The sequence below is a fragment of the Labrus mixtus genome, chromosome 14 (genome assembly GCF_963584025.1).
Source record: "Labrus mixtus chromosome 14, fLabMix1.1, whole genome shotgun sequence".
Lineage (NCBI taxonomy): Eukaryota > Metazoa > Chordata > Actinopteri > Labriformes > Labridae > Labrus > Labrus mixtus.
In genome coordinates this window covers 17988296-18109652 of record NC_083625.1, presented here as the reverse complement: position 1 = coordinate 18109652, position 121357 = coordinate 17988296, and the positions used below count along the sequence as shown (strand labels likewise).

Sequence of the window (121357 nt, the reverse complement as noted above, 5' to 3'; positions counted from 1 at the left end):
AGATACATACGTTTTCAAGAAAGCATTTTCCACTTTTACAGTGTTTTTAATATATTTGGGTAACCTGAGTGTCTACCGACCCACAAAATGTGAAAAAAAATCCATCCAGTCCTTTGTTTTTAGTCTGCATAAGTCTTACAACACAGAGAAAAGTGTTCCGTTTCAATTTGCTCTCCTTGTCACAATGGGATTCTGGTAAAAAAAAATACCTTCCCCTCTCCTGATATCTCCACTTATGGACTCCAGCCTCAGCCTAGAACAAAACTTTTGCGCAGGTCCACCATTTTTATTCTCGCTAGCGAAGGAGTGATGTCTATCGGTAAAACTCAGAGGAGGCTCAATGAATTTAAAGAGACACACACACCAAAACGGAGCGTTCAGAGAGAGCTGGTTTATACAGGGTCACAAACCTCCTCTGGTGCTTGATTCATGTTATATTTTGACCAAAGCACAGCACAAATGTTTCATTTAGACCACAGGGGACTGTTTTAAAAGGTGGAAAAGGGGAATAATATGTCCTCTTTAAAGTCTCACATAGGTGCTACAAATCTAAATGACTATTTTTTTTTTTTGTACTTTATTGATTTTGACTATTATTATGATTTTGATCTCTGAGACAGTTTATGACTAAAGTCTGGTTAATAGATCTTCACATTGTGCTTACAGCTCCAAGCAACTTACTTTAATGTGGCAACGTTTGATCTTATAGAGATTGACTTCCAGCCAATACTTCTTTTTCCATGCGGTGTTTATACGTCTGCAACATTGGAAACAATAAGTGAGTTTAATCTACTCCTTTTTTCTGACTTTTGCCTTAGTTTGTTGTAGTAATCTTTCAGCTGTAGGTTTTTGTTTGGATGTTGGTATCCTAAACCATCTTGATCATATCTCTGGTCAAAAACAAAAAAATAATATAATGACACTAATCATACTTTAAACTGGTTTCATATTCAACTTATTTAGTTAGGAGTAAGGAGAGACAGTCATAGCAGTTATCTCGAGACAACCTGACAGCTTCCCCAAGCAAAGATGTGCCCAGCATTTTAGGAGAGAACAGCCTCAGGCCATGCACGGTGTAATGGTGCTATGCACAGTATAGGACACCCTGTGGACAGATAGACAGGGATTAGGATTGTGTGCAGATATTGGGCATACAGTGGGGACTGTGTGCATCCTACCATTTAAGCTTTAAATCCAAACAATTGGCTCTGCAGAAGTGCTGTGGGGGCAGAAGAATTGGTATTGTACTTATCAATTCTTTACCCACTTGGACACAATTTGTCTGCCCTATTACTGGGACCAGCCCCCACTGCCCCTCCACTTTCCACCACCCAGTCTCGTCCTAATTTACCCAGCTTGTAGTACATGTGAATTTAATGGAAGAACAGAAACACACAGCAGCGCCCACAGAGGCCAATTACAGGGCTCCACCTGCGTTCACACAGCTACAGTAATGTTTTTTTATATATAAAGACGCAGGCTTAATTTACTGGTTCTGTAATGGTGTGGTCACTTTATGGGTTGTGGATGACAAAGCAGTTTCCTGTAACTGTTACTTAGAGATATTTTTTTCAACACTCCGGGGATCTATTCAGCCTCAAACTGCAGCACTTCCATGGACATTGCCAGTAAAAATGGTGAAAAAATATTTATAATGGGGATCCTTTATCTGCGGAGAGCACTCCTGGTAATAAGGACAGTAAAGCACAGAGGACCATGGCCTCTAAATCACTAATAAAATGTGCTTACTATTTAGAAGTAAAAAAAAACCTCACCTGGTATTAAACGAGACTTAATTGTAATTTTTGAAAAATGGTCCAGCCAATGAGAGATAACTTTAGTGTGAACCAATTACTATACTCAATTTTGCTCATGATTCTTGGTAATTAATGGACTAAGATTCTGTGTGTTGGACCAGGCATATGAAAGGGCATGAGAGTCTTGTTTTCAGTATTTTCTTTTATTACCTTTTCAGTCATAATGAAAAATGCATGCTGCTCCTATAGCACTGCCCTGTGGCTGACCCTCCCCCTTACAACACAGTTTAATCTTCAGGGCTATGCTGAGAATTTAACATTCATACATGTTGCAGTCTTTTTAGATATAGAAAAGCAGTACAAGTATTTTCAGCAGATTTGACAAACAACTGATTGACATGATCACATAATTACTTCAAAGGAAACTGCGAGGGCCCACTTCCACTTCAGTGTCTTCTGTCATCGTCGCTGGTAAATGACACTCCAGATGACAATCTTACAATTAAAATAATCAAATGAAATCAGTTAGCGTCCCCTGGAAGAGCAACCTTTTGATTGTGAATGCATTAAAAAAAGAAAAGAAAACTGCTGTACAGGCGGCATACGTATTTATTCAAGAAATAACATTATTTACATATTCACATACACGATATATTGACACTGGTGCGCTGAGGAACCAATTTTATGCATAACAAATGTCAGAGTCGTACATTTTCAAAGGAAATGTAGACAGTGTGATTACAGAGCTCGACTGTATATTTTTGAAACATGAGCAACATGATGAATTGCAAAGTAGGTTGTTATATTTCTCAGTATGATGCTAAAGCTGGAGACTTTACTACGTTATTTATACTGTATTTTAGTTAGCATTTCAATACTGTAATAACAGCTGGACTCCTCCACCTCACACCAGGCTGTAGAACTTCTGTGATATTTAAAATAATGTATTATAGCTGCTTTAAAGGGATAAGAAATAGCTAAATTCACTCTCTTTTTTTCTGTTTTTAAGTCTCAAGCCTGCATGAACTGCATCCTTTCCTGAAACTTTCCCCACACGAGGTGAAGGAGGACAACCTTTTCAGTATGATTATGTGTAACTTTTCATGGAAAGGCTGATTTGTGACTCATGACATTTGGCTAATTGCAACATTTGAACAGTATGCTGGTGAACATGAACCCCACCTGAGACCTGAGTCCCGCTCTGTGGATCAGCTACCCTGAGGGTAAGCTAAAGGCCAGTGGTCTCCAGCCTTCAGCTCCCTCAGTGACCAATTTATTTTTATCTTGTTCATCCTCATGCTTCATCTGCTGCTTTTATGCTGCTGCTTCATATTGTGCTACTGACAAGAAGCACTGAGGCCTCTGCTGGAGCTCTTCAATAGAGGGCATTTTGGTAAATACACAAAGGACATTTGCATGCTGATGTTTATATGAATCCATTCTTATACCTGGTTGCACTCAAAATATAAATCTAGATGAGACCTCAGCAGAAAGTAGCTCTACTGTAAATCCCTAGAGAATGGAGAGACATCGCTTGACGTTCAGCCTTTCCAGTCTGGACAGATTGTCTCTGCACTATTGCCCCAAAAGTTACTCAGAAGTCTTGACTTCCAATTTGTCTGCTGATATTGTCAAGGGGATCTCATTGACAGGATCCCTCGAGACATAAAAAAAAAAATAGAACTAAAGTAAGAGCCAGTGAATTTACAATCCAACAGTGAAGTGACAAAGATGTCTCTGATTTAATCCAGAATCTAATTAATGTGATACAAAACACCTGTTGGCTACATTTCACTTAGAGCCCCCCTGCTGTGTTCTGTTTTTGTTAATGGATTATTCCTTTGGATGATTCATCTTCACTGTGTGAAGAGTCCAGTTTCTACTGGACACTGAAACATGTGTTTTGTGCTGTAAACTTAGTTTGTGTGCCTGTATTGTTATGACACACACACACACACACACACACACACAGATGTTGTTGAAATGACAATCCTAACCAAATGAAAATGAGCATATTAGTTTGAAAAAGGCTGATTTACTGTTTTATGTTAGCTTTGAACCAACAAAACTAAAGCTGACATCAAGTAAACCAGATTAATAAAGATTAAATCTGTCATAACAAAAATATTGCCCTCTTATTAATGTTACTGAGCAAATTGTATTAAACATGTTTACACCCCTCTTGTCAGCCCCTTGTTAGTGAAGTACTTCACACTCTATTGGAGTAGCTGGATAGATAGATAGATAGATAGATAGATAGATACGGATGGACAGACAGACAGACAGACAGATAGTGAGCTGAAAAATGAAAACAAATGCTTTAGTGAGGTGTTATATGGCCAGGGGGATGAAATAGTTCTTCAGTCTGTCAATGGATTCTGGAGGGTTTTTTTTTACAAGGAAACTAAACTTTTTGATATACATCTTAGTAGAAATAAAACAGATTATTTGATACCTTTAAACAAGCCTTTTTAAATGCAGTAGAAACCCCCATGACAATCACAAACACACAACAACAGCATTTTGCAGCTAGTAAAATAAGTGTCTGGATTTCTTACTCAGATTGTTCTGCCATAATAAAGTTCTCATACCTTTTATCTTAATTCTTCTATCTCTCATTATGTATAAAACTTCACTTTGAAATATTATAACTCAAGCACATGTGCACTCAAAGTTACCCCCTTTCTCTTAATGCCAGATATGGCCACATCATCCTGCTGACAACTTAGCTTTCTGTTCTCATCTCCCCACAGTAAGTCCTCTCTTGGCACTGTCAGGCACATCCTCCCCTAGTTGGCAGTCAACTTTTATAGTGGCAGGCAGTGAAATATCTCCATAAACTAATATGAATTTATCACTGCTGGATCGAGCTCCACCTCAGCACCACATTCATTATCCCTGACACCTCCTAATTCCTCACCAACTGCCTGCTTTAAGAGAAAGTAATCTTCCCTCAAACACAACTGCAGTAAATTTAAAAAATCATAAATTTGCACTCATTACTCCTGCTTCCCTTCCTATCATAATGTCTCACTCAACATTGGGTGTCACCTCTTTTCCTCAGACTTCAACCTTGGCATCCTCCTTGGCTGCAAGGATGTCAATGATGCAGGTAAACATTGCCTCTCAGAACTGAGGAATGCTGCCTATCTCTGACACCACCTGTTTAATTCACTGCTGCAGCGCTAATCAATGTCTTCATCACCTCCAGACTTCAGTGCCTTCTTCACCTCCTCAATAAACCTCATTATGTTGAAAACCTGTTGCCTCATTGACAACAGTGATTGGAAGGGGAGTGGTTTGCATGGTTTGTCCTCCCAACCTTACCCCCATGGAAAAGGCTGACTCCCACTTAATACAGCAGCCAGTATGTCCTCTCTCTAAGTTTTGATTCCGGTGCAAAATGGTCTGTTTTTTTTTTTTTTTTTTACCAGAAAAGTATATGGTAATAGCTGATTTGGATGCCCCTCGATTTGCCAGGCAAACGGCAAACCAACATATGCTGTAACGATGGAAGTGGGCAAGTGCGCTGGTTCAGACATAACTGCTTCTCCAACCTAATAATCCTCTGCATTTTTCTAATAAGCTCGACAACCATAAACGTGGTAAAACTTGGACAAATATTAAAGAGGCTTTTTGAAAAATAGAGAGCGAGGTTAGAACGCAGAAAGATTTCAAGACCCATGCACAGCAGGTTTAATAATGAAGCTTCAGTGCATGCTACATGGCAACCTGCGTGGGCATCAACTCTAGCTAGGAGGGGTAGGGGCCGACAGTTCTCTTCAATGTTTTGAATTTAGACTGCAGTACCCATTTTAACCACTGGGTGTCAGAGTTACATATTGCTCCTTTAAAACAAGGCATCTCTACAGCCCAAACATAGTTCAAGACACCTAAGAAAGTCAAATCTCCCAAACTTCCAAAGACTTCCACCATAAAAGCACAGTCATATTTTGGATTACTTTGTAATTCAACATTTGGTGTGAGAAAATTAAACACCTACATGACATATGGTTTAGTTCATCTGCGAGGTCAGAGGGGACATTTTTTTTTCACAGTACAGCACTCCACAGCCATACAGTCTCTGTAGATGTTGCCTCTCACAAAAAAAAAAAACTGCTCCGAGTTGACAGCCATCAGTTTCACTTCTTCTGTCAGCCTCTCAAGCAATCCCGCAGCATTTGCCCTAGCTGTCATGGCCGCCTCTTTGTCAACAGATTGCACAGAATCTGCTGGATAAACACAGCAAAATTGAAAATGAAACTTGGCAGCACACACACACACCCACACAAACACACATACACACATTCACACACGGTATCTTAGAAACCAAGGCAAACACTTGTGAATAACCTACTGTAGACAGTTGTCCTTGAAAAAGTGAAAGAAATAGAAGGGGATGAAGGCAGCAATTTCCAGTGTTGAGAATGTAGTTTCCCAGAGAGGAAAACAGCATAAGTAATTCTGCGGAATCTTACACAGTATTTATTATGTTGCAATCAAGTTCCCTCGAATAATTCATGAAGGGGCTGATTGCATGAAGGACTCAGTAAACACATTGCATATTCAAGTATTTGATTCAGTTATGCCCATGCACATTCCAGCTTTTGAACATTTTGAATGTAACAATCACCTCTGAGGACTTGTGCGGAGGGTGATGCTCTTTTTATGAGAAAAAAAACAACATTATTTTAATCATTTTCTGGTAATTAAGGGTCAGTTATGTTTATAAAAGTTAACCCTCCTCATAATTGAGAAACAATTATTTCTCCAAGTAATCATTCTTGTTACATTCAAAATGACTGGATGTGATCAAGGAAACACACTGTCATGGTTGCCTACAACAGCTTCGACAGCTACAAAAGAGGTCAGAGTTTTTTTTTTGTCCACAAGTTAAAACCCACTCACAAGGTGCAAATATAACTCAAGCCATTTTATGTGATAGACTATGGGCACTCACATGTCGGAATGATTATTTTCTTATCTTATAAGATAAGATGTTATGTCTATATTATTATGTTGTTTCTCCAGAGTTTTGAATGCTTCCATGGCTCACTGGTCAATCAATATTTAAAATTGATAACTTATTTTTCTGTGGCTTATGACGTTCTCTAAAGCTACTTGACTCAATATGTTTGTGTAAAGCGAGTCTCTTACCTTCAGTAAAGCAAGAGGGAGAGAACAGATAATAGACTGCAGGGACAAGTTACACTCTGCCGTGTAAGGTGACTTGAATGATGTTGGTTCCTGTGGATCTATGAGTGTACAGAAGGGCTTGAAGAGAACAAACTCAGGTACAGAAAATCTAAAACTGTGGTTCAAATATATATTGCATGGCCCTCTCCTGTTACCCGAAACGAATAAAGAATGTATTGTGTTTAATAGAAGATGGTATAAGGACTAAACTGGCACCCTGTAAAGAGTTAAAATTCTAATATAAAAAGAGGGCGTTCATGTACTCCTCATACTTAGTTCTCGATGTCTGATCTGATCGACAAAAGAGTCCTCTTCACACCTTTTCATTGAGACATAAATCTTAAGATTTTTTTCAAACACTGACAAACTGACACTTTTAACCTGCAATATAACAATATAACAATATAATGCCGATAAGACATCAAAATGACTTTCAAAGAGAACAAAGTTGACATGACTATATGCTAACAGTTGCTTTTTAGATAATTTCAGGAGCGCATTTTGAAATAAATTGGAAGACCCTTGTCTGTATCTTAAAAATGCACATAGGTGCAATTCTCTCTCTCTCTCTCTCTCTCTCTTTCTTTCTCAATGTTTCAGTCTCCTCCAACTCCTGAGGGAAATATCTTTCCTTAGCTGTTAAATGCTTCACTATGTTTGACTGCTAACTTTGTCTATTGGCACTTTAGTGATTGGCAGGTAGATATAGAGAGTGTTTTAGGAGCTTTTGATGATTAAAAACAGAAAGGTTGTTGCAGGTCTGACATCCAAAAAGATATTAGATTCCGGTAAAGAACAAAAGAAAAGGCTTTGTAGAGCTTTGGGGACCCGCAGAGTCGGGGGAGGAATTCTCTATGGGTTTCGTAACAACACTTGGGCCTTATGTGACACATTTGTTCTGAGAACATTGACGTCTTTATATATTGCAGTCAAACCAGCAACTACTGTGCCATTATTTATCTAATAATGACACTTTAAAATATGACATAGAGAACATTTCTGCAAATATCCAAGTCTAATTATGAAACAGTTTTTCAGGAGTCTGAGTCATTTATGAATTAGGCCTTCTCAGGCCTCGACATCTACTTTATAGAAGTCACACTGAGTTAAAACAATTGAAAACTTAACGATCACAAAGGTCATACACCTTCTCCCGTTGCAAATCAACTCTGCGTGTCGAGTTGTCTCATGATGAACCTTGGTAATAAATCACAATGAGTTCTTTATGATTATAAAATCAGTTTGAGTATTTGCAGATGATGCACCGCTTACTGTGTGTGATAACCTGGGAGTCACACACACACACACAAACATCGAAAGACATCTGTGAGACACCTTCCTCCTTTCAACGTCTCACAGCTGCTGTGTGTTGATGGAGGTTGGTAAGTGAGGTTAATTAAACAGCATGTCTCATCACATCCTGCAGTTTCTTTTTACTCTTCCTCCTCTACCTCAGAAGAACTACTGCAGAGTGGGACGTGTTTACCTGCGGGACAGGCTGAAGGATGTTCAGAAAGAATTTAGATGATTTAGATGATGGAAATCAGAAACTCAACCCAAAATACATAAATGAACAAATATTTTTCAAGATTTTTTGAATTATAAATAATGAAGGTACAAATCCTAACTTTCTCAACACTGACCTACCTTTAGGAATACTTCACATACATTTCTCATTCCCTTTTTGACATACCAAAAGTCCATGCTGTTATGCACCAAGGGTTATTTAAAATAATATTTTAAGTTAGTTCTACATAAAGAGTGAAGTTTTTCACATCTCAATCGTAGGCCAGAGCACCTTCACACTTCATCAACCAGATACGCTAAAAGTTTCTTGTAGTAGGAAATCAGTGAACCAAATGTTAGTCATGTGTGATTCAAGATAAAAGATGTATTACAAAGCTACTTTTAAAATGTCTGAAATCCTCGCTATACGTGTTACAGGAATACAAATTACAGTTTTATTTCAAATGAGTGAGAGTTACTGTAATTATATCAGATATCGAGTAAAGGCAGTACAAAGGACATTAAATGTTTCATTCCAACTGTAAAGAAAACAACTCTTGTGCATATGAGTGACTTAAGGGAAATAATTAAATGGTTTTTTTTTTTTGCATTTTTAACAGCAAAAAGGAGCTAGATCAAGCAGCAACCTCTGCTGTTGAAAAAGAATGCCGACGTGCAAAATCCTGCAGTTTCAGTGTCTGCTTGAGGCTGGCTCCAAGAGACCCGCAAGTCACAAACAAACCCCAAATAAGCCACTCTTTACAGTAGAAATTAACCTGTTTACATACAAAATAGGTCTGAATAGCTCATGCCTCAATTTGCACAGAGTGCACATCAGTTTTGATTTCATGAACTTTATGTGTTATCCATAGTTAGGTGTGTAGCTGATGTGATTGACAGGTGGGCGTGATGTAACGGTTTGTCAAGAGGCTTAAACCCCGTCTCAGCTCCAGCTCCTGTCGTTAGGTTGAATGAAAGTTAGGTTGAGACAGCATTTCCAGCATGGCGACCGCCAATGATGGGCTTCCAAAGCCCCCTAGCAGTAACATATGGGTGACATCACTCAGGCTGTGTCCATTAATATTTACAGTCTTGATGACATGTCATAAGTTTTCCTGGTTGAAAATCAAAGGTTAGGAAATGCAATGCAGAAATAGTTTAAAGCAATAAATTAAAAGTAGATTTGTTGTTGTTGCTTTAGGAACAGCAATTTTTATTGAAACATAGAAGTTAAAGTGACATATTTGTTCCATTTTTAATTTACAGAATAAGGCTGGACAATATGACACAAATCCATAATTTAAATGTACAATTATAAATAAAGCATATATATTTACTCATTGCAAGGGTTTCATTTTCACTTTTTTGTGCCTTCTTTACATGTCAATTTTAAGCTTTTGCACCCCTGGACAGGTGGTTGAACACTTGGTTAAAGGTTTTTTTTTTGTAGTTTTTCTTTCTTTATTCTAAGGGATTAAGACACAATTCTGTTTATTGAAATATAATATATAAGTCTTTCCTAGATTTAGCAGTCACTAAATCAATAAACAAAGCATATTGTCCAGCCCTACACTAGAAATTATGGCCAATGTGAAGGCAACACATCAGGACTAAATGAAATGGACTCAGTGTAGAAAACAATGAATGGAACCAGTCCATGAGCAGAGTGTTCATCATCCTTATACAGGAGGACAAAGCAGTCAAGATGAAGAGTAAAAACCTCCAACAGGGAAAAATCTGCATGCAATTCTCTCAGTACACACAACAGATAGTTTAAATCTGAATGAAAGCAGCTCAAATGTATACGCAACAGAATGCACAATCACATTCAACAATCATCTTCTCCGCCCGTCCGGAAGTGATGACATGATTAACGAGACTCCGACCACTGATTTCCTCCAGACTGAAAATCCATATGATAAAGACTTAGAATAAAATTAAGTGATTGTGCTTTTATAACCAAAGTCAAACAAAATCATACAAAGACAAGATGTACATCACTTAGAAAACATTAACACTGTTATATAAAATTTGAATTTGAAGCACTTCTGTGGCAGTAAACAATTTCAAAAATTTACAAGATGGCTGGTAATGACTGAAGAACAGCTACAATAAAATAACCAGACAAGCGAAAGATCATGTATGGACCGCGTCGAGCGGTCACAACAGACACTCACAACCTCCTGCTCCTGGAAGCCGCTCGCCCACAAAGCAAACAATAAAACAGTGCATCCAGTCCACACACTTTAAACATGAGAGCACTTTTTTTTTTCCAACACCTAATGGGAAATTTGAAGTACAAAAATGTATTGTGCAGTCTTTTTCTGTTTCTTAAAGGTTCATAGTCCTTTGTTTGAAGCAACCGGTGGGAAATTCGGTTTGTGCTTTTGTTGCTCCTTTTCTTCTAGCTCTTCAGGACTGTGAAATAAAAAAACAATGTCACATTTATTCATTGCATTGTCAGTAAACATGAGTCACAGATAATTAATAGAAGAATCATATATTTAGTCAAAAGACATACCTACCATTAAATTCAAATTTTGAGTTTGAATGCCTGATTTGGATTTACCTCTTCCACCTGTCCTATAGGTGGCGCCTGTCCTCTCTGTTTGGTCCTTGAGTCTCCACTTGACATAAAGCTGGTTGAGTTAGCATCAACAGGATCCCTCTGAACCTGACCTAATGGAAAAGAGGGGCGACTGTACAGTAAGACGTCCCCTAGTTCTGAAGAGGAGACAACACAGAAAGTATTTTCGTTTAAAAGCCACTTAAAAACATAGTAGCTGCCCCATAATTGTGCTATATAACCCATCCAGAACCTGAGTGCTGTCGGCTTTTGCTGCTTCCTTTTCCTCCGCCTGGAGACTTGTGCTTGTCCTGGCCCTCTCTCTGCTCATTGGGAGCCACCTCTTTGACCCTGTGAGTCCCAGTGCTGCCTCGTCGACCCCGCGCATCCCCAGAGCCCATCCGAGGCAGCGTGGCCCCCCTCACTTTATAGTCAACATGGGACATCTGGCTGGAGAAACTCAGAGGCATGCAGGAGTCTGGGGACAGAGCAGAGCAGGGAGTCAAATGTGAGAGCTATTAAGAGATGAGCAGAAAATCTCTAATGCCATTTATGACGCAGTCCTCCTTACCATCATTGAATACGTCTTTGGGTTGGTAGTCCTGCTCACCCGCTTGGTTCTGTTTATGCCTCCTGGGCCTCTTCTGTGTTATTGCAGGACTCATGTTGCTGTCTGTGGACATGGGGCTGCTGGGTCGCTGGTGCCGCCGGCCTGAAACAATACAGATTAAGAACAAAGATGAAATGCTTCGTTCATTACGTAACAGCTCACTTAAAGTTGTTATGTTATAAAATAGTGAGACATTTATTTCAAGCATCTGAGTCATAGTTTTCAAACAGAAATCAATTAATTCATGACAAATTGAACAAAGCAGTTAGCGTCACAAATGTTATATTGTTGCTGAAGGTCTTGTTTGCTTTTGAAGGTCATACAATGTCACAAGTGACTTCAGCCTGTTTCATCGATCTAATGAGGGGAACACCCTCTGTCGATATACAGCCAACTAAAAAATCTCCTCACAGGAGATTTAACTCAGTCAAAGTACGCCTAATGACTGAACTGCTTGAAGAAATCAGAAATTTGCATGGCAACTGTTTTCTATAAATATATTGAAGTTTAATCATCCAATTCTTGCCAAGAAATCTATCATTTTGAGAAACGTGTCGCTAGAGGCTGCGTCACAATCCATGGAGGAGTAATAAAACCTTTCTTCCCCACATGCTTTCTCACCTGACTCCTCTGGGTATCTGCACATGCGGAGGCCGACAATATCCCGCGAAGACGCGACAGCCTGGTTGAAGTCGCCGTCTGTGAAGAAGGATCCCTCCGAGGTGCTGACAACACTGGACCTGCCTGATGAGATGTTGTCCTCGGATGCTGAGCCCCAGCTGTTCACCATGGACCCTGTGACCGATTGGTCCAGGTCCCCGGTGCTGGAGGCCGGGGTCTGCTCCAGCCCGTGGAGAAGCAGCCTGTGTGCAGACGGATGGTGCAGCTGATTTTTGTACTTCTGCTGGCTATGGGGTTGTTGGCTGTAGCGACTTTCAGGGAGCTCAGCGTCGGTCTCCTCCTCTGCTTCCTCCTCTTCCTCCTCCTCCTCCTCGTCTTCCTGTCCATCAGCATCCATACAGAGGGGTATGGAGCTGTAGGTGTGTGGAGGGGAAAGAGCGCGAGGGTGGCTGGAAAAGTGTATCAGTGCAGCATTTGTAGCATCACTTAAAAGAGATTTAATGTAGTGTCACAAAGGGTAAATCTGGTTACCTGAGGTGCGCAGTTCCATTACTCAGGTCCCCATGTGCTCCTGTGCTGGACGGATGACTATAGGACCCTTCAGTGGGGGATGAGGCTGCACCTCTAACTGGCGGAGTCGGGCAGCCTTCTATCCTCTCCTCTGGATCAAAACTGATGAGAAAAAGGACAACTGACATGAGGTAATGGCTAAAGGAATGAGGGGTGCTGGCAGTCCTTACGCATTAGTCACAGCCCATTAGACTTAAATGCAAATCCCTCGGCCCTCCGTTGAAAAACACAAATTTCCATCATAGAAAAACACACAAAGAGGAACAATAAGCTTTCTGCACCATCTGGTTTTTATTGCTGAAATGTGGCACGTGTCTTGAATGCACGCCTGTTTACTGTTCTGTACATTTCATGAGGTAATTTCAATTATAAAAAAAAAACCCTCTCCCCTAATAAACCGACTGTCGGACAATGAAGAAAACCGAAACTGTACCGTGTAATTAGTTCTTTGAAAGCCTTTTACTGTGACAATAAGGCCATGTTGTTTGTGAAGGGTTTGCAGGTGTTTACAGCAGCAATTATGCTCATGTGAGTCTGAAAACCTATTCATATTCTTTTCAAGCTCTAAACCAGGCAAAAGAATAGCTGTTTAATATACAACTATAATATTAGTATTGCTACTAATTTGCTTTTTTTGCACAATACATTCAAGAATAAAACTAACAGTGGACATTTTGTGCAGACTGGTGCATATTTAATGCAATTCATGTGAAAAACTGTCACTAGACCCCATGTCAACACACTTTTCATATCTGTGTTTTACATCACATTTCGTAAAAATTTTTCCACCATCACCTCCTTTCCATTGGTAGGCTATAATCATCGCAGTCCCAGGCATTGGCATGAGGAGGGGGCGGGGCTTCTCCCCAGCTTACTGCATTCGGTTTTGGCAGCTTTGGGGCCCGCGTTCCCTTCTTTTGATTTTGACTCCCTGGGAAACATGAATGAACACATCAAGGTTAACACAGACTTCTGGTTTGGCTCAGTGAAATCCCGAGCTGCTGTCGGCCTCACCTGAGGTGCTGTTGCTGCCTCTGTCGGAGCTGTGGTGTGAGCCTCCTGTGCTGTGATCTCTGCTCATCTGGTTGTAGGGCAGAGTTTTAGGATGGATCATTCCTTCACTTCCTTGAAGATGATCTGACGACAAAGAAGCAAGAATGTGCAAACTCTTTATTTTTTTGAACATGTAAAACAAAAACAAAAAAAAGAGAAAAGAAATGTAACCCTATTTTACCTTTATTTAGCATATTTTTCTCTATTATATTGTACTGCATCTGTGCTGCCATCTCCTTGGGTATTGGAGGAGGATTGGGGGGTTTGTTCCAGCAGGGCATGTCCAGAGGCTCTGCAGCAGCCCCCCCTGTGGCTGCTTTATTCTTAATGCTGGCCTGGATGAGCTGTGTGGTGGCGTATGGGATGGGCTCGTAATCTCCTCCAGGACTCACATAGCCCAAGTTGGAGTTGGTGAATGTTTTAATCTCGTTGAGCTTGTTGGAAAGGTTCACATCACTATAAATGGCCGTCTCAGAACCAAGCTGTCCGCCCTGTTTGTTCTCTGGATGGTTCCCATAGTTTGCTATGCAGTCAGCTGAGGAGGACATAAAGCACAAAAACAGCTCATCGATGTGCAGATAGAGAAAAAAGCCTTAGTACTGTAGGAATATGAATGATTTTAAATTAGACTCTAAATCTGAATCTGAAAGGATTTTATACTAGCAACTAGAACTCAGTCTGACACTGACCTGGTCGGCTGTATGTTGTCATGTTGCTGTCACTGGTGCCGTTGCCATTATTGCAGCAGTTGATGCTACAGTCCTTGTGATTGGCACATGCATTCGGCCAATTGTCTGGCAGCCACAGCTGGTTGAGAGGTTCACCCATGCTGAGAAGACCAGGTCTGCAACAAGGAGGATCACAGAGCTGTCAATCAAAACCTGCTGTTTTCAAATAAGGCTGATGGATGAGCATGGGGTGGGGATGCGCCAGGTTCATACTTTACAGAAGGGATACACCTCCCCCTAGTGTTCCAACAATGTAAGTGCCCTGCTCTAATTCGTTTTTATATAACACAAAGGAACAAATATACCACTCACCTGCCAGCACTGCACACAGATTCTCCTCTTTGATATGCCACTGTAAAGAGAAATAGAAAAACAAGAAACCTTGAAGAGATGTCAGAAAGAGGAAGTGCCAAATGTAGAAAAAACCCACAAAAGGCAGAGAAAGATTCTAAGCAAAACTCTTAAGTCAACGTCTACACTCACTTCTGTGTATGCCTCCATTAATAGGGTCTGACTCTGTGGTTTAATTTACATAGAGACAGGCCAAAATAATAGCCCGTGACTCTACCGGTCTCAGCATTATGTCTGGACTGAATCAGAAACACTGTTTATGTCAGTTTCTTCTGCACCAGTAAAACATCAAACTTAGACATTTCCCGTAGAATCCTATTAATATATACCTTATTAAATCAAATGAACCTAACATAGCAAGCAGGTGCTTGAAGAAGACTGTTAGCATATCTTTACACAAAAGCACATGCTGATGCTTTCTTAAAGTTAGTGTAATTGATTCCCCAAACACACATTGACATGTTATGTCATGTTAGTATACTGTAGATGTTGATAGTTTCCACTTAAGAAGAACATTCTTGAACTAAATTAAGCATATTCATGATGATCTTTTATTTCATTGATTCCATTTTTTTCCTATATTGTCTTGTATGTCAATCAATCAGTCAATTAGTCTTTATACAGTACTAAATATTAACACCAGCGTCAGCCTTCTCAGGACATTTAACAAAAGGATCAGTTCTAGTTCATACTCTTTATAATGTTATTTGAAGAGACACAACATTAATCCAACTGCACTTCTCCTTTATATGAGATGTTCCCAACATCACTTCATACTTTTTTAAGCACTGTGCAATCTTTCACCTGTTCTATACTTTCTATGTCTATATGCCTACATGATAAATAGAGTTGTCCCAAACACAATAGCAGTGACAGAAATGACTCATGTAATGCCTAAATGCAAGATAGGCTTGGTGACTATAAATGTTAAGGCTTGAAAAAATCTATTTGATTTGCCATCAATCAATTCTTGTTCACCACAGCAAACCATACAATATGCAAAACAAAAAAGTATGTCATTTGGGCCATTTCTACATTGGAATGTGATGATTAAAATGTTGATATGAAGAGTGCAAGGCTTCAGTTTTAAGAGATGTTTAAAGATGCATTACAGGCTTAGTAGAAGAGGCATGAAGCTGTTTGATAATAAATGGTAAATGGACAAATGGCTTTTCTAGTCGTCTGACTACTAAAAGCACTTTTACACCCCATGTCAGACCCACCCATTCACACACTGATGGCAGATGTTTCTATGTAAAGTGTCAATCAGTATTAACTAATCCCATTCATACACGTTCATACGGCACCGACAAAGCTGCAGGAGTAACTTGGGGTTAAGTGTCTTGCCCAGGGACACATCGGACATGTGGCTGCAGGAGCTGGGAATCGAACCCCAAACCTTCCGGTTCAGAGACGAGCAACTCTACCACTGAGCCACAGCTGATAATATAGAATAATATTATTCTAATTCCTTAATCACACTGGCATTGGATCAGTACCCAGTATTCTGGTATGGGAATCAGTATTAGGAAGTAAAAACTTTTAAATGACACATCTGGGATGAAAAACTGAATTGCACCCATCAGTTAACTACAATCCAAGTTAACTCTACTTAATATCTGTTAGATTCCAAAGCAATCGATCAATTGTGCAGCAGTACATACCTGTAGGAGTAAAGGTGAATGAAGGGACTGTAGAAACAGACAAAGACAGAAAGGAGGAATTAGATAAGCAAACTTAAATACATTTAATGCACTTTACTATTATTATAGCTACATGATTAGCTTTCCTCATGTGTTTGTGTTGTCCTTTCTCTGCATGTACTCTGCTGTGTGATCTCTTCATGTAAAAAAACGGATGCATTGAAATATTTAAATAACCGCGTGCCATCTGTCTCTCTGCTGCCTCCGCCTTTAATGCGAGAGTCCAGGTGAAGGTTAATGGGGGTGACAGTCAGCCGTAGAGAAAGAGTGGGAATAACAGCAGTATTGTAGCAGACATGTTGACAGGCCAGTGCCTCTAAGAACCGTCTGTGTTGAGGAAATGACACTCTCACAAATGAGCGACTAAAGGTCAGCTTCTGACTGTCTGCATGGTCCCAAATGCAAATTTTGATTCAGAAGTCTTTGTGTCAAAAGGCAGATTAGACCTTTTTTTTTTTTTCCTGCCCTTTGATGTGATCTGCATATCAGCGTCTGTGGATAATCCTTAATATCACTGAGTTGAGGTCTGCTGTTTAGTGTGGAGGGAAGTATGTCATGGCTTGATTCTTTCTTTAATCAAAATGACCTTCAGATGTGCCCCAAAAAATAACATTACCTCCTCTTTTGCAGGCACACACTAACATACATGGTCAGATTCTTACACATAAATGTCTTACAGTTAAAGGTATACACACGACAGGAGGAACACACACCCTTACGAATGCCAGTGTAGGTGCTGCTGAGGCCACTTCTCTTCTTGCGGTGGCGGTAGAGCCACACGCTGAAAATCATGAGCACCAACCAGCAGGTGGCACCAATGCCGGCAATAAAAGCTGGTTGCCTCACAACGTCTGAGAGCTGAGACAGAGTGTCTCTTTCTTCACTGATATCCATCATCTGGCCTGCAGAGTCTAAACCCATAAATGAAGAAAAGATAGGAATCAGAAATTACACGTGTATCAAATTAGCAGCAATCATTTGCAGAACTTGTGTTAAGGTATAAAAGCATTGACAAACTTTCTTAAAAAGTTGGTCAAATAGGGTTGGCATAATACGATACTTCATTTATTTCTCATCATAACTGTAACTTGAAAAGGCGGCGTAAAACATTCCAAAGATCCCCCGCTTAGATCCTATCTTGACCCCTAAACTAAACAAAGTCAACATTTCTGGGAGTGTCTCCTACCTAACTGAAAGAAAGTGACATCACTTTTGACCCCGGGTCCTGCACCATTGCTGGCTGCGACCTCGACACTGTAGCGAATTCCTGGTGCCAGACTGGGGATGAGCACAGAGAAGGTGGAGCCGTCTACAGACTGGTTTACATGATACCTACTCTCGTTACCCAGGCACCAGATCTACAGAGAAGATAAGAAAATGTGTGTTGGAAAACACAAGAAGCATCACCAGGCCAATAAAGTTGCTAGTTTCATTCAAACTGAAGGATTTAGAGCATGAGTTCAGTTCAGGCGAGGGCAGGGCAGGGGCCTTCTTTTCTCACCTTATACTCCTGAATGAATCCAGCCTCCTCCCGTTCTGAAGGCGGTTTCCAAGCAACAAGGATTGTAGTCCCATTGGCATCACTCTTTGTCACTGTAACGCCCTGGGGTGCTTTACTAGGGGCTAAGACAAGGACAAATACAATTAGCCATGCAGACATAAACGCAATCTCATCTCGTGCTGTTTACATCAAATACTGTACATATTTGCATCTCAAAGAAACCGTGATATAGGAAGAAAAAAAAAACAGTTGCAGCAAGTTGTTTCAATTCCTATGATGTATTTATGGAAACATTTAATACTGTCAAACCAAACTTCTCAGAAAAGTCACCTTCTTCCATAGTCCTGACCACTTTCACCTCACTGTCAGCTCCCTGGAACTCATCAAAGAACGGGCGCACTTTGAACTCATAGATGGCTCCTCTCTTCAGCTGACCGATCACCACCCCGTCCTCCCGCGAGGCTCGTACTTCCAGGAAACTCCACTGCCCCTCTGGCTGCCCGTGGTGAGCAGACGGCCTGTAGAGCACCTTGTAACCCTGGATGTACGGCGACTGCTGCTCAACCTAGTGGATAAAAGAAAAAATAAATACGCTGCAGATAAGTATTTCATGAGTTTGGGACTTTTTTTTTGGATCATGAGGAACAAAAGGTTTAGATGAGAATAAGTTGTTTTGATTAACTGTTTCTTTTTGCTGTAATGCAAGTGAAGTTTCAGCTCACAATAATACCTCCATGTGAGCTAAAACAACAGCCTCGTCTTGTTTTTTTTGATAGTGAATATCCTGCAGGAAGGATCTGTTAAAACTCAGTTAATTACCCTTCCCTTTAGGGGGGCTACAGATGAACATTTCCTCATATCTGTGTAATCTTGTTGCAAACCACAATGTGAGGTCATTAATAGTTTCCCTCTCGGCACGGTTCAAGTTAAACTCAATCCAGCAGTGGGATAAACACTTTCCATTTAAACCACATGATTGTCACAAAGATGCCATTACAGATTGCTGTGGCGACACACATCTGAACACACACATCCTCCCAGACGAAGAAAAAAAAAAAATGCTGCAAATAAATTCTTAAGTGTTTGGAACAAAACATAATTTATCTCACCAAATTTACAGATAATGATCTTCTCTTATGCAGTTGGATTTATTGTGTGGGGATACATATTGAAACAGAAAACCAGACCATTTCAGCAGATGAATGTTTTTAACATTCTGCTTCATTTTCACACAAGCTACAATTTAGCTTAGTTTCTCCTATTGCTCTTCATATACGATTCAGAAATGATGACAGGGTATATGCCCATTCATGTTGGTACGGAGATACTATTGGTGCAAAACTGCAAATGCAAAAATATATCAAAAATTGTGCACAAAGGTGTGTAAATAGATTTATAATTGCATTTAAAGACGCATTCAAAGATACACACTGTGTACACAGATCTGCAAATCGTGACTATAGATCCACAAATGCTAACTGCAGATCTGCAGATGCGAAAGAAATATTTGCAAAAGGTGTATACTGATCTTCAGATACGTAGATAAAAAACAACAACACACAAGTCATCAGTCACAGCTGCAGCAGGCCTCTCAATAGGCCGTTTGTTTACATGCAATCTTGGAAGCCATCAGCAAACATCATCTATCATCATCTGATAGACAATCTATGTCTATGAGAACGGATGTAAATTTCTCTGTAATTTAGGTGAATCCACCGTTTAGCGTAAAAGACTTCAAGTCAACACTGACTCTCCACAACACTTTACATCTGCAACGTAAACGCCTTCCTTTCTTTTGTCCACGAGATCCCAGAAAAGCGTCCACTCATCTGTTGAGTCTAAATTCAATGGATTATTTTAAATTACATAGCGGCTTCACTCAGCCCAAAAAAGAAACTGAATTTCTTCACTTGTAATTAATGCATATAACAACATCATGATGCAGATTTGTAAAAGAAAACGACCAAGCTTTGTCAGGTTTGTCCTCAGGAAGAGAAGAAAAAAGTATTTGAAATGCTTGTTTGTTGAATGGAGGTCTTATCGATCACTTCTGATGCATTCAGTCAGGGAATTCTAAAGACTGATTGGCTTTTGTGACGCAAGTTCAGGCAGATTTGTGGTTCAAGTGAAAATGTTTGATCCGTAATTGATTGTTAGCTGCGTTTTAATGCAGATATCTATATTTGTTGTCCACACGGACAGTTTTTCCTGCACACACCAAAGCCTACTGACACTTAATTGAATAATACAACTAAATCTAAAAATAGAGATTCACTTAGACTCTTCATCCATAAAGAGTTATGTGCGCATTTACAAATTTTACAAATCTCTGTATGTATTTATTGATCCAATTTTTATCATTGACAAACAGTTCTACAACAATACTATCTCCATACTATACCTTTATGCTTAAGAGAAAGAAAAATGAGAGGGTGCTTAGGCAGAGTAAAAAAATGTAGCGTAATTGCAAACTGTGTGCAGGGCAGTTATCATGCTTTGGTCCCCTTACCATCCACTGCACCCTGACGGCAGAGGATGAAATGACAGTTGGCGTGTGAAGGTGGATAACCACATCTCCCAGCTCCCTCTGGATGTGGCGGTGGTCCACTCCCTGCATGGTTGAGCTGCTCTCTGTTAGTACAAAAAGGAAAAGCAGAAAGGAAAATGGCAACATTAATGCATTGATTATTTGACTTTAAAAAAAAAAAAAAAAAAAACATGTACTTCATCTGAACAACAATATAAAGTAAAGCTTGAAAAAAATGGAATGAAAAGAGCTCACACTGACCCTGTGTCCTGACAGAATCAGAGATGGTGCTGGGGTCACTGAGGCCATACTCATTCACCGCTCTGACCATAAAGAGGTAGACAGTAGCAGGCTTCAGGTTCTTCAGTACAAAAGTCTGTGTCTTTATGTGCTCAGCGAGGGTCACCCATCTGCTGCCCAACGTATAACTGCAGACACAGAAATACAAGGAAAGTGTCATGACGCTTTATGGATTTTAAACAGAATGCAAGATAAAATGTGCTAGGTGCTGCATATATCTAACCTGAAAGCTTCTATTAGGTAAGATGTAGGCGGTGCACCGACACCGGGGTTCGATTTCCACGACAGAGTGACGGAGGTCCTACTGATGTCAGTCACCTCGGGTTTGGATGGAGCACTGGGCATCAGGTTAGGGTCCATAGGCTGATTTGACTGAACAATAACTCCAAACTCTATGAAAGAATGACCAACAAATAGTTACATTACAGTATAAAGCACGAGTGAACAACCTTTATGACTCGGTCTGAATTGGTGTCACCTACCCTCCACTTGTAAGTATGCAGTCCATGACGCCTCCCCGTTGGAAGTAGAAGCTACACACGTGTAGAAGCCTGTATCTCCCAGCTGAAGAAGGGGAAGTACAGTGGCACATATTAGTGGCTTGGCTCAGTGTGGCTGCTGTAATTGCTAAATGCTAACTGCTGTATTATTTCCTCCTTTACTTTAGTGTAGCGGATCTCCAGGGAACCTGTGTCGGTTATTGACATGCGGGAGTCCACAGGAGAAACCACCACACCATCCCTCTTCCATTGGACTGTAGGAGGCGGAGAACCAGCTGTTTGGCAGCCCAGGACCACTGTGCTGTCCACAGGCACAGTCTGATTGAGTGGGCCCTGTCTGATGACAGGAGGAGGGTGCTCTGACCCAGCTAACAAAGAAAGAGAAGCAGGAAAGGGAAAGACAGATATTGTTAATTATACTATGTTGCATAGTATGTAACACATGGTTGTATATTTTCTAGTAGCGCCAGTTACACTGAAAAATGGAAGGATGTATGTTGTAATTGCTTGATCTTTGAGGATGCCATACAAAAAAACAGATATCAACTAGCAAGAGTGGGTAGCTGTGGCTCAGTTGGTAGAGTCTGCTGTCTATCAACCAAAAAGGGTTGGGGGTTCGATCCCCAGTTCCTGCAGCCATATGTCCAATGTGTCCTTGGCAAGACACTTAACCTCAGGTTGCTCCCACTATTTCTTCTTCTGCGGTGTGTGAATAGGTATGAATGGGATTAGTTAACAGTGATAGACACTTAACATATCAGCATCTGCCATCACGGTGCGAACTGGTGTGAATGGGTAAAATGGACTTTTTTAGTCCTCTGACACATCCATTCAGACATTGATGGCAGAGATCGCTAAGTAAAGTGACCATCAGACGTCATTCATACACACTCATACGCTGCCAACAAAGCAGTGGGAGCAATTCAGGGTTAAGTGTCTTGCCCAAAGGCACATCAGACATGTGGCTGCAGGAGCTGGGGATCAAACCCTTCGACCTTCCGGCTGAGAGACATAGGTGAAAAACTGCTTTGAGTTGTCAGAAGACTAGTGCTATACGAGCTCAAATCCATTTAGTAAGGCCCTGTAGTTCAACTGTCATAATATGCAATCATACAACTTTGTTTGGAAAACCTACTTTGCATCAAGTAAACATTTAGAATGAAACTTTAGACTTGAGCTTCTTTTTCAAACGAGCTCTCGTTTTTTTTTAGGATACTCTGAAAACAGATCTAACCTATACATACATTTTGTTTCCTGAGTTACAGAACAATCTACACTTAGCCCAATTTGTATCTCTCGTGCTTTTTTGGACTTATATAGAGGAAACTTTTTTTACTGACTGTCACATGATTGTGTTATCATTTTCTGTTTGTGCAATGGTAACCATACTGATAAGACATTTTAGCTCACTGGCTTAAATGCAAAATACATATATACCTTAAATGTTCCCTATAAGAATGTGGTTAGTGCATTTTCCTGTATATCTACTATCACAGCCAAATAAAGGCAAAATGCCATGAATCAGTACATGGTCAACAGAATGTTATAGAACAGCAAATTGGGAGTTCATTTTCACAATAGATGTACAGTAAGTTCTGTGCAGACGGAGAGATATCAAAGTAAGAAAGGTGAAAATAGAGAAAATCAAAACCAAAAGCTGCCAAAAAATGAAAGACAGATAAGATGTGAGAGATATTGCGAGGGAAATTGGTAAAAAGGAGAGAACAATAGGTTTAGGTGGCTGTGCAGGCAGCTGAGGAAAAAAGAAATCAACTTTTCCCCTCCAGCGGAGAGAAACTAATCGTTCACTCGGCAGTAGGTTCTGCTGGAGCCGACTCCAATCACCACGGCAAAGCCCGACTAATAACAATCCCACTTAGATAACAGAGCCTTCCTTTCTCTCCCTCTCTCTCTCTTACATTTGAAAAACCCCATGGATGGGGGAAGGGGCTTCTAGATAAATAAATAAATAAATAAATAAAAGTAGCACAAAAAAAAGGTGATGGAAACACGCCTTGAAAACTGCCGGAGGTAATGCGGGCCAGTTATTTCCATACAAATGCACCACTCCAAAAGGGGATGAGAGGAGAGTGGTGGGATAGGGAGAATTTAGGGGGAGGGGGAGAGGAGGGAGAAAAAGGTAGCGAAAGAGAGAGAGTATGGTGCTATCGACTGCTGCAAAAAATTACATAAAACATGACCCTCTTTCATTTATTTCCATTAGCTGTTTCAGTTTTTTCACTAAGTGGATGCCTCTCGTTTCCCTTTTTAAGGTGGCTGCAGAACACATTACCAACATTGGCCTCAGATTATCCTTATGACTAATATGTGTATATGCAGGAAGTGTCTCTTCAAGCCTGGAGCAGTTATCTTAATTAATTTAATATATGTACATGGCACAAAGTTACCCATGATCACACAGGTCATTTAATTGGGAGCTTGTAGATTTTGCTGGTGGTGTGTAATTACTGGTACGGGCCTGCAAGCACATTTAAATTGCTTTTTAAACAATTAACACACTTTTTTTTCATCACTTAGGAATTGGTTGGCTAATCCTCAGAACAGTTTTGAAAAGGACCTTTTAAACTATAACAAGTATTAATTCAGCAGTCTAAATTCCAATATATCAACACAAATATTTGACAGACTGTTGTGCGTAAATAGAAACTAAAGTTAGAATTAGACAGTTCCCTTTGGGCGTCTTGATTTATATTGTGTCGTTGCAAGTGAAGCAATTATATGTCAGTTGCAAGATACACTCTTTACACACAATCACCATGGAAACAGAGCCCAAAACATCATGAAATATCTCCTAAATTCCTTCAATGAATGTTAGTCGGTAAAGCCTACCAACAACAACTCTTTTGTAATATACTTACAGGTTGTGTTTCTCATTTGTGCAAGGTGACATATATAAATAATTTAAAATAAACCAAGCCTGCAACCAAGGCTAGTTTGTAGCTTAAAAAATAAGTTATCAAACTTTCGTTGACATCGAGGAAACCAAAAGACACAATCTAGACCCCTTTATGTGATATTTTCATCCCCTGTATGATAAGATTTTTTTTTTTTTTAAGATTTATTTTTGGGCTTTTTGTGCCTTTAATGGAGAGATAGGACAGTGGATAGAGTCGGAAACCAGGGAGAGAGAGTGGGGAACGACATGCGGGAAGGAGGCCACATGCAGGATGCGAGCCCAGGCCACCCGCTTGAGACGACAGCCTCAATACATGGGGCGTGCACCCTAACCATTGCGCCACCAGCGCCCCGATAAGATTATGCTTTTATCAGTATTATTACAGAAAGCATATGAATCTCATATATACAATATCGATGTCCAAAGTTCGGTCATTATGCTATTGAATGAGATTATAGTGAAAAGAATGCTGAAGGACCACTGGCCTTTAACTCAGACAAAACTACAGCAGCATCTGCTTATCAAAAAAAAAAAATTGAAGTTAGAGATGTGTTGAAAAAAAAAAAGTCCCCCTCATCTGCCCTCCATCACTCCTTCCCTGTACTCACAGTCTGTGACCTCCAGCAGTGCTTTGGTAATAACACTGCCGGCGATGTTGAGAGCCTGGCAGCTGTAGAAGCCTCCATCAGAGCGCTGAACATCGGTAATGGTCAGACTGCCCATCTGGGAGACAGACATACGGCTGAAGGGCTGCGGAGGCTGGTAAGAGAAGAGGAGACTCTGGAGAGGGAGACAGATATCACAGTTAAAAAAAACACATTATACTGCAGTAGAGTAGTGATTCAGTGAGATGACTGAGTCTGGATAAATCTCACCTCGCTGCCCTCCCTCTGCCAGAAGATAGCTGGCTGTGGGTTGCCAGTGGCCTCACACTGGAAGGTGACGGTCCTGCCCGCTGCCACCACCTGGTTTCTGGGGCGCATGGCAAACGCTGGGGGCACTGCAGAGGAAGTGAGGCACTAATTACCTGGCAGCCTGTCACATTTGAACCATTCCAAGTTTGAAAGAAAAATGCATACAAAGCCAAAAAGGAGTGCAAGTGTAGCAAAAACAGTCATTGTTTACCTTTTTTAATGCAAAAAAACCCACATTTTGTATTATTTTTACCTACATTTAAAATGGATTACATACTGTTTTGGTGGATGGAATAACAGTGCAGATAGGACAAAAACAGGGGCTCATGTTTTCCTGTTGTTGTCTGATAGTGGATGAGGCATGGGTGACAACTTACCACTGTTGACTACAAGGGAAAAGACACAAAAACAGAGCAGTGTAATGAGTAAAGAAGGCAAACACATGGACATGATGCACTCAACAGAAATGACACAGGCCTGAATGAATGAGCTTCTGTTTTTACTTTTAGTCAATACTTTATTTCCATTTAATTTCAGTCGGACATTCTCAATTTTTATGTTTTCTGCGATAAAGTTAATTTAATTTTCACATTATTAACCTTTAACACATTAATACGAGGACACAGGGTAGGAGAAAGAAAAGAAAGCAAGAGTACATTGTATTTTACCTCCACAGAGCAATATAGTCTAAAACATTTCCGTTCAAGTTTTCATGTGGGATCATAGAATTTAAATAGTGAGTCAGACAATAAATAATGTCAGACAGTTTTTTTTTTCCTTCCCCCCACACGCACACACGCACCATAAAAAAAACAGGTGTCAAAGGACAAGGCCTGCTGTTTAGCCCCAATTAAACCCAGCAGACTATAGCTGGCTCTGAGCTGTGAAAAGCATATATAATTGCTAGTTTAAGTTACAGAGCTAGCCAGCCTTGAGGGATATTTGACAAAGATACTATCCCCTAATGAAGCCGTGGACCTGTGAGGGGTGAGGGGTGGGGGGCATTGTGTCTGGATAAGAAGGTAACTGGGGAGGAAGCTGCTGGTGCTTTTCAGTCATCTGCTCTGCTAACTGTTCTGCACAAACACAGACATATTTTGGGATGGGAACTGATGTACATGTTGACATCCGCTAAACTAGATTTATAGTGAAATGAATGGTTAGCTAAACCAGCTGCTTTTCAAACAAATGCGAGAGGATGACTGTGGTTACTGCTCAACATTTTTGTGTTCAATGGACGTCTGCAGAAAAGGGAAAGCACATGGTTTTACAGGAAGACTGAGTTAATGCAATGAAGTCTGAAAATATTTCTATGATTATCTAATCGTCTAGTTGTCTTAAACTCAAAAGGATTATTTTAATGGTTGCACTGTTGAAGAGGGATTTGATCTCATAGTTTAGTCATGTGCAAACCTTACAATTAGGAGAGCCTCTTGGCCTGCTGCATCTGTTTCGAATGGCAACTGTTTAATATCAACCAAATGCTCAGGAAGTCAGTCAGAAAGACTGTGTGGTTTAGACTATAGCTATGATTGAGCCTGACAGTGGTTGGAACTGAGATATTATATTTATATATTTATATTATATTTTCCTTATTTAATTATAAAACACACATTTAACATAGACAGCTCTCTGTTATTCTCCATAATACAAGATCGGCCTGTCTCCCACCTATTTTTCTCCCAGCCCCTTTTCACTCCCTGCTCAAACTAGCTGTGCTCCCCCCCTCGACACTCGTTTTCTCAGGTTTTTTGGAGGAAGAGGAAGACGATGTAATGGGAACCATGTCATTTCCCAGCATGCATCCAGCCCTGGCTTATCTTGAATTGAGTCCTACTGTCCTCACAGTCCCTGTCGCCCACTGTTCCACTATACCACGTGTGTGTTTGTGTTTATGTGCGTGACTTTGAGAGGTGTCTCTCTGCTCATTTCCCTCCGCTGATTTAAGAACTAAAGGGTGTCATTGTGGCAGGACCACTGCGACCAAATGAAGCCATTTTCTGCGGTCACGTAAACATTTACTCTGCATGCTCCTCTCGGTTTATACAGGACATTACTGTAAACAAACTGCTGTGATGTCTTATATTGCTTTAATGCTCTTTTTTTCTTTTTTTAGAAATTGAGGCTGCGGGAAACATTTTTTTGACCTCCAGCCAGGAAGTGAAAGGAAAAAATAACACCACAGACGAAAACCCAGGAGATCAATCTGCCTGTCTATAATGTCTGTAGAGTGACATCAGCCTCAGGCACAATAATGAAAACTAGGTCTGCATGAAAGGTAAAAGTCACTGCCTGCTGATTTGTGACACTACATGACAGAATTAGTTCTCCAGTTAGGATAAAAGCAGCTGACTAGCATCCAAGAAAAACAAATCTGAGGCTCAGAAAAAGAGAGTGCAAACTATGTATAGAAGAGAAGGTTACACGAGAGTGTGAAGTTGTACTGACCGTGCACAGTGAGCGTGGCGGATGCTTCAGACTTTCCGACCATGTTCTCCACCACACATGTATAGGAGCCCTCATCTGAAGAGGTCACTTGGCGAACAATCAAAGTATGGTCCTCTAGGATTTCAAATCTGCGGGCAGCACCGACACACACAAATCAGGAGATGAAAGGAAAAGTTGAAACGGTGTGATTTCATGGTAAATTAATGTGCACAGAGAGGGCCTTTGTGCCTTACCTGCCCTTAGGCAGGTCAAAATCATCTTTCCTCCAGCGGACAGTGGGAACAGGGTCTCCTTGAACGACGCAGTGGAACTCAACGCTCTCGTCTGCCAACACCACCACACTGCTGGGCCTCTTTATAAAGGTCGGACGCTCTGGAGGGCAACAGCAACAATGGATATTATTATCATCTACTGACATATTTTCACGTCATCAGTGTGTAGCTTTCATCATTTACTCTTTTAGTGGTACAAAAAAGGTGCAAAAATAATTGTACATTTTTTTGTCTTAAATTTAGTGAACTAAGTATGATTTATAGATTGGACATTGTCCTTTGGTTAATGCTTCTTGGCACAGATTTACAACAATAGGGTCATGTGCAAGGAGATAAAGCAACAACCAACAGTTCTGCTCCTATTACCTCAAACAGGTGGTTAAGAATTATGAAAATGTTAGTACAAATTGCAATTAAAATGGAGTGCAGAAAATATAATAATCCAGGCATAATCATCTTCTTTCACAACCTGTAGAACAACATACTTTGACCTTTTTTGCATTCAGCAGGATTATTCTTCTAGCCTTGAAACGCTCTAGGAGGCACTTCACTGTACACTCCCAACCTCAACCAAGGTCACCTAACCATGTGATGCTGATAAGAGCTCTATTCTGATGGGAAATGGGAGAAAAAACGAGGAGGGGGAGATGGAGCATGGAGACTGGGAAATGGGAGTTTTGGAGGTAGCACAGGGAGCTCTTGTTCTGGCAGGTTTGAGAGGTTGTAGCGTCTGATGACGACGGTCCAGAGCAGGCAGACTGGATGGTAGTGCTGCATAATCAATGTAATTAATAATGGGTGATTATACGCCTGTGAAAAAAAACAACTCCCATAGCGCTCTGGTAAAAGTCTGCTGTAAACTGAGAGGGTCCTCAGACTAAGTGAAGCTTTGCAACATTGTGAAATGCAATCAGGAAGCTGAAAAGTGTTTTACCTAGCACGGTGAGTTCAGCGATCTCACTCTCCCTCTCTCCCACCATGTTTGTTCCAACGCAGATGTATTTCCCTGCATCGCTCTTTCTGGTGTTGGTGATCATCAGCTTGCCACTGCGGATCTGAAGGAAAGCACAGTAATATATTTTAACAGCTTTTTAAAGTACATGACAAGCTAGTACCTTGTGTATTATGATCATAATGTGCATATGTCATGATAAGAAGGCCAAACCTCTAACTTTCTCAGTAGATGTGTTTATTTTAATGCAGTTTTTACAAACTAGGATAGTGATTTACAAAGCAACTTTTAGAAAACCAATTAAAACCAATTAAAAACCAATTTAAAATTAAATTAAGTAATTTTGTTATTAGGACTAGTCATCAAAACTGTGTTTTCAAGCTTTGATTGCCATCTGCCAGTCTCATGAACTGGGCATAGGATAATCACACAGTTTTTCCGCTGCAACTTTTTAACCTCTTGATGCAGTTTCCACTCTGCAATAAGGTTCATTTCTGGTGATGCTTACATCGCCCATCACTGCATACTGTACAAAAAGGTTGGATGGTACTCTCTCTGTCTCTCTCTCTCTCTCTGTGAGACAAGACTTGCATACTGAACTATACAGTACTTACCTGTTCATTAAAAAGGAACTTATTACAGTCCTACATTTCCTCTAAGTCTGCTCCTCTGGAGAACATTACACCCGGTCTAATGACTGGCTTACACTCCAGGTTCCTAGAGCTCATTCTGAACTCAGAAGAGCTGCTTTTGGCTTCTTTGCACCATCCGCTTAGAATTCACTACAAGGAACGCTAAAGCTCAATGCACTGGTTTCTTACGGCCATTTTAAATCCTTAAATCGTTCACTTCTAAACCTCTGATTGCACCTGTTTTAATTGATTCTAATTTTAAAAATACTCTGTTTTAACTGAACATTTACATTATATTTGTATTATTACTCTGCATGTTATTATATTTATCTGCTCAACATCACTGAGGGCTTTGCTCTCAATGTTTTTCAAGTCTGAATAAAAAAATAATAAATGATGTGCCTCATCCTCTCAAGCAAACCTATTTCATTAACATTTCGAGAGTAGTATTATTTAGTTTCCGGTGAATTTTATGTTTAGGCTTTATATTTTTGTGTTTGTGTGTGTGTGAGGATTTAAAGTTTGCATGTCTGAAGTGGTACACCACTTCATGACACCAAACAAATGTATTCTTAACACGTCTTCCACATTGAAATATTATTTTTTTGTTCTGGATGGCACAACAGTTGGCTGAAGTGTTTTGTATGTATACTTGTGTGTATCTGCATTTAGTTATCCAAGGAATAGAATTCATGCTGCCTTTCAAGCTACAGAGAAGGTCACCCATTATGAAATTACATAATTCATATCTGGTGCTACATTAGCACAGAAGCACGGGAACAAAGACACTTCCTCTTTGTCGAAACTTTCCTTAGATCTTCAGTCAGCCGACTTTGTCTTTCCCAAACTTTTAACCTAACTCACACGCACACACACACACACACACACACACACACACACACACACACACACACACACACACACACACACACACACACACACACACACACACACACACACACACACACACACACACACACACACACACACACACAGAGAGAAAAGAGAGAGCGGTGGTAGACACTCTGCGCTGTTATTCAGCCTTCTCATGTCCTCTCTGACACGCCTGCACACACTAAGCTAGCTTTCTTTATGATGCTTTGAATGCAGGCTACTATACTGATACTCTGCAGCCTATCAGTGTTAAAGGTGACAGCAGGAAGCAGTGAGCAAATGTGATACTAAAGCAGGGACTCTGATTTCGAAGACCTCAAAAACAAACACGAGAGCATTCCTTGCACCCAGACATCCTGGACCTTTCGCTGTGAGCAACCACTTCAATTACACTTTTAGCCTCTTCATAATGATTTAAGAAAGGTTTGGGGATGGATTCATTCTTGTTGTATATGCCTGCTAGAGACACACACAGCCTTTAACAGCATTTCGTGGTTATTTCTGAGCAGAGGTCAGAGGTCAAGGCTGCCTACAGTGCTGTGCACATGAAGCAGGAGAGGGATCTGGCGTCATACTAGATACCACCTGGCTGGGTGAGCACTCTCCTCGTACCAGCTTTCAGATGGAATACATCATTAAATTGCTGCTGCAGAGACAAGACCAAAGGCTTTTCACGTATTAGTAAGCCTCCTCCGGGCTAACCTTTCGCCACAAACAGCTCCGACTGCAACAAGAAATAAATAACAAGGAAGAGCGGCACTAACTACGGCTGACAGTCCAAATCTTTTTGCAAATGATGTGGTTTCAAGAGGAAGATTGAACAAACTGTGGTTGTGTGTACTTTTTCTATACACAATGCTAACCACTGGAAATCACGTGGAGCATGTGGGGGAATTTGGGAGCTGGTATTGCAGATTCAGCTATTCCTGTCAGTGTTCATTGGATTAGGTTTGGATTTTTGGAAAGTCAATAAAAATGTTTTATATGACTTGAAGCATGACTGCATGATTTAATACAATAACAGACATTTTTATACTGCCATGAATGAGCTGTGAATGACATCATTCTTTGACTTTTAATGACAAAGAAAGGCTGCTTAATGACGGACAGTAACAGTCTTTGAAAGCACTTTATAGTACTGAAACACATATTTGTTTGAATACCAATACATTAATAATGTAATATTGGCTCTGGCTTTTTGGCAGGGAAGATAAGACTGTGACATGATATTTAAAGTTTAACAAATGAAGACAATGAAATACGGGAACCTATAAAAAAATGTAATTATACAACCAAGAAATCTTCTCCAATTACTTGAATGTCAGTGGATACATTTAATATTAGCTTATAGGCCTTCCATAATGTAGTTTTCAATTTCTTAGAACAAGCCCTTATACTTTCATTAAATCCACATTATAATCAGGTGATGAGGTCGCCCTGTTGAACCCTGAATAAACAGACGTATGTCGTTGGTTTTTTTTGCATATCCACTGGCATTTGGACTGCTGATTCTATTAAATACTTGTTTCTTGATGCAACAATATCAAATTACGTGGTTATCTTTATTGCCAGTTAAATGCTCTTTAAGGACTGAAAAGATGATCTAGCTCTCACCAGTACCACTGACTGATGCCATACTTCTGTCCTGCAACGTTTCGCTGTTTGCTGTAAATATGGCAGCACTCGATTAAAGAGCAGACCAAGTGCCTTTTTTTATTCCTCGCACTGACCGCTTCTCGTTTTTAGCAGCAGTTCCTGTGCACGCTTAGACATCCAAAATGTGGTTTGTCTGTACTCCATCTCGGACACTGTGACCTCAAGCTTTCGTTTCTGCTCTCTTTCAATGTGTTTTTTTTCCTTTTCATCTTCCTCACATAGCTTCAGATGCCCTGAAGGCATCACATGCACATATTCTGAAGCTGCTTATAGTGTGATTTACAGCTTCTACTCCTGTTTCAACGCATTTTCAAATCACATTTTATAACACACATGTTTCCTATGTGTGAGGATTTCCTAAAAAAAACATTATTAAGAATTCACTCACACCTTTATCTACATATCTGTATAAATAAATGATGGTCCACACAGGGAAAGCACTCCAAAGGATGGGAAGTAGCCACGAATCACCTGTGGTGGACTGCTTTGGTCTTTGTTCAGTAAGCGTTGTCTTTGAGTGAACTCTCATGGCAAAGACACATTTCCATACAGAAAAGATGATTAGGAAGGACAAAGACAGGCACGCAGAAAGTACAAAGCAAAAAAGCAGCCTTTGTATTTCCCTCAGAGGAGCCTCCCTCCCTCTGACTCTGATCCACTCTCCTTAAATCAGAGATAGCTGCTCCGTCCATCACAGCCCCCCAGAGAGACTCTACCTGTCAGTCCACACTAACGTGAGCTTTGAATCTGCTCTCGTCTGTCCCTCAGAGCATGCAAAGACATTCAAATAAACAAATCAAATATACACACACGAGCAAGCGAAGGCACACCATATCAGATGTGGAAATGAAACCCGATTGTACTCTTAAGTCAGAGGGATGGGGGCCTTATAATGAAGTGTGTATGTTAGGGGTGGGTCACGATTTTCTATAGGCAAAAAATCAGAGAACTCATATGACTAATTTCTCATCGTAAGAATATTATTTTCCTTTATATATATATATATATATATATATATATATATATATATATATATACAGTATATTGCTAGATGGAAACTGTAGCGCATCTGAAAGTTGTTTGCTAAACGTCATTCGATAAGATTAGTTCAAGCTGCTTGAAAATGGAGAGTTTTACAGCTTTCAAAGAGTTCTGTGTGGAACTCCTTGGGGAAAAAATGAGGTCAAAGTGCAAAAATTGCCAGGTAAAATGACCGTATTTTAAGTCCTCAACAACTGCACGGCCATTTGAGTGCCAGGCATCCAGCTACAGGTTGAATTGTATTGTATTTCTTCTCACATGTTAACAGTGATTTTTTTTTTCCTGATAAGTTCTCTCCTGACATTTTCAGATTGGTTAAAGATCTCAGAGAGTACATGCGTACATATAATGGTACTTTGTAGAGTTCTCATAACTACAAGGAAATCATTCTGTGTTTGATATAACAAGCTTGGTTTTCCATTCTTTCAAATCACAGAGGTTAGAAGTAATTGGTTCTTTAGCGCTTTGGAAAGGGCATCTAAATACCAACGATTTACTCCCACACTGTGCATTATGAAGCCATTTCTTTGAAAGTGTCCCATATTAGTTATAACAAAAGCATAAAAAGTATCTATCTATCCATCCATCCATCCATCCGTCCATCCAGTAATATTCTTTTTGTCAGACAGTTAAAAACTTAAAAGATGGTGAAGTCGATTGAACATTTCCCTTAATGGTCACGCTAGCTTGTAATATTTGAGGTTAAATTGGTATCTCTTACCGTGATGCGTTCATCTCTGTCGTCTAAGTTGGAGCCGTCTTTCCTCCAGGAGATAGTGGGCTCTGGGTGACCTCTGGGCGGCTGACACTCCAGCACTGCAGGCTCACCCACCGCCACCATGACGTCCACCGGGTTCTGTCTGAAGTCATCACGCAAAACTGGTAAACACACAAAGAAGAAGACAGTAAATAGCGTGTAATTTGAGGATTTTTGAAGATGATTTGAAAACAATGATTGATGTTATTTGCTCATATTTAAGGTTCATTTAAGCAGGGCCGCATTTAATGTTTCGATGAGGAGAAGCCTAAGTGTCAAGTGGAATTTAAAAGCTTTGAGTTCAGAAGTGACGGACTGAAAGCTAATGTGTCTTTTTATGTCAGAGCTGGAGGAAGTAACCTCTAATTTAATATTTAGATTTTTGCCCTTTCTTGTTCAAGCTTTGCAAAGAAACGCACTAAACACATAATCATTGCCAGTCACTAAGAGGCTATTGCGATCCCAGTCCACCAAATGGACAAACCCTTGAGCACCAACATGAAACCAAAACAAACTTATCTTTGGAGACACCTCCGCACACACTGAGTCCTCCGCTCTCCTACAGCGACACACCTCCAACCCCTCTCCCCTCCAATTGCACAAAGGAGTTATCAAATTGGAACGCACCATAATTAAGCACTAAGCGCAAGCGGCGGACAAAATTGTCCTTGTCTCGAGCTGCATTCTTGTGTTAGCAGGATAATGGCGCTCTTTAGTTTCCTCGTAGCTTCACACTGCATGTAAATTTACATAGAATGACCGTGATCTAAAACGCTTATGTGACATTCAAATAAGCAGTGAGTAGAGTATTTTCTTCTTTTCTTTAGTCCCTAAGCTTAAACAGCTTTTATACGTAAGGGCATGAGCCAGCCGGCCGGCCATCCCATCCATGTAAACACGATATAAATACGTCTCAGACACATCACAGACAGCAGGACTTGTTGTAGACAGTCATGACAGCAGATATTTACAGAGGATATACTTGATTTCTGCTGTAATTACGTGTAAAATGCTACACATTCTTTCTTTAAGAGCAGCACTAAATAACTATTGATGTGCTCTAATTAAAAACAATAATTGCCATTATTCTTACATTTGGTTTAGAATAGGTTGTTGTAAAAATGTATATAACATTCCTTTAAATCAGCACTGTCGTATATCTGACAATATTTCCCAGCATCCCTCATTACCTCCTCACTCAAACAGTGTGTAAGGTCTACTGCGTCAAGCTGCTGAGAAAGCTGTTTGTCCCAATAGCTGACAGTGAGACAAGAAGATACACTGCTACACAGAGCAATGCTGAAAGGTGAGATCCAGACGTCTCTGCTGGCAGACAGCGGAAAGCCACCACAGCAATTTATCATCTTTCCACAATGAGTAGCCTTGTACGCAGAAAGAGAGCCAGAGAGAGGCTGAACTGGAAACAAAGCAAACTGTGAGAAGTCCAACAGAAGAGTGTGATTTCCTGGTGGCCAAAGGCAGCTCCTTCCTGTCTCCACCATAGATTGTATGTAATGGTACAACGGTTTCCAATGTACGACCTCAAGCTCTAAACAGCAAGAGAAGGAGGAGCAGAAAGTTATGTTAAAGAGTTAAATGTATTGCATCAAAGCAACCAAAAAAACTAAAATATGTTTTTTTTTTTATTTGTAAGAAATCATTGGGATGTTTGAAGAGAAATCGTTGCACCATGAATGAAAAATACCTTTTGTTCTACACAGAGCTGCTCTTGATGAGGCGAAAAACATGTGCTAATGTAGACGCCTTTGCATGAGTGACTGCTGCAAAGCATTCCCAGTCTTAAATTACAGAGGGGGGGGGGGGGGGGGGGGGGCTTATAGAACCTGAACAAGCCAAGGGAGCTGAGCCAACACAGAGAGAGCAGAACTGCAGAACTCAGTGGAGCCGGGCTGGGGTGAAAAGACAGGAAACAATGAGAAAAACGCCATAATCACTCCCAGATGGCAGCAACCCGTTCACCTCTGGCTGCAGATCTGTACGTAACGGCGGACTAGCGGGGCGCGAGACGCCCGATGAGCAGCGGGGATATGGGAGAACAAATTGGGATGACCTTCTAATTGGTGGTGTTTTGGCCCCTACACTACTTTGAGCTCCACTCTGCTGCTCTTACCCCTGTGATCCTCTGAGCGGGGTTGCGACTGGCTGACTGCAGTTGAATAAGTGCTGATGGGAAACAGCTGTCCAACAACACCCCCCCACCCCCTCCCCAAACCCTGCCGCCAACACCCCCGTGTCACATGATAAAAGGCATTCCTCATGGGACACAAAAACACGACTGAGGTTACTACAGACAGGAAGAAAGTGAGACCATCACAACTGAGTGCACAGTCTGTGTATGTGTGTGTGTTTTGATTGATCGACTGATGCTATCTAATAATTCCAAAAAGCAATGAGGCTACACATCTGTTTTTACTATCGTGTGAGGTCCAAATGTCTCCATAGGATTTTTAAAAAAGCCCTGACGACTTCCTCTACCCCGCATTGTTAAAGACTTATCTTGTGATTTAGTGTGAGGAATAACCCAAGGAGAAATAAAGAGTTAAAGAGCAGAGGAAGCGTATGAAGGTTAGTGAAGACTGCTCTGTTAAGTGTTCATGTTTTTGTGAGTGTGTGAACATGGAAAAAGTTGGCTCATTCTTGCATGTTTAACCATTGTGCACTCCAATAAACTGGAACATGTGTATGCAAAGCTGACGGTTTATATTCTGAGAAAGGGTGAAATGTTTGTGCTCATAAGGGTATAATAAGAAATTATGCATGCCCAAGTAAAAGCTGTGCAAGCATACACAAATGTAAATTATCTGAGTCTTGAAACATAAATTATACCAATTAAGACAGTTCTCAGCAGACTGTGAAACTCTTTTCTTTCATCTTCTAGCTCCTAACAGTTCGTAAAAGCTTGTCTATAAACAAGCTATACTCTCTAGGAGTGATGTTTCGGACACTGCTGTCAAACCCTAAATCACTTAAGTCAGTGATGTTTACAACATCAGGTCTGTACAAGGCAAGGAAAGGGGGGGGGGGGATCTCAGAACCCAATGGATATCATTTTTGAACAATAAAGCCTCTCAGACCAACCACCAATATGGTATAATGGTATATTTGGAGGCATCTGGTGTAGTCAACTGTTAGTCAAATGAGAAATACTGGCTATCTAAGCCTTTTTGTGCACTTGTCAATGTTAAATCCCAACTAAAAGCAACTTGAGATATGAAAAATAGAAAACAGGATTTGTTTCTGCTGCTCTTGGAAACCGGTGAAACCCTTTTTAGAAACTCACTTGAGTACCCATTTTCCATATGAGCAATATAAGGTAGATTGTTGATAAGCAATCTTAAAGCCAATCAGCCTTTGTGAGTGATTGGCACCTTTTTGGGGGATTTTTGTGTAACCAAAAGTTAGTGATAATGAACGTAATTTTCTATGCCCTGTTCATTATTTACAGAACCACCTGTAACTTGAAATGTGTAAATTAAGTTGAATTAAAAGACGGATGTCTATGACCTGACTGTTAGCTACACTTCAGTGTTGGAATCCATCAGCTTGCATCTGATGACTATTCAATGGCCAACATTTCCGGGTAATCAGTGGCCTTTGATTCAACATTTCAACATGCAGTGAGAAAACAGAGTTGGAGTTGAAGAAAAAGTCTAAGAGCAGATTGTAAGCTGCTCTTGCCTTCATTAAAAAAATGTGTTCCTTTTCTTCTGCTTTTACAGATCCAACCAAAGCTTTCTGACATGTGTTTCCACTGTACTACTTGAAATACAAATGTAAACAAGAACACTTTCCTCCACCCCAAACATGTTGTGCATTGACAACAGATTCTGCCATCATTTGCAAATTCTAATTATTGAGATTAATAAAACGTGGATTATCCATGTTGATTTCAGGAACATATTAAGAATAATACATTAACTAATTAGACTTTGTGTTTTACCAGAGTACCAAAACAAATTTCCTCAGAATCCAGTGATTTCTGCTGTAATTTCCCTTTAACTTCTAGAAATACAAATGGACTTTTCTGTCTTCTCTTTCCCCATTGCATCTGAACTTGTACGGTATGCTATTCACGTCGGTTTTGTTATTCACAAATCATATTTGTTTATTTCACAGGTTACACTCGTGTGAATTTCACAGGTTGTCAAAGCTAGTCATAGTATGTGGGCTCTGGCTTCACACAGTGAAACCCACCTCTGCAAGCCCAGCTTGCCTGTTTAGCTGGAGCTTTGCACCTCTCGGTGTCTTCTTTTCTCCCTCCATCTGATCCCTCCAGATGAGAATCTCATAGCCAACTTCAAAGCATCAGCCCTTGGCCTCACTAGCCTGGATCTGACAGTGTCTGACTTGTTGTTAGTCCTCTGGAGCCTGAGCCAGAGCTTGAAAGGCCTACTGCAGCCCGGCTCCAATAATCCTCTCTGCAGAGTCCAAATGCACCAAAAAGGAACACAATCTAACCCCACACATGGCGGCGGGATGGGGCACACACGGTAACCTTATCACGCTACATCACGGCAGGAGACAGCCAGAGGCCCCTTTTGTCACCACAGTCAAAACTAACCCTCTCTGGCTATTCCATTTAGTATTCAAAGAGCTTTTACACGCTGCAGTTCCTGCTGCATAACTATGATGTTACCGCATATATTTACATGTCCCAAAGTCAACATTACTGCGAGGCACTGATGGTTTTAATATCACTCATAGCAGGGATTAGCCAAAAGCAGGACAACAGCTGTGCATGCTTCTGCTGTCAAATCATATTTAGAAGAGGACTACAATTAGCAATCAGCTTATCCAAATGCTTGGTTCGAGACATCAGACAGATTTGTGTTTTTTCAAAGAGGAAGAAAGTAGAACACTTTTGCAAGTAATTACATTTGATATATTATGTGTTGTATCTTTTATCTGAACCTTGAGCGGGGATGAACGCACAGAAGCTGGAAGGAAAGTCAATGCTGACTCGAGGAATTACATGTTTCAAATTAAAAATTGGACTCCAGTTTTAGAGGGATGTCTACGCCTGATAAGTATATTAAGATGCCAACTTCTTATTAAATACAGTTTTCTTACTGATAAATTATATTCGGATGCTTTACACTGATCCAAAAGTAGTAGCCTATACTCTGATTTAACATTCTTCTGGTGCCAAAATGTATACATGTCAAAAATGTGTTTGCAGATTAGTTAAAATGTATTTTCTTTACGAGAGTAAGTTGGGAAAAGGGATAAAACCTTTATTTCTCAAACCTCAATGTTTTAGGTTTAAGATATTAGCCACTTAGCTTAGCCATGAGACTGGAGTTAGGAGTAAACAGCTCAACTGCTCTTTCTAAAGGGGGGAAATGCCCTTAAAATAACTCCTGAAGCTCACCCATTAACACGTTACATCATTCATCTAATGTGTTCAACAACTGTTTTGTAAAATGGACAAGCTGGTTTTATGTGTGTGACTTCTTATTGGCCTTGAGAAGGGGCTTTCTGGAGTCTCCTCTTGTTGCCTGGCAACCTTGTGATGACTATGAGACTTTAGGGAATCTCAAAGTGTAAAATGTTTAGTTTGAGCCAAAATAGAAACTAACCAGGAAGAAAAAACAGCTTTGGAATCAAATACAGTACCAAGCCCTATATGTGATACTGAGGGCTATTAAATTCAAATATGCTATGATATTTAAAATAAATACAAGCATCAGCAATGTCTCTTTAACTGACTGCTTGTACTTTTGTTATGCTTCACATAGTGTAGACAGAGTATAAATATTTCATCATTCATCAATACCGATACTGTGTCAGGGATGTTTAAACGCTGAAATAGAAAAAGCAAAGAAGCAGAAGCTGGAATCACGGCCTCTTCTGTGCTCTATGGCACTGTGCACTGAGACCGCACTGAAACACATTATGCCAAGCGTATGTAATAAGTTAAAATAAGTACTGTCATCTATTACACAGCCCTGAAGTCTTTATGTATCCCAGTGCTTCAAAACATTCAACTCAGCTCAAATACAAACCAGCCGTCGTTAACTAATGTAGACCAGAGTACTGGCTGGAAAATATAGAAATATAATAAATACCCAGAGCTAACCTTAAAAATACAGCAATAATCCAATCCCAGCAGATATGAAATCCTTGACTTTTCTCACAATCTATCTCCTGACCTCTCCCAAGCCCCTACCTCTCTGCTTCTATCCACTCCCCCCCCCCCCCCCCCCCCCCCATTTCTCCTCCTCCTCGTCTCCTCCCTTCTCTCACAGATCTGCAGTCTGGAGAGACAGAAAGCTGCAGGAGAAACAGCTGCTCCACAGAAAAACCAATATGCTTCAGCCCATGCACTCTATAGCTTGTCAGATATATTGAAGAAAAAAAAAAAAAAAAAAACGGCACCCGACTCACATACACTCACACAGGAGGTCCAGTGGACCCTGTGCCCCTTTACAAGCACATACCAAAGCCAATAACATAATACGAACTGCAACCAAGCAAATCCAATGAAAAACGAAGGTCCTGCATGTATAAATTAGGATACGTGCATAAGCTCAGTCTCATAACTACGCCACACGAGATTTGTAGAACACACAAAAGCAGCCTGAAGACACTGCACACTGCTTATAAAAGGAAACAAAAATTCCCTGGTTGGCCTCCCCAAGCTACCCTATTTGAATTTAATTTTCTGCAAAGAAATGAGTACTCAAAAAGTCCCAGGGCAAACACTTTTTTTTTTGCATACAGGGCCATAAATCTATCTAGTGTTTGGAGAGCCAATTAACTTAACAAAGAGGCCTCACTTACTGCGATGAAGCCCCTGGCTATAATGTATGTTGGAAGTTAACTTTGTATTAAATCTTGGTTGCTATCTGTCTTAGACTTCTCCCATACATCACTCTGCCAGGCCATATCATAAGCTCTTAATCCTTCAAAAACTAAACTTCTTACGTGTTATGTGGACTTCAATCCAACACCTAGGGTGCACTCACACTGCAGCCATAAGTGACCTGAAAGTAATTACATTTTGCTCCTTTGTGACTCAGATCTGATCTTTTTAGGACAGTGTGAACAGCACAAGTCACACTGAACCTGATCTTTTCAAATCAGATTTGGGCCACAGTCATTTGTGAATCTGACCCATGCCATATTTCTAAACAAACAAATGAAAAAAATCAGAGATGAGCAAAAAAAATCTGAATTGAGCATTAAAGGAACTTTCTACTGAATTCATACAATGACCTTACTTTATCATCAGACATTAAGGAAACATGCTGTGTTGAAGTGCTAGCTTCGCTGACAACAATGCAGCAGCTAGTATGTCCTCCTCGTAAGCTTCGATTCTGGTGTGGGATGGTCTGTATTTGTTTTAACCAGAGGCAGACAGTTTTAAGGCGCCCCCACACAGCTGTTTTGGACACCCCTCGGTTAGCCAGGCGAACAGCAAACCAACAGGTGTTATAGCAATGGAAGCAGGCATGCCAACTGGTTCAGATATGACTGATTCTACCCGACCTAAAAAGCCTCTGCATTTTTCTAATAAGCTCAACGACCAGAAACATACAAACTATAGGAGACATATTGAAGATGCTTCTGAAAAATGGAGAGAGGTTAGAACGCAGAAAGGTTACGAGACCTACGGAGAGCTGGCTAAACACTGCAGCTTCTGTGTCCGTGACATGGCAAACCACATGCACATCTATTATAGGAAAGAGGGGATGGGGGAGACAGCTCTTTCCAATGTTTTGAATGTGGACTGCAGTACCCACAATTGACAATCTGGACGCCACCATTGAAGTGCATTATCGTGTTTATACCAATGTCACTTACTAAAGAAAAAATAAGACCATAATTTTATGTTTTTGATGCCTTGTGCAATGAAAAGCCTTTTTTTTAACAGGCCTTAACCCTGTCCTTGGTAAAACTGGAGGGTTTGACTTATACCAGAAAACATTATTCCCATGCCCTTTAAGGTTCTAATGCGATGGGAATTTTTTTTTTTCCACTTCTTAAGACAATACATGTTTAATAGAACTTGGCAACAGAATTCATGTCTGCCCAGCTTGTAGAGTGCCTCAGCTCAGCATTATACAAGAAAGCTAAGCGTACAGCCAGATTCAAAAATCAAATGGATGTACACACGTGAAGAGGCACTGTATTCTGACAGGGCCTTTATGTGCACCGTGATACTGTGTGAGTGCGTGTGTGTAAGGATGGATTCACCGGTTCATCAGTTCTAGGATGTTCTGACACTATAATCCTGTTGATGTACGTGCGGAACATATCACTCGTGAGGGACACACATTAAAACCAGCTAAAAGGATTGTGTAACCTCCATTTTAATCTCCCCCACTCATCCTTTTCGTCTGAACCCAGGAAGACAGGAAAGAAGAGAACGAGGAGAGGCATTTCTGAGGAGAAGGAGAGGGCAGATACAGAGAGAGAGAGAGAGAGAGAGAGAGAGAGAGAGAGAGAGACGGACATGAAGAAGATTAGGAGAATTAGTGAAGTGGCTGAAGAGCAGGGTGAAAACAGCTCTGATAGGGTTAGGAGAATTGTCAATCACACCAAAGTGGAATCATGGTCACACCTAAAGAAATCGGATTTATTGAATTCGCCTTGTGACGATAAAGCAAAACACTTTCAGTTCTTGGGACAAAGACTGTAGCAGATTCAGAAAAGGGTAAAGGAGATGGACATTTTTACTCATTAGTAATAACTGGATTAAATGAGGCAGCACAACAAATGCAAAACACTGACTCCTATGAGAATAATGAGTAAGACATGAATGCACTTGTACAGACATTTTTGACGTTTGGGTTTAGGATGATGGAATCAGAACTGTAGAATCGTATCACTTAAAAGCTTTGTGAGAAGTTCAGCGGTGAATAAAAGATAACAACGTGTCACACATGTTCAAAGACACAGATACATAGTGCTACTATTTCACCTTCCAGAAGACAACATAAGGTAATACATTACACCTGCTGTGTGTTAAACAAAGATCATACTCATACCAAAGTGTAAAGCTGCATTCAAAGCATGGTATTACATGTTCTGTTGTCATGATTTAACAGTGTTAAAGCTGCCAGCTGTAATAAAGCTCTGTGTAACATAAAAGGAAGTTAACATTGACTATCTTCAGTAAATTCCACAGGGGTTCCAATCAGATTATCCAAAAAATGTAATTGTTTGTGGCTAAATATCAATCACATGATTAAACATTGCATAGATTACTTCTACGAAGCTCATGAATACACATGTAATACAATTAAACAAATATGGATTGTAAGCGTAAATTGGTTCGCACATTATCATTATGCAACAATAATTAATAATGTTTTTTTTACAAGTTCTTGTCACATCATCCAACTGTTTCCTGTCCTGTGTCTTCAGGTGTATCCTCACTGCTTTGTCAATTGCTCTGTGTCCATGCTGTTTTATACAAGTGCACTACTGCTTATGTGCACTACTGCCAAGTGGTGGCAACAATAATTCAGCAATAATTGCATTACTTGATAATAAATTGGATTATACCAGCTCTGCAACAAGTCAATATTTCCATGCAGCATGGGCAATAACTATATTTAGTTTGAAGTGCGCTCTGTGTCATCGGGGTGTGAGATTAAACCCACAGGGGTTGTTCTTGTTCAACAAAGATTATGTGGCAATAAAAGGTCAAATGAATTAAAACGTGCCACTCCAAATATAATGTCATGTTAAATGATTCCCCTCTATCATCAAATGGGTAAAAACAATCATTGAAATCTACCAACAAGCCAATTATTTTTAAGTACATTTTCTAATCAATTATACTAAGGCTTTGACATTAAATCAAACTTTGCTTAAGAAAAAAATAAATGAATAGAAAGTTAATCAGACTCAAAGCTTTAATTTAGTCCATTCAATCAGAATGCAAATGCTGTTGGCCAAATTTTTTTCCTGCTGCAGAGCACACGATGCACGTAGAAAGACACAGTTCTTTGAAACGTGTTATAGCAAATGAAGGCTATGAGACTGAATCCCACTGAAGCCTGAATGAGATTCTTATGTGTGTGGGTGCTGTCTGCTTTTTTGCCACCTGTTATCTTATTAAGTAGGTTTCCACCACCTCAGGAAAACAATTTTATCAGCCAACAAAAAACTGGAACTCCTTCTGGTATGAGTTATAATAGGAGTCAACTAACGATGCAGGGTGGATAGGACTAATGAGCGTCGGGTATGTGGACACTCAGAGGTCTTTGACAAGGTTTTGACAGTAGCAGGTAAAAATGGCGCTACATGGGGAATACAGTGGGATAGTTACACTGAAAGCACAATGACCTACATACTGAGATCTGTACTAACTATACCTCTCCATACTGGCCTGACCACCTGCAAGAATGTGGCTTAACACGGGCTCATGTTGCACATAAGGATAGCTTCCTACCATTTAATGCCTTCTCCAGGTGCAAAGCAACCAAATAACTTAATTGAGACAGTCAATACTGAAACTTGTTATCGATACAAATTGCCCCCCGAAAAATCAGTTTGTTAACCATTCCATCAATAGCAGACACCTGAATCCTTCAAATAGCAGGAAGTGCACACCAATAAGCAAGAGAATGGTACAAAGCCAAATCAAGTCCTCTTCTTCTGAATAATGGAGTGAGCTGGAGGCTGTAGAAACGTGGCCCTTTCTCTCTCCAGGGCAAAAGTCCTCGCATGAAAAGCAGAGAAAAGCCACACACACACACACACACACACACACACACACACACACACACACACATACATACACCACCCTTTAACCCTCTCATTAGTGTAATCCTGCATGAGAAGAGTAAATTGTCATGAATAAATCCACTTAGAAGCCAGTGTATGAAAGACTTTCACTTTGAGATGGTTGCATTACCATTTCAATAAGCGTGCCACGCTGCAAAACGTTGGCACTGTTTGACGGAGTAATTGGGAACATTAACGAGTAGATAAAATATGGTTAGCAGAGGGAAACGTGTATGTAAGCGCACTAGCCTGTCAATTAATTTTTTTCTGCGTAGACGAGAAACACATATCTAGATTTTTTTTCCCCCCCTAATAAGGCCGATGAATCCCCCCCTGAAGGAGTGAGATTGTAGAGACAGACTTTGCAGGCTTTGTTTGACTAAAACAAAAGACGTGGAAAGCAGACAGCAGACTGAGACCTTGAGACAAATGTATTCCAGCAGAAACCTTTGTTTGAGCTGTTCGACCTTACCCGTAGTGTTTGGAAAATCTCCTTGGGCTAGGCTGAGATCTAAATAAGCACCTTCTGTGAACTGTACACAAAAAGCAAAGAGGGGCAAACATTAGGGTATACACAATTATGCACTGCAGACTGAGCATAAATCAGAAACATAGCCGGCAACTCCTCGTTTAAATGAGTATCTAGCTTAGTTCAGACCTGGCCCTTTGTTTGTGAGAGAAGACAAAGTGGGTAAGACGTAGAAAATAATAAAGAGCAAAACCCAAGAGAGATGCTCCGAGGGAAGGAGTGCATCCGGGTCACAAGAAGAGGCGTATAGAGCGAGAAGGAGGAAATCTAACAAAGAAAGAAAAGTGAGCAAGACAAAGACGCACAAGCATGGGTGTAGGAGCAGAGATGCAGACACAAAGAAACAAAGAGCTATACAGTGAACACAGCGCAGAACGAGACAACTCAGGAGTAGCAGCCTATGTGGTTTTTTTTTTGCTTTATGGCAAAGCTGGCGCCAAAATAGGCAAAGTTATAGACTCACAAACACATGCACACAAATCCCACACTCACATTTACAGCTATGTTCCACATTCTAATGTACCCTGAGGTGCCCTAGACTTTCCCCATGTCATCAATCTGAGAGACAATTCAGGGCCCAGGAGAGAACGCGGCTATGAGCAGGTATGCAGCGCTCTCGAGTTTGACTGGAAAGAAAAAAAAAAAAAAAAGATAATATAAATCAGACAGAGATACCCGACAGAATGACTGCCTGTTTCCTCGCAAGAATCTGAGGCTGTGACATTATATTCCAAGAAGTATTAAGCTGATTGACAGGCTCACATTCTGCAGTGAGATACACAACATAACACAATAATGCTTTTATTCAAGCAGGGAAAATTACATTTGTGTGACGGGGAAGATGCTGACAATGCAGTATACTGATAGCACAATCACATGGCTGCAAGGAATGTGTGTAGACTGGTGGATTTGACACTTTTCTATGCATTATTTCCTCACCAGTGATGGGTTTATGATTAAATATATACCATATAGTGGAAAAAAAAGAGTATGAATGATTGGCTGTTTTGGACCCGTTTAGTTCATCTTGTCAGGTGTTTGATACTGATGATGATGCGTGCAGGCAGAGTGAAGTGGGTGTAAACACAAAACCCCTTCTCCAGAGCAGGAATAAGAAACAACCACCGTTTTCTACCAAATGTTTCTTCTCATTTCCTAAGCATTTATTACCCTGAGAGAAATACTAAAGTAAGTGCAAGCATACAATAGCCTATATGTCCACATTTGATCACAATAAACTAAAAAAAAGGGTTTCAGTTATATCAGTGACATGATGTAAGCAAAAGAAAAATACAACAATGAATAAGACATTAAAAATGACAACAGATAAGACAGGAACATGTTACAAATCATTTAATGATATTCAGTCAGTTATATGTCATTAAAAAAACACCAGGTAAAAGAAATAATGTGATAAACGATAAAACTTCCCTTGCACTACTTTAAAAAGATCCTGATTTGAAAGAGAAATTCAAAAATTTGACATTTTCATTTTTTAAGGAAGCAGCCTACAACAGTAGTCTTTGGCACTTAGAACCCTCTCAAGTCGTGGAGAGGCTAAAGACCGGTGATTTAGTGTAGGAACGGGAAAAAGAAATCGACTATAACGACAAGCTTGTTTGACTTGGACTGAACTGCACCTGGGAGGACTGAATGGGAGAGGAGAATGAACGAGGGGTGAAAGAAGAAACGTTAATGATCCCTCTGGGGAAATCGAGTCATTTTGCAGCAGCACAGACCGAGGTGTAGATAAGAACAGAACAAATGCAGGCTGTTGCAGATACAAACAAAGTAATTAAAAACAAGATAAACACATTAGAGATGACTGCCTACATGCAGTACAAGTGTTCTTATCAAAAATCAAGATGTCAAATGTATGTATTTGAAGGCATTTTTTGGATGCTGGAAGTTGGAAAGTAAAAGCACATGTGAGATATTTAGATGATCAAAAAGTGCAGATGGAGCGAGCGGCACAGAAGAAGAGAAAACAGGAGTGGAGACAGATTGAGCAGACGAGGAGGGAGGGGTGGGGGACTGCAGGAGGATTGTGCCGAAGCAGTCCCCAGCCCCTTTAATTGGTAGGAAACAAGAGGTTCTCTGAATAAACACCCGCCACGAGAGAGAGCCGCGCTATCCCTCTTTTCTCCTGAGTAGTTTAACCGCGAGCTAACTTGGAGTGGCGCTCCCCTCAAAGCTGTTCTTCCTCTTCCTTCTTCCCGCACTTCCCCTTTCACTCGTCACCAGCTCCGGCTGTCTATCCTCCATCCTCTCCTGTGTGTCTGTCTGTTGCTGGGACAACAAACTAAACACCATCTCCAGATTTCCAAATATAACAACAAAGTGCTCTCAGTGTATAGCGACGATCCTCCATCTCCACACACACTCTCAATCTCTGTCACTTTTTTTTTCTCTCTCTCACTGCTAGCCTGCAGTCTTCCCCTTATTTCTGCTTTTTGGTCTTCTCCCTAATTATCTCGCGGAGGAACGAGGTAGCCCCCTATACCATCCCCCCACGCCTCTATACAGCCCTGCTACTGAGAGACCCTGATGAATAATTTCACGTTTCTCGAGCCCTCTCTTTCTCCCGTCCTCAAATTGATTATTGTACAGAAAGCACAGCTAAAAGAGCAGCCCACTGGGTAATTTGTCTTTCTGACGAGGAGAGCTCATGGATAGGTGTTGGGGGGGGAGGGGTAGGAAAGAGGTGCAGAGGAGCGAAATGATATGCAAAGGAAGAGAGAGAAAACTGTGATTATATGAAAAAATTGATATTGGATGCTCGGCCCGGTCTTGTCTCTGATAGCTCATTCTGTTTGATGTTGTGGTCAGAGGCTCAATCGGGGCAAAGTGGACATTTGCATTTGAAAATGTTCCTGGAAAAGTGTGCAAAGTGAGAGAGGTACATCCCTGAGAAGCATCTGTAATTACATGAAGCCCTGTTGGAAAATAGAGCTAATGCAGCAGCCTGTCATCCTCTTTCTCGTTCCTCTCCGCAAATCCCTATCACAAACACTGCTGCCTGCAGCTACAAACGCTCATCTGTCATTGTGTATTCGGCGTAAATAAAACTGACTGTTAAATGCGCTGTTGGGGGATGCCAGCCTCCAGGTGTTTCCAATCTCCTTGGTGATGACACTCCCATTGGTTGGCGTGCAAGTCCCCATTGATGACAGGGGCGGAGGGTATCATTTGGGCACCACACGAAAGATGGCAAAGCGTTCACACAGACACCCTGCCTTATCATTAGTATGAGGTATACAGTGAATAAGCTCTGTTGAAATAACTGCACCTATCCTGACTCAGTCTTCTGCAACATTAGGTGACTCAACTGACTAGATAGGTGCAAATTAACAGGCCAAGATGAGGGCAATAGTGTGCGTCATGGGCAATTGTGGTTAAGGCAAGTGAACACCTGAATATTTTTCTCAGAGGCACTTAACACATAGTTATCTTTTTCTTTTTTTTTACCCAGGCAGCAACCTCCAGGGCTGCGAAATGAAGCCACTAAAGAAGAAGAACTGCAGTTCCCCAAGTGGCCACTCAGGGCTGTCTCCAAAAGTGAGTCAAACCCTGTCCGACTCCATACAAAATTGACCACCTCAGCATCAGAATTAAACATGTTCATAGCTTGGCGCAAAAACAGTTTTCATCACTTTTGTTAAATTCTCTATTTATGACAACTGTACTGTGATTGGAACTGGATTTATGAGATTGACAGGCAGGTCGGTGCAGTGCAGTGCATCAGCAGAGGGAGCTGATCCTGAAGGCAAGATTTTCGATTCAAAAGTTGATCTACGTCCCAACACCTCACCTATGAGCTTTGGGTGGTGACCGAAAGAATGAAACTGCGGATTCATCATCAGGCTCAGGAGGGTGAGGGCTCAGTCTTAGAGCCCCTACTCCTTTGAATCCAAAGATACTTGAGGTGGTTCGGGGAACTGATCAGGAGTGTACCAACACAGACCAGAGCTCAGATCAAGCACTTTTCTTTTTTACCAGGCTGAAAACACGTTTTATTGTTGTGTTCCAAATGGGAATTTTAACATGGGTGTTAATGGGACTTCCAGGACTGGTAAAACTGCTTTGGCTTCCTTTTTTAATACCGGAGGTTGCTGGAAGTTCACTGAACTGAACCAATCAATTTCACTAAGTCTGTGGTATTATTTAATACATTAGCAATTATAAGGCTAAATGTCTGCTCTCACTATACCTAGCTTGTTAGTATGTTCATCGTAACTCTTAACTTGTATGGATTTATTTATGGAAGCCCATGCAAGGTGGTCAGGATTGTTGTTGGCTTTCCAAGCAGAGAACAAGGTGGGCAGTAGTAAGAGGACTTGTTGCTCTCAATTGACCCGGTTCTTTAGGTTATCTGCCACTCTCTATGATCATGTAGTCCAGCCAGCTGAAAGACAAATACTTTCCAGAGGCACTCCTAGGTTCTATATTCTGATAGATAAACCATTTTGGTAAAGAAAACCAATGTGGCAGTGGCCAGAATGCTAAACTGGAGATTTCAAAGATGAAGTCTACAATCCAGTAGGTTCCTTCAATGTGGCTACGCCCCAATGTTTTATAGTCTATGGTTTCCACAAGCCCTAATACTCCACCAGTGCAAAGCAAGCTAAATCAGCCCCCCGCTGACTCCCTCTTCATCTCTTTCTTGATGTACAGTACCGTACAGCCTCATCACTTTTCACTCCTCCCTTGTGTTTTCCTGTCTTCCAACTTCAATCTCTGCTTCCTCTCATCTCCTTTGTATCCTCCAAGCTATCGCACCATCTCTCCAGGCTTTGCTCCTCCCCATCTTTTCCTTCTTTTTTCTTCTCTCCGGCTTCAAACCTGCTTGAAAGTCTTTCAGCTATGCTGGATTTCCCTCACTGATTTTTCAAGGCCCTCCACGCTTCCCTCTCCAAGTGCTGTTGTGTATTCTCCTCCCCCAACCCCCCTCCCACCCCCCTCAAAAAACCCTTCCTAATGGATCCCATGTCAGCAGAATACCAGAGTAAACCACACAACTGCACTGTGGCTTCATGTCTGTCTCTGCCTCAATGTCTCTCTCTTCTATTTATACAAAAAAGTAGAGAGAGAAAAATGAATAGAAAACTGCTAGCTTGACGTTACTGTACAAGAACTTCATTGAAATTTGACTTTATAAGGCTGTGTCTTACATTTCAAGTTAATAACCCTATAGGAGCATATTTCTGGTATGGTGGCCAACACACATTCTTCATATAAAGTGCTCACCTGTGAAAATGTGTCGTTTACTCACGTTACATGATAAACTGCAGTGTTTTACATTTAATTGGGTTTTTAAAAATGCTGACGTGTGTGCTTGTGTTTTCCACAAAGCAATGGAAGCTATCACTTAAACTGATAATTACCCAGAAGCCTCTATGTTCCAAAGAAGCTTCTGGTAAAGTCAGCATTTACCGTGCATGAGAAGAATTTTCCCCACTTTGTGCCACAACTTGTATCCCGGAGGAAATTATAGGGAAATGAACTTAATAGTGTTGTCTCCTCGAAATGACATTTCAAGTTCTATTTTACAGAAGCAGATGTTTTTTTTATGAAAAACACCTCGCTGCCTGGATTCATATTTAAATAAACATATTGAGTGAACATTGGCAATAAACATAATGAGGTATGTTGTGAAATGTGCAAACTGATTATATATACGCAAGATGTTGATGGACCGTATTAAAAAATATCAACACCCTTCTTGTGACGACTAAAGCATGATCAAATCATAACCCAGACCTCTGGTGTACATTATTACTGACAATGTTGTGAGTGTCATGATCTGTGTGTTTCACAATGATGTGACACAATAATCCGAATCATCCTTAACCACAAAGGCTCACTTCAAGCACAAAAATAAAGATACATTTTTTTGTCGCCCTTTTGTTTGATGAAGCGTTTTCGTTATCTGCCTCTAATTTGGCAATCCATTTGTATCTCATCCACAATGCGCTGTAGTCCTCACTTAATTGATTTTGATTAAAAAGACAAAAAAAAAAAATAAAGTGGAGTATTGTTTGCTGACTAAGGACTGCAAATTAAATTTCACTTAAATGCAAAACATGGCCCTCCATTATTTATGTCTAGAAAGAGTGGCACTCTTTTATCTTGTCGTTTCAATGCTTCATGCGGCTCTTCATTAAAACAGACTCAACTTTTCAAAAGGTAGAAGAACAAAAAGAAAAGGCACAAACACAGTGAAGGTCCTTCTCCTACACTTCTTTGGTGGAAGCTGTTGTAAACAGGAAGCTGGGACAAGCTCACATGGACTTGAGGGACTTGATAAGAGACCAACAGCGGGACAAACTGTCACATCTCTGCACTCCACAGGTACACGCTGCAGCCCAGGCACGCCCAGGCAGTGACAAATGGACTCCATTTCCATGTATTTATCTATCTGTTGTGTGGACCACGGAGCACACGCTGGTCCGCCCCTCCATAAATCTTTATCCTGTTAACACAACACCATTAAACCGACACATTAGCCCTCCCCTGCAGCACAGACTAATCAAGCATAGCGTCACACCATCAGTGAGCACATCTACAATTTCACTGTAAAATCACCAGCAAACACGAAAAAACACACTATTACAAAGTCAGTGAAGACAAGTTGCCTTACTTGTGAACCTGTGCACATACATTTAACATAAACCATGTCTCAATTACCAACCTAGGTTCCTCTCCATGAATGTGTTTTTCACCAAATCCCTGAAGAACAACATAGAAAAATATGTGCCTTATTTCAAAGAGACGTCACATTTCTCCATGTTTCTACATATTGGAATCTGTAAATGATAAAACATATTGGAACAAAGTCTGGATGCTTCCTTACAGTTAAAGCCACCTCACTTGATACAGAGTAATACCTCCCTAAGCCTCAGGGAGTGATGGGGTCAGCGGCGAGGGAAGGTGCACATTTATACGGCTTAGATTCGATAAGGCCGGGAAATTGCTGAGAGAGGCACGCACCTCTTCAGGGAAGAGCAGGCTGCCAGTTTGTCTCAGTGACTCAAGCAAGGTTGGAGGCCTTACATGACACAAAATCTCTGCAGCTATTAGCCAAGCTGACAAAAGAACACGACTTACACAGGGACATCTACATCATCAACATCCAAAAATACTTGCATTTCTCTGCAGGCCAGCTCACTCCCAAACAAAGTCATTTTGCAGCCTCCATTACACCCCCTTCTCTCTCAATGACATTAATGCACACCCACATAAACCATCCCTGCTGCTTTTTGTCATATTACCTGACAGAACACCAACAGATTTTTTTGCTCAGTGCCAAGCAGCCACTGGTGTGAATGGTTGAGCCGCTGTATTTAATTAGTGCTGTGCCCATATGGATCAGCCAAGAGACAGGCACACGCTCAACACCAAAGTATGTCACATTCCCACCTGATCAGCTCTTAACATTGCCCTTGGTGACATGCATACACAGATGCACACATGAATAGACACACCAGAGGGGAAGGGGAGGAAGAGGAGAAGGCGGGGGGTCGGTACTCGACAGCTTTGTAATCAGGTGATTTCTTTGCCGTAAATTTTAATTGGTTTTAGCAGCAGTGCAAAGAAAACGTTAAGGTTGGCTTGCTGCACCATGTGTACAGAGACAGCTGCTGTGATGGGTGGGAGTTAAAGGAGGGGGCAAAGTGAACACATTGCAAAATAGATTATTTTAAAAACCAGCGAGGTTTATAAACAACATACTGCTATCTTGGCAACGGAGAGATGCAGATGGATGGAAGGACATGGAGTCGCTAGCATCATGCTTTGCAAATATTAACCCCTTTTTTTCTGTTTCCAAACACTCCCACTCCAAGGACACATTTCTGTTGTGGGTCAACCATCTGCAGATTCACAGATCAGAGATGGTTGTTTTTTTGACCCACAGCATGTTTGGCCAATGATCCCGTTTTGCTGTGTCACTTTCCATCTTGTCTCTTACCCAGTGTTGGTGAGTCTACTTTGAAAGCAAACCTCTGCAAGCTACCAGTTACTTCCACTGCATGATAAACCGCAACCAGGATACACGAGGGAGTGTGGTTTACCAAAGCTACTAAGAAAAGGAGTAAAAACTTTTTTTGCACAAAAAAAAAGATGGCATTGACGTGGTGCATATGATGCCAAAGACAATTTACTGTAGTGCGAAACACAAAGTTTTTGATAAAAGTGCTCCTTGTTTTACAACTATTCCTTCCCCCCCAAAAAACCCCTTCTGGAATTTTCCAGAGTTTATATGCATAATATTGATGGAAAAACCCTGACTGCTGACATGTTAGCTTTTATTGACTATATCTGCAAGCACAGGACTGTTGATGTTTGTTATTTCATGTGATAAGTTTAATTTATTGAGGGGATACGGGTGTTTGTGTCCAAAAGAAAAAAACTAGAGAAAAAAAGAGAAAGCTAGTGCTAAATGTAGTGAAACTGCTGAATATATAACTTAGCAACTGTTTGCTAACACAAATGTCACATCATCTTAGTTGTGCTTTCATATAATTTTCCTGGTGTCAATGGGCAAAAAAATATTTTGTAGGAGGTTTAACTTGTTTAACGTGTTTTTGTTAGATTATAATGGATTCATAAGCAAGTACAAGAAACATTAAAAATTCTTTAGAAATTTCTCGTCATTGTTCATAATTATAGTTTGTACATAATTTAGTTTATTAACTTTGAAGAGGTTTTGTTGCTCCTTATTCAAATAGATACATACTCTTTGATCCACTTTTGAAAAACTACAATCATAATTCAAACATGAGATCATCACTGGTTTCAATTTAAATAGCAAATAACGTAATTTGACTGCATTCAAACGTGACTATTGAATGACCAAGCCTATCTCATCAGTACAAATGAATGAAAAGGAGAAAATGATTTTATAATAGTTTCCCCTTATAGCCACACATTGACTTCTTTTGTCATATAAAAGGAGTGTCACGCTGGAGGAAAAAAAAAACCAAGGCGCCTTCCCCAGATCAATAAGACTCTGGTATTTGCTCGAATGATTCCCTCGACTAAATTGTCTGTTTGTCATTTCACGGCCAACCCAGAAGTCAAATCACGCACTTCTCCTGGAATTAGCCTCAGCCATCGATCTGCTACCTGAATGGGCCGTGCCATTTCCTTATTTCTGTCCAACAATACCCTCAAAGCACGAGCCTAATGGAGTCTTCAGTGATGCGTCACACGTGAAGAAAGGTGCTGTAATAGGGTAATGGGGTTTGGTTTTTTCTTTACCCCTTACTAAGGCTTCTTTGACTGAAATGCAGTGTTCATTTTCAGCTGTATGAATAAGTGAATAATACAAAGTGATATATGCTACGTAATGTGATGGTGGTAAAGGCATTTTCTGTAGCTAAGCTCTGTATGAATAGTGGAATAATCCACAGCAATTATAGACAGATATCTTATAATTAGCTCCGTAATCCCTCCAGCTGTCTTCAACTTAGTAGACTCAGCACTGTCTGGATCCAAATAGGAGGAAATGAGAGCGAAAGAGAGAGAGAGAGGGAGAATGAGAGGGGGCAGTACGGGATACGGATAACCTTTTCTCGGAAGACATTTGAGGCATTGACGGCTCAGATGAAATGTTGTCCTTCACAGCGAGTGGAGATGGACTTCCTTTGTGTCTCCAAATGGAGAAAAAAAACTAACATTGTGAAGGAGGGAGTCAGGGTTGAGCAGAGGTCAGCCTTAATTATCATTTCCACTTCTGTCTGTGGTGTTAGCATCTCCACCTCCCACACAACAAACTGAGTTTTTCTGTCTCGCCATGGTTGACTTCCATTTTCTTAATTTCAATTCCCTGTCTTATACGGCAGCATGTGTCCAAATTAATTGGTTTGTAGTTGGGCGCACAGCTTTTTTTTCCACTCTGCTTGACATAAATATGCAGCTGCTTGGGGGTTTGAATGAAACACGGGAGGTCAACATACGTTTGTGGTGGTCGTACAATAATTTACAAGGCAGGGAACGGTGAGATTTACTGGGACTGAAACCCTTGATTAAACGCAGTAGGTGCCTCTGCTGAAGGTAGCCAATGTTTAATAGCATCCATTGAAGCGTACTGACTAACATGCAGGAGCTTTTAAAGTCCCGGTGTTTGTGAGCATGTCGTTCTGTTCAGAAACCAAATGGGAGTGACAGGGGGGGCTATTAAACATGGCAGACTGTGTATACTGTAAACAACGTACAGCACATTCCCCGCTGTGTGTTCACAGGAGTGTGAAGCTTCGTGCACTTCTCCCTCCCACAAGCAATTTAGCACTGGAGTCATCTAGCTGTGCTGTTGCTCCTCACTGCACACACATACCCAGGGAGGAAGCATTAATATCCATTACAGCTATGTGTCTATTTTTAATGTAGGAGGAGGATTAAACTGTGAAGAAAATGTTGTGAAAAAAGAAGATCAAAACAAAAACCTTCACCTGTATCTTTTTTCTTTCTTTCACATAGGCACTTCATCCAAATCACATAAAGTTATAAAATTATAGTGTCCGGTTGGCTTTTTGCTATGTTTGGTCCTCAGTAAAATGACTGTGCAATGGAATTGTGTTTTGTTCTTTATATATTATTGAAAATAATACAAAAATAATCAAATCATTTAAGTAAGAATCGATGTGATGGGACTATTGTTTTGAGGCTTTGAGCTGGGCATGTTTATTCCCTTTGCCTTTTGTTTTTTTCTGAGACAGATATCATCATATTTGGACAAAAGTGCTTATCCATCAGCTAACACTGCCTACCTAGCTAGTTTCATCTAGAGTATACAAAGGTAGCTACCACTCTTTGTTTTACACTTAATGTAACCATAATTCAAAGAAAACATCGTTCTGTAATCATGAACTTATTAGAGCCTTTTCAATTAGGGATGGTTGTTTCATGCCGGTGCCAGAGTTCCCTCCTCCGCTGGTCTGCGTTCACTGAAGTAACTTTGTCCCATGCCTCAGTACACTTGCGTATGTACCCATTCCGATACAGCAGGTGGCAGTGTGCACATAGTTACTTTTCAAATCTGCCAAAAAGTAGAAAGAAGAAGAAGCAACAATGGCAACCACCTGATGGCTAAGTCCATACTGCTTACTGTGGATGTTTTTGTTATTTCTGAGACCCTCTTTCTACACACACGACACATCGACATTGCAGCTCAGAGGACAAAACTGGCCCGTGCTGCGCAGATATCACGGTTTTAAAGTGACAGGAGCTGTTTAGAATCTTGTCATATAGCTGTCTAATTACTTTAAGCACAGTTGCATTGATGTCTCCCGCGGACCGTACTCGAGTACATGAATCGTGCCCGAGACTACCTCTTCAAGCGGCCTCGGGCACGGTACCCGAGTACGGTAAGAGTATGGTATGTTTGTGTTCACAATGATCAAATGAACCGGACTTTTGGGTCAAGCTTAATAAAGGAACCTAGCACTGGAGTGTGAAACCTCTTTTTGTAAAAATGGGTAATAAACATATAGGCTATTTTTTTTCGAAGACTGCTTAAAATCAAGATAATTTTATGTCAAGTAGAGGTGCTCCCTGCTGTCCACCAGAAAGACTACTTCTATACAATCCAAAACAGGTAGTCTCTTACTCTGAATAATGCACCAGCCTTAGTTTCCAATTGATCCATTTTCTAATGAAATATCAGACCCTCTTAAAAGCATGTTATGTATCATCAAGGATAAAAGAAACATGTTTCTTTAAGTAGACTCTATTATTGAACCTGGCTTGGAGTAGTGACCTTCTAAACCTGTGCTGTTAAAGAATTGGTTACATTGTGAAAAAATCTAATGATTTCATTTGATTTCATCGCACTGTGGTGGAGGCAACAAACTCATATATGACAACACATTGACGTAGAAACCAAAACTATGGACTTGGTTAGATACCCCTGTAAGTGAGGAAGTAATTGAGGAAGTGAAATGTGTATTTTGTTTTGATTTGGATCAACTGATCCTTTAATGATAATGAATGAACAGTGGTTGTAATGGAAAGAGGAATTAATCCAAGCCTACCACTCATCTGTTCCAGGACAAGTACAGCACATTCCCCATGCTATCTCCTACAAAAACACAATTCAATTAGCTCAAACTAGGAGGGTATGTGACCAGTGGAGTCAAAGGGCTAGTCAAACAGATAGGATTTCATCCATATCTGCAAGTAAATGGAGGACACTCTCATCCTTTGCCCTCTCCCCTATTTATTCCTCTCCGTTCCTCCTTGCTATCCAACACTCCCTCCATCCCCCGTGGCAATGCGAGGCGGGCAATAGTATCCGCTCTATTACAGAACCTCCAGAGATATCTGCCTTCTCAGCATGCAGCGGAGCGAGAGACTGTGCAACAGATACACACACACACACAAGTAGAGTGCACACACGCACACACACACACACACACACACACACACACACACACACACACACACAGGTCTGAGATAATCAATGCCAACAGAGCCGCAGCAGATAGAGAGGGTGGAGAGAAGGAGAATCAAGGCCAAGTTCTACTCAAACAAGCAAAACCCAGAGAGAAAATACACAAGGAGAAGAGGAATATGAGTGCTCTCACTCGAAATGTTTACCCTTCTTTTGTCTGTGCACAATACATTTCATATGAAGTTTATTTCTTGGACTTCAGCTTATTAAAATGATAACACATGCAGGACAAGGCACATGGTAAATTAGAGAAAACAAACACAAAGTGAAGGTATAATAAGAGGAAAAAACTGCAGTGAATAATAATTTAAGATAAATGGATGGAAAAGTCTAATTAAATCAGATATGTTTCAGGCCCTGATATCTTTTTTTTTGCACGTATTTAGGCAAGAGATGCATGCCAACAACAACAACCCATGGCTCCGGCACACTCACTATTTATAAATGGCACTCGGTGTGAGTGAGAATATAAGACATCAGACTGACAGCGCTCCTACATCACACGCGCCGTCTCCGCACACACTGTCAACAAACCTCAAGGAAAAAGTGACAAGACTTGCAGGTGTCCGTTGGCTATTAGTGTAAAAACGTCCTCATCTGTCAGTGAGGGGAACCAGTTAGTGAAGCAGCTGTCAATTAAACTAGCACTCATCCCACACTCAAAATACAGAGTGGATGAGAAGGGTGCAGGAGGGTGTCTGTGTGTGACGGGTGGGTGTGTATGTTTTATTGCCTGTCGACATTTTGGTGCGAGACCTTTAGGAACACATTCCTCATGGCAGGTCTGACATAGATTTGGTAGAAGGTAGTGGCAAAAGGGTTTGTACCAAATATCTCAGCAGGCAATAAAACAGACAGCAGGGGTGAATGTTGTCTGCAGAAATCACACATTTAGACACGTTTTAAAGCCTCTGGAATGTGGCTTTTAAAAAGAAAAAAAAGAAAATGAATATATCATGAAATAAAAGAACAAAGCTTCATTGAGCATCCACAAAAATCTGAGTGAAAACTTTGTTTCACGCGAGGAACTTCCAACAGTTCATTAGATCACCATCGAAGACCGTGTGGGCACGGCTGATCCCATTTTAATTGACATCTCTTTGGCTTTAAATCACAGACTGTAAATGTTAATGGACAACGCCTTAGTGACGTCACACATCTGTTACTGCAGGGGGCTTTGGAGTCTCATCAATGGTGGTCGCCATGCTGGAAATGCTGTCTAAACCTCACTTTCAGTCAACCTAACGCCAGCCTGAGAGCTGGAGCTGAGGTGGGTTTGAAGCCTCTCTCAGAAGCTTAATGGACAAAAATTGGATTTAGATAGAAAATAATTTCTAACAACTATTCTGCTCTTACTGTAAGTGCATTTATAATAAAAATACATTGTACATTAGCTAGATTTCCAGAGGCTATTAAGTATGATTTTCATGATTTTTATTTAACTCACTATCCATTAGGTAACACACTGTTATTGAGTAAAAATGCGCCGCTCTCTACCAGTTGCAATTTTTCTGGCCAATTCCGATTTCTGATTTTTACCTGGTCTGACCTGCCGATAATATTTTGGCTGATACAGATTCTCTTCCTTTAATGCATGATGAAAACAAATGATTGCTGGAACTTTTCTGTAATATAAATTACTTTTACATTCATAATAAAACAACTGCACCATGTTACATGACCACATATCCTTTTCACTAAAACTAATCTCCACTAGAACATGTCTAACCCTTTAGACCTGTAGTCTCCTTTTTGTTATGCAATTATTTATGGTGGAAGTGTCTTTATATATGTAAAGTCAAAGACAAAAAGATCACTGGTCAGGGCCGAGCAGGATGAAAATCTGCAGCTCTATCAGTGCATACTTATTATTGAGCCTATGGTCCATTAATGAAACGTCCTGTATTTGGAGGTGTGAGGGCTGACGTGCTGCCCAAAATCATAGTGAAAGGAGGCGAAAGAGAAAGGAAAGACTTCCCAACAATTGCCACTTAGTGCAAAAGGTTCTGCCAAAGTGCACAAAGCAGAGATCTTTATGAATGCTTAAAGTTTTGACAGAGCATGGCCAACATAACAAATGTGTCTTGGGTAATTTGCTCTACCTTTTAGCATTCACAGCACCACTTTAGAAGAGATAGGTTTGCAGAAATCCCAGTAACCAATCAATCCAATTATCAGTCCAGCTATGAATCCTAGCTCACTTCACACCAAATATATTCAGTGAGCCCTTTAATGAGCCAGCTCTGCTTGGAGCCCCCTGGGATTGAATATTGGGAAAAACCCTTGAAAACTATATACTTTTAACCCTGTCCAATCAGGTCAAATTTGATTTGAAAGGCACATTTCATACAAACGTAAACTCGATGTTCTTTACAGAAGGACCCAACATGAATTATCCTAAGTGACTTTGTTAGCAGTTGCAGGGAAAAACATGCATTCTAACAGGCAGACACCTCAAGCAGAAGTAATCAGACTCATTGGTGAACAGTCCATTAACCCAACTGTCTTATATCATACATGTAAGGAAGTTACAAGTAACCTGTTTCAATGTACATTTTGAGTTTTGAATGAGGTCGACTTGCTGCACGTTGGTGCAGTGGCTATTGCCTCACAGCGAGTGGGTTCCTGGTTTGAATCCCAGTCGGACAAAGCCTATCTGTGTGGAGTTTGCACGTTCTCCCTGTGCATGCATGGGTTCTCTTACGGTACTCCAGCTTCCTTCCACAGTCCAAAGACATGCGTGTTCGGTTAATTAATTGCCCGTGGCTGGTTGTCGTAGTACGTGATTAACTGACAAACAGTCTAGGGTGTAACCGCTTATCGCCCAATGAAAGCTGGGATCAGCTCCAGCCTCCGCGACCCCGAACAGGAAAAGTGGTATAGCTAAAGGATGGATGAGTTTGACTTTTATCTGGTTACTTTATTGGCCAAAAGCAAACGTTTGACTTCATCCTTGTTATGCATCTCCACATTACAAATCCAGACATACTTACTTAAATCTTAATAGGATTTGACTACACTCATATTATCAAGGCAGATAATTTCAAAATAAGGGCAGATAATGATTTAACATTATGTCTGAGAGATCACTGAAGTTCTACTACAAACAATTCATAAGACAAAAAGGCGTAAACTATTCATCTCTTATTTTTTGGGTTCGAAATGTCTTACTGCAATAACTGAATATAGTTTGTGACTGTGCTTAAAAGCAAGCCACAAAAGCTTGGACACTGCAGCCGGTGCATTTATGCTTCATGGTAGTAGATCTGTCATTCTTCTGTTATAAAACATAATGTAGCTGTGGAGAATGGAGGTGCCATCAAGCACAGAGCAGACAAAGCGGCTTTGCCTCTTTTTCATTTTGTACGGGTGTTTTATGTCATCATTTTATATTGTTACAAATGACTTTCTTACAAAATAAATCCTGCTTCTACATTTATCAACACTATCAATATGTTTTCAGGGTTTTGACTGATATACAATATTCAAGGTTCCAATACAAATCAGAAGGTTAAATGCTTTATTTTCTCATTTCCTGTTGGACATAGTAATCAATAAGAGAGAAATGCTTCCTAAAAAAATACATGCATACTTTGATTTTCTAATTGCCACAATAATAATCATTTTTTTAAGAAATTCTGCTGAATTCTTCCCTAAAAAAGTAGCACAGTATGAGTCTTGCAAAGAATTTTCGACTTCCACATCAACAGATGGCATTCGTCTCATCTGACACTCTAACACACATATTTTCCTGGTGGCAGACCAGTTGTTGACAGGTTGTCAGCCAGTCAAATCAGCTGTTCATCCCTCTGACCTTAGAGACCTGGGACATAAGTGTCTTTCTACAAAACAAAGAAACAAGCAGGGTGCCCTTAGCACCACTTCATCAGTGCATAGTGGCTGTGCTTAAAGTCACACATGACATTCATTGTCCTAAAAAAAAGTGATTATAGCCCCTGGAAAGAATATAATTATGATAGAGGAGCTGTAAAATTATCCCTTTTTACAAAGAGGTTGTAACGCAACACTGTGCAACCAAACTCCACCGTCATTAAGAGTTTGTACTTTCACATATAACCCTGCATCCGGGTAATATTGGTGTCCCAGTTTCTGATTTACTCAGCCTTATGGCATTGCGAGAACCAAAAGAGACACGACATGTACACAAACAGACTCACACACACTTGGTCATGCACACATGCAGTGCTAGCTCCAACATGAACGGTGATGCCATATGACGTCTGTTCTCAGCTGTGGTCCCACCTTGAACAGGCAATGTAAAAGGGGCTATAGAAATGTCTTCAGGTGGGTGTGTGTCTGTGAGTTTCACATTAAAACTAGTGAAAGTTTGTCAGAAAACACTTTCATTAGTCATCTCATTTCATATACACATTTCAATTTGACCTTTGACCCTTAGAATGTTATTACATGCTTATCCTAGAGACATAATTACATTAAACGAAGAAATATGGAAATAATTTCAGCTGCGTAATGGCAACATTTTCATGCTTGATTGTGACAAATTGCCTTTAGATTGTTGTTTTGAAAATGAGTTGAACCTGACGTGCTCTGCATAACTGCTATTAAAGGAACAGGCCTGGAAAAGACACAGTTTTAGGTCCTGAATGTGGCATGAAAAATTAAAAAAAAACACTATTTTTGGATAATTGTGCATTACTTTGTTAAACATACTCGTGGAGAGGCATTCGTAGGTGTGTAAATGAACGAAGAGTCCCAGTGCTGAGGGGCTGTATCACTCTAAAGATCTTCTTAATTATCTCAAGTCTCTCTTCAGTGTCTCTCTCTTGGTTTTCCTTTACCTCTCAGCTTTGCCCTCTCCTTCAGCTCTCACTGCCTCATCAATGCCGTCTGTGTTTGTGTGTCTTTGTTATATGTCTGCAGTAGCCTTGGGAAGTCTGGGAGAAGGTAAGGAGCGTTTTCCGCAGAGAAAAACATAGATGGAGCGAGGGTGGGCAAATAGACAGGAGGGCTTTATTGGCAGGGGGAGTTTTGCATAATGATATATTCACATCTTTTCATTTTCTATTTGAAGATAATACACTTCCATAAATTTGAGAGACTGAACAGAATAGAGTGTACCTGTAAGCATGTACTATAAATGTGCTTGTAGATACTCGTACTTGATTGCAAGGTAGTAAGTTGAAGGAGGCACTGATTCATCTCACTGTCTCTGTCTGGCATAATAAAAGTGAGACCTTGAAAATTGGCCTTGATGACACGAAAAAAAAGGAATTTAGTTTCTGGGTGTAAAAGGGAGCTGCCAGCTAAGCAAACACAAAGATGGTGGAATATTAATTATTACCATATCCCCACATAGCATCACAATTAATTGGAAAAATATTGAAATAGCCTATTTGTATTCTGCAAAGTCAACATCACAAAGGCTGTTGATACTCAGCAGATAAAAGGTAGAAGAGGCAGAGCCCCTTAAAGAGATAGTGCTGCATTCAATCCATGACACAATGTCTGACACTAAATGTATTTATTTTCACCGAAAAGGTATATCATTTAAAAAATCTTACATTTTTTAACATTTGGAGTCAAACTGAAATGAAAAATCGAATCGTTTAAATGGCAGCCAAATCAAAAGCAAAGACACACCCTAGTTTTACTGTCTGCCTCTCTGCTATGCACCATACAAAGACATAGAAACCCATACATACATTTTGTATATTGTGCATATCAAATAATGGGGAACAGATCAGCGGTCATCAAAGCTTTCTGTAAGCAGCTTCAACCACAGGAGCGCCGTCAAAAACCTGTCTCCGCATTCCAAAGTATTCCCACAGGAGAGAGATGAAGAGGAGCTCCAGAAGGAGGTGGATGAAGAGGAGGGGGATGAAGAGGAGGGGGATGAAGAGGAGGGGGATGAAGAGGAGGGGGGTGAGGAGGGGAATGGCAAAAGAGTACTGGATGCAGAACTGACAGCCAGGCAGGCACAGAAATGGTTGTAGTGCTTTGGAACTGTTCATCTCATTATTCAGCTTTCCAACGAGGCACCGCTCCTTTTCTCTCTCTTAGTCTTTGTCCCCATATCCTGCTACATGTTATAAATCAGCACATCTACAGCATATGAGAGAAGACTCCAGAAACTTTAGTTGTGGTGTGTTTAAGCAGTAGGAACAATACTGCATCAACAATGTATTCAAATTTACTGCTGAACTAGCCCCCGCTCTAATGTATGTTTCCAAAAGTCTGTCAATGCTACTCTGTCATTTCTGTCTACACTGTTGTACAGAGACAAAGTATGAACTAGAGTGTAGTATTATGTTATAGTAATATCTTTGGTGTAATGTATCCTTAAAATTAACTTGTTTTATTTAATGGTTCATCTCTCTATTTATACATGCTATTTGTAAATGTTTATGTTCATAATTGTAATGTTTAATCAATATTAATGTCTAATTACATCGTTTTTTACAATAGACATTTGTTAATATGCAGATGATATGTTGCTTTACCTATCAGATTAACCTTCTACAGCTACATACATGTTAACTGATATGTGACGTCCATATAATACATCCTGGCTTTATAAATGCCAGGTTGCAGCAACCTTTACCAAGTTATCTGTATCAAATATGAACTTTGATCATTGTCCTCATTAGTTTTTCAGGGTTTTCTGCATGGTTCTTCATTTAGTTGGAGGTTGTTTTCTTTGTGTTAAGATATATCCAAGATGAACGTTTTCCCTGTTGCTACAACAAGCTAAGATGCAGTACAAGACATGTTCATATTTGTTCAATAAGAAGAGGAATGTAGTAGGAGTATTGGTGCTGGTTATCACAATCTGTTGCTGTTTTTCAGTACAGGCTGCTGCTAGGCTGTTATTGTGCTTCTGCTCTGCATGACAGAATGGTGGCATTCTGGCTTGATGCAAATTTTGTTTAAAATAAAGTGTATAGATTGACTGTATTGTCTATAGCTTGTTTTTCCTCTTCAGCGGGCAACTTCACTGGTTGTTACAACAACAAGACTGACTCTAGCTGGCCATTTCCACGGGAACATGCCCCAACTTCTTGTTTTTTGTACCCAAGGCAACAATTTTGTTTTCAAGCTTGTGGTCACAACTTATCTTTAAGTCTTTATTATAGAAGATTAAGCAGGGTATGGTTTTTGGCCTGTCAACCTTTTGATTGTTAAACTCCCAACCTAAAAAGTGCATATTTTTAGTGTTGGTTGTTCAGAACAATCTAAGGAGTATGGTGTTCAATTTTCCAGTAACAACATAGCTCTGTAAACTTGTTTATTTTTTTCTTTAAGGATGTAAACTTTTTATGTTTTTGTTGGGAAAAATCTTCCAAAGCAGCTTCAGTAGTGTGATTCATGGATGTTTACCAAGCTCAGGCTTGCAAACAACTTAGCATTTGTTAACTTTTTTGCTCTTTCAACCACCACTTTGGGCTCTCCAGAACCAAGATGATGACAGCCGAATGTCAAACAGGTTTCTAGTCTGTGGTCCGCTCTGGGTACAATTATCCACAAGTATTTTACATACTTTAGAAGCTAAGGAACTTTGCCTTAAAACAATGGACTGAAGTGGTAGCTAACTTTATCTTTCTTATATTCCAAAATGAATCAAACTGGAAAAAAATAGTTTAATGTAAATTGTCTGTAGCCACAAGCATACAACCTCTATTAATCTGCCAGACAAAGAGATAAAAACCTGTTCACCTTACTTTAAGACAAAATCTTTTTATATAAACACGGAGTTAAATTCACATGCATGGTGTTTGTCTGGTATTCATTCAGGGTGTTTAATTATGGCTGGCAGGGACAAAGCAAAGTGTTCACTTTTACAAGCTCACATAAGAATTTTGATTAGCTTAATGATAGTTTAAACAGTTGGCATTTTAATCATAAACATTAACAAACAATGATCAAACCAGGTCTACAATTACACAGTGCACATCTGGGAGGGGGGGCTCATTTTTAATTTTCACACCCTAAAGCGGCTCTCGCTGTTTTCCTTGGCTTAATTCTAGTAAAATAAATCAACTATTACCTGGTGATATGATGTCACACAAAGTAGACATAGAAGAAAAAAAACAGCTGAATAAGCTTTGGCGAATGAAAAACTGTCCTAGGGTTTTAATGAAATTGCGCCACAACCTTTGAGCTCTGGAGAAGATAGAATTAACCCTCTGCCCAGAGCTGGCTGGCGGATGCTGTTTACTGGCATTGATGAGTGACAGATAGAGGATGGATAAGGCTAATATCTGAGAAAACGCACAACCATCCCTCTTCTCCCCATGACAGCAGGATTATTCAACCATGCTGTAAGCCTTTAATTCTTCCCAATGATAAATTCACAAGTAAAATATAGAGCACACTAGACATATAACAGCTTATGTCAGAAGACAGTTTGCTGCGAGTTGTAACTCGATGATGGGTTTTCACTGTTAATTAATTTCAGTTGTTAAAAACACTTCTGCAGCTATGAACATGAGTGCTGGTTATTAAGCCCTCAAGGGAAGTTTCTCTTGATATGTAACAAATCAGCAAATGAGGGAATAAAATGCACATGACATCAGAGTAACCTGACACAGCTAGCATGTGGGTTTGGTGGGGAAATGGATAGGAGCTAGCTGCGCACAGCTCCAAGGCTGCAGGGAAATGCAGCCAGCAGTGAGTGAGGTCCAATACTGAGCGGGAAAAGATTTATTGTCGAGGGAAATGGGCTCAGCCACACACTGTCTCCCCGGCAACAACCAGGGCTGAGCAAAGAAAAAGAAAAATTGGATGGATACCCAAAGCATACGCTTAATGTCACCAACACTGGAGAACACTGTACACAAAAGTCTATCTTCTTCAGACAGATTTGTTGATTTGACTCTCCCAGGCTGCTTCTCCCCCCTGTGGCACGCCTGTCTCCCCTCGTCAGCAACATATTCTCCCAAGATAAGCAAAAAAGTGGGGGTGAAACGTGCGCACACACACACACACACACACACACACACACACACTCAAACACACACAACATGGTCAATAAAGAAGGCTGTATGTCTGTAAAGCAGATGAACCTTCAACAGTGCAGATTTACAATGCCTGCTGGGTTATTATCCAACAAAAAGCTTGTTTTATTTTCTGCTCAATGCTACAAAGCATCTCTGTTGTCAAATAAAGCAACTTTTGCAAGTGTAGAACAACACAAAAGATTGTACAATGAATGACATAAGTCAAAAATCTGCCAACGGGATGTGAAAGTTTAGTATGTTCCTGTCAAAATAACAGTTGACACAAACATGTGTAAACAATCCTGAAGCAAAAAAAAAGGGAACAGTTTTGCATCCTGGTATTATTGCCACACACCCAGAAGCCATATGGTCTCTATCAGAAGCTCCTGACTACTTTCCCCCTGTCTCTTTTTTTTCCCCCCACCGTGCTGCTGCAAGCCAAATAAACTCTCTCTCTGTCTCTCTGTCTCTCTCTGCACGTCCTGACACTCTGGCACAAATCAGCCTCTTGGAAACGCTGAGCCTAGAGGGAATATAGCGACTAAAATTGTTTAGACAATACTCGCAGTGCACTCGCCCCAGTCTCCACATTGTAAACAAAAACCAGCTGTCCCCAGAGTGTGATACTTATTCACTAACAGATCTAAACCGTGGGGAGAGAACAAGGAGAGCGGAAAACAGGATGAGGAACAAGAGGCTAGTGCGGCACTCACAGGCTGTCACAGGCAATTGGAAATAAACTCTGATATGTGACTTTGTGGCAGTGGATGAAGAGCAGTAACAATGTGACAGTGTTTGTCTATCAAATAATATCTCCATCCATATGGAGAAAAATGACAAGTTTTCCTGAGACATAATGCTCTACTGCCACTTAGGATCATTTATCGGTTTATCCAGAGCGACTACAGCAGGAAGTTGTCAGCAACGGTGACAGCCATTTGAAGTGAGAAGCCATTAGTTAATGGGTAGGTGGCAGGCGGAGAGGGAACCTGACCTCTGAGAATCCGCCTCTCTCCTCGCTGCTTCACACATCTCATGCAGTCACTCTGCTTCCGGAATAATATTACAATCAAAGAGGAGCGGACAGGCAGGAGAGAGACCAGGGGTCCCGCCTTAAGCTGTCAATCTCACAGTCTGACTGAGCCGCACATATCCCATGATCCACTTCAGAGAGTATGTTGTTAGTGAGAACATGTCTGTCGTGTTAATGCATTCATGTGATTACCACGAAGCATCACACCGCTCCCACTGGCTTTTTCTTTTCAAGATATGAGAGGCAAACAAAACTGAATACATTGAGGATATGAAATGTGGATACCGCAGTGCTTACATGATTTCTTAGGGCAACATAGATTCATATGAGCCCTGAAGAGATGAATTATAACAGTGGATTTTTCCATTTATAACCTTTGGCATTGGCTATTGTGACATTTACTTGAAGACCAAGTATCTTATGTAGAACCAGATTACATGATCTGATTTTATTTTTTATTTGTTTTAAAGATTTATTTTTGGGCTTTTTGTGCCTTTATTGTACAGATAGGACAGTGGATAGAGTTGGAAATCAGGGAGAGAGCGAGTGGGGAATGACATGCGGGAAAGAAGCCACAGGTGGTAGGTGAACCCGGGCCGCCCGCTTGAGACGACAGCCTCCACTACTATGCGCGTACTAATCACTGCGCCACCAGCGCCCCACATGATCTGATTTTTAAAGATGGAGTACACGTAAACGCTGAAATGGCTATTTATATGGAACATTTAAACTACTTGGAGTAAGGGCCACCTTCCATCTTCCCACAAGTGTTTTCTTTGTTGACATACTATATGTACAGGTAGTTTACATTGAATACGTACATATTACACGGGATGTAACAAAATTCTATCTGTGTTTTCATTTGTATATGTCACAAACTATCTGTATTCAGGTTCAAAATGAAAGTCATTTAGAGTAGTTAGAAATCCAAACTGGATGGCTTCATTATCTCTCTTAAACTGGTTTCTTCTGCTATGCACAATCTTGTATATGAACATAGTCTATAGCCCTATTCCGACTGCTTTTTCAAGCCACAAAATGTACGCCCCTCTGATGTTTCACCATCAATCTGAATGTTGCGGCGGCGTAATAGGGGGGCGAAATGATCCCACCTCTGTACAGTCTTCAGTAACAGAGGTGTTACAGAGGCCAGACGGTTTCAGCGGCGTCAGTGTGGGAGCGCTGTGTTTGCGAGCATGTATGTGCAGCTCCCACTTCAGCAACGCCAATTTTTGATAGAAAAGAAAACTAATCAACAAAAATGGGCTATCAAATCTCAACCGATCCCGTCACGATTATTTTTTTAAAAGAAGTTTATGAAAGCAATTAGATGATCATCAAATAAATATAAACTCAGAGGTTGGTCGGTGGTTGGACTGAAATGTTCGAGATATTTTTTTTTTTAAATGTGTGAGCTGTTGTGATAAAAGACTGGGCAGTATTACTTGGCCACCCAGGCTTTTGATTATACACTCTAACTTCAGCTGTGAAGATGCCTGCATCCTGTCACATCAAACACAATGTCAGTATTGCTTATAGGCTTGTGTTGAGTAAAAAAAAAAAAAAAAAAAGCATAGAAAACATCTCGGGGGGGACACATTAAGATTCTGTTCATATGTGCTGCGCACAGTTTCTGATGATTTTGTGTATTCATTCAAATCCCTTGAATACATGTATTAACACGGCCTACAATATAAGGATTTGTTGTCTTCTATTCTGGCTTTGAAACCTGCATCTTGTAATTCCATGTGTGATAGAACATTATGTGTTTGTGCTACATGTAACAGACTAAATTTTCAGAAAATTCAATGACACAAAGACCAGGAGGAGATGTTTCCTTCTCTCAGTTCATAGCCTAGTAAGTATCGTGGCTGTATGTCTCTCTCTCTGCCTCATTACTCCATCACTGCAGTGTTGTGTTGTAACCTTCAGCTCCGCCTTGAGCCTCTCTTTCCTCCAGCAAATGGCAGTGTCCAATTAGTTCAAGAATATCATTTATTCCTCTCCCTTCCTGAACTTAGAAACAGGTCTACTATCCAATAACCTTTAGAGTACACAGGCTGTGACTTTGCCTTCACCTCAATAAAGCGCCCCATGATTGAATCAAGTGGCTGAGGTCAATAGGACATATGTTCATTTCCCAGGGTCCTCCAGGGTCCCTGCAGGCTGGAAAAAAAATATGCTGAGTGTCTTCTGTGACATTTATTGGTTAGGAATGAAGTTATATGTCTTTTTTCCCCTTTTTTCCACATTTCATTCGTCGTTCGCCCGCAGAAAGGGCTCCTCTACTGCCTGTGTGTGTGTGCGCGTGTGTGTGTCTGTGCGCATGTTGAGTGTGATCGCACAGTATTCTGACCCTGTGGTCACGCTTCAGGCACCAGCACATGCTACATCTGTCACTGTCTCTACCACGTCACCTCAATTTTCTCCAAACAAGTTTCACGTCTGTGCCTTGAAGGACAGACACTTCTTCTTCTCTCACTTCTGAGCCCGTCTGTCTCTGTCACTCCTTCGCTGCTCCTGTCACTTTACATCTGTCGGCCTGTCTTTTGTCAGCCGTCTCCACACTTTTCATCACCACTCCCTTACTGCAGGTAAACCCAAGCAGCATTTTGAAAATGCTATCATACAATGAATTCATATGGAAATTCAGTTAAAGCTTTTATATGTCATTACTTCTCTTCATTTACTTTGTGAATAAGAGATCAAATGTCTTATACTCTGCGGGGTTCTTGTCAGTGTGCTGCAGTGTTCTCCTTTCCTGCGTAGCCGAGTACATGAACTCCTTGTTTTTTAATAAAGTGACAAGATGTCCAAGTCAGGCAATTATCTGAATGAACTTTGACTATGACGTGTTTATTTTTAGGGACTGTTGGAAAAACACACTCCATCAATAGACTTATGACATCATATCTTCAATACAACGGAGATACTGTCTACTCTATTGAATTAGGATTAAATTAGAACATTTAAACCGTTCTTTAATTCGCGTCACAGCATGCATAGGCTCCATCAAATATTAATCCTCAATTTTGTTTTTGTGTATTTGTTAGATGAAGATTAGATTATTCTTGTGAAGTTGTATTTTGCTGATCTTCATCAGGTAAGATAATTAGCATTCTTTGACCTATAACGGGAACAAACATGTTGAATACTGTTCCTAAGTTTAAAAAAGTGTGCTATTTAACAGTATTCACTTTGCCTTAAGTTAAGATTGGCTGAGGGATCTGCTACGTCAGTGAAGTGATTCAACACAGTTGTTGATGTTCAATTACACTTAGTGAAGTAAATTAAGTTCATAGGTAACGCCAGAAGTGTTAGACTACTTAACAATCTTACACATATTAAGATGCTACACTATTGCTATATTGATCAAATATGTTCTTTAAAGAGTTGTTGAGATGTCATGACCAGCAACAGAAATGCCCTTAATTCTGTGTTGTGTTGTGAAATGGCAAGTAGGCCAGTCAATCAATTCTTCATCTCCTAAACATTAGTATACACAGCGGTAGTTTTTATTTTGGCCACCAGACCCAACTGTTTGATGTTGCTAGCATAGAGTGTAGCAGTAATCACAGCAAAGGCATGCAGAAATGATTGTTTTATAATCAGACATTTAAACCACGTATCAAGAAATTAGAAGAACTACCAAATAAAACTACCAAATAAAGTACACCAAAAAATAATTAACTTGTTTAAAATCAATGTTCCTTTGCACTCTGTATCAGACATCAAGGCTGCTGCTAACATTAGCTTAGCTTGTTTAGGTGCTCAGCTAGTTTTAAGTCTAGGATTCATTCAGTGTTATAATAATTGTGTATGTCTATACAGGCTACGGAAATATAGTTTTCCCTTTTTTTTATAAAGTTGATGTCCCTGATCTGGGGTAACAAATACTGTTAATGAAATGAAGCAGCTTTTCATTTCAAAGTCAGTTGTACTCAGTTTTTAAAAAGTACCTTTTAAATACAAGAGAGTTCATCAAATACAAAATCAAATAGACCCCCCTTTTTAGAAACTGTTGTTTTTAAGTCTTCTTTTAATGTACTGCACTTTTTGTTTTTAATGTAAGTTGTGTTTATTGTTCGAGCCTTGTCAAAGGAGAATTTCTGTCTCTGTTGGGACAGACAATAAAGTATATCTACCTACCTATCTATCTATCTATCTTACTGATTGTATTATTATCATTAATAATTATTTTATTTTATTTATTTATTACACGCACACACAACCACACACACAAACACACAAATCTTTCAGATTTTCTGTATCAGGCTGTAATAAAGTCTGTGTGGCAAAATATAGTCAGAAGAAAAATGTAATGACTTTGACTGTAATTCACAGTCATAATGACACTCAAAGGTAGTATTTGAGCCTATTTCACACTGAGTATTGAATGGACAAAACTTGGAGTTTAGGGGCATTTGATGACTGGTTATTCAAATATAGGGTAGCTAACTACACATTTCCTTTTTATATAAATGTATATACATATATATATATATATATATATATATATGGTTAACACCTATTGCTTGTTGTGATTACAGGGTAGCATGCGGGTCTAGATAGCAATTTCCTATTCAGTCATATTTCAACAATAAAAAAATGTGTCATCGTGCATCTATTGTAGCATAGCACATGATGTTACCATAATTGCATGGTTGTTCAGACTCACTTCAAATTATTTATTCTTGGTAGATGATTGCCATCCACATTGCTTTGGATCTATTATTAGAGTATAATCTCACAGTTGTATTGCCTCACTGATTTTTGAGCGACAAACTGTAATGTAAAATCATGATGGGAACGTGATGATGCCCTGTACGTGAGCCACAGCTTCTTACTTTGCATTCAACTGCAGCTCTTAATGCAGCCGACTTTAATTTTGTTCCTTTCAGTCAAAGCAACCTTTAAGCAAATTAAACCCTATGCAATAGAAACAAATACCTCCTTAACAAGTCAAGACAATTGATGTTAGTTGTTGGTCTATTGACAGAGTTAGGTCAATCCTCTTTTTAACACTCCCCAGCTTCTCAGTCCTCTTTTGAACTCCCTAACTCAGCAGCATGTGCCGAAGGGAGTTCTGTTTTACTATCCAGCCCCAGGGTGACCCATGAATCTGTGTGACCCTTGAGGGATGAAGCAGGGAGATATAATTCATCCAGACAGCTTCAACAAGTCCTCTCTGTGTCCCTCTCCCCTCGACCTTAAAACCTCTCAGTAAATTTAGAGAACTCCAAGTAATAAACTCTCACCGCAGAGAGCCGAGCTTCTCAGCTTCGGAGTGCTGATCCATGCATTACTCGGATACCGTTTGACCATCCCTTTCATTATAATTCATAAGGTGAAATGGATATCAGAGGGGTGTTATTATTCTAAAACCTTAGCGAAATATCGGCCCTTGGAGATCAGGCCTGGGTAGAGCTGTGCAAGCTGACACAGCTGAGCAGAGGAGGGGGATCTGCAGTTAAAGAAGAGAAGGTTTGTAGAGTGTGAGGGCACGTCTGTGGTTGTTAACCCTTGTCACCAACACTTTCTCCTTTAGTGCATTCTTTCCCCATGTTGTTTGCCAAATACAAGTGTTTTGGGCTGCAGAATCTGTGCTCCTTTGGGATTTGCTATTCTGATTGTCACAAGCCTTGACCTTTGCCCGTTGACCCCTGACTGCTTCTTTAAAGCTTCACTCCATCACTCAAACTAACATATATATATATACACACACACACATATGTTTGGATGCCCCAACAGATTCCTGTGTGAGATATACTGCAGTGAAAGGCTGTTTAACTGGCAACACCACACACTTGACACTTGTAACTCTGCAAGTCAGCGGAGTTGACACTGTCACCTGTTAGGAGCACACTCAGCACTTGTTTAATCCTGAAGGCTAAAGCATACACACAGCTGCTGCATGACTGACAGGTGGGTCACTTAATGAAGTTCCACCTGTCCCTCCTCAACCATAAAAATGACCTATTTTGGATCAAAGTAAGAAGATAAAACAAGCTTATGAAGTGACATTGTTGTTCAAATGTAATACCCGTGAATCAATTGGTTGATTTGAAAGAGCGAGGGCTACGGTGGCTGATGAGAGGGAACATGCTGCAGCCGCCAAAAAGATTTCCAAAAAGATTTCCAAAAAGATTTCCAAAAAGAAGAAACTGGCTGCAAATTCAGGAGCCAATTCAAAAACAATTAAAAAGGTCCAAAACAAATAAAACGTTAAAAACATTAAGTGAATTAAACAATGTGCCGCAGAAAGTTCAGACAAATGCATGAACAGCAAACCTTTGCAGATACTTAAAAGATGAAAAGTCCAAACAGTAAAATCATGTCTAAAGAATAAATATGAAATTCAGGGTATTCAAGTATTTAATATATTTGTATAACATATTAGCCAAACAATATGCTGTGCGTCCTTGCTTCTATTCAAAAGCATAACATTTGATCTTTGTTAACTGAGAAATGGTTAAAAACCACTGCTCACTCATGAATCTGTGCAGCTAGCCAGCTACTATTGGCTGCCAAGTTTTGGAGCTCTGAGCATCAGGAGAGTGTTGGTCACCTTTGACTAGCACATGGAGCTTGAACCGGCAGAAGGCTGAACGTCATACATTTGTATTCTCCATAGAATAAGTCTCCCAAGCCCAGATCCAATAAATGGCCCCTACAGTCCTGGAGCACTTCCTTTCACTTTGTAATGACGAGAAAAGCAACTTCTTGCAGGTGAATTTGTTTTTTTGAGGGTTTTTTTTATTGGCATTGTTTATGTATTTGCAGCTTGTTTGCTGTTTATATATTTGTCTCCTTTCTGCAGCATGTTTTTCTTTGGCAGCACATTTCCTATGTTGGACTTGTTTCAGACTTTTGTATTTGATTCGAATCTGGCTTTGTTTCTGATTTGCTTCCTGTTACTCTTCAAGGAACAACTTGCCAATATAAGCTAGTTTTTCAAGCAGCTAGTTTTTCTTTCTTCTATTTTTGCTTTTCTAGCTTCAAGAAGTTATGCAGGAGATAACTTGAAGGTTATATTGAGGATATTTATCCCTGTCTTTTGCTGCTTATTTTCTTTGAAGATCAATATTTTAATCCTTACTTTCATCAGGCAAATTGACAGATTGTGAAATCAATTTGAATGTTTGAGAGAGCATGGACAATTGTTATCTGGATATCTGCGTATGACGCCTGGGTGTTAGAGATAGCATATTGCTTATTCTTGGTCAAAGGTTTAGCAGTCTGGATCAGTGTGTGACTGTTCCTATTTTTATGTAAGGTGTTTTTTTTGCAGATGATTACACAGCACAGAAGAAATGTGTTTGCATGTGTGTTGCATCACTTTTAACTGAATAACAATCGCTCTCAGTACAAACACACACCAACGAGACTTACTGGCTACTTCCAGCGACGCGTTGTGACTGATGGCCTGGCCTAGATAGTTTCGGGCCACGCACACATAGCTGCCGTCGTCGGGTTTGCTCCTGCGTCCGTGGACGATGCGTAGGAAGAAGAGGGAGCCGCTGGGCAGCAGCATGCGGTGGGAGCGGGGGTTGTCGCGGTCCGTCTCGACGCGCTCCCCGTCCTTGTACCATTCCACCGTAGGGGTCGGGCGGCCCTCTGCCTTGCAGTTGAGAGTGGCTGGTTCCCCTTTGGACACAATGAGGTCAGAGGGGTGCTCCACGATGCGGGGAGGGGAGTCTTCCTGGCGAAGGCGAGATCCTTAAGAGAAAGATGAGTGACAAAACAAGGGATTGTTATCAGCCATTTTTGATATAGAAAAGTGAATATGTATATCAATCAATGAAACAACAAATAACACAAAGAGCCATAACACATGTCCTCCAATAATCCTTCCATGCAATAAAGACAGCAGCAGCTCTAAAGGAATTAGACACGGCACATTATTATTCCTGTGCAAGTGCCTTGTATTAACAATAATCCAGTTTGACAATATAATTACCACACAATGGCGTGTCGCACATAAAAAATGTTTTGCTTTTGTTTCAGCAGTTGGAACCCCACGAGGCGTTGTAAATTAAAAACAACAGTGCTGACATGACAAATCATCAGGAAGTGAGATCGTTCAGAACACGTCTCGCCTTTAAACATGTAATTGCATAGACAAGTTTATTTACAGCTCGGAGGCTGAATTATAAAGGGATTAAATTGTGAATCTGTGCCTCAACCGATGAAATGCTATAGACACTGCCCATGTTCAATTCCCTGATTTGAATGTACAACTGTGTTAAATGTGCCTGAAACTCCCGCTTCTAAACCTAACAGTACAAGAAAGTCATAAAATGTACTTCACTTCATGAATGAACAGGGACAAAGTTATATGTTGGATCATTGTATTTCTGCATCTCCATGTAGCAGAGACATTATAGTAGAAGAGAAAGAGAGTCAGAGAAGAGACATCCATTCTTAAAATGAAACATCATACCCTGCCGGAGTATACATTCATCTGTGCTCCCATACATGTTCACCATTTGGAGCCAATTTCACCACTGTCTCTGAAATCCTCACAGCAAGCTAAAGAAATAATCAATACCTCCACACATACTCACACTAACAACCACAGATTCACCTCTAATACCCGATGCATTGTTGAGATGTCGATCATGTTGCTCGTCTCAAAGAAGCTTGTGTAACAATGAGTCCCTGTGAGGACGAGCACAAAGCAGACCTCCATAATGAGATCCAGGTAAACAACTGCAAAGCACTGTACGTCTCACATTCCCTCCATCGCTTCCAAATCCCCCCCTAACTCAGACAGCCAGCCTACTTCTAACCCTGTCCACATTTTCTCTCCTTTTTTTCCCCTCCAGTATTGAAAGAACGCTGCAAAGAAACAGCTGCACGAGTCATTCATTTGCAGAACTTCTGATTCAAAATCACCTTTAATCCTAATACAAAAGCTAAAAAAAAAAATGTCCTGAATGCTGCCAAATAAAACATAATACAGACTGTGGGAGAGGAGATACAGGAAGTATGGAGAAACTGTGGTATTAATGTGAGCCGCGCAACCTCTGTTTACCTGTTTTATTGCTTTGGGAACATTTTTTCTGGCCTTTCATGCTGCTGCAAACACTAGCTAACACAGCCTTCAGCCGGTCACGCTTTAATGTGCCAATGGCCCTGTAAAGCAGATAATCACCAGCGTGCTACAGAGTGATGAGCTCCAACAGTCCTGCTGCAACCAATAAATCCCACACAGACAAGTGTTTAGCCACATAGATAACGCCTCACACGTTGTGAGATGGGTGAGAATTGGATCCAGTGGGTGTTGTTGTACAAATCTGCATTTACTGTTGTTTTCAAAAGCTTATAAAGGACATTGGGGATATTATTTAAAGAGTTAGCTCACAACCTCTGAGAGAAGGAGTTTGCAAGCATATCATGAAAAAACTGAAAGGAAAGCTCACATTTTCAAGTTTTCATTTTACCTGGATGGGGGCAAATGGATGTAGACTGCTGAGATTTAGCCCTCATACTGTCTGACTGACTATTACATTTTGCTTTTGTTTTTTTTTTATTCCTTTGCCTTCTCTTCCTTTTAATGCCAACAAGATGTCAAAGTATAGCTACCAGTATATGCTAATAGCCAAAAAAATGACAAGAAAAGTTGAATGGTTTGAAAGTCAGGTAATTACCCACTTGAAGTCCCTGTAGTAACACCACTGAATGCACAAGCAGACCTTTATTGATGCTAGCTTAGTGCAAACATGACTCTAATAATAACTCTAGGTGGAAGAGACAGAAACTGATTAAAGTATGAGCTTGAATACATTTCAAGAAAACTTTAGACACAAACTTTAGGAGCATACTTTAGGTACTGAGAAAGCTCTTTGCGTTATGAGTCGAAGTAATGGATAAGCACCCTACACAGATTTCTACCAAATCCTACCAACTGAAATCAGAATCAGAATCTTGTTTTTTTGATTGACACATACAAGGAATATGACTTGGTGTTTTGGTGCAAAGCAATTATCATATGATTAAAACAAATAGTAAGAAATTAATAAACATAAGATAAAATCTAAGAAGCAATTGAAAATATACTAGAGTATATAAAACTACAAAAACACAAAATGTTCAAAAGTTGCAATGGAGGAGCAAAGATTATTTAGTGCTGAAAGCAAATAAAGCACAATGGCTAAACTGATAATCGCACAAAGGCAGGTTTTCATTTACAGTAAGACTGTGCCCTCCAGAAATGCAACAGAATAAAATGTAGCCTGAAAAGCAGAGGAATTAACAACCACATTTGATGCTGAAAGCGTTTTAAATCATTTCGAGAGAGAGAGGGAAAATATCATTTTTAAGGTAAAATCACAGACCGAAAAAGATAACAGAGAGCACTCTTGTAGTGGGCAAAAGTGAAACATTCCGTTTAAGTTCAATTTTACACACTGTCGAGACAATTAAAGCAACAAAAAGAACAGTATAAACAATATGGGGAATGTTGCCCATGGTCACAAATGCTGCCTTTTTTTTTCCTAATTGTGCTGGTCCAATGCCTAAGGGCCCAGGCAGCTCCCTAAGCTCCCTGGCATTACAGTGGGCCCCAAGAATACTGGGCTTTATCTGCAAAGGGCCAGCAGCCAGCATACAATCAGTATGCTAAACCATTCGCACAGATGCACAATGGAGTACATACATACACGGCAAAGGTCATTTGTAACACCTGTGCCCCTACAAGTATGTTCTTTTCTATTTTCCTGTCAGTCATCCCCGAGGAAGTTCTGTTGTCTTGTGAAGATCTAGACAGAAGCGGAGTGAAGAGCACAAAAGAGAAATGAGCAGGTCTGTGTTTTGTCTTTGTTTGTAAGAAAAAAAGGTGGGAAAATAGTCTGCTTTTTTGCAACTGTTTCTCTCTAGAGAATCGACTGAAATGTGCAGAAAAACTAAGAAGAAAGGCACAGCATTTTGGTATTTTGTGTTTCTTTCAAGTACATTTGGTGAATACGTAAGGCAGAAAAGAAGCCATGAGGGTATAAATAATAGGAGGGAAGGAGGAGGTGATAAAGAAGGGGGATGTAGGGGCTTTAAAACAACAAATCATGAGCACAGGAAATGTAATAACACCAAGTGACAAATATGACCGTAATTTGCCACAATGTTGGTGGTCTTGGATAGACCTACCCCAGTGTAATTTACAGTACAGTACTGTATGTATTTACAGTGCATGAAAGGAGGCTACTGTGAGTGTTTGGATCCAAACCAAAGAAATATACAGTGAAAATATCACATATCACAATTAAATGAGCTTTCTGCTGTGAGGCCATTCTTGCTGTCAGCACTGTATGAAAAATAACCCTTAGACACTTCACACAGGCTGACAGACAAACGACACACACACAACATACAGGAACACATGTTTCTGAATCAGTACTTACAAGACTTAGGTTACAGTTTTCCCACCAAATTTACATCCGGATTTTGGTATTAAACTGGCAAAAACATCAAAGTTGACAGTCATGTTTAGCTCAAATCTGAGTGAAAATAGAAGTTCATAACTATCAAAATACAGAGCTCAATTTCAGCTAATTTTCTCTTTCAGACCATTTTCAAAGACTATGTGTAGCAGATCATATTTTTATTGACACCTGCCTGGCTCCGCCTAGCATGTTTGAGTCTTCAGAGGAGGAAGCAGAAGCTCTATCGTCTAAAATATAAGGTGGATACTAGGAATGCAAAAATTCACATTATATAATATTTAACTGTCCAGTACGGCATCCATGGTTCATTGCACGGTTGTAAATTGCAGTTTTACATACAAGCTTTCATGTATTATTATAAGTATTTGTCTCTGAATTGGCTCTGTTTGTGTGTGCCTCTGAGTCCATACGATGGGATAAGGAAACCCCACGCCCTCCAAGTTAATATCCAATCACCATGCGCTAAAGTTGGGTAAGGTACACTACACATGGGATGAGCGTTGAGGAGAGGCTGCAGTATGAGTAAAGACCGCCGTCTTTCAAATCCGGGGTTTGAGGAAGTTTCGGTTTCAGCGTCGTGTATAAATGACAAGGAAAAGAAAACGGTAAACAAAAAAGTGACTGGCTGAAAAAATCTTTTTACAAATGTCACCCAATCAAATGGAAACAATTACAGAGTTTGGCTAATAGAGTTAGCAGGCTGTCACTCAGACACCAGCTGATCCCTGCATGATGCAGACGGGGTGACAGTGAAATATCAATGCTTTAAGACCCTTTTATGTGTGAAAGTCCGCAAAAAATATACAAAAATAGTCAATACTCCAAAAGCCAAGGCCATCAGAACTGAACAGAACTGAAAACCGTGACCAAAAAAACAAGTACGTATTCAAGCGTAAACTGACAGTATTGTTGCATCCCTATTGGATACTGAATAGGGAGTTACAAAAGTCTTCGCTATCTATAACAACGTTAGCATTTAGCACATTGGCTAAGATGTAGCATACCTATTTGTTTGCAAAGCAAAACCTGCAACCCTACATGATGACTGTGATGCGTAAGCTATATTATAATGACACAAATCTTCATTAGCACCAACCTTTTTTTCTTCACAATCAGAAACAATTCACAATTCAGCACAATCAATGACCCACAGCCAAAAAGAAACACTTACTGCCATCAGTAATCAGCTGTTTTCATCATAATGCCAAAAAAACAGCCAAATAGCTTCCAAGCAACGTTTGCTATGATTGGATCGTGGAATGAACTGCACAATTAATATCCAAGTGTTTCTCAGCCACAATTTAAAATCAATGTTAGAACAGAAAATGTAAAGACACTCAATTGACAATATTTCAACTATTCATTCTAACTTTAAATACTTTTTGGATGCATGATATTGTGTATAGGACCCTAAACCACATAGTAGGACTAGTGATAATTTGGGTTTCAAATGGGTTCAAATAAAATTCATAATTGGAACTTTGTTTTTCCGATCAAGCAAGTTCTTCAAGATGGTGACATTTACAATTGTGTGATACAATCAGCTTGTTCAGTGACTCTGACACCAAGCCAACAAAAGCCACAGGGGTGGAAAAAGGTAAATCTCCACCTGCGGTACTCTGGGATTACCTGTGCTCCAGTGCCAACACCGCTCTGGAGGAGAAACAGCTGGGCACAGCTAATAACGGCAGGCAGGTTTTGTGGGAGGCTTAAGAGTGTGCAGTAAACGGAACAGCCATGTCTTGTTAAGGAAATCCCTTTGTTTCAGTCTGTTTTAGTCATTTAGTTTCTGTTGGATCAAAGTCCACACTTTTAATGGTTAGACAGAGCTTTCTGTGAGCTTCTGAGTCGACAGCAGAGCTCTTGTAAGTTAAATGACACCACATGTCCAAATAGACGTCTAACCAAGGACGGTTCAGCGGGGCAGATTTTAAGAGAACAGACCTAAACGAGACAATAGAGGGGTTTAGAGGCTCAGAGAGCAACTGAGTGACAGACGTGACTAGAAAAACTCAGAAAAGAAATACAAAAATAGCACAAAAGAGGATGGCATAAAGTAAACTTAGTTGAAACAAAAAAAGTCCGTTTAAATTAGCCCCACCAGCAAGTGTTAGATATTGTTGGTACTTTTGACCCATCATACAATAAGTCTCATTTACACAAAATAGTGGATTAAGCCGCACTCTGAGTCCAGTGTCTGAATAAAGAAATGAGTGCTGTCAGCACTTACATCCCAAAATACACTTCACAGGCCCAGACTAGGCAGTCATCCGACGCTGTGACACTGAACTCACAGCTGCGGAGTCTTCATGTGACAAGTGGGTGATGTTATGCAAGTGTTTGCCATGCATCACCGCAACACCTTTGATATCAGTTAGCATATCTGAAGTCAAAACATTGAAGAAATCCTCTGCTCAAAGGCCAGGTTCTGACTTTTGTGGATTTGGTAGTAGATCAGATGGGCTATAGGAGAAACCAGAGACCTGATTTATAGCACTCAGCTAACTAAATTATAATAATCTATCTTTTAACTTTAATAAATGTAGCGTCGAATTGGTTCAGGTCTGATGTTTTATTTGTATTTACTGATCAGTTTGTGTTAAATGATTGGCTGTATTTCATTACATCCAATCATATTCATGCAGGTGTACAACCCAGAAATGGCACACTCATCACTGTTATTTAGATGATAAATTATACTGACTGCTATAAGTATCGGGAATTTGATTTGCTTTGTGTTGCTTTTTCTTTTTTACGTTGCTAAGGTTGTATGTTTATGTAAAGTTCCACTTCATTGCTGGCTCCTTTTCCCGCATGTCATTCCCCACTCTCTCTCTCCCGGAATTTCCGACCCTATTCTCTGTTCTATCTCGACAATAAAGGCATAAAAAAAAACAAAAATTAATCTTAAAAAAATGTAGACATTGCCAGATTAATTTTACAAATTCAACATTAAATGACAGATTAACTCATGCAAAATGTGCCTGCTTAATGTCTTATTAGAAGACTGATAATTGGTTATTTTTACAGAATACAGAATAAACAAGAGATGAGCTGTTAGAAGCTTTGAGTGTCTTTATGCTTACCTGAGTTAACTGCCTTCTAGCTTAAGCTTCATATGTATCTTATTGATATAAAAGTGATATCAATCTTCTGAATTCAGTCTTGCCAGGAAAGCAGAGACACATATTTCCCAAAAAACATGTGATTATTCCTTTATCAAAAAATTTTTTTTAAAAAAATGACTCATTGGAAAACAAACCATTTGTGTTGCTCATCCCCTGGAGACACTTCTTCCAAACATACAGACACACTCATTCATTTGCAAAGTAAAACACAGGGAACCAATAAATGCCTGGCATTCTTTCTCAGGCTGTATAAACTACAATTAAGTGGAACAGTTGAACACTGTCATTCACTCAACTATGCGGGGGAAGGAATGCGAGTGTGTTTGTGTGTCTGTGTGTGGCCAGGACAAGGTGTCTTCAACCACACTCTCTCTTACACCGTGCTGACATATCTGATCTTCTTCACATGTATTTGTATAGGTGATCGTAATCACATGGAAGTTATGAAAACATTTAATTACATTGCTGTAAATCAGGGTTTTCTTTCTCTTGCCATGCGTCTAACAACACAATGCTCAATGAGGCAATCTGCAGACAGGAGAGTCAAGGTCATGGACATGATAACACCTCCCTGCTGCAGCACAGATGTTCAGGGCCAGATACCAACTGAGAGGGAATGCAGGAGGAATAATGCTCGCAACCTCAACTTACAACCCAGAATACAGAAAACTGTGTATTACAATTCCTATAGCTAATTACATAAAGAATGTTGTTTACATTTAAATCAAAGAGAGAAAAGAAGCACATTTTGACATTTTGATTTTTTTTGGCATTTTTCCTTTTAAAAAAAAAATGATGCCCTCAAAAATATTTTTTTATAATTTGATAGTAATTATTCGTCTGTCAATCAAAACAACAGATTCATCATTTAAATTCACGTCATGAATGAAGCTCCTTCATTGAGAATTTTCTGAAAATATTCTCTTCTGTGTTGACATAAAGAAATCCAGGCTTAAATCAGTATAATTTTTTTTTCCTTTTCTTTTTTTGTACTGTGCATTGATACAATTTTCAGAAACTGCTTCAGGCTGCCAGCGGGTGAATGCTCAGCGAGAAGGTAACAAGCAATGAATGAAGTCTCCAGGGCAGACTGGAACCATGAACATTACTACTCGATGAACATCTGAGCCAACTGGGTCACCAGGACACATTTAACTGCAGAATAAATCCATGATCAGACACAAGCAGTTTATGTGGTTTGTTTTTTCTACCACCCTCCTCCCCCAAAAAACAACCATGGTGGGTCAAACATTTAGTTTCTCCCAAATATCCTTGCAACAATCTTTGATAATTCCAGTGATCATCTTGAATGTTTAAAACTTGATATTAAGGTATATTTCTGGTTAAAGCGTGTCGCAAATGTTAAGCCTAAATTATGTCAACTTTTGCCAACCTACTCTACAGGTTTTGCTTTAAATATTAGGCTTCATACTGTATATTCTTCTGACATGAGAACAGGTTAGCTGCCTTGGCTGATTAAAAGCAAGTTACAGTATTTGAGATGAGAAACACCTTCAGAGCACAAACAGCCTGTAAAGGCCAGCAGCCCGTCTGAGAGGCTTATCCTCACTCCATTAAATGTTCAGTGGAAAGTAAAGTGGCTGAACAGGCCATTGATTATCACTCAGGCAGAGCTTGAAAGTCAAACTTCCCATGAAAAGAGACACACACTGAGGTGGCAAAGAGGAAGCTTTGTTATTACCAAGAACAAAACTCGGTGCATCTGCCTTATTTGGTCATCTATTAGAACAAAAACGCAGTGAAGTCTTCAGTATTCATTCAGTAGAATACATACTGCATGTTTAACCATTGTGTGTCCTCCACCTCATCCCCTATACGGTATTTAAGTAATAAAACATTTAATCTGCACAAAATGAAGTAATACATGTTTATTACATTAGCCTCATGCTGAGGCATTTCATGTTACAAGTGCATGTCTGCACGATACATTTATTTTCTTAATTGTGCCCCTGGTAATAGCAAACCAGATGTGGATCGACTGTCATAATGTGAAGGGAGGGAGTCGGACTTTGCCCTGCAGCACCAAACTCATCCTAAAAACTTAGAATCCTCTCACATGATTGAGTCACACATCATGCATTTGTGTATGCAGACAGAGACTTGTTAATGTACTGTATTGGTCAATCACAGATGTTAATAAATGAGGCAAACTTGAAAACCTCTGAAACAGTCCTCTGACTGACCTGTCTCTGTAATGACAAAGCAGAGAGAGTGGACAAAGCCCTGATGATCTCCAACTGGGCAAAAATCCGTTATAGCATTGGCCTATGTTCTATGAGGACAGAAATTAGATGGGGAAATTCAGCTACAGGAAATTATATATCCATATGTGTTTATCCAATCACATTGTGCTGCCTTTGTTTAAAACACAATATGTAGTAAAAGAAGAAGGGCCCAGTAGATTACATTAATATCCCTACAGTATGTAATCAGACCCTTCATGGTTATAAAAGTTAAAAACAACTTGCAAGATATAGCCCAACACTTTTGAATATATGCTCCCCATTGTGCCAGTAGTATAAAAAAAACTTTTATTGATACCACTCACTGTTAAGTTTGAGCTGGGTGACGGATAGCTTAGCTTAACATGTCATGAATCATCTGTCAAAAGACCGAAAAATAGTTTGTCTCACAATGTCAAACTTCTCCTTCAAAATATTGTTTATGGATCAGTTTTCTTCAAAGAACCGGGTTCCTCTGTCTCAATGATATTTTGCTTTCTGAGCTGTCATTTTTATGTGCTTTTTTGGTAACCTCTCTGCAAAGAGACTATACACAGTATGTTAAATATTTGTATCATATCCATTAAAAAAGCCTTTCCATCCACATCAAGTCCACGTCCTATAACAATAGCCAATGGGTTCAGAAACTTTCCATCCACAAACTCTCCTAATTTTTAAAACAAAGAAAGAAATACATTTTTTATGAATTCAATGACTTCTAGAGGCAGACTTTCAAAAACATTAACTGGTGTCTGAGTTATTTTCAGAAGTCACTCTTAGAAACCAAGTGCATATCCCGCTGCTGTTGGTGCCATATTATTACTCTGGGTAAAAACGGGTCCTTAATTAAAAACAAGATCTTGTAGTAACTGCAATGATATATGTACACATCAAAGAACTTTCTAATGCAATCTGCAGACTGAGTTGCAGCCAGTAGTGTAGCTCTTGACATCAACCATTCCAGAGATTAATGTATTAAATTGATGATTGGAATATGAATTACTTACAAAGCCAACAGCTCCATTTCTAAGTGAAGTATATAAGTGGAAACCACATACTTATACAGTATGGGGTTTTTTCTTTTTTTCAGACTCTAGTCCATCAACAGTGTTTGCCCGGAGCTGCAATACTACAAGTGGCAATAAAGCACTGCAGTGAGAAGTCAAGAGTTCAACATGGATGAGAACCATGCTTCTGGAACTCAATAATTTACTGACCCTTTTTTCACAGAAAACCTGCTTGTGTCAATCACGTCCACTGGGCAAATATGGTTTTAACTGTGTTCCTGACAAATTGCTTTTCACTTCACTTTTGCGACGAAGGATTGAAGTGTTTATGAACAGACTAGAACCCATTTTTTTCCATGAAGAGTTAAAAGCTTATCCTCCATTAAGCTTTTCCCACTGATTCATAAAAGGTGATTAAAACTGCTCATCTGCTTGTGATTTGCGAATTTATCTGTATGAACAGCTTTTTATTCGGCACTATTTGTGGTGCTGCTGTTGATCACACATGTTGGCACTGGGCTCTAGGGTTGGTTGTTGACGTGCATACACGGTTAAAGCCCAGATTTCCAGCTTTGTTCACTCTGTTGGGTGGATTTAGGATTTCAGCCCTAAAGTCTCTCTTTGCTTACATGATAATTGTGACCTAATAAAAACTTAAAGTGGTGTTTTTTTCTCTTGTGTGCTCTAATAAAATGCTTTGAGAGTGCAAACTGAGCCTTCTGTACAATCTGAACATATCTTGGCAAAGTTGGGATGATCTTCTGGTTGAACAGAGGTTCCACTCGACTGTTTAATGTAATTGCAATGATTTGTAAAACAAGGCTGAAGGCAACAGTCTGCAATAAACCTCCTTGCCAACTCTGTTTGGAATAAAACTGCTTTAAAAAGCTGGCCCAAGTCCACACTTGATACCTATCTAGAATGCTAAAATAAAGCGGCTGTTTGAAATGAGTAAAAAAGTGTAGGTACTTTGGCTGATTGCAGGTAAAGTGTGAGTGTGTTCCCTTTGGATCTAATTGCAGTGGAAAATCACACGCAATGGGAATCAAATGTCTGAGAGATGAATGTCTGAAGTTTCCTTTGATCTCTGTGTTCATACATTCAGATTCCCAACATGAGTTAGTTCATGTACTTCATAACATAGTCCCTGAAGACTGCAGATGTCACATTGCTCCTACCTACATCTTGGCGCAGTCCTTTTCAATCTTTCTCCCTCAACAACCTGAGGCCATTTTTTTCCAAAAAGGTTATTGGCTATCATGCCACTCTGCAACCCCTAGTTAAATGGCCTACCAAAAGAAGGCCTCGGGCTGCATTGTAACCAGGCGAGCCATGGCTGTAATGAAATGTAAGAAGCATAGCCTGGATCCAAAATTATTCTTTTTTTTCTTTTTTTTGAGCATGAAGTTTGAGTCCAATTTACACAAACTGAGAGTTAAATTAGCAGATGGAAGAACTGAAAACGTAATCTTTGAGGAGGGGGCAGATTTGATAAAAACTAGTAAGTGGACATCTAAAAGTAGCAAGGGTATGTAATAAATGCCCAGTGACACTGTGGGTGAAATACAATCGAAGTACCTTTTAATATTGCAACAACAGGTCAGCACGGCTGTGACTCTGCCATAGGCATGAGGCCATGTGCTGATATTCAGTACAACAGCACAACCTGAAGTAGAACATTGCTTTTATACAGCAGTTAAACAAGCTGCATAAAAACAAAAAATAAGCAACATAAGATAGAACTAGGGCTGGGAAATTAATCAAGGTTCCATTTCAATTACGATTTTGGCTTCCCACGTTCAAGAAAACAAGATAATAAAGATTAAACCATTACTGTGCCGCATGACGTGTTGGGCTTATTTTGTCAATATATGTTTTGTCATGTGTGGTTCATGTTTCAAAGTGTTTGTTTCGATATTTTGGCCACACGAGTACACAACTACTACCTACAAACAGTACATTTACTTATTGTTATATATTGTTATCACATATATACACACTACTACTTATGGACTTGACTGGAAGCAGACCATTGATAGGTAACACAAACCAGTTTCTGTTCACTTACTTGTGGTGAAAGTATTAAAACATGATGGTAAGCTGTCTTAATTATGTAATGTCAACTTACAGTATTTAGCAAACCAAAGGCAAAGACATATGGTTGAAGTAGCAGTGCTGTTGTACTTATGTACTATATCAGTGTTGTCCAATCAAATCATTAGTTAGGAATGAACTGTTAAAATAAAATACATTTATTACAACAGAACATACAGTAGACTTTATAATCATAATTACATAGGCGACTGTGTGATTTACTCTTACAGCATATAGACTTTTGCTAATCCCTTTATCAAATACAGTACATTCAATAATATCTCTTCTACAGAATTTAAATGTGTCTTTTTGCTGAATGGGTGAAATGTGCCTTACAAAGTAGTAATAATAAACCAGACAGACAAAAAAAACTAAAGGTATTTGCTCCTGAATCTTCATTCAAAGCAAGTTCGACACCATGCATTCCCCGCATAACACAAATGTCTCCCAACGGCTCTCCTGCTAGCTAATGAGCCTGCACATCAAATACTCGAGATGCTTTGAGAGAATGAGTTCCAGCGTTAGCCTCAGCCTAATGAAGGTAACACTAGGTCCTCTCCCTGTAATAACAAGGTCAGTCCTGTGGGCTGAAACTGGCCTGCTGATCCACCTGTTCTCTTCATCGCCACTGAGGAATTACTGGGATCTGATCCGCCAAGGGAAGGCTGGGTTTACATGTGTTTTGATCAAGGCCGTCAGAATAAATTGAAATGGTAGAGTTTGATATTAATTATAGAAAATCATAAAATCAAAGCAAGTTGAATTCTTAAAAACCTGCTTCTTGAATCTTTATTTCAAAAGCTGGTTGAACTGAATGCATGACCACCTTCTAGAGTTGATTCTATCTTAAACCTAGTCACTTGGAGGATATTGATTGTATTGATTGTTAGCTGCCTGGCTGGAGAGGAGATGACTCACACACAGAGGTAACCTTGAGAAGCATTTCAGGGGTCGTGCTATTACCATGACCTTTGAAGCTCTTCTTTCAAAATATTAACTCGTCCAATTTACTTGCAATCCCCGGTCCTGGAGGGATTACTGTGCAGCATCACACTGACGTCAACCACTGCAGGACTTCAATAATTTCCAGCAAAGATGGACAAGTTGTAGGGTACCTTAAAAGGGATAAACATCTAGTGTTAATTTGTCTACAAAAGAAGTCTTTCATGATAGACGGAGAAGAAAGTAATGCATAAAAACACACCCTTGGTGTCAAACGTCTGCACTTCCCTTTAAAAACTCCAAAACTATACAGAGCAGATTTGTTTGCAGAAGTAATTATGCAAAGTGCTGTAGCTGGACACTGACCTCAGAACAGGAAACTAAGGCCAAAGGAGTTCAAACGGCCCGGAAAAAAACCACAAACCTCGAGGGAATTTCTGGGTTTAGATGCTAGGCTGTCCAGATGAGCATGGTTTACTATTTAGGGTACTACTTTTTTGGAAGGACTATAAAACATCTTATCCAGAGGACAAAGAATAAATGAATCACCTTAGGGTCACAAATGAACAAATAAAGCCATGTTAGGTGTTGGTCTGCAGCCTTTAATAAGATACTAGAGTAGTAAGGTGTATGACACAATAGACACAGACACTCTGAATTAGCCTTAATAACGTCATACTCAAATAACACAACATTTGCTGTTTTCTTTTTTTCTGGTTGATTTAATGCATTACTGAGGTTGCAGTGACCATGAAAAGTCAAGTCTAATATTTTAACTAACTGATCAGCCCCATGCCGTCACACTCCCATAATGCTTGAGTTGTGATAATGAAGACACTTTTGTGCCTTAATAGTATAATGTGAGCATGTGTGTAGTGTGTGTGTGTGTGTTGGTGTGTGTGTGTGTGTGTTCCCTTTTCACAGTACAGAGAAAAAGATATAAGAAAGTAGTCGAGGTCTGAGAGATTCCTTCAGGCAAGGAACCTGCTACCATTGTTGGTCAGACACAAATCGATTCTTTTCAAAATGTGTGTAAAAGTGTGTGCGTGCCATGTGTGAAGGTGTGATGACCTGTGACCTCCCGGCCCACAGGCACTTCTTAAAGCTCTCAGTTGCTTCCCTGAACCTCAGGGTTGGCAACCACCGCTCGGCCTCACAGCACCACAGGAAGAAAAAACCAGCGAGTAAACAAGGAGCAATCATGAATCACAGCTTTCAGCACACAATCGGAAAACACACATTAGAGAAAAAAACAAAGCTTACGCTAACACCATTACATATGCATTTATGCACATTCAGGCAGAGACAAACAATTGCAGCATCGTCTGCAGGGGATTGAGATACAAGAGGGATACATGCTCACTTACTCTGCTGGAGCAGTTCCTGGTTCTTATGAGCATATTTCAGGTAATAATGACCTCAAAGACACCTGAGAGAAACGATGTTCATTTAGCCTGACCTCATTTTTACAGCAGCTGATCTGTGGAATGCTCTGTAAGACAATGGACTCCACAATAGGCTTCTGGCTGTGTAACCTTACTGTCTTACCTGTATGTACAAAATTGTTCGATATCTATAAGAAGTTTGTTATAATCCAAATTAAACATAAAAGTTTCAGTATCCTAAATATTCTGATTATTCTGCTATTTACATCCAATATTAGCATCCTCTGCAGGCCGAGTGCAAACACATGTTACTACTTATTGACCCCTGCATGAGATTGCGTGTCATCTGCAGTTGTCAATTTGGCAGAAGCAGTTTAGCTTTGAACAAAACATGTGTTTTGAATGTCAGCATAGGACAATTAGCTCCATAGCAGTATAGCACTATAGCTAGTAGACCATTTTGCATGGCATCCCAACTAGTTTTGCACATGTGCTAATAGCTTACTGTCATACTGATAGCAAAGCATTTTGTGACTCAATGACCAAGATGTGTCCTCCTCTGATTCTATCTTAGACAAGTAAACAGAACGGTCAGGACTGCAAGATGCAGATTTTTTCATGTAACATTGCTTAGCAGATGAGCTTGGCAGATGTCATCTACATGTGATCTGCCACGCCCACCCAGGCTTGACAAATGGTCCAGACTGCAAAATGAGTAGGTTTTCTGATAGTTGTGAAAGTTATCTTAATTCGTATTTGATTTATTCTTAATTAGACTCTCAGCTTTGGTATCATATGTGCATTTTTACTGCTTCTATAGCCAAATTTGTTGGGGCTCTGAGGCGAAGGTATACGTTATTTTACTGACTATGTTGACTTAAGATCTACTTATTGACACATACAGCTAGGTTCAATAGATGAAGGTGCATTCTGTTAAAAACTGAGTACTTTCAGCAGACCCTCAGCTATGAAACAGTGAGGAGCCACACCTTGAAAGCAATTTTTATTCCATGTCAAACTTTTTGGTTTGCAGCAAATAAACAGCATTGTTCCAGATGGTTTCATACCAACTATTCTCAAGTGAAGCTTATTAGCTGCATTATTCCAAAAGAAGAACAAAGGGAATGTGACATTTCCCCCCCCACCAACAAACAAAGGAATCCTCTTCTTTGCCATAGCCTACACAAAGATGTCCTCAGCCTCACCATCCACAGCGAGGAAGTCCTCATTAGCAGTGGGACTCAGCTCATCACTGTCACCAACACAAAGACGACAGGGAATCTTGTTAGCTCAGGGGAAGCCACAGCAGGCCGGCCTCCTCCCAATCAAGCCATCATTACTTAAAGTCCAGCGTTCTGTAACAAGTGCCGCGCGCTATTTTGGGTCACAACAGTCAACCTCTCGCAGCCCGTGAGTGTCAGTCGCCACAGCAGCATGAGTAAGAACATGTGCCCTCTGATCTTTGCACGACTAACTCCAGCTAGGCCGGCCAGATGTCTCAGTCAAACTGGTCCCTGTGGGGTTTGCTGCACACACCAGTGATGGAATTAGGCTGCAGGCCTCTGAGTCCCTATTGTACTTTCTGCTGCACAGATAACGCACGGAGGAGAGGGTCTATAAATGTAAAATAAGACTCTGAGGACATGGTCACTTATTGCTAAAGTAATTAGACTTTATTAGCCTAGCTAGTACTGTTATTATGAAGATATTAAAGCTATCAGTCCAAGTGAAACCATGTGGGAAACTGTGCTTCAAAATCCTGTAATCTGTGTGTAAGAACTATGCACTTGTGAGGCACTCCGTTCTTTTATTTCTCATTTTACCCTTTTTTTTAGACAGTGTTTACAGGCCGTCAAACAAAGCTGGTAAAAGGGCGAAGCAAGGCACAGCAACACTCTGGGGATGCATAATTTAGATCAGTGGGATGAAAGGGACAAAGCCATCTCGACACGAGCATATGCTTTTAATGGCCATCATTTAGATTATTATGTATCATCCAATTACCGCTGGCAGGTTTATTATGCAGATATTAAACTCTCAGCAAAGAGAGAGTCGCAGGTTTCTCTTAGTTGTGAGTACCATGATGACACTTCAAAGGTTTAAGAGCCTGATGTTTCGATGATGGACATTTTCATTCTACAGCCAAGATACCATAGAAGGGAATGGGTTGGTATACATTAAACAAAAGAAGGCTGGGGGGAAAAAAACAGGGAATTATTTTAATTGCAATTTGTAAAACGTGGCTCGTTTTCAAGGACAGTCTGGCAGCATTCCCAGCTATAATGTCTAAAACACTGTAACCTATGGTGGAATAAAGGGATGACGTAAACACACATACACCCACAGGTTCAAACAGGGCTGTTGCCATGTATATTTTACTGTACATGTCTTTTGGCTCTCGTATATTGGTTAAAAAAAAACTGCAGTGCTGGGCCAATTAGTGACAGATTGTCAGAATCTACCACAAGCCAAGAAAGAAGAATAAAAAAGGGCTCCCATTGTTCAGTGGCTGAGATCATTAAATAAATACCCTTAGTGTCTGGGATTCCAGTGTGGGGTTCCCTTCATGCAATGGCTTCTCGAGTGAACAAAGCAAATAGTTAGGAGCAATTAAAAGCTCTTATTGAGCCTTTAAGCCTGCGTTGGCTATTTGCAACCAGCGATCTAAAATAGTAATAAAGAGGTGACTCCCCGCAAATGTCAGCCCAAATGAGCAAGTTCACGTCGTGTCAAAGTATTACAGACTCCTTTCTTAAAAACCACACAACAGCAAAACATCTCTGACTTTATAACAACTCTCCTCCAGTATTCCTGAAACTCACTGGATTGTGTCGTAACACAGTTTGTCAGTTTGAAAATCAAAAGAAAACGAACTGGAAAATTGGTGTCATACACATTTTTTTGTGCTCTTGATGTTGGGTAGACGAGGCTTAGCATGTTTCCTTTTTGAGTCACCACTGAAATTTAAGAAAAGGGAGCTGGTAAAAGGCTGTATTATACCCAGCATGCTCACACTGTACAGCCTCTGCGACAGGGAAGCTGGAAAGAACATTTGGTGTGTTATGTTTAGTTTGGAATGTGTTACATAAATGAAACTTCCAATAATATGTTAATTACAACTCATGTTGTCACGCCCTAGAATAACAATAAAACCCACATGTATGCTGAAGAGGGGCAGATTCATTTCTTGCTCTAATAGGACCAAAAACATCTGCCTCAGTACAGTGAAAGAAAGGAAGTCCAGCACTAAATAAAGCCATCACTCAGTGTCAGACACTTTTAAAATACAGCACGAGAGCTAAAAACATGCTCTTTATTCAAGCTGTGGTCACTGCTAATGTTACTGACAGCTGTCTTTGTCTTACAGAGTGAGCAAGACTGGCGCCAGAGGGGATCTGAGAGACTCCTAAATTTTGAAAACATTGTCAAATTCTTAAGTGCTTTGGCCTGTAGTTCCAAGAACAGATGTGTCCAAAAACTGGTGAATTTCAGAATAAATATAACAGTTGTACATGCTGGTAGGGTTTCCTGCTTCAGGCTTAAGCTTAACTCTAGCCACAAAGCCATCTAGAAGCCTGAAAATGTCAAAAACAATAAATAGATACTATGGAAGGGTCAAGTCATTATTCTGTATCTGGTGCCTTTGTTATCCCTGGTGTTAGGCCTAATGTATTTTGGTGGGCTATAAACTCCTCCTCTTTAGAACCTCAGACCTTAAAAAAAGTCCTCCAGGCTGTTTGTGCCAATCAATAGGTGTTTAGGTTAACAATTCTGCAATCTAACATCTTGTCTGGAGTTGCATGCTAAAACTCTAAACAACAGTTTTTCTGTGCTATCATATTTTGAATTGGTTATGAAATGGACTGCTATTAATACTGATGACTCTTTATGACCAACAAAAGCAAATGAGACCACCAGGAACAAGATATCAAATTCTATATAGTCATTTTTTTATATGTGTAATCACTGCTATAGGGTAGGTGTCAGATGAGTAGATTAAGGAACGCTGACATAACAGACTCTTTTTTCATACATTTTCCACTGGAAAGATTCACAGTAAGTGATACATTTGACTTTTAAAGGAAAGCGAGATCATATATGTTGTCAGAAATCACAACTATATGAATAGGATCAGCAGAGAGATAGAAGCAGCTTTCCAGTAAGCTGGTGTCTAAGTATGCTTTTAGCCCTCCCAACAAAACCTGATCTTTACTGATGTGCAACCCCACTTTTACAGGTATTATCATTCTTACTTCAATGTTGTTTGTGTCTGTGATTATTGCCCTAGACTTAACCGTGACCTGCCATCAGAAGCAGGGCTCCCATGGCTTGCACACAGAATGTAAAGTCTGATCCAAAGTGTTGTTCTGTGTCCCAGTGCTCACCTAGTAAGCATGCTGCTTGACAATAAAAGTTATCGCAACATCACAGAAAAAAAAAGCAATTAACAAAAATGTTATAATGTAAGACTATATGCATGGAGCCATGTTCGCCATCCATTAAAAACCAAACAAGATTACTGCTGCAAAATTGTACAACCAAAGCCTCAGTGTCCCCTCATTAATCTGCAACTCATGTAATGTATGCACCACTGAGGTCTGAGTGTGATAACCTCTCCTGTCCTACTCTGACTCCTCAAATGCTTTTAAGCTAATATAGATATGATCATAAGCATACAACAACATACTCTCTCATAAACCTGACTATCTCTCCTTTATCCCTTTGAATACTTAGTGTAGCTATTAATTTACTCCCGCGTGATAAGAGCTGCTTGTAAAACCTTTTTTTTTTTTTCATTACACTGGAGCATGGAGCATATAGATAGATGTGTCCCAGCTCTCAGCATGAGTCAGGGGCCACATACAGACACTGCTGGCTACAGGGAGAAAGGGTGACCGAAAGACTCGCAGGGTACCTGGACGGACAAAACTTATCAAATTCATCACCCCCCTTCTCTCACTACTCTTTGTTTCACCATAAATCAGTTCATGCAGTAACATAAGAGTGCACATGTTGAAAGTTCCAATGCCGATAAATATCAGGAAATCTGCAGCCATAAGTAACTCATACCTGTACAAATGTGCAGAAATGCCAGTAGACAGTAAATCCCCGTCAAACAGGCAGGCATCATTCAAGAGCAGCTGGACGCGCTGTAAATCCAGTGAGAATGCGCTTTTCTATGTTGTCTATTTCATCTAAATCACAACTTCTGCTGCAGAGCCGGGGAATGGAAGAGAGTTCCTGAACTCCGCACTAACACTGGTGATAACGTTCAGCAGTGCTCCAAAGAAAGTGAATTCCTATAAGAATCAAAGTTCAGATCAGTCGCAGACATCGTTGCGGGTAAACTCGAGAAGTAATCCACTCCACAGCACTTGGATTCTCTCCACTCCGCTCTGACTCCTCACTTCCAAACGCTGATAACTTCGCGGAATTCATCGGTGATCAGATCCGCTTTTGGTTCCACTTCAGGATAAGCTTTCTACAGCCGAATAGCGAGCAGGAATCCACAGGGCTAAAGAGTCTAGCTGCCTTCACTTTAATGGTTTGAACGCGTAGTTTTAGCCCGGTTTGGTGGGACTGGCGCTGGTTGGATGAGGCGCCGCGCGTCTCTGCGCACACTGATGGTTTGGTTTTCCTCTCCAGTCAGAGGCTTTTCTGTTGTGCAGAGGAGATTCCTGCGAGTCAGGCACCATTTAACCGCATAAGGATCCATTCACAGCGCGAGGCTCCACTAGGCTTTGCACTTTCAAGCCCCTTGAGAAAAAGATCCAGGCATGAAATGCTGGTAAAACATCCAAACTACTGCAAAACTATGGAATTGCAATATCCAATTGTTGCTAATCAAGTCCTATAATCAAGGCAGTATGAAGCTTTCTGAAATGCATTAGACTTAATCCTGCAGCACACTTTGAACCCAGTTGGCTGCACCAATTAAACGATTTGTTTTAAGTGTCCATCACCTTTAAATATATTCAAAAATATTATTTTATGAGCTGCTAAGAATTCCCCAGCCAGACATTAATATTCCAAAGTGTGCCTACAGTTAAAAGTGAACATGATTTGACCTTGATGAATGATTTATTTTATTTTCATCCTCCCTTTTCAAGAGGGACGTGCACTGTTACTGTCTCATTAAAAACCTAAAGGGAAGAGCCCAGGTTATTCACAGGCTAAAGAAGGAAGAATCACTATAGTATGTTCAGAATGGGGCGGTTTACTTTACTTACTGCACTCATCCACACCCAGCAGCAGCAGCCGCAGCAGCTCAGTGCTCCATCTTTCGATGACAAAAATCAATGTAGTTTTCACCCTCTGACCTCTCAACATACCACTGGGAAATTAAACAACATTTTAAGTGCATTAGAAACATAATGCCGCACATATTACACGCTGAAGTAATAACCACACGGCCCGATTGAATCGCAGTTAAATACAATACATTCCGAGTAAAGAAGATTCATTTAACAGTTACAGTAAGTGTTTGAACCTCAGGAATGTCTTGTGTTGTCTACGTATGTAGGCGCGCCCTCTGCTGGCTGCCGGGCTGCAGCACAGTCTGGTGTGATGGCATTTGTCATTTAAAAAGAAAAAGCTCATTGCAGTCACTGGGGTTCTCTTCAGCAAATTTTGAAGACGATTAAGATCATAAATGGAGTTTAGGGTTTGAAATTGTTGCTTCATTACACACCAGGGTCTCCAAAGCTCAATTGGACGGAGTGAGAAAGATGCATGAAGCCACACAAATTATGTTAAGTAAAGAGCGTGCCTTGTTTCTATAACAAAAGGCACGCAATCGAAATTCCATAACACTTTGAAACAGAATAAGTTACGGAGAAGAGACGATAATTATATATTTAGGCAAAACTCAATCTATCTGTGTCCTCTTCATAAATCTTACTGAGACTGAAGTATAGTCCCAGGCCAGCCCTCCCTGACCTCTCACCTCAAATCCTTTAATTGCAGCCTGCGCACTACTGGCGGCTCTGCTGAGCAGAAATACAGCGATCGGGTAAATATGATAAATTACTTTCCAACCAAGAGTGCATTTATGCCTTTGAACAACAAGCTAACTTTTTTTTAACAATACCTTCAAATCTCCCCTTTGGCTTTACACATATTTTAAATATGTTTGCATAAACACAATGAAAGACTGAAGTATCACTGTGCTATATTCTATGCCATTTCCCTAAAACTTGACCTTAATTATTTTTAGAAATAGCTATTGTATTTCTCTTCCTCTAAAGACAATCAGGGGGTCTTTGTTTCTGCTGATATTTTCTATTTCCTCTGAGAAAATATAATCCATTCTATATATAACTCTGGCATCTCACTTGGCTGTGACTGAATGACAGAAACACTGTAGACTGCAATATGGCCCTGCTCATATAATGCACAATTAGTCCATAACATTGAGAGAAATATACTGGCAGGCATCACAGTAGTATTAAAGCAGAAATAACAAGAGCACAGAGGCTGAGCAGCGTTGCTCTTGCATTGTGTGCATTAGGCCTCAACACAACAACAGGTGCGGTGCACACATCTTAGCGCAGGGTTTGCAAATTCTTTCATGCATTTCACAATTGGGCACAATCCAAACTGTCGCCAACACCAGTATTTCCAAGAACAGATGGTGGAGAATGGACACAAAGACATGCACGTCTGCATGGCAACACAGCACACACACAAAAAATGGCAAGGAATACAAGGAAGCAGAGCCAAGCACAAAGACCTATTTTTATTTATTTATTTCAGCCCAGTTGATTCTGAGCCAGAGGAGAAAATATGTCCAAAAAAGCACAAAGCCAAACCAAAAAAATATTTATGATGAAATAAATAATTTGGACTCTGAACAGAGAAACAAACTTGGCCTGAGCCAGTTCGCAATTTGGGGATGTTTTGTCCACAAAAATACACACCGGTTTGTTTTCTCCTCTGTACCTGCTATCAAGTGTAAAATGCAATACAGATTTTTACGACTCTGGTAAATGGACTGTGAATGTAACATATCATTTCCATCAGCTGTGCCTTTCACTACAATATTTTTCTCCTTTCTGGCCTTTTATTTTCCATGCAGATTCCACCTCCTCCTCCCTGCTGCCCATTATCCGTGACAGCTCTTTGGCTCTTTCATTTCCCTCCGCTCGTTCATATCTTTGCCTATTTGTCAGCACCTACTCTGCACATCACCGCAGCTGCTCAGGGTCATACAGTGTTCAAGGAGAAGGAGCGGTAGCCTTCACATTCACCGTCCTCAACAAGCTGATGCAATAGCTCTGCCTCTGCTCCTCTGTATTTCCTTCAAATTGGCAAATTGGCGTCTTATCAGTCGTTTAGACTTGAACATCCTTTCAACTTCGCAAAATCTCGCTGTCATCTTTTTTTTTTTTTTTTTTTTTTTACCTGCTGGGCTACAAAAACGTAAGCATGAAAAAATAGGCCTCTTATCTTGAGAGAGGAAACATGCAGCTAAAGAATCCCTCTTCCCACCATTAGTTCTAAATAGAATACATCAGATGGAGGCCAGTAAAAGCTACAATTTGGATCCCACGAAAGAAAAAGAAAAACATTAGAAGAGTGCACATTAAAGATAAGAAGCCAAAACATAATTATTTTTTGCATCTTATCCTCCACTTTGTTTTGACTTTGAATTCTCTCAAGGTGTCACAAAGAGCATAAGTTGTATTTCTCATTTTCAGAATCACAGAGGATACAGCAGAATAAGTAAACTCTCGATTTTATTTGTGTTTTACATCCATACCAGAGCCTTCGACATACAATGTCAAAGCAAAAGGAAGAGGGGGGGTAGAACTATGTTGGCTTTGGACACAGTGCTCCAGCTGCTAAACTGGCATTAAGTGGTATTAGAGTCAGCAAAGGGAAACGCAGTCCTCTGCCTGCAAATTGGGTTCAACACTGTGCCTTTGAAAGGACAAATACAGAATGAACATAACTTAAAGAACCACTTCCCTGACGCCTCGCTATGTCATGGATTATTGCAGACATTTCTGTGAAACCATTACACAAGATCAAACCGAGGCAGACTTAATCAATATAATGATTTTTTTTTTTTTTTTTTTACATATGACACAATTAGAAATCAATATGAAGAGAAAATATAATGTATGCTGGTGTAGCATGCAAGTATAGTTTCTCATTTGTTCAAGGTGCAAGAGTGCACGTTTGATTCACAACTCTTTCTGGATTCATGTAAAGTTTTGTAGTAACAACAGACTACTGTCCAATCTTCATAAACTCATCTAACTTCTTTATTGTTTACTTCAAGTGGAAATTGAAATATTCATCAAATCCCACTTGGCCCTTTGATCGTACCTTTATATCCCAGGCTGTTGTCTTGTTCAGTTGCTTGGTCAGATGCAGGTGTTTGGGCGATGATCTCAAGGTTCCCTCTGTGCTTCTCTGTGTCTGTGTTCATGAGGGGACAAAGACATTGAGGGGTATAATTCAAAGGAAAACGTGAACATTTCTCAAAGTATTCGTGTGAAACATGATCATCTTTTTTTTCAGGGTTTAACTGCATTCAAGAAAAACTTTGTAAATCCCGCTCACGGTTGAATGTTTTGAATAAGAGGGCTACATTGAATCAAAGTTCAGATCAAGTCAAAGACATCTTTGCGGGTAAACTCGTGAAAGTAATCCACTCCACGGCACTTGGAATTTCTCATCTCTGACTCCTCACTCTTTGAGACTGGTTGAAAAGTGTGATCAGACAAAATGAATTCCTGACAAAAGAAAAAACAACATGTCCATGTCTTGCAAGACGACACTCTATCATAGGTGAATGTACCACATGGTGGAAAAGTCACAAATGGCAGCAGTTGCAATAACAACACTATGAATAAACATGTTCTTTTATTTTTAAATGAATGACTTGTCAGCAAAGCACTTTTATAACAATTCCTTTGACATTGTAGAAAGATACATTAATGAGATTCAGATCATGTCTCATTAAAGATAAATATAGTTTGTGGTTGTTTTAAAAATAAATGAACAGAAAGAGAGACTCCCCTTTGTCAGTACATGAAAAGGGAAGCAGATTCTAGATGCAGATTTCAGAGATGCAGTCAAATGTAATCATGCAGTCATAGAAAGGTGAAGTGTATGAATACATTATTGTATTAGCCGCAAGAGGAATATGATCTTGTCTTTGTAAGCAGAAACTAAATGTAATGCAGCACACTTGCATACTGCATGTGCATGTCCTGACTTAATGAGCAGTAAAACAAGGTTTTGAGTATAAATGGTCATTTGATGACCAAAGCCTGAAAGATGGGAATGGTGCATTACATTTGAAATCAAATGCATAAACCCACATTAAGTCATTTGGATTTCTTTAGCCATGACATACACACTAACTAGATGCAGAGTGTGTATGTTGTCTTAAAATCAACCACTAGAGGGTGCCACCAGTTCACCAGGTCATTGAAGCCAATAAGCAATCACAAAGAAATGTATCAGACTTGATGTAGGATTTTTTTTTTTTTTTATTGAATTCAAAAGCTTTTCGGAATTAAATAATAAAACATTTACTGATTATCAATTTGTGCAGCCTGATGTCCAATATTTAAAATGAGTGTATGAACTTGCAAAGCTATGACCCTGTCTATATGACAGAGAGAAAGTCAAACTGTATGCTTACACTTATACCAAATCAACACTAGACCTCTCCTGAATAACTAAAACTGTTTCTTGGTTCCTCTCCAGTTACTGCCGTCGGTGATTAAACCTTTATCGTCTCACACATTACAATTTACACACTGAATTTATAATGAGAGAGGGGAGAATGCCCATGTCAAGTTATGCTATGTGTTTTAAAGCATTCAGCCACTAGGGGGCAGCATAACTGCACTGACAAAGTTCTGTGAGGTGAGAAAAGTATTGGTAGTTTCTCTTCTCTCAACTAGATAGACCACGTGCTGGCATAAGACCTGAACCTTTTCTGAGTGGCTGCCATAGAAGTGAGACTTTAAGAATATTTTCTGCCACTTTTAAATACAGTTTGAGCTCTGCACACGTTTGATTGACAGATTAAGGGTGCCAGCCTTTTTAACACTCCCTGGGTTTACAGCAATGGAACAATAATCAGAACAACACATCTCGAGAGACATAAAGTAAAGAATAAGCACTATTTAATCCATGCCTGGTAAATGAAGAGAATCTCACCTGATGTGATGTCCACAGCGTGGCACTGCTGCAGCTGGTTCACTCGTAGCAGGCTGATGAGAAGGAACGGGATGTGTGATTGTACAGCCAGCATGGTGTCTAAAGGGCCGGCCTGCCTTCAAGGAGGCCTCAACAAACCTGGAACCAAGACAACAGAGGAGACTGGATGACTAACTGATACATGGCATACACTAGTTGTAAAAGATTAGCTTTAAATCAGACATGCTGGAGAAATAAAGAAAGATCATTGGATACTGTGCTCTTAAGTTATTTAAATTTAATTTGGCTTTGATCTTTTATTCATTTCACTATAATGTTGAATGCCATGAAGCCAAATTAAGTCCTTTATATAACTAATGATTGTGTCGTTCCATTGTATTTTGATTTCAGTTATCTAAATAATTAGAGTAAAAAAAGTCTGATGATCTATTAAAGGCCTAAAAATGATGATTTGAGCAACAAAGTTAAATATCTCATTACATCCTAACATTGTATGGACCTTTGCTGAATTGACACTTTGTCATAATCCTTAAACTCATTCATTAGCTTCCGTAAATATTTGTTATCACTGTCCTGGTGCATTAAAGTGTCTTCAATCCTACTTTAAAGGAAGATTACAGTCTCCATCAGTTCACCATTGACATACTTAAAGGCATGTTGGAGAGAGACCTATGGACTGAGTGGAGGATGGCTTGGTCTGCTGCAGTAGGCTCAATAGGGAACATCTTTTAGTTCATTGGACTATTTGAGTCTGTATAGAATCATCCATAGATTACAACATACAACCCAAACACTTCTTTGTGTTTCCTTGATGTCTATTTTTGATAAAGGCCAACTTATCATTATAGAAATAGAAGATAAATGTACATGCATCTAACCCAGATCTACTTCAGTTAACCAGTGGTATGGAGCAGTTTTTAAAGTTTGCCATGGGGTGATTGGATTCCATATTGAAGGGAAATGAAAGGGATATTTGATACGTATTTTCAGCACCTTCTTAACAACTTCCAAGACAACATACAGCACACCTAGCATGCAGGGGGACATTGCTACTATGTCCCTGTAGTTCTCTTTCCTGAGTATTTTACTGCTGTGCATTGGATGCAAATTACTGAACAAGAAATTTAAGGGAGGCATTCCCAGTTATTTATCTAGACTTTGATATCTCTGTATAATTTCTCTCAATGCCTTCATGCTATGTTGTTTCGTCCATTTGAATGTTTTTCTTTGCTTGTGTCTGTCCATACTGTGGCTTTTGTATTCTGCTCTAATTAATTAATTACTGTTAAAGCACTAACATCCCATTACTATCAGTATGACAAATTCTAATTATTATGCAAAGTGAATTGTTTGTTTTGAGGACTTTTACAATTCCTCACACACAGTGAAATCACACTTACTCTACGTCCAGCATCTACTGGCGAGCATTAAGTAAAGCCATGTTCCTGTGTAAAATTCCACAACAAAGAAGAGAGGAAGACAGATGGACTTTCCTCTGAAACCCACCCAGCGTGAAGCCAAACTCTTGAGTCTTGTCTGTTTCAGTCTGGTCCAATCCTCACGAAACAAGGAGAGCAGTTACTATGGCTCCTGCTTTTCCAATCATATTCCAACACGAGAAATTTTATACAGTAAATTCCAAACATTCTCTCTGAGTATGCGTTGTGCATAACATGCATAAGAGTATTTTGTGTTCAAGTGCAACATGAAAGTTTAATGTGCTCATACATAACCCAAGTCAAACGCCACAGAATAGGCTCACTTTTACCTGCTGCACATCCTAACCTATCCTTCAAAAACAAATATGCACCCTCTTACACACACTCACACAAAAGATAAAACACATCCTCGCTCTCAAGTGGGAATGGTTATGAGACGTGGTGACAGCGCCAGGCGAGAAAAATAGGAAGTCAGTTGTACTGATCAGCCATCTGTGGAACCAAAAGCTCTGCAACTCATCCGAGCTGTCTGATGGACGGCCAGATTCATGGGGATGCATTGGCACCCTGCAGCCACCAACTCCCTGCTCCACTTTAATTGTTCTGAGAAATGCAAAGCAACAGCCAACGTGGTGAATTAGCCAAAAGTTGAGCAAAAAAGTGGAAAATACTGTGCAGACAGTGATGAGAAGGATGGTGTAATTGTTGGTTTTATGAATTGGATGAATCTAATATCTAGAGATATGTTTTTCAGTTTGATACAATTAAAGCAATTATGTCTTTTTTGTTGATGAAATCAGAGAACGGGTTAGTGTGCATGTTTAATATTTTGGGTTTGTTTTCTGTTTTTTTCCCCTCATTAATATTAATTGTATTTTACAAACAAATAAAACATTTGGAAATATAGATTAATTCTGATATCTCTTAAGTATAGATGACTTTTATAAAATCTTGGAAAAAAACTAAAAAGTGATACTAAAAAAGACGTATCTGACATTTTATGATACATGCTGGGTGCACTAGTATTCCTCATTTGTGGCACGGCTCACACTGCAGCTTCGGGATTGTTATGTAGGTCAGTCGGTCAGTCGGTCAGTCGGTCTGTTCCTTTCTTCTTACTGATATTACTGGACAAATAATCTTGACATATTACACTGAGTTTCTCCACATGATGTCTTTTCATGACTTTGGTGATCACATGACTTTTTCTAAAATATGGTCATAAGAAGGAGAATCAGTCTTTTTTGGTTAACACAAACAAGATATTTGTCTTGGGGTTATTGGTCATTATGATGAATATAAAAGTAGTAAAAGTATTTAAAAGTGAGAACAGGAATAAATCAGCTGCTTAGTGTTACCAATAAAACTAAAACTACACTCAAGGAGAATTTGCATTGGGCAGAGATTATATCTAAATGAGTTTGTGTTAATAAACGCATACAGTAGAGTCAGATGTGGTAATGTATTTAATTTGGGGGGGGTGGGGGGGGGCTTTGATTGGGATGCAGTAGGAAAAAATAATTTGTTCCTGTGTGAAGAGGTTTTGGTCCTCTGCTGTTGGGAAAGGTATCAGACAGTGCAAATGGTCTACAAACATAAGTATGATATTCTTTTCTTGTTTTGTTGTATTAAATGTTTTAACAGCAATCACAATGTTAGCGATGCAATCATATAAAGGCATATACCATGCATGTAATTATTTGTAAAAAAATATAAAAAAAATGTGATCCCCTAATTTTCAATCTAGCACCATCATCAGGTAAAGTCTAGTCTAGTTTAGTTAAGTCTGGTTTAGTTTGGTTTAGTTTAGTTTATTTAGGTCTAGTTTAGCTTAGGTTAGTGTTTTATTTTGACGTAGGCCTTGCACAACACAACTGTTGTGCCAGAGTTAGCTATAAAGCTAATTTTACATCTGTGGCTCTTGGGCAGGAAGATCTCATAAAACAAACCTTAAAATACACACATTTAAAATCCATAAACAAAAAATTAAGAACAAAACTCATTTGTCCACTACTTACTTTGGTTTGTCAACACCTGCAACAATAATTGTATTCACCTCAGGAGCATTAAATGTCTCAATTTTGTTCAAATAAGCATGTCACCATGCTAACTGGCTAAACGTGTTTAACATGCTAATTGTTTCCTCTGTTAATCAGTTAGCATCTCCCATGAGGGCATGTTAGCATGCTAACTTGCATTTAGCTCAAAGTACCACTTTGTCTACAGATTCACAGAGCTGTTAGTCTAACTTTATAAACTGTTCAAAATTAAAGACATTTAGTTCTATCTTTTAGTCATTGTGATGGCCAGAACCACACAGGGGTAATATCACTTACCCACATTCTCACCTCATTAGTTGTTCACCAGCACATGTTTATTTTGCAGTCAACCATACAAACAGCTTACGCACTTAGTTTGATTTGTTATTAGTTTATTTTTGTATTTACTCTCTAAATTTGGTGTGCACAGTCCATACATTGTAAGATTAAACACTCATTTCAGTTGTACTAATCATTATTTCTTTCTTTTGAGTTACCTGGATGTTGGGGGAGGGAACTTCCTGATCTGGGCAAAAGGTGTGGCCAAGGGCCGACAAGATCATATGCTGAAGCCCGCTTTTTGGAGCAGACCATGTGCTGTGATGTCATGGGGGGGATTTGGGTTGAGTTGAGGTTTTCCTTGTATTTGGTTAATTTGGTGAACCTTATTTTTCATCTTGTTGATTTAAAGTTGTATTAAGTTGACCTCTTTTATAGGCCTTGTTCTTATAATTTCGTTTGTAAACTGGGTTTTCTATTTTTGGGCAAAATAAAAACCTACCTTTTCTTTAACACTTCTCCTGTGTCTCGTGCCTTACTGCTTGGTCCCTAACAGTCATATTTTGTTCTCATCCTTGATCTTTTTTATGGTATTGGTAAAAGTGCTCTTATTTCAATTCAAGCCAAGCATATTCATTCACAGGACACCTAAATAAAAACTTCACAGCTACCCTGTTGTGACTGTGTAGTAAAATGATCATAAGGATGATTAAAAACATTGTTTGGCCAATACAGAAAATATGCTGATGTTTTCAAAAGCTATGAAAGCCAGACAAACATATATTATATAGTACCATAATATTCAATATTAACACCATTCATATTGAAATCTGCTGACACGAATGACTACATGTAGAGATATTATGAACGTAATGAGCGTGGAATATTGCATTTTGCAGCCTGCTGAATATTAAATGTGGGTGGTTATAATAACATTGCATTGTTTAGTTTTATCTAACATATCTTGTGAGTAATATAGAGAGACGATTGGCAGGAAGGGAGTGTAGAAGAGGAGAAGTATATTAAACCTAAGATGCAATTTTAAAAATATGTCAGTAAGAGTAAAAAAAAAAGACATGAATGTAAGAGAAAAAGCACATAAATGTCGGTGTGATGTGCTTCTAAGACTTTTTGGAAAATGGTAGTTTTAAACAACAACACTTACAACCTAATATATAAATAAGAGAAAGACAGGGGTAGATTTAAGAAAAACAATAAAGACAAAGCCAAGGGTGCAATATGTGATTTAGAGTATTTGCAGGCAACACATAGTATTGTACATCTCTTGTATGCCTTGTGTGAGAGAGTATTAGTGCAGAAAGTAAAAGCAATTTTACTAAATACAAAATATGTTACACACATAAGTACAAGTGTAATGATTTTTAATTAAAAATAAATGTTGTAGATCGTATGTGCTGTCCTCATGATTGGACAAATATGTAAATTTTTGTGCATTAACATCACACATAACCATGATGTCCTTACTGACATTAATGACCATAAAATATCTTTAAGAGTCATCTGCACAGGCTCAAAGCTCTAATGGGGATGAGTCTGCAGATCAAAGGAGACAGGACTGCTGATTTCCTCTTCCTCCCTCTGTCTACTGGGGAAATAATCACAGCTTACCATCTAACATATTGTCAATAAGACAGAACAGGAGCTCCCCCTATATCACAAGCAGACAGATCACATACTGTAGCAAGCACCGGAGCGTGAACGGCATCAGCCCCCAGAACGCCCCCCCCCCCCCCCCCCCCCCCCCAATCTCCAATTCAAAGTCCAATTCCCTGCACTTATAGAGACACATACATACAGTGCAATATGTTATACCACATACGTGCTGTCAAAAGATGCAGGATAGATACTTTTGATTCAAGAGACATATTTTCTTTGGAGTGGACGCAAATTGCAGAGAAAAGAAGACATATTTCCATGCACCTGTAGAATTTTCAGAAAGAGACGCACCTATCTTTCATGTAAGAGCACTTTGCTCGATGGCTTCATATTGTGGTCATGTTTAAAGACAAACATTATGAAATCTCTGTGCACATTGTAGACTTGGATTTGATGGTTAATCAGCAGCTCTATAATACAACGCCGCAGGGATGCTGAGGAAAAGCAGGGGGCACAAGCAGGAAGCATGATTCACTGACTATTTTCTACACAAGAGTCTAAATCAAGGCAACAGTGGGAGGTATATGAAGAAAAAAGCTTTACTATCCAGACAGATTCATACATTTAATATACTCACAACAAGCAAACCACCTCCATATATTACTGTCAATCAAGTGTAGTAGTCATATATCCCATACTTTAATGTTATACAAGGCTCTAGTCTCCGTATGTTAGACTTGAGAGTTCTTATCAACATCTGGCAGTTATCGCTGACATATGGCTGCGTCTTTCGAGGGAAATGGACAGGGAGACAAATGCAGGCTTTCATCACTGCCACTGTAATGCATTATGGGAGCTATCAGAGCAAGACAAAGGATATTAAAAGTGTGAGAGGCAACGTCTGGGGCTCTGTCAGGGCTCATGGTGACGAGTCATAGTTGGCTGAGTAGGCATTATGGAGGCGAAGAAGTAGCCTAAGGAGAAACAGATGATCCAGTGGAGGAGCCACAAGGGGCAGTGACCTCTGACTCTATCTGAGGAATGGGGCTCATTCGCTACTCGCTTCTTACTATAGAGGGAGTTTAAAGTAGTGGACAACATATTGAGCACATCGACAAAAAAGGTAGGCCTCCCTTTAGCAAAATCCCTTTCACTTTAGCTGAACAGCTGGCTTTGTTCATGTTGTTTTCATAGTTTGTTTTATGCAAGCTAGATGACTTCAGGTTAGACAAGCTGACCGGGCATGTTTCAGAAACATAGAAGTACATCCAGCCCGCCTCAACTTCAACTCTGCCTGCTTCTCCATTAGCCAAAAGTTATTCTAGTCATCATTTACCATATGGAGAGCACTATCGTTGGGCTTCATAACGCCTCTTCAGAAACCATATGGATGACATAACTGACAACGTCCATGTTTAATACAGTCTGTGAAGTACTTTACACATTGCATTTCTGGACACTCTGAGTCCACTAGTGTATTATATTTCCTCATTGATATCATGTTATGCATATAATGATTGGGATGATGATGATGACGATGATGATGATAGTTGTTACAACAGGTACTCCTTTATTTGTCAATCTCTACCCTTCCCCTCTATCCACCCCCTCCGAGGATTCACCAACAGTCATTTAAAATAGTCTCTCTTTCATACACACTCACACCAGACACACACATACTCAAACATCACACCAACACATCAAACATGCTGTAACACCGAAGACGTGTCCATTAACTGGCCTGTCCTTACTGAAATTGTCTTACCATTTAAAAAAAAAATAATAATAATTTGGTGTGTTTTGTTTGTTGTCTTGGAAAAGTCCTTCTAGGGACAGTTGTTGCAAATTGGCATTCACTATGAACACTACAATACTTGCGATTGATTGTTGTTTTCAGTTCGTCTATGTTTTTGTATCTGTCCTTATCAATAAACCATAAAGAAAAGGTTTATCACTTTTCTTTTATTAATCTTTTCTTTTTTCACTGATAAAAAAAAGTGAACTCAACAAAGTGGGCTGTACATTGACACAAGTAATACTGGACACAGCCTGTGTAGGGTCAACTTAGACATACACAGAAACATTTGAACTTTCAATTTAAGAAAAATATCTTTGGTGCAATGGCTATGTAGGGGAAGCGGACAACGCCGCTGCGTACCACTGTTTTTTAAGTTCAGCAATGAGAAGGTCACAAACCAATAGAAGTGGGGGTTTTTTTTTTCTCGTTTGTAGCCATGTGAACAGACCAAATTCTACTACTTCTACTACACCATAGTGCAGTCAGCCCCCAGCTGGCCATTAGAAAAAAATGCAGGTTCAAGCCTCTTTCACATCGGTCTTTTCTCTTCTTGGTCATTATGTCTTTATTCGATAAAACAGCTAAAGGGAGCCAGATAATACTGGGAGAGGGAGTGGGGGATGACATTCAGCAAAGGGCTGAGGGTTAGAGTGTACCCATGGAGATAAACTAGTGCCCCAGCTACTCACTTATAAGACCAGGAAGCCAAATGCACTCTTTTATACAGTATATGGTTTTTGCAAAAGGTATTAGTCTAATACATATTTTAGAAGAATTTTGGTGTTAGGATGAAATAAGAAAATATTGATGACCTTACAGCAAGTTACCTTTACTGCAGCAAACCTTTGTTTCATCCCTTCTTGAGAAACACCTCAGGCCTGCTTGAAGGCATTGACAGATTAAGGGATTTAATAGTGGATGAATCCAGTGACTCCACTCAACTTGGCAATGGATTTTTCAGTCGATGCTTTACTGTAGGAGGCTTATCACACTGCCTCCTCAGCGTGTGCAGATATCTTCCTTTTATGTGGCCAGGCGAGTCAGTTAGAGAAACATATTTACGGAAAAGGTTTTTTCTTTTTCTTTTTTTTTTTTTGAGCTGATGCTACACCCAAATACAACAAATCCAACAGATTTGGTGATCCATTAAGAAATGAGTTTGGGTTTGTTTGAATGTTATTTTAGGAACTGTTACACATCCATCGCTAAATCCCTTGTGGGGCTTAAAAAATCACAGAAGGATTTCCAGGATCAGGGTCGAGAAAAAAGCAAATGAAACCTGAGACCATTGAGAGAGAGAAATACAGATTCTTGGATTTCCCATAGAATGCAGCCGTAAGATATTAGAGAGTTTACCTATCTTTGACATAAAGATATTAAACATTGTTGGTACAGGTGCACTACAATTTGATTCATCATTAAAGTGGTTGATTGAGCTCTTTAAGATGTCAGGGAAATAAAAGCATTATACAGCTAATGCAAAGTACAGTAAAAGAAAAATGAATGTGCTCATTCTAGAAATACAAATTTTACTTCTCCTCTATCAAATATTTAAGGGACAATTACAAAGTTGTTTGTCTTGTGACATGCAGCCATCAGAATACAAAGAACATTCACTACAAATTTGTATTAGCAACAGATAACTTTCAGCACCCAGCACGTGGACAGCATCGGCTCCTCTGTGAATCAGTGGGCAGGGAAACGATTCATTCCCTCTGACGCCACCTTTGCCAAAAACATGTGCACTTACAGTAGTAGTGAAATGACTCATGCAACCAACCATGCTTCACTTGTAAGAATGCGTACAACTTTAAAACTTACCCTCTCCAGGCTATTCCTCCAGCATTAGTGTTCCATTTTCTGTTGAAAAGAGGAAAATCTCTGCCTGTGTATTATGTTTGATGCATCCAAGCACCCAACAATGAAAGCAAAGAAAAGAAAGAAAAGGATGCAGACCTGCAACAACAACAAAAAAAGGAGGAAAAATCAAAAGAAGGAGCCGATGCTGAAGGAAAAGCCTAAATAATCCATCTGTGATCCAGGAGACACTATCAGATGGGGTGCATACAAATCACAAACCTACCTCTGCAGCAACCTAGGTCCAATATCCTCAGGGTCCTAAGGCTGCACTCAGACAATTCACGCTTACAGATTAAGCCTCACTGACTCAAGGACACTGGAAAATGTTGAATTTCAACAATCATATTAGCATATTGATTTTATTTTCTTGGAATATTAAGCAAGTGGAAGCAGCCAAGGAAGTGTTTTTCTTTCTTATTTTCCTGATTATTTATCTTAAATGCAACAACGCTGCTTCAACATACCATAAGGATTGATCAGCTATAGCTCATTAATTATGGCAGATTGTGATGCGAGTTACCCTTCTATGGTTTTTCCACAATTTGGTGTCAAGTGTACGTGTTTACTTTCTGCTGTAAATGTTGATGGTTTTTCCAACAGGAGCATCACAGCTCCTGTTACCTGCAGCAGTGGATAGACAATCACAGTGTGTGTTGGTTTTTTTTTCAATATGGGCGCACATCACTGAATTGTTGTTCACAATCTGCAGAAAAAAGCATCCCACAGAGTCCATGTTCACCTGCAGCAAAAAAGCAGCCTGCCTCTGTCTCTGTCACTGAATGAAATCGAAATGTTTTTTTGCCCATTTATTTTTTTTACTCGATTCGGGTATACAGTGGGGGTGCTGGGACCTTAGCATGCATGGGCCACAAGGCAGAAAAACACTCCAATTCATCATGGAGATAGCAAACACAAACACATTTGCACACTAGGAGATATATTTGATTTTTCACTCCACCTGACTTGCATATCTTTTATGTAGTCTCAAGCTACACACTTATTCTTTCTTATATTTCAATACCAGTTCACTTGTGCTTACACAAATACATAGCATCAACATTAATTGATTTTTTTTTGTATCCCATTGTCTGCAATGAGTGATGGTTGCATCTTCTTCTGTGTAATGATGTGTATAACAAAAGAAGAATTGATCCACAGCGTTGCTCATCGGCTACTTATTCAATTCAATCTACCCGGTGTCATTGTGATGGGCTCAGCGGATTAAACAAATCAAGTGCTTCATGTATACATTTTGTGTAACATGCAGTTCAGCCAAATCGCTTATAGGTTACCTTGGCTGTGATACATTCATTCCAAGAATCAAATGTTTACTCCGAACTGAGAGTAAATCAGTTTATGTAAGAGACCTGCATGGCATACTTTAAACGTGAATTGGTACTGTATTGGTCAGGTTCAGATCGTTTGTAAAGAGAACATTCTGCTCTTTCAACTATTTTAACCAAAGATTAATGTGGAAAAAATGGTGGGGGAAAAGTTATAGAGTCTGAGGGGCAGCAGGGCGTCTGACCCAATACAATTTTCTTTTCACCTGCACTCTTATCAGCAGCGCCCTTATCGAGATCCTTCATCGAACTCAGCGGCACGGTTTTGAATTAACCTCAAGTCAATATCATGGTCATCTATCATGCTGACAGCAGCAGACTTCTGAGTGTGACATTGGAAAGATCGTCATCTCAAGAGGAAACTCTTGGTCCTTTCTGGCAAGAATGTTTTGCTTTATAAGAATGACCACATCAGTCACGTTTGGTTCAGACTTTGGCTGAGGCACTCAGAGTCACACGGTATGAGACAGCCGGTCTCTAAAAATCACATTTTTAATTTGCAGGATGCAGGATGTATGTTGATGTTTGGTTGGGATTCCAACAATCATGACTCCCTTTCCACTGACTTACCTTTGACTCTTTTTTTATATTTTATTGTCATTGTTCAAACACTAAAAGCTTGGACTGATTTTTTTTTTTTTTTTTGTCACATTAACTGTTATATCAACATGTGCATCTTGATTGGGCTATTTTACTGATTGCAATGGCAACTGCACTGAATAAAAGGCTATGACACAATAAAGACAGCTCCACATTTACATCAGACTCTTGCTTTGAGGACAAAAAGGTGAAATATCAATGTTATTTACAGTCTCTATCTTCCAAATTTCCTTAATTTATTTGTTAAAAGGTATGATGTAGAAGAAGTGTAAGTGCATGCAATGTTACATTTATTGATTTTTTCCAGCCTTTGAATAGGCATTCAAAACATTTCAGTGCTGGACAATGTGCCAAAACAAGCTTTAATTTATTTCAATTCTTATAAGGCATGTCAAACAGCAGCAGCAGCAGGGACATGATTTGCCTTTCTACCGTTCTAACCTCTGTCAAGGTGTCTGAAATGGCCATTTTCCAGATGTTTCTTCTCCCTGTAAGAAAGAGGAGGAGGAAGACACAGATTGGATTGTGATCTCAGGAACCTGTTGACCCTTGATCCGCTCTGTGCATTTCTCCATTATTGGTCTCAGTCTTAATATTTGTTTCTTTAGCTGCATGGTGACTATGTCAAATAGACTAATGACCAGCCCAGGGGTCTACAGAGGTCCACAGATTATTTATTTACCGGGCATCTAGACCAATTAATCATCCTGCTTTGAATGCACTGTACATTGATGTGGAAACAAATCCTTTTTTAATAATGCTCTCTCTCTCTCTCTCTCTCTCTCTCACTGACAAAGTTTAAATGTGATTTGCTCATATCAAAAAATGACCAGTGGTTCTATTACCATACATTTATATGGTAATATTTGAATCCTTTTCCTTCCTCTTCTTTGGTTGGGCTGACTGACACTCCAGCATCGACGCATGCAGACGGCCAAACAAAACAGTTTTCATAGATGGACCATTATACCAGAGATGCATGGGGAATCTGTGAGAATGCTTTCCAGGTGTCATTGCCCCTTGGTAATCTCCTTCGTCTTCAGGAATTCATTTTCTCAGCAGCTTCACTTGAAAATGACATTCTGACACCATTTACATGGAAATCACTCTGCCTCTTCATCTGTAATTGTGGCCGGTGTGCAGACAGGACCTCTCTGAGGGATGGACTATTAATGGACATAAAGAGAAAAGTGAAAATAAAAGAAAGAAAGAAAGCTAGAAAGACAAACATAAAAGTGGAAAAGAAAGAAAGTAAGAAAGAAAAGGAAGGAAGGAATGAAAGAAAGTATGAAAGCCAGGAGGAAGGAAGAAAGGAAGAAAGAAAGAAAGAAAGAAAGAAAGAAAGAAAGAAAGAAAGAAAGAAAGAAAATAAAGAGGCTAGATACTAAAACATGGGTTTTTCAGGGTTTAAGTCAAGGTCAGGTTTTAGGTATTAAAGGATGAAAAGGGGATGGAGACACTGGGGGAAAGCATAATGAGAGAAATTCCAATTTCTCCCTTTAAATGTGTGTATCCTCACTGTCTCTTTCTCTCTCCCTCTCTCTATGTATCCATCTCTCACTCACTCATTCTATACCCCTCGTTTTCCCCACACACAGGAGAATGAGATAAAGATTTTCCATGAAAGAAGAAGAAGAGATATCCAGCAGCAAAGCACACCGTTGAGAGGGTGCTGAGAGGAATGCAGATATTTAGGTTGCAGGGTTTCAATGAGAAGCATTTTTGTTTTCTGCTTTCGAAAGACATTTGCAATCCATCCCAAAGAAAGACAACTGTTTGAAAATGTCTGTGAACTTCAAAAAAGACCTGAGTTTATGGAACAAAACAGCATTATATAAGTGCACATCTCTCAAAAACAAAAACAACACAAGGCCTCATATTGGTGGAACATGCATCTCCCTACACTGCACAGTCTTGTAAAAGTCACTGACAAGAGATCAATTCATGCAAAAACACATAAAGGACATTGATGAAACATGTACAACTAGGTGGGATTACTTTGTCATGCCCTGAATAAATGTATGTGGTATGATAATAAGTGTGTGTATCCTCACAGGTATCACATTTGATTCCTTAGACTTAATATTATAAATGCTTTATGTGTGCTATCATCAAATGTTTTGTTTATATTCCTTTTTTGAGTATTATTGTTTAATCTCTGTACAAATTAGGGTAAAGGTGGAGAATCAAGATTATTTGGTTGGATTAATACTGCCTCCATCTGGCATTACTGTAGAAATACATATGAGCAAAAACACTGTGCACTACAAAATTATGATTTCCTGTACAATGTAATTGTTTCTTTGTTGACAATGTTGCTGTTGTTTTTTGTGTTTAGTGTTTATTACAATAAGCCATGATCATATCCTTTTCTTAGACAAAACATTAAATTGTCTTGTATTTTATGCAAAACCCTGCGGCAGAGTTTGAATTCTAACAATGCAACCTCCTCTGTATTTTGCTTTTTTTTTTAAAATAATTGCTGTGATATTAAGGGATTGTCTGTGCAGGCAACATGCATTGGCATAGGAAATAGTTTTAGGTGACAATCAGTATCTCAAGTTTTAATCAATGGAGGCTACTGCACCACACAATGGATTTATATGAATTCTAATCATTTATTTCAACTGATTGATATATCCTAAATATGTTCGGCAAAAATAACTAGATTTTAACGAATATATTATTTACTGTCAATAATGTGTTAACATTAACTTGGTTATGAGTAAAGGCCTATTTTGTTAAGGTAAAAATATATCCCTTTGTTTAATAGCTGCATTAACGCAGTAAAACTAATTCTGAAAGTTAAGAGTAAAATGATTGGCGACGTCTCCTCATGCTTTTAAGAGGCGTTTTTTTACGTGACGCACAAAATCAAACAGGAGCTTGGATACACGTAGGCAATGACTACTGGGGGAAATGTCATCAAGAGAGCAATATTCAATATGCATTTTTCTTTTAACCTACTTTTTTTAGGTGCTTACACAAATAAATAGCACTGATGTAATTCTAATACCTTCGAGTGCCAGTAGATGCACACAACAGCCAGGCTTTCCTAGCGTACATGCTGCGTTGATAGGCGGAAAAACGCTACGTCATTACGCACAGAGGGACGTCTTGGAGAAGATAAACAAAAAGGAAGGAAGCCTTCGGCCATACAATCGCGGCAAAAAAACGGTTCAAAAAATTAGCTTGAAAGCTATAGTTAGCAACTTCATGTGCCTATTTTATTGCTTCAGTATTTATTATTAGGCGTTTATAATCATGGACGAGTCTATAGTGTTTCGTATGAGTGCGTTTTCGGAGCAAGGTGGGAGGAAATACATGGAGGATGTTGTCGAGATAAGAATCGAGTACGAGCCGACGCCGTCGTCAGTCGAAGATTACCAAAAGTCTCAGACGCATGGAGGACAAGGAAAAGCGGAGAGTGAACCCACCAAACAGACTGAAAATGCGACACTTGAACATAGCGTAGAGGCCGATTCGGGTCTGGCTTCTGCAATGTGGGTAGAGAGTCTATCAAGCGAGGACAGCGGCAACAACAGTGCACCGGCGTCTGACGGGAAAGTCGCAGAGCACGTCGTCGACACTCGGAAGTCTGTGGCTTTTTTCGCTGTGTTTGACGGACACGGGGGTCGGGAGGCTGCACACTTTGCACGAGAGAATCTGTGGGAACTGTTGAAAAGGCAGCGAGGGTTTTGGTCGAAAGACCACAGTGAAGTGTGTGCCGCTCTTAAAAAAGGGTTCATCGCCTGTCACCATGCAATGTGGAAAGAGCTACGTAAGTCATCACAGGAAAGCTTGCTTGTTGTGTTTTTGGGTTTTTTTCCCCCCCATTGTGTGTGCAGCGGCCTATTGCTCATGAGTCACACTGACACAATTTCAGCAAGGTTAGATTGTTAACTGTGTCACCGGAAGCGGTATCCGACTCAGCTGATGGTATTATGATGCCCGATTCCTCTGCCAACTAGCCCATCCCATTACATCTGACCACGACACGGATCTGAGATGACCTAACCCGTCCAGTATAATTCTGATAAATGTTAGCATGTGGATATAAATGGCTTAAGAGTCACATGAACTGCAAAACATACAAGGGCCTACATATATTTATTTAGTTGAATTCTTAGTCTGTAATTTTGCACTTTGTTCCATTCAATCAATATGTTGCTGAATTATAACAGTGACCACTCTGTTATTTACATACAGTGTATTTATTTTAAGATTACCAAATGCATACATGTACTGTATTAGAATAACCATATACGGTAACCAAACGGAACCATTCATTTTAAGAAAACACTGCAATGCATTAAAGTAGGATTTTAATCAGCTGGTATTATTGGTTTAAAACTAAACATGGCTGTAGTAAGCCTATCAAAGTGAACCATAGTGAAACTGTTTTGCAGATAAGGGGTCAAGGGTTAAAATGAGGGAAAACAAGTAATAGTTGTTGTGGTTTCTTGTTTGCTTACATGGATCATGTCAATCAGATTTAGGGTAACACTACTAGTCAGTCATCATTTAGCAGTGCATGCACATGTAGGCAGGATTTATGAGGAAAGTCAAACAGTTGTTTAAAGCCTTGAATGGAGTAGCCTAACAAACTGAGCCACGGGGCTATTTCAGATATACTCTGCTTATTCAAACATATATTATAAAGTGGGTTAAGAGCTCCTGTTATGAGTTTAAAACACAGACCTGATACACAACTTTAGATTCAATTCATTCACAATAAAGAAAACCGCCGGAGAGGAAAAAGGTCTGCCGTCATGAATATTAAAGACGTCACTTGAAAATCAAAGCAGCAAAGACAATAAAGGAATGCAGGAGACGTTTCAGCCTTTTTGAAGTCGTGTTTGGAGGAATGAGCTGAATGAGCTGAATGAGGCGATGCTAAGGTGTGAAACTAACCTTAACAGCACAAGGCCACATGGCAGGGATTAGTTTCTATGGTTACATGGTTTAACCTTTATAATCCCAGTTTATGAAACAGAATTTCTAAAAACACAAGACTGAACTATTCATTATGATAGCGTCACTGAACTAAGCATGTCTTATGTGAGCATCATGTCGTGTAAAACAGCTCTTGATGTGCCTTGATCACCGAAGCTAAGCTGTTGCAAAGCTTTCATTTTCTGCAAAAATAACACGATAGATCTGTTTTTATTGACCTCTTACTGATGCTATTGGAGGCTTGAGCATAGTTCAGCAGAGTGTAGAGTACAGATTAAATTCTCTGTGGATGCTCCGTAAGGATATAGTCTGCATGGCCGCTGAAGTTAAGCAGATTTGATTTGATTCAGCAGAGTGGCCTCTGACTGTCTGAGTCGCAGGCTGAACTTAAGTGTACATATTTGTTAACATGTTTGTGCTACCATATCATTCAGCTGACTGTTTGAAAGTAAGGAGAGGTTTCCTGACGGGAGTAAACAGCATAAAAGAGCTTAACAATCTTATTTCTTCTATCTCTATTTCTTGTTTTTTTGTGGAAATTAGACATAATTGGTGTCTCGTATTTTGTGATAAGTCATCACTACTGTTTTAACATCATCATGGTATTGTGTTGCTGCCCTTACTGAATGCAAATATGCAGGCCAATGTGATAAACATAACATTTATATTTCATTTGAATTTTTTAAGCTTCTTATTCCTCTTTTTTTTCCCCCCTCAGCCGAGTGGCCAAAGACCATCACTGGCCTGCCCAGCACATCAGGCACCACAGCCAGTGTGATTGTGATACGTGGAGTTCACATGTACGTTGCCCATGTGGGGGATTCAGCAGTGGTGGTCGGAGTGCAAGAAAACAACTCTGATATCACGCTCCAGGCACTAGAAGTCACACAAGACCACAAACCTGAACTTCCTAAAGAAAAGGAAAGGATAGAACGCCTGGGTGGCAGGTGAGTTTGAGAACAGGACCGCATTTAGAAGAGTCCGTCTGGGGGTGGGGGGGGGGGCATGTTTCTACTGTACATCAAATTTAATCATAAAGGTCAGAAGAAATATGTGATACTGCCAAATACAGTCTTATAGAGGGCAGGTATTTTCTTGTACTTATTCCCGTCAACATTGCTGTATTTCGTGTCCAGCTTTAACACTTGCCATGTTGTTGAATGTTTTTTTGTTATTATTGTGTCTGTAGTGTGATGAAGAAATCTGGGGTGAACCGTGTCGTGTGGAAGAGGCCCAGACTGACGCACAACGGACCCGTGAGGAGGAGCACAGTCATTGACCAGATCCCATTCCTGGCTGTAGCCAGATCCCTCGGTAAAAACAACAACCTGATAGATAGGATGAGTGTAAAAACAAAACTATAATCGTGTTTTAACATTAGGTATGTTTGGTTTTATTATTCATCCAAAAACAATGTGGTTGACTTGATATTCTGTACTACATTACAATAGTTATCCCAATGCAATAGCTTCACAGTACAGAAACTCAGGGACGCTCAAGGCTACATTTTTCACATACACAAAAAAAAAGATGAAATGTAAACGAACAATGCTCTCTCACTCAGTTTGCATGCATTGTGTCCGGTTCTAAGCGTAACGGCCTTGCTTTCACACCATTTCTTTTTAAGTTAGTTTGTTGGCCTGTTTGCCTTTTTTAGATAGGACAGTTAGGAGAAGAGAAAAGGGGAGGACATGCAGCAAAGGGCCGAGGTTGTTTTTGGAAAGCACAGCGGCTGCAATGAGGACTTTCGCCTTCGTACATGGAACACATAACATTACCGCTAGGCTATCTGCACCCCTTTTCAAACCGTTTTGATGCAATGAAGCTCTAGTTTACTATGGGTTGCACATACTGACCTTGCTTGTGTTGTAATGACTCTTTGATGTACGTCACTTTGGACAAAAGCATCTTCTAAAAGTTAATTGTAGAAATATGAATTGGAAAACAATGTACTATCAGCTAGACCAGGGATGGGCAACTTTGGTCACGGCAAGGGCCACATTCAATTAATTCTCCCTGCCAAAGGGCCAAATTGTAATATACAAAAACGATCAATTATGAATCAATTATAAAAAAGATCAATTATGTCTCAAATTTAACTCAACATATGCCAGTGATCAAATATTATTATGGACGTATTTCTGGTTTTCATGATTTCATGGCAGATTTTGTCACATTTTCTTCATGTTTCCAATTCATTGATATGTAAAAATTGACCTGAGGGCCACATTGAGGGTTGATGGGGGCCGCATGTGGCCCCTGGGCCACCAGTTGCCCACCCCTGAGCTAGACTCAGATGAATTGGTGCAGATTGAGTGGTTCAAAACAGAACTTTTTTGGTTCATCCTGAATTCAGATGGAACATGGTGTAAACACAGATATTGTTGAAAACATGAACAGCAGATAAACAGAGAAACTGTGAGGTATAGCTAGTTCTAGTTCTGCTTTCAGACCAATGTGGTGTAGTTTGTGTATTTAACATTCCTGAAATTCTCAACATTACAACATTCTATTTAGTAAAATCATAGTTAAGGTTCTGAAAAAAAAATGCCTCTCTGTTCTAAAGGGGATCTGTGGAGCTACGATTTCTACAGCGGGGAGTTTGTGGTTTCTCCGGAGCCTGATACCACCGTCATGACGCTTGATCCCAAACGGCATCGCTACGTCATCCTCGGCAGTGATGGACTGTGGAATATGATGCCTCCCAAAAATGCTGTCAACATGTGTTCTAGCCATGACAAAATGGTGGTTAGTATGTGCACATGAAAATAGTCTTGCAGTCTTTATCATATTATTTTGACTTGATTTTGATATAGAGGATTGTAACATGCATTTTGAAATCACTTATTTTCTTCTTCTGCTTCTTTTCGCTTCCAGGGACCAAAGGGGATGTCATGCGCCAGGCGGCTGGGATGCACGGCCCTATTGTTCTGGAAAGAGCGAATGCTCCGAGCAGACAACACAACAGTTATTGTCCTGGCCCTGCAGGAGCGTGACGGCCCTCCCATCCCTATGCACCGAGATGAGATCGTTGTTGACATGGCCACAGGAATTGACCATGTTCCATACCCAGGAACGACTTACAACACATGTGAGGTCCCAAAGGTCAGTCCAAAATCTTTGCTCCATCCTCTCCTTTGCAGTATTTCATCAGGATGTGCCATAAAGACAATTGAGACACATTTCCCACATGCAGAGTCGGTCAATGCTGGGGGGAAGTACCTCTCCAGCACTGGCCGGACAATGGAAAAAAAAATACAGAATATCTGTGTGTTTGTTTGTTGTTTGCTATTCACTGCATTGTCTTAAATATATTCCAGCTCATTTTTAAGTGTCATTGTGCTACTTTCACCATTTCAAATGTGAAGGTTTGAAGTCAAAATAGCTGCTGACTTGAGGTCAAAAGCTGCAGATACTTTCAGTGGACTCTTGGTTTCAACAAATCACTCTTTTGTTTTCGGGGCCAACAGGCGGAGCATGAGGATGACATGTTTTTTGAAGAAGATGAGATATATGGAGAAGAACATGAGGGATGGCCGTGCCTGGAGTGGTAGTGAGGTGACTGCTCAGTTATAAAAAAAAAAAAAAAAAAAATGTATCAAAGTGTCAGCTCAACTGATTTCATGTTTCTATTTGATGAACCTGGTGACCAAAATTCTGATTTCTAGATTGAATTGATGTCCCATACAGCTGGTTATTTCACTCTGCATTGGAGCTTTGGTTAGGCCCCATTGGTGTTATAATTTACTGCTACATAAAGCTGTAGATTAGCTATGTCTTTCAAAGTGAGATAACCATTAAAGAGATGATGAACATTTAGAGTACCACCTTCAACCTTTTCCCACACCAGCCACTAGAGGGAGACAGTGAAACAGCTGGCTCGTTAAATTACCTCAGTCACAACTGAACAAAAATCAAATGCAGGTGACATCAGGTGACTTGGTGTGAAGAGTGATTATGTTCCAGGCTGTTCCTGGTTAAGTGTTAAAACACAGAACAGATCCATAATCCATGTTATCACTTGTATCATCGTTACTCATGTGTCTCTCATTAGAGTGATGATTGGCAAATTGTGTTTTGTTTTTGTTTTTTTCAAATAATTAAAAAAAACAAAGTTTATTATTTAACCAACAAATTGATTTAAAACATAAAATAAAAACAATAAATTGTGGAATTTTAATAGATTTTCAAATTTAACTTCATTTCTCGTTTGCTTTATTCTAGCAGGGTGATGCAGTGAACGCTCCCTGCCCTTTTAAAGACAGTTCCGCGGCTCTG

General features: G+C 39.9%; 2 protein-coding genes across 6 annotated transcripts in view; one reads left to right on the top strand and one right to left on the bottom strand.

Annotated features, from left to right (window-relative positions):
* Nucleotides 1–9895: 9895 nt before the first annotated feature.
* LOC132988295 (roundabout homolog 1-like) lies at nucleotides 9896–95624 on the bottom strand. Of its 3 annotated transcripts, none has more exons than XM_061055616.1 (29): nucleotides 95035–95624; nucleotides 75117–75443; nucleotides 33937–34094; nucleotides 28975–29095; nucleotides 28002–28140; nucleotides 27769–27896; nucleotides 25282–25406; nucleotides 25015–25186; nucleotides 21652–21857; nucleotides 21472–21553; nucleotides 21213–21381; nucleotides 20951–21117; nucleotides 20672–20793; nucleotides 18493–18727; nucleotides 18163–18284; nucleotides 17848–18019; nucleotides 17375–17572; nucleotides 16623–16649; nucleotides 14920–14959; nucleotides 14569–14723; nucleotides 14061–14414; nucleotides 13841–13963; nucleotides 13622–13757; nucleotides 12788–12928; nucleotides 12257–12705; nucleotides 11597–11737; nucleotides 11279–11503; nucleotides 10985–11183; nucleotides 9896–10877 (listed from the first exon to the last, which is right to left on the bottom strand). In XM_061055616.1, exons 1-28 carry the CDS (start codon nucleotides 95093–95095, stop codon nucleotides 10993–10995), a joined length of 4686 nt encoding a protein of 1561 aa, XP_060911599.1. In that variant the 5' UTR covers nucleotides 95096–95624; the 3' UTR covers nucleotides 9896–10877; nucleotides 10985–10992. The 3 variants fall into 3 exon arrangements, with proteins under 3 accessions (XP_060911599.1, XP_060911600.1, XP_060911601.1); XM_061055617.1 differs by having other exon boundaries at nucleotides 11029–11183; nucleotides 95035–95623; XM_061055618.1 differs by lacking the exons at nucleotides 28975–29095; nucleotides 33937–34094; nucleotides 75117–75443; nucleotides 95035–95624 and adding an exon at nucleotides 25598–25706.
* A 19604-nt stretch (nucleotides 95625–115228) lies between these two features.
* Nucleotides 115229–121357, top strand: part of LOC132988294 (protein phosphatase 1D-like) — an 8432-nt gene continuing 2303 nt past the window's right edge. Inside the window, exons 1-7 of one of the 3 annotated variants that reach the window (XM_061055615.1) lie at nucleotides 115229–115904; nucleotides 117798–118026; nucleotides 118269–118393; nucleotides 119646–119827; nucleotides 119957–120184; nucleotides 120550–120637; nucleotides 121307–121357. The exon at nucleotides 121307–121357 is cut by the window's right edge and continues 85 nt beyond it. In XM_061055615.1, coding sequence (XP_060911598.1) covers nucleotides 115388–115904; nucleotides 117798–118026; nucleotides 118269–118393; nucleotides 119646–119827; nucleotides 119957–120184; nucleotides 120550–120633 — 1365 coding nt within the window. In that variant the 5' untranslated portion in view covers nucleotides 115229–115387 and the 3' untranslated portion in view covers nucleotides 120634–120637; nucleotides 121307–121357. Of the gene's footprint in view, nucleotides 115905–117797; nucleotides 118027–118268; nucleotides 118394–119645; nucleotides 119828–119956; nucleotides 120185–120549; nucleotides 120638–121303 lie in introns of all 3 variants that reach the window. The other 2 variants (XM_061055614.1, XM_061055613.1) reach the window with 2 other exon arrangements.

Excerpts from the sequence above, each read along its gene's own strand:
- LOC132988295 (XM_061055616.1), bottom strand. The coding sequence starts at position 95,095 with ATGATGCCTGCCTGTTTGACGGGGATTTACTGTCTACTGGCATTTCTG. Across the intron at positions 25,187-25,281 it reads GGCAGAGGGAGGGCAGCGAG|AGTCTCCTCTTCTCTTACCA; the intron begins GTGAGATTTATC and ends CTCCCTCTCCAG. Across the intron at positions 11,184-11,278 it reads CAAAAGCCGACAGCACTCAG|AACTAGGGGACGTCTTACTG; the intron begins GTTCTGGATGGG and ends TCTCCTCTTCAG.